General features: G+C 36.0%; 5 protein-coding genes and 1 non-coding gene across 13 annotated transcripts; 2 read left to right on the top strand and 4 right to left on the bottom strand.

The window, feature by feature from the left end:
- The first annotated feature begins 3,540 nt into the window (after positions 1 to 3,540).
- znf687b (zinc finger protein 687b) lies at positions 3,541 to 18,507 on the top strand. The gene is made up of 10 exons (XM_056479337.1): positions 3,541 to 3,607; positions 5,358 to 7,654; positions 7,738 to 8,039; positions 8,391 to 8,575; positions 8,731 to 8,907; positions 8,996 to 9,158; positions 10,704 to 11,042; positions 15,134 to 15,246; positions 16,299 to 16,401; positions 16,840 to 18,507. The coding sequence occupies exons 2-10, from the start codon at positions 5,383 to 5,385 to the stop codon at positions 17,416 to 17,418; spliced, it is 4,233 nt and encodes a 1,410-aa protein (XP_056335312.1). The 5' UTR covers positions 3,541 to 3,607; positions 5,358 to 5,382; the 3' UTR covers positions 17,419 to 18,507.
- Positions 10,488 to 10,626, top strand: LOC130247328 (small nucleolar RNA SNORA13). Its single transcript, XR_008839536.1, has one exon. It is a non-coding gene; the product is annotated as a small nucleolar RNA SNORA13 (small nucleolar RNA).
- Positions 18,508 to 21,981: 3,474 nt separating the features above from the next.
- aqp10b (aquaporin 10b) lies at positions 21,982 to 29,952 on the bottom strand. Its single transcript, XM_056479709.1, has 6 exons — positions 29,697 to 29,952; positions 27,302 to 27,428; positions 27,008 to 27,145; positions 25,992 to 26,110; positions 24,972 to 25,189; positions 21,982 to 22,318 (listed from the first exon to the last, which is right to left on the bottom strand). The coding sequence occupies exons 1-6, from the start codon at positions 29,784 to 29,786 to the stop codon at positions 22,096 to 22,098; spliced, it is 915 nt and encodes a 304-aa protein (XP_056335684.1). The 5' UTR covers positions 29,787 to 29,952; the 3' UTR covers positions 21,982 to 22,095.
- Positions 29,953 to 33,913: 3,961 nt separating this feature from the next.
- On the bottom strand, positions 33,914 to 42,098 carry hax1 (HCLS1 associated protein X-1). 2 transcript variants are annotated; one of them, XM_056479808.1, is made up of 7 exons: positions 41,927 to 42,098; positions 40,444 to 40,667; positions 37,747 to 37,925; positions 37,605 to 37,668; positions 35,130 to 35,254; positions 34,898 to 35,021; positions 33,914 to 34,274 (listed from the first exon to the last, which is right to left on the bottom strand). In XM_056479808.1, exons 1-7 carry the CDS (start codon positions 41,995 to 41,997, stop codon positions 34,210 to 34,212), a joined length of 852 nt encoding a protein of 283 aa, XP_056335783.1. In that variant the 5' UTR covers positions 41,998 to 42,098; the 3' UTR covers positions 33,914 to 34,209. The 2 variants fall into 2 exon arrangements, with proteins under 2 accessions (XP_056335783.1, XP_056335782.1); XM_056479807.1 differs by having other exon boundaries at positions 40,444 to 40,685; positions 41,927 to 42,096.
- Positions 42,099 to 44,897: 2,799 nt separating this feature from the next.
- Positions 44,898 to 88,754, bottom strand: ubap2l (ubiquitin associated protein 2-like). 7 transcript variants are annotated; one of them, XM_056480459.1, is made up of 30 exons: positions 88,721 to 88,754; positions 86,829 to 86,966; positions 84,351 to 84,428; positions 83,804 to 83,914; positions 83,246 to 83,417; positions 78,864 to 78,959; positions 78,748 to 78,796; positions 75,966 to 76,010; positions 75,518 to 75,624; positions 72,891 to 72,950; positions 72,748 to 72,800; positions 72,554 to 72,639; positions 71,570 to 71,747; positions 70,949 to 71,150; positions 70,173 to 70,495; positions 67,024 to 67,202; positions 63,579 to 63,699; positions 63,459 to 63,498; positions 62,965 to 63,157; positions 62,798 to 62,864; positions 60,452 to 60,767; positions 57,795 to 57,883; positions 57,620 to 57,673; positions 57,442 to 57,523; positions 57,097 to 57,317; positions 55,590 to 55,695; positions 51,817 to 51,972; positions 49,131 to 49,198; positions 48,846 to 49,040; positions 44,898 to 46,545 (listed from the first exon to the last, which is right to left on the bottom strand). In XM_056480459.1, exons 2-30 carry the CDS (start codon positions 86,922 to 86,924, stop codon positions 46,450 to 46,452), a joined length of 3,639 nt encoding a protein of 1,212 aa, XP_056336434.1. In that variant the 5' UTR covers positions 86,925 to 86,966; positions 88,721 to 88,754; the 3' UTR covers positions 44,898 to 46,449. The 7 variants fall into 7 exon arrangements, with proteins under 7 accessions (XP_056336434.1, XP_056336433.1, XP_056336435.1 ...); XM_056480458.1 differs by lacking the exon at positions 88,721 to 88,754 and adding an exon at positions 88,540 to 88,702; XM_056480460.1 differs by lacking the exon at positions 88,721 to 88,754 and adding an exon at positions 88,540 to 88,702 and having other exon boundaries at positions 78,748 to 78,793.
- Positions 88,755 to 93,862: 5,108 nt separating this feature from the next.
- tuft1b (tuftelin 1b) lies at positions 93,863 to 130,894 on the bottom strand. Its single transcript, XM_056479268.1, has 10 exons — positions 130,804 to 130,894; positions 115,751 to 115,818; positions 113,896 to 114,015; positions 113,756 to 113,818; positions 109,949 to 110,014; positions 104,880 to 105,049; positions 101,647 to 101,752; positions 99,524 to 99,607; positions 99,358 to 99,437; positions 93,863 to 98,622 (listed from the first exon to the last, which is right to left on the bottom strand). Exons 3-10 carry the CDS (start codon positions 113,920 to 113,922, stop codon positions 98,574 to 98,576), a joined length of 645 nt encoding a protein of 214 aa, XP_056335243.1. The 5' UTR covers positions 113,923 to 114,015; positions 115,751 to 115,818; positions 130,804 to 130,894; the 3' UTR covers positions 93,863 to 98,573.
- Positions 130,895 to 144,179: the final 13,285 nt, after the last annotated feature.

Here is a 144,179-nt window from a genome sequence, read left to right as displayed (position 1 = left end):
GAAATTTGGGTCATCAAAGTTAGGTGCATAAACATTAACTAACAGAACAGGATTCTGATATAGTGAGCCTACTATAATCAAAAATCGACCATTGCTATCAGCTATTACTTTAGTTAAAGAAAACTGTACTCTTTTGTGAAATAACACTGCCACACCTCTGGATCTAGAGTTGAAATTTGAGTGAAAGAACTCACCCACCCATGAGCATCTCATTTTAATGTGATCTACATTTCTCAAATGGGTTTCCTGCAAAAAAAACAATATCACTATTAAGAAATTTTAGGTGGGAAAAAACCTTAGATCTCTTGACCGGATTGCAGATACCCTTAACGTTCCAGCTTAGAAACCTAACTGAAGAACCCCTGGAATTCCCTCCATCAATCACCGACCCCGCCATCTATCATAGTGTTTAAGCATATCAGACAGTAAGGAAATACATTTGCAAACCTCCAAGTGTAACATTTTATTTGAATAAATATATTTGTTTAATAAATCTGTTTTGCTCAAATTTACCAAACTATATGACCTATTTTCAATGAGAAATGGATAAAAATATTCATTTTTAAAATGGTGTGTACTCATTATGCTGAGCACTATATATATATATATATATATATATATATATATATATATATATATATATATATATATATATATATATATATATATATATATATATATATATATATATATATATACACTAAGCATATTTAGAAAAAAACATTAGTATATTATTAGCATTATTACATTTGCTTTATTCACTAACAGTATTGTAAAGTATAACTCTCCAGGAAGCCATGCATGGACTCTTGATGATTTTTCCCTTTCTTTACTTTCTATCGGTTGTAGAGAATAGTATAAGATTATACTATTCAGGGGCGTAGCAACCAGGGGTACAGGGGGGATACGTCCCCCGCACTTTTAGAGACTGACCATTTAGAAACAGGTGATTAAGAATGTAAACCTTTGGATTTCATACAGCTGTCCCCCCCACATTTAAAATGTCCACTACACCCCTGATACTATTATAATTTATTTGATTTCAAGTAAGCACAAAGGTTATTGTGCCTGTGTGCGTGTATGCGTGTGTGCACGCGCGTGTGCGTGTATGCGTGTGTGCACGCGCGCGTGTGTGTGTGTGTGTGTGTGTGTGTGTGTGTGTGTGTGTGTGTGTGTGTGTGTGTGTGTGTGTGTGTGTGTGTGTGTGTGTGTGTGTGTGTGTGTGTGTGTGCGTGCGTGTGTGCGTGCGTGCGTGCGTGCGTGCGTGCGTGCGTGCGTGCGTGTGTGAAGAGAGGATTACAAATTGCTGGACTCAGTAAGAAAGCCTCTAAACAAATAGCCAAATACTGCTGTGTGTCTGCAACAATAGGCAGTGTGCATGTTTGGAAAAGACGATGACATCTCAATCCTTAATTTGCAGATATTCTTTATGTATTTATTTATTTACTTCTTTGTGTAGAGCTGATTTAAGTGTTTTAACCCTTTAACTGCCTGCTCTACCAAATGGTTGACCATATTTTGACTGTTTCAAATAATGACTGTTAAAGTCATTTAAAGAATGACTGTTTTAAATAATAGTTTACACTATACACAGCATTGTAGATTTACAAAAAAATCAAACAAATATAATCCTGTTGCACTACTACACTTGATTGAGAAAACGTGTTAAATGAGAATCTGTATTTTATGGCATATTTCAAAAAATAAATATGATTTTGTATTCACAAATGTTTATTTTTAAATTTTCTTAAAGATTAATTATTCTTACACTTCATATTTTCAAATTTTTTCATAGTATATGTATTAATTCCAGTACTTTTATCATAAACTGACATATCAACCATTTGGTAGAGGCTGATAATTTAAAAAGTATGGGATGTGTTGAAAAAAATGCATTGAGTCTGTTAATTAGCGACATTAGGAGTTAAGAAATGATTTTTTTCTTGGTGTGGTAGTGAAAGGGTTGATATTGTCATGTAAAAAAATATTCAGTGATTTTATTTATTTGCACATCACTTGTACTGTGAAACATAATGAGTTCTTTGTGATTATTTGGATTCTGTGTTGCTTTAATTAATATTAGCAATTCCAAATAAAATAATCAAGTGTGTGTGTGTGGGTGTGTGTGGGTGTGTGTGTGTGTGTGTGTGTGTGTGTGTGTGTGTGTGTGTGTGTGTGTGTGTGTGTGTGTGTGTGTGCTAAATTGTCTGCAGTGTATGTGTCTGAATGAGAGTGTATGGATGTTTCCCAATACTGGGTTGCAGCTGTAAGGGCATACGCTGCGTAAAACATATGCTGAATAAGTTGGTGGTTTATTCCGCTGTGGCGACCCCTGATGAATGAAGAGACTAAGCCCCTTGATGAATGAATGAAAGAACATGAAATAAGGGTAAGACGTTTAAGAATCAATTACAGTATATAAACTAAAGTCATTACAAAATGAGATAGTTCTGTTTGCAAACTTATTTTCAGATAATGAAATTGTATTTAAATAATGACTAATAACTTGCAAAAAAAAACTGGAAAATATGGTTAGGTATTAGTAGATTTGCATTAGTGGATATGGAATAAAAGAAAATAAATTAAATGTATAACAAAACAAGCATTTCTATTAGTAGATACAGATTCATAATAATAAAAAATAATATCTTTAAACGTAACAGAAACATCTCGTTGTATATTAGCATTAATAAATGAGCCAATATGTTTCCAAAATTGTTTGTGTGTGTGTGAAGCGTATAAAGCGTCAGGATCGGAGGGAACTGTCCGGTGTAGGTCCTTCAGGTGATCTCTAGATGGCGGTAAAACCTAATAAATAAATTAGGTGAGATCACTATAGCATTATTGTGCTGTTTCTTATAAAATTATTCGAATTACTGATGCTTTGGATATTTCCACATGTTTCATTACACTTAATCCTCGGATGCGTCTCGACATTTCATTATAATCCTGGTCTCTTTATATTTACATTTTTATTTTATTTTTATTTCCTTGTCAGACATAAAGGAACTGACTAGATACGGTATTAAAGCAATGTTCTGCATCCGTTCATGTATTTTGTCTATCTGTGCAGAGTACATGTAATGTCCAAAATGACCTTATATGTCTTGAAATGCCAGAATATATTGTGGATAACGCCACGTTTCAGCATTTTGGAAGCATAAATGAAAATAAACCTTTTATATCAGATTATAGGCTATAATTCTGTACCCTAACGTATATTTATAGTATATGTAAATAAATAAAGATAAATCCTCTGCGCTTTATGGTGTGCAGAAATATCCGCAATCCTTATAATCAAGGCCTAAACCAAATCAACCAAAAGACAAGTGAAATACGAGATCCTGGAAGGACATAAATATACAACAACCACACATCCATAGAATCGAATTACAATGTGAATGTTTTTCTTTGAGATTAAAACTGTAGCTGACATATCAACGGTGCTTTATATGCAAACTTAAGCGCATAACCAAAAAGTATAACGAAAAACATTTTTATATCTATTTTTAATAACTTTATCTTCCAAGACCTGGCCGTAGTCGATCGATGACGGGAAGTAGGCGCTTCATCTGGAGCGAGGATAGTCGGGAATCTCAAAAAGCAGGTAAACAAAATAACTGCCTGTGCATGAAAAAACAAAATCCGAAAAATACACACACCTTCATTAAAATGCATGATCATAAAGGCACAACGTGGCATCAGTGTGAGGTCATTTATAAGCAGGTAAACGTTGCCGTGCACATGCAGTGGCCTGCGCTTAAATGACCCTCGCGACGGGGCAGCACAGACCCCGCCGTCATAACAGAACAAACCCAAAAATACACCCCATATTTCTGTTTATCAGCCCACTAGAGCTTTGTTTATCAGTCAGTCAGCATACAAACCTAATGTAAGGGACAAAATGTGACGGAAACGCATTATTCGTACGACAGCGATTCAATGCTGTCCCCATTTGTAGTTAGCCAGGTCAGCCGCAGGTTTTAGCCGTTCTTTATTTATCAAAACGTTATATATAATGAATTGTATATACTTATAGCGTGTTCTCGATAGGAACTAACCCCTTTTTCTTTATTTATTGCTCAATTATATTCTCGTACTGTTTTTATTTCATCTAACGTTAAAGGGGCTTGTTTGGATTCTGTTGTTGATATAGCTGCTGTAGCGTGCTAAACAGCCTCTGTTAACACACATGTACATGATATATTTTGTATAGTACATCATAATATCTTCTTGTAAATGTTTAAAATGATTCATTTTATATTGCATATGTCAATATGTGTTCCAGTTCAGCCACCAAATTCTAGGTTGCCACAGGGGCATTACGCGGCTGTTAGCCAAAGCTAACAAAAGCCGATCGGTGTCATTTGCTGTGGCACGATTTATTTAACTTAAACGTTATATGTTTAAATGAAAATGTATACATGCATGTTTGTTGTGGAATTAAAAAGAGCTTTTAGTAAAATGGCAGGATACATGAGGCTATCACCATTCTCAGTTTATCCTCATAGGTACCTCAGCACGAAGCAGTCTCTGTTAAGGTTTAGAAAAGGAAGAGTTTGTAATAAATTGATTTAGTGAGCTGTGTTTGTGAGAGAAAACAATAATATGTACCAAAATCACCTTATTTAGACTTGCTATGAGGTATTTATTTAAAACCACAACACAAGGATCACATTAAATCACACCAGAGTTAACATTAAAGAATATGAGCTATTAATAAATACAATGAGCTATTCTCTTTTTTTTAAATGGAAAGTAATGTCAGCAAAGGTGAAGTGATGGTTCAACCAGATGTTGTTTACATAATCATTATTTAGTCATTTTGTCAAATCGTGACATTCATGCAATAAGATACTATGAAAAATGTTAGTAAAATGTTTTGTTGAACATGATGTCTATAATATTGTCAATAAAACATACATTTTGTAAACTATGCGCTTGTTATGTGTGACGTCACGTAAAGCGGCTTTATCAAACTGTATAGGGAGACTCATAAAATGATAATATTAAACATTTACAAAGTGCTGTAATACTTTCGAAAATCGCGATCACAATGTGTATATAAATATCCATGCCTAATATCTGATGGCCAGAAAGGGATTATTTTTTATAAATTGTTAAAATTTTGGTATTTTTGTGATGCAGTTCAGAGACTGTTGTGTACATCATGATTTTATGTAAAATTCTCTTTAATGTGTGATATGACTAAAAAGACTGTAAATGAATGTTTTCTCAATTCAAATGAGCAGCGGCTTGGACCCGGAAACAGTATTCCATACGTTACAACTTAACAAGCGCATAATTGAAATTGGCATTACATGGGTTTTTTTATATTTCATTTGTTTATATTTTAGGATTGAGTGAGTCCACTGACCCGGCATGGGGGACATGAAAACCCCCGATTTCGATGACCTGTTGGCAGCATTTGACATTCCTGATATTGATGCCAAAGAAGCTATCCAATCAGCCCCGGATGAGGTAGAGGGGCATCAAGGAGCAGGTGGAACATCGCTTATAAAATCTGGTGATGCTTCAGTCGGTGAAAGTCCAGCCTTACGGTCACCCAGCCCATCCACGGATTCCCAGAGCGACCCATCTATTGTCAGTGTGATTGTGAAGAACCGCGTTCGTCCTGAGCCATTTGATGGTGGCGAGAATTCAGTACCAGACCCACTTAACCATAATGGATTTGTGTCATCTGGTGGGTCAGTACATATGTCTCAGTCTCGAGGCCAGCCTAATGGTGAACAGTGGCCTGTATGTAGCTCCAAGGCAATTCCAGAGACTGCAGGACAGCATGGATCTTCTGGCAGTTCCAAACAGGGGAGCAACATCTTCAATAAGCTGAAGCCTTTGATGGCACAAGGTGCTGGAGACTCTGTTGGGAGGGCACGGAAAATGCAGCTTCTGCAACAGCAGCATATGCAGCAGGAGATGAACCTTGAAGGTGCGGACAAGGCAAAAACTCCTGCAAATCCAAGTGGGGCAAGCGGAGCAGCATCTCCTTTCTTTCCTCCACCTAAGCCACTTCTTTCTACACCCTCCACAGCCTCATCTTCCTCGCCATCATCATCATCTCCCTCAGTTGGCTCCAGAGTGTCTGGCGCCGTGGCCTCATCTCCGCTTGCCACTTCTTTAACAGAGCCCTTTAACGGATCACCACGTCTTAGTTCGTCTGCATTCAGACGTGCAGATTCAGAAGAGGAGGACTCAGATCCTGATTCTGGAGGGTCCTTAGTCATTCATGAGAGTCCGGACTCCCCTACCCCTCCAAAACTTTCACGCCGACTTCGATCACCCCCTGAAAATTTACAGTCTCCTTCTATTCCCCCTTCAACATCTATATCACCCAGTGCTTACCCCAAACCAGGTGACGTCCCCTTAGCATCACCTGCGTCTCCTCGAGCGCAACAGAATTGGCTGTCAACACCAGCCCAAACAGGAAATGGAAAAAGTTTACCTCAAGAAGAGAGAAACCCAGAACATGTGATTGAAGAACGAGATTCTCCTGAAAGCCCAGAGCCTGAAATGCCCAAGTCCTCCATGCCAACATCTGCAGTTACTAAAAGATCCTGTAGCCCAGCGGCTGCCTCATCCCCATCTGCAGCCCTTTGTGATCCCAAGGAAGAAGATGAGGAGATGGAAGTAGACAAAGCATCAGCAGAGAATGGACAAGATGCAGAGAACACAGATGGTGGTAAAGGGGATACAGATAAAATAGAGGTAGATCCTGCGCAATCCCTTGAAGCAGAGACTGGCTCGTCAACAAACAGTGATGGAAAAGCTGCAACTGGTGGCAAAGCTCCTTCTAGACCTCTTAAAGTCCGCATCAAGACCATTAAGACGTCTACAGGGGGCATCACCCGCACTGTTACTCGAGTAGCAGGTAAGGGAGGTGCTGCTGCCAATGCAGGAAAAGATGCAAATAAAACTCAAACAGGAGGTCGAGCTGGTCCTGTGAAAGGTGGCAAAAAAAATGACACCACTGCTGGTCAAGGGGTAAAATGTTCAACCATACCAGTATCCACTTTAGAAGCCAGTAGTGCCATGCTTGCTGCAGCCAGCAAGGTTCAAAACAAAATGACCATGCAGTCAGATAAAACTAGAGTCTCTGCCACAGCAGTGAGCATAACAAAAGCCACCACTTTGCCTGTCGCACCAGCTGTCGGCGGGATAAGCGTGCGTCCTGCAGTTAGTAAAACCACCAATGGAGGTACTATGCCATGTAAACCAGCATCTATCGTCAACAGCACTGGTGCTGTTATTTCTCGAAGCCAGTCCAGCTTAGTCGAGGCCTTTAACAAGATCTTAAATAGCAAGAACTTGCTTCCTAGTTACCGTCCAGATCTCTCAACCCTTCCACCGCCTGAATGGGGTCTTCCTATGCCTGCTGCTGGCTACCGCTGCTTGGAGTGTGGAGATTCTTTCGCTCTGGAGCGCAGCCTGGCAAGACACTACGACCGGCGCTCTTTGAGAATAGAGGTGACGTGCAATCACTGCGCAAAGCGGCTAGCTTTCTTCAACAAGTGCAGTCTGCTGCTACATGCTCGCGAACACAAGGAACGAGGCCTGGTCATGCAGTGCTCCCATTTGGTTATGAGACCAGTTACAGTGGAGCAGATGATTGGCCAGCAGGACACTACTCCCATTGGTAACTTGTGCAAAATTCTGCAGTTTTCTGTGAATGCTTAATGTTATATACTTGATATTGAATGTCAAATGTTCTGTTTGTAGGTATGCTTTCTCCGTCACTTTCCTCTCCACCTATGACATCCTCCACTACCCCTTCAGGGACAATCCCTGCACCGTCCACTTCCAGTCCACTTAAAGATTCCCCCTCTCCAGGCACGGCTTCAATCCAGCCCAGTCCTGCCCGTCGTGGACCCCAGAGTCCTCAGGCATTAATGCCGCTACCCTGCAAGAAAGGCGAGGCTCTGCAATACCACAACTTCAAGTGTCCAGAATGTCAAGCCCAGTTTTCAAGCAAGGCTGAATTAGTGACCCATTTCCAGCAAATCAGAGCTACTCCTAACTCGGTAAGTTCTGATACTATAAACATACTAGAATTGTCTAGAACATCTTTTCTATATCTGGTGACCTGGTCGGACAAGCAGATCTGATTTTGTTTTCTGCTGATGTTTTACTGATCTTGAATCTTTTTTGTTTAAATAGTAATTTTCAGCATCATGATTATATGTGTGTGTTTGTAGGCATGCCATGAGATTATAACTATAAAATGACTGGATGATGGAACAGAACAAAGTTAATGCTATTGTCTGTCAATTTACACATTTACTCGACTCATGATTTTTAAACACACCCAAAAATGCATGTATGAACTAGGAGACTACTATTAACAAATTTTCTACACTCCCTCTCTTTTTCAGACTTGTACACTTTGTTCTCCTCCCATGATGCTGCCTAACTGGTGCAGTGTGTCGGCTCATCAGCGGATCCATAAACACCGCGCTCCCCACGTGTGCCCAGAGTGTGGTGGCACTGCCCGCCAGGCCACATTTCAGACGCATCTGGAAGAGTCCTGCCTGCATTTTGCTAGGCGCATCGGCTACAGGTTTCTGGTCTAATAATATTTAGTGAAATCGCAAAGCTTTTACTTATCTTGTAGCTTGTTTTTAGGAGGTATTTGCAAGATTTCCTGCAAGGAAACAAAAGAAAGTGTTACAGGTAATTGTTACAGGTGATCTCCTATCAAATCTTTTCCTCCAGGTGCTCCAGTTGTCAGGTTGTGTTCGGAGGTTTGAACTCTATCAAGTCCCACATTCAGACAGCTCACTGTGAGGTGTTTCATAAGTGCCCCAATTGCCCGATGGCCTTCAAATCTGCCCAAAGCGCCCAAGGGCACATCACTTCCCAGCATCCCGCACTCACAGCTGCACAGGCCAAGTAGGTTGATCACCATTACACACAGCTTAATACAAATTTCTTTTTTAATAAATTATTTGAGGCTATGAACTTTGTACTGTTTTTACAGAATGATCTACAAGTGTGTCATGTGCGATACAGTTTTTACCCAGAAACCTTTGCTGTACATGCATTTTGACACTCACTTGGCCAAACAGAAGGTGCATGTGTTCAAATGTCCAGATTGCACTAAACTTTATGCCCAGAAAGGCTCCATGATGGAACACATAAAGGTAGATATTTTTTATTATTATTACTAAGTATATTTTTTATTCTATAATACAATACAATAAATAAGCAACATATTATTATATTAATATTATTGCATGATTTATAATGTATTAATAACCATGTATTGATATTAATATAGTAATATATTACTAGTACCTATCATATTGTATTATGAAATAAAAATATGCTATAATAAATTGCAATATACAAACTACACTGAATGGCCACTTTATTAGGTACACCTGTCCAACTGCTCATTAAGGCAAAATTTTAATCAGCCAATCACATGGCAGCAACTCAATGCATTTAGGCATGTAGACATGGTCAAGACGATCTGCTGCAGTTCCGAGCATCAGAATGGGGAAGAAAGGGGATTTAGGTGACTTTGATCGTGGCATGGTTGTTGATACCAAAAGGGCTGGTCTGAGTATTTCAGAAACTGCTGATCTACTGGAATTTTCACACACAACCATCTCTAGTGTTTACAGAAAATGGTCAGAAAAAGAGAAAATATCCAGTGAGTGGCAGTTCTGTGGGCGCAAATGCCTTGTTGAGGCCAGAGGTCAAAGGAGAATGGCCAGACTGGTTCCAGCTGATAGAAAGGCTACAGTAAGACATTTAACCACACATTACAAGTGAGGTATGCAAACGAGCATCTCTGAACGCACAACACATTGAACCTCAAGGTGGATGGGCCATAGCAGCAGAAGACGACACCGGGTGCCAGTCCTGTCAGCTAAGAACAGGAAACTGAGGCTACAATTCACACAGGCTCATCAAAATTGGACAATAGTCTCTATCAGTATTGTTAAGGCCATGTCCATCCCTTTATGATCTTCTGATGGCTACTTCCAACAGGATAACACGCCATGTCATAAAGCGTGAATCATCTCAGACTGGTTTCTTGAACATGACAATGAGTTCACTGTACTCAAATGGCCTCCACAGTCACCAGTTTCAATCCAATAGAGCACCTTTGGGATGTGGTGGAACAGGTGATTCGCATTATGGATGTGCAGCTGACAAATCTGCAGCAACTGCGTGATGCTATCATGTCAATATGGACCAAAATCTCTAAGGAATATTTCCAGTACCTTGTTGAATCTAAGCCACGAAGGATTAATGCAGTTCTGAAGGCAAAAGTGGGTCCAACCCGGTACTAGTAAGGTGTACCTAATAAAGTGGCCGCCGAGTGTACATTGTGTTCATTTTATAATGCATTATAAAATAGTAGTTATTATTGTTATCTAATTAATACTGTTTTTAATCATTATTTTATTATGATACAATGCATTTAAGGATTATTTAACTGAAAGAATAAATTGTCATTTTGCCTTTTGTGTTACCCATTCTTTTCATATTCCCTGAAGAATGTGGTGTCAAAAAAGGCATACAGTAAAACTCTTGGTTTGGCCTTTACAAAGTGATTTCCCTATATCACACTATCTAAAGCTCAAACCAAGTACAACAGCCGCCTCAGTGCAAATTGTCATGTTATCCATTCCGTATGGCTTTAACCAAAGCGGTCTTTCAATATTTCCCATTAGACCGCTCACAGAGGCCTGTCTGTCAAAGCTGAGACTCCGCCCACCACCTCTTCTCCTGTCTCCGCCCCTGCCGGTAACTCCACCTCTAAACCCAAACCAGCAGAAAACAATTCAGATGAGCTGAGCCAGGGGCCAGGAGAGGAGGAAGAGGAAGGGGAAGACGAGGAGGGAGAGCAGGAAGAAGAAGAGAGAGAGGATGAAGAAGAGGAGGAGAATGAGGAGGAGGAGCAGGTGAGCTCGCCAGAGAGCGGGAATATGGAGTGGAGGTGCAAGGAGTGCAAGAAGCGTTTTCCAGAGAGAGAGGATTACATCGACCACATGAAGAATGAACACGGCACGGTTGGTACTCTTTAAAAAAATAACAGAGTAAGCACAAGTAAACACACTGAAAAAAGTGTTGCATGCAAAACTGTTGCAAACAATTTATTTGTGTTGAATTTAAAAAAACAAATTAAATTGAGCAATATTCAACTTAATTTGTTTGTTTAAATTCAACACAAATAAATTGTTTACAACCACTCAACGTAAAAAAATAAATAAGTAAATCCAAGGAATCATCTTTGAATAATTTTTTTCAGTGCAGGTAAATTGAGCTTCTTTGCTTGCAATTTCTTGTGAGTTCTGTGAGAGATATAAATAATATATTTAGTTTCATATATTTGGAGATCTGCTTTGGAAAACAAATGGTTTTTAATCTGTTAAAAAAAAAAAAAAGCGTATTAAAATTATTTAACATTTAGCACTTATTTTTAGAGAATATGCGTGGTGGTTTTGTTATTTCTTAAATTTCCATTACACACAGTGTTTCCCACACATAGACTTTACTTGGTCAGGCTGACCAGTTATATTAATGGCTGCCCAAGTATATTTAGTGACATGTTTTTTTTTACTGTTATTATCATCTTTTTACACCATTTTGTGTTCGCCTAATATAACCAAACATCCATGATCATTTAAGTAGTGGAAAATCCTCTCTTGTTTGCCCGTTTCGTTCTGTGCGTGCGTGAACTCCCAACACTCCCACAGACGGTCTCACATGCCCTGAAGACCCACAGACCCATGCATCTTTTTGGTCCTTAAAAAATTAGTCCGGGTGGGTTTCTAAATTTATAACAATAATAAAATAATGTATTATTAAAATAATTTAATAAAAAATGCCTGGGATTTGGCTTTTGCTTTCTAAAGCTGCCGTTTGTTAATCGTATGTCTTTTTACCTTTCCTTTACCGTCGTATTACCTTTTTACTCAAGCCTACTTTAGCTTGGCTCTGACAGCGCACACACAGTCGCGAGAGCAAAAATTCAATAATTCATTTTTGAATCTAAACAACTCTTTATTGAATTCTCTTTTTGAATTCTAAACAAACTTTACTATAATACCCGGAGAGGATGAAACGACTGGTCTAAAGTGGCTACAAAATATATGTAAACCATTAGTAACGGTTAATTAATGCATTTGCCTTATTTAAATAATCTACACGTTTAAGTCCTGTAATTATGATCCTTTATTATTTTTAATATTATTGTCTGTTTTTATTCCTTTTCTGTCATTTATTTTTCATTTGATGAATATTTTTGTTAATTTGATGATGTCAGTTGGCTATATTACATAGGCTATTTTATATACATATCTAAAATGCTTAGGAGCAAATCCAGCGTTATGGATGTGACATTTGCAGTAAAATCTCACAACATAAATTAACAGAGAAAGTATATGCTAACATTATATTGAAACATCTGTTTATATTTTCAAAAACAACTAACCATAGAGTTGAGGAATCAGAAAAATATAAATCTGTAAATATTTTTTAGATTTTAAATGAGGAAATAAACATGCGTTATGGAGTTTGCAGTGTGCAACCTACTTTGTAGAAATTCTGTGAATTAAACTGCACAACCCAAAAAGAAAATAACGCATAAGAGTTGGCTCACTGTAGAACAAAAATGATTTGATTTTATTTGACATGTTTTGCATTTATGAGGAAACAGCTCTGTTATGGATGTTACAGATGTGAAATTGGCACTTGTGTTATTTTGGTAAATCAAATATAATAGTTTGAAAATATTAACAGAGAAATGTTTGAGTATTTTTAAAGCACTGTGAAATACTTGCTTACACAAAAAACGCAAAAATGGGTTCGATATTTTGGCGAAAGCTTTATTTTTCTCATAGCAAGGTTGACATTTGCATGGAATTGCTCTTTGGCATTCAAGTTTGCTTTGAACTTGAAAGAGAGAGAGAAGCAGATTTGACAGAGGGTGCACATGGCTCCTGAATAGCATAAAAGTATGTTTTTAACTCTCTTTTTTTAAACTTTAACCTATTGAAAAGGAACAGTGTGATAATAAAATTATTATAGAAAATTTAATTATGTTTTGTGAATAATTCTATTATTGGGATTGGGCCATAGTTAAGTATTTATGTGATGTGGGTAAATTGTGTTTATTTCAAACCTGTGGGAAGCACTAACTTTTTTTGACTGAACGTAAATAGAGAGAGAGCAATTACATATTCATAAAATCCAACTCTACCAAAAAAAATCACATGCAAAATATGTTTTGCAAATAAAAAAACGATGTGTGTCAAGCAATGCCAATGAAACTTGGTATTGGAAATGGTCAATGTGACAAACCTTTATTTCCAGTGTGATATATGTATTCAAATATTTAACTTTTTTGGTCTATGCACCACAGATGGATGATTATTTTGAAGGCACGTCTGGCTGTTTTTCATAAAAACTTCCAACGTACTATGTATTAGATGTTTTTTTCAGTTTATTAACAAATATCAGAATTCTTCAAATCAGGGTATCCGCGGGGTCTTAAAAGTCTTAAATTAGATTTTAGAGCTTAAAATTTTTTTTTAATTTACTGAAATATTGTGTTGTAGGTCTTAAATCTACTGAAATAGTGTGTTGTAGGTCTAAAATCTAGTGAAATATTGTGTTCTATGTCTTAAAGCTTCTGAAATATTGTGTTGTAGGTCTTAAATCTACTCAAAAATTGTGTTGTCGGTCTTAAATCTACTGAAATATTGTGTTGTAGGTCTTAAATCTACTGAAATAGTGTGTTGTAGGTCTTAAATCTACTGAAATAGTGTGTTGTAGGTCTTAAATCTACTGAAATATTGTGTTGTCGGTCTTAAATCTACTGAAATATTGTGTCAGTCTTAAATCTACTGAAATATTGTGTTGTAGGTCTGAAATCTACTGAAATATTGTGTTGTAGGTCTTAAATCTACTGAAATATTGTGTTGTCGGTCTAAAATCTACTGAAATATTGTGTTGTCGGTCTAAAATCTACTGAAATATTGTGTTGTAGGTCTAAAATCTACTGAAATATTGTGTTGTAGGTCTAAAATCTACTGAAATATTGTGTTGTAGGTCTAAAATCTACTGAAATATTGTGTTGTCGGTCTAAAATCTACTGAAATATTGTGTTGTAGGTCTAAAATCTACTGAAATATTGTGTTGTAGGTCTAAAATCTACTAAAATATTGTGTTGTCGGTCTTAAATCTACTGAAATATTGTGTTGTCGGTCTTAAATCTACTGAAATATTGTGTTTTAGGTCTAAAATCTACTGAAATATTGTGTTGTAGGTCTGAAATCTACTGAAATATTGTGTTGTAGGTCTAAAATCTACTGAAATATTGTGTTGTAGGTCTAAAATCTACTGAAATATTGTGTTGTCGGTCTAAAATCTACTGAAATATTGTGTTGTAGGTCTAAAATCTACTGAAATATTGTGTTGTAGGTCTAAAATCTACTAAAATATTGTGTTGTCGGTCTTAAATCTACTGAAATATTGTGTTGTCGGTCTTAAATCTACTGAAATATTGTGTTTTAGGTCTAAAATCTACTGAAATATTGTGTTGTAGGTCTGAAATCTACTGAAATATTGTGTTGTCGGTCTTAAATCTACTGAAATATTGTGTTGTAGGTCTGAAATCTACTGAAATATTGTGTTGTAGGTCCTAAATCTTTTTTTAACAGGTCTTAATTTTCCTTTGTTTATGTTCAGCTACCCAATCTGGCCATTAACACTCACACAATCACCAACTATCCCAATCTCAATAACTTTTTATTTAAAAAGAGCTTTTTTAACTTTATTTACCATAAAGTTTTAATTACTTTCCCTACAGTAACATTTGCTTAAAAGTTCTCCATTTATTTACTGCTGTGGATCCTGACCTGACCTATATTTTGTATTATTAAATTATTAATATTATTGTATTATTGCATTTATTAAATTATAATAGTTTTTCGATAGGGGAAGTGAAAAAACATTTCCAACTGGGATACAAAAAAAATCCTTAGCATTTAGCCGTGAAGAAATCAAACATTTCCTTCATAATGGTCTTAAAAAGGCTTAAATTTAACTTGGTGAAACCTGCAGAACCCCTGTCAAATGTGCTTTTTTCTTCTTTTAGGTAATGAAGAAATTTCCCTGCAGATTGTGTGAACGTTCATTCAGTTCAGCCAACAGTCTTCGACGACATGTCCGAATAATACATGAGGGCGTCAAGAGAGTCTTCCACTGCCCGTGAGTCAAACATTACTTTGCTGCAAATATGGGTTGAAAATTAACAGGGACTCGTGGTAAAAATCTCCCACAGGTTTAAGTTAAGAGGGGAAAAACATAAAAATATTAATAATCTACACTAATATTACAACTGTAAATGTAGTTTATATTCAAGTGAAATTAAGGAAAATGTATTTCTGCACGCTTATTAATTCCCATTATGAAAAAAGGTGCAGATATGAAGAAATTAATTTAGCAGCTTCAGTGATTATTGCGATTAGTTTTTGTAAAAAGTGTTTAACCCATGCTAAACTAATGACAGCGACTGGAAGGTTTTGTGTGTGTACCTGGAATATGCCACGCTCAAACACAAAAGTGTTAATATTCAATTCAATTCACCTTTATTTGTATAGCGCTTATACAATGTAGATTGTGTCAAAGCAGCTTCACATAAAAGGTCACAGTAAATAGGAACAGTGTAGTTCAATTTGTAGTGTTTAAGTTCAGTTCAGTTGAGCTCAGTTCAGTGTGGTTTAATAATCACTACTGAGAGTCCAAACACTGAAGAGCAAATCCAACGATGCGCAGCTCTACAGATCCCGAAACATGCAAGCCAGTGGCGACAGCGGAGAGGGAAAAAAAACTTCACTAAAGGTGGAAGTGAAGAAAAAAAAAAACCTTGAGAGAAACCAGGCTCAGTTGGGCACGACCATTTTAATTTCTCCGCTGGCCAAACGTCTTGTGCAGAGCTGTAGTCTCAGTGGCGGAGGCTGGAAGCTGGCCTCAGCGAAGACTCGTCTGTTTAATATGTAGGCTACAGATTGATGGATTAGAACATTGATGTTGATTTAAGTAATTGATTTCATTGAACTTTTAGGCATAAAAGTATACACAAACACAATTATGTTATAAAAAATCTCACTGGAAATCAATAGCATCGGGCAATTATTTCCTATAAAAGGAAAATGCTGTTCTCATGCTGTTACAAATTCACTTAGACCTTTCTATTTCATTCTAAAATGGTTCTAGTTCTATGATTATATTAATCTTCTAAATCTGTCTGTCTTCCTCAGGCACTGCTCAGAAGGCAAGCGAACATTCAGTAGTCGTCTGATTTTGGAGAAGCACATTCGGGTCAGGCACGGCATCAGATCGCGACAAACAACAGACAGAACGGTCAGTTTAACCACTCTGCTTCTGTTGTATGTTTCTATGGACGCAACACTATTTCAACTGCTGAAAATGATCGAATGAAAAACATTTTTGTTTTTTTGGATGGAAATTAAAAATGGGTGTAAATAGGAGCTGAAAAAAAGGCTATGCTGAGCTGCGCTGCTTTCACTCTCCCTCCAGCCGTAGTCACTGTGTGATGTGAAGCAGCTTTCACACCGGGCATAGAAAGCACTGCGCTATGAAACCCATTCATTTCAATGGCTTGTGCTGAACAAAATTGGTTAGTTGCTGCAACGTCAAAGTGCAAGAGCAGCAGAGCAAACTATTGACTATTTCATGCACTGCAGTCAAGGCTCAATTTAGCTCAATATTCCACTTTGTACTGTGGGAGAAATAACTAAACATAACTGTCCACATATTAATTTGAATCTCCTCTCACAGAATGCTCCAAACACCAGAAAGCGCTCTCTTCCAGCTGACGGAGCCGGCAGTTCATCAGAGCTCGACAACGAGGGCGGAGCTGCACCAGCAGGGGGCGGCACCGACACCGATGACGTCCCTGGAGAGGACACCTCGGGTCCAGCTAAGAGAATGCGAGCATCTGAAAACCGTCCGGTGGAGCAGGAGGAAGAGGACGGCACGTTCCGCTGCACACCCTGCGGCTTCACCACACAGGACTGGGAAGAGTTTCAGCGGCACATTCCCGTCCACTGTGACGCAGAGAACGCGCCCCAGCAGTGCCTGCAGTGCGGAGCCTGTTTCGCATCAGCCGGGTCCCTCAGCCGACATAAATTCATCACGCACCGCTTACGCCAAGGCCAGCATGACAGAAACGCATCGCCCGGTGCATCACCGCAGTACGGATCCCCATCCTCACCGAAAGCGGGTGAGGATGGGGACGGAGGGGTCAGCTGTAGGGTGTGTGGACGACGCTTCGATAAAGCCTCGGACCTTAACACACACTTCCGCACGCACGGCATGGCCTTCATCACAGCACACAGGACCGATAAGCCCTTGTAGAACGAGAGGAAGATATAAAATAGGAAAAGCCATTGAAAAATGGGACACAAGCTATGGAATATCCTATTAGATTATTGCATTTAATCTGGAAAACGTAACGTTGTTATGATCGTAAGGTGACCTGTCTTCCGAAAAAACAAAGATATTAAAAGATATTTGCTCTCTCTTTGTAATATCCCAAACTTTTTCATTTTCCCAAGGTCAAGTTGTATCTAAGATTCGTTTGTCTTGCTTGAAAACTACTAAAGCAGTTTGGCGTCTGCCAGGCTTTTTGCGTTCATCCACAAACATTAAAGCAAAAAGGTGCTAGTGAAGGGTTTGTTTTTTTTACAAATAAAGGAAAACACTGACTTTTAAATGTAACTATTGTACAGACATTGTAGTACTGATATTTATTTATATTGAAGCATTCATCAGTCTTTTGATAATCACTGAGAACTTAAATAAGAAGTGAATGGAACGTTTGTTGTGTCTGTGAGGAGATGTACAGCAGAGGTCAAATATGGATTGTAAAGTTTAAAGTCATGAAAGGTCAATATAATTAAACATGAATTCATTTCAGTCACAGATATACACTCGAGCACATTTTATATGTGTATAAATGCAGTACATCACTTTGATATGGTTGTTGCATTGGAAATGTGAATACGTTGAGTCTTTGTAATTTTTTTATTATTATTATTAGCTAAAAGTGGATATTAAAATACTGCTAGTGAAAGTTTGCGTTCGGAGCCTGATGTAATTTTTATGACTTCATCTGAATCCAAAATCGACACTGAGTTTGAAGGACTGCTTGTATGTTTTATGACAAATTGTGTACAAATATGAATGTCGTTTGTGTATTTTTTTTTTCTTTGATAAGAGTCTTTTCTATCAGGATGTTCTGTGCTTGTTGAAAACCACATTTCTTAAAATATTATTGTGATCGTGTGAATTATGTGTGAGTGTGACTTTCTATACCTTCAGTAATATATGTATATGTCCCATACATAGACAGTCTATAGACAGCCATCTTATTCTGTGATGACCTGCCTGTTTCACTGCCGTACATCTGTGTCAGTTCTCTTTCTAAATAAAATGGTAAAATGGTACGGTAAAGATTTTTGTGTCCTTAATGATTCTTGTATAATAATAAGTCCTTACATTTATATAGTGCTTTTCTGGACACTCAAAGCGCTTTACACAATTTTTGGGGGGAATCTCCTCATCCACCACCAGATGTGTCACTTGTATTGTTTGAATGGGGAAAAATGTAACGGTCAATATGGAAAATAAAGCCCGCCTTCTAGTACAGGAGCCAATCATCCATGAACATATTATGAATAAAGCCCGCCTTTTAGTACAGGAGCCAATCATCCATGAACATATGAATAAAGCCCGCCTTCTAGTACAAGAGCCAATCATCCATCACTATATTACGAATAAAGCCCGCCTTCTAGTACAGGAGCCAATCATCCATCACTATATTACGAATAAAGCCCGCCTTCTAGTACAGGAGCCAATCATCCATGAACATATTATGAATAAAGCCCACCTTCTAGTACAAGAGCCAATCATCCATCACTATATTATGAATAAAGCCCGCCTTCTAGTACAGGAGCCAATCATCCATGAACATATTATGAATAAAGCCCACCTTCTAGTACAAGAGCCAATCATCCATCACTATATTATGAATAAAGCCCGCCTTCTAGTACAGGAGCCAATTATCCATGAACATATTATGAATAAAGCCCACCTTCTAGTGCAGGAGCCAATCATCCATCACTATATTACAAATTAAGCCAGCCTTCTAGTACAGGAGACAATCATCGATTTCTATAGACTGACGATACTATGGGGCAAGGGCTCGGACCAGATGTAAGCTTCTGCAGATTTTGTGTGATTCGAACTTTTAGAAATGACACTAAAGAGACAGCTGTTGTTTAATTTTATTGATCATTTCTAATATGAAATTCAATCATGAGCTTGGCCAACAGTTTTGGAGAATTTGAATGCCCAAACATACTGCCCAAGATGGCCAACAAGTGAAATGTCTTTGGCAGCATCCACCTGGATGACACGACAGCAGCCATATTGCGCCAGACTGCACACCAGCTGATTGGTGTAGAGGAGACAGCGATGAAGCCAATTATGATATGAGGGTGGTTAGAAGGCCATTTGGCCCCTGTTAAACCCCTACTCTTTTTAAAAGGACATCCTGGGATTTTTAACAACCACAAAGAGGACCTCAGTTTAACGTCTCATCCGAAAGACAGTGCACACTGGGCAGTATAGAGTCCCCATCAATATACAGGGGCATTAGAATTCACACAGACTGCTGGATTAGCACCCCCTGCCGGCCTCACTAAAACCACTTCTGGCAGCAACCTAGCTTTCCCATGTGGTCTCCCATCCAGGTACTCTAGGTGCAGCCTTGTTTAGATTCATTGGGCAACCATGTGAGAGTTGCAGAGAGCTAGCTGCATATGGGGAATTCTACATTGGTGAAAGCTGCTGTCCCACTTTCAAAATATACATTTTAAACAGTATTTAAAGCTTAGATATTTACTAAGATCCTTTTTCTACTATCTATTAAAATATAAAAATATTAGTGGTTTAATACGCAGAAAATAATAATATACTGGTTTCTTTCAGTTTGGAACTTGTGAAAATTATATTTAATTATTTTTCTACTGTTCTTAAATATCTTTCGGATTTTTTTCGGAGATTTTCTTGTTTTCATGCAATTACTGAAACTGTATTTCTAAGTCTGTTTGTTGCGACTGTTTTTAACTATGCCCCTACAATTCTGATCAGGCATTAATCTTGTGTCCTTTCTCATAGCCGCATGGTAAGTAGATTCTCCAGTCATTTTGAGATAAATTGGTTTAGAAATTCAGAAAATCTAACTTTAAGGAACATCACTACCGAATTTTTTTTCCTGCAGTTTTTCTTGTGTGTGTGTGTGTGTGTGTGTGTGTGTGTGTGTGTGTGTGTGTGTGTGTGTGTGTGTGTGTGTGTGTGTGTGTGTGTGTGTGTGTGTGTGTGTGTGTGTGTGTGTGTGTGTGTGTGTGTGTGTGTGTTTAAAAAAAAAAGCTCAAAACTGTGCATGCTAACCATGTGCTGATTAGCATTTTTGAGCTATATGCTCAGAAGTAGGGCTGGGCGATTGGGCCTGAAATCAAAATCTTGATTAATTGAACATTTTAACTCGATTACGATTAATAAATGATTACTTTATTTATTTTTTGCCCTTATAGTTCACTGACAAGTTATGACCAGTAAAATGCTCACTTAATACAAGTGAGAGATTTCTGAATGAAGAGTGAACATCAACGCTTAACAACTGAAATTAAAACGCACATATCCTAAAACACTTTAAAAAGTGAAAATAAATAACAACGTGTAGTTATTTTTTTGAAAGGTGCGCAGGTTTGCAACCGTAAGAAGCCTGCGCTCGGCACAGAAGTAGTATGGTACGGTACAATACGGGTCAGTACGCTTTTATGCCCATTTCCACTGATACCAAAAAGTGAACCATACCGTACCACTTGTATGTGTTCTTATCAGATATTTACTGTCAGATATGTGTCTGGCTAATGTACTTGCTGCATTTGAACAGCACAGAAATTCGTATTAGCACAAAATGTTAACAATCTGAATGAATATGTTGTGGTCACTACCGAAACTTTACCAAAACAGTCACAACCAAAATATTGGACAATATGTTAGAAATAAAATATACTGAATTATATATTTTGATAGTGTTTAGTTTAATTTAATTTTAAAATAATGAATCCTTATCTTTGAAATCAGCATCATCATCTTTATGCTTTTTACAAAAATGGATTTAATACACAATAAATCTCATAAATTACCATTTAAATATTGTTAAACATGTAATTGTTACTAAAAATAGCACAAATATATTCATAAGGTAGATGAAACAAAATCTTAATAGATCAATAGATCTCTTTTTAAATTATAAAATGTTGTGGTAGTGACAATTTTGGGGTGAGGACAAATAATACAAAACTTTTTGAAAATACAATATGAGAATAAACTGCACAATTACCAGAAATGTGTACATTGGATAATATGCAACTTGCATAGATACAAGTATCTTTCATAAAATTTTTTATCAGAAATTATCAAGATGTTAACAACTGTGAATATGAACCAATTCTGTAGACTGGCCATTATATATAAATAGTAGGAAACCTTTTTAAAGATCTATTTAAAAGAAACAATGAGCTCACCCGGTGGCTCAGTGGTTAGAACTGTCGCCTCACCGCAAGAAGTTTGCTGGTTCGAGTCCCGTCTGGGCCAGTTGGCATTTTTGTGTGGAGTTTGCATGTTCTCCCTGTGTTGGCATAGGTTTCCTCCGGGTGAATTAAATTGAATAAACTAAATTGGCTGTAGTGTATGAGAGTGCATGGGTTTTCTATTACTGGGTGTGGCTGAAAGGGCATCGGCTGTGTAAAACGTATGCTGGAATAGTTGGCGGTTCATTCCGCTGTGGCGACCCCTGGATAAATAAGGAACCTGGCTGAAGGATAATGAATGAATGAGCTCACCAAGTTAATATAATAGATTATTTCTGAAGCATCATTATTATCACAATAATCTGTAAATACACTTAATGTAAACAGTAACACTTAAGGTGCAAACCACGTTTAACATTCTCTTTTCACTTTACCCTACATCTGTTGAGGTTATAGAAAAGATCACGTTCTTTTCCTTTTCTTTAATGGTGTCAAAACTCTGCGCGCCCTCCATCTCCATTGTTGGGTCTTCATGATCCACTGCCTCTGAGTCAGGATGATGAACTCCAATCAGCAGCTCATACAGTAAAGATCCCAGAAGAGCCCCGACACACGTTATGATTATAGGCACCCACCACCATCCATGTCCAGCCCTGACACAAAAAACAATCACAGAATTAAATCACCTTTTTATATCAAAACTACATTTTTTATGTCAAAACTTAATGCTCTGACCAGACCTTCACTTAAAGGGGACCTATTATGCAAGAATCACTGGGCTTTAACACTGTTGTGTGGTAACAGTGTGTGAATATAATCAGCATCTAATGGTAAAACATGAATCAATTCAACATTTCATAATCACACTTGATAAAACAGTCTGCAGGAACACTTTGATTGACATTCTCCCTTTGTATTGTCATCAGAGGGGGAAAAGTTCTGCCCATTAGTAATGATCTCTTCCTCATTAGCATAGACAGCCCTGAGTGAGAAGCAGCCGTCTGCAGCGTTTTTGCAACACAACGCCGAAAATAATGTCAGTGACTAAAGGTCCGAAATTTTCACATGCGTTTTGTTCATATTCATATTCAAAAAAATCGTCACTTAAACAAACATTGCACACTGAATCAGATGCGTATTAACTAATCAATTACGAAAAAAGCAAAACATTTCATATTCAATTCAAGCAGTGACACTCCTCTCTTCTCTAAAGCAGAAAAAGAAAGAGGAATAGGCTGCATAGTGTTCATTCAATTCTACAGAGACGAAGAAGAGTTCTCATTATTAAAGAGCTGCGCTGGATTATCCCCAAATGCAAAGTTTCAGGAAATCAGCAGAATTTTGATACATTGCTTGTGATACTTTACATATTCGCGTATTTTAACAAATTCTGAACAGAGAATGGCAGTATCTATAGACGTTTTAATAGAGTTCTCCTATTTTTCTGGTGTTTTTACCAAAAAGTTTCAAACTGTTCATGCCAACCATGTGCTGATTAGCATCTCTAAGCTATTGACGAATTATCAGTTTGTAAACGTTCAGGATGCGCGCACAGCGAGATTGCAGAAAAAAAACGGGAGAGCTAGCATTTACAGCTACAGGGAATGACATCTAATGCGGAGTTTGTAGTTGTCTTAGAAATAAGTTATATTGATTACATATTATAAATATTATTTACATAATGCTTTCAGTGTATTATAACAGCTTGTTACCCAGTGATAAGCACAGTTATTCGGCAAAATTAACGTTAAAGTGAGCGGCGTTCGTCAAAGACAAGAAAAGAAGACGAAACTGTACAAGGCCTGGGTAATCATCAAGCAAAACAACTGCATTCTGACAGAGAACTGCAGCTGTACGGCAAGATATATGAACTTACATGTTTATATTTCATTCTAAGCATTCAGTGTCCACAGTTAATAAACCACTGATGAGATCATTGCTGCAATCAAAAACGAGTCATGTGTATGATTCAGCATAGCGTGAACTTAGCTGATATGAAATGAGAATTGCAGGGTGAAGCATTTTTAATTAGGTCCTCACTCCATTCAGCTCCCTTTTAGCCAAAGACGTCTGTGGTTGGCAGTAAAAGCAGTGTGGTGTACGGTAAAAGTTTTCTATTTTTGGACATTTGGCATCCTACCGCACAACACGACATGTTTGCTATTGCAACTTGTCTTTTTTGGCAACCAGGAACAAGTGTGACGTCATGTGTTACGTAGGTTGGTAATTCCTCTATAGGCTCAGAAGTATGTAAATTGTCACTACCGAAACTTGTGTGGAAGTAATTATTTCGGTAGTGTTCAGTTAATGCTTTATTTGGGGGTACTATGCAATACATATTGTGTGTAATATTATCAGAATTGTTGTTTAAATGATATGACAAATCAGTGTCACGTGTGAATATGTGAATCCAGTCACGGGTTCTCAACTGTCCACCACATTCTGTCTTTATTTTATGCACTGAGTTTGTCATAAGGTTATACGTGGCTCAAATGATGGCATTCTGTATTTAGCTTTTCGCTTGTACGGTGGCTCTGAACTGTCGAAACATCTCTCAAGGTGCTTTTTCGGATGCAAAAAGCGAGAAAAAAAAAAGATAAATAAAAAAAAATAAATAATAAAAATAAAATAAAATAAATAAATCGAACCCGGTTGGAATTTTTTATGACAAAAGAAAATTTCAAAGGCAGGGTCAATATGATTCACCCAACATGAGGTCAACTTTATTTTTTAACGTGTGAAAATTACAGACAAAAATTTCAGATTCAGTGTGCAATATTCTTAAGAGTCATTTTAATGTTGAGTTTTAGCATGTACAAATGAACAAAATAGCTTGCCTTCTGAGCCACATCTTATGACATTTTTAGTTTCTTACAGAGAACATTAGTCTAGTTTTGAATCTGCTACTATGCTGATGCATTGGCGTTTGTAGCTCCGCCCTTTTTTATAAAGAGCACAATCTCAATTGAATTTAAAAGGACAGTCACCAAAACGGCACAATTTGAATCAAAGCCTAAAAGGTGCAATTTCAAAGAGCTATGAAACATTATTTGTGGTGTATTTCGAGCTGAAACTTCACATACTCCCTCTAGAGACATCAGAGACGTATTTTACATATTGTAAAAAGGGGCATAATAGGGCCCCTTTATATCACCTTTCTCCATTTCTCATGTTCAGCTTGATCTTCAGCAGATGACTATACATACATGATTGAGTTGCTGTCACGTGACTGGCTGATTAGATATTTGCATTAATGAGCACTTGTCTACTTAATAAAGTAGCTTTTAAGTGAGAAGTCAGACTGACCTGAACACCTCGTCTCCCCAGCCTGCAATGTAGGAAAAGAGTCTTGGCCCGAAGTCTCTGGCTGGATTGATGGCATATCCGCTGTTAGATCCCATGGAGATCCCGATCACCAGCACAGCAGCTCCAACAAGCACAGGCTCCAGACCTGCAGGTGCTGGTGTGTTATGTGCATCTCCCAATGCAAGAACACACACCAGCAGAGCAGCCGTGCCAATGATCTGCAGGACACACTCTTGTTCATTTCAAGACTGAATACATAGCTGTTTCGCTCTTTTGGTCTTTAGGTATTTCTAATGTTGGGAAGATGTTTGGCTATAGTGGATTTCAAACCTTTGTGAGTTTTCTTTTTCTGTTGAACACAAAAAAAGATAGTTTGAAAAATGTTATAAACCTGTATCCATTAGGTTTGGAAACCAACAACTATGGAAGTCAATGGTTACAGGTTTCCAGCATTTTTCAAAATAACACAGTCCTTGTGTTCAGCTAAAAAAAGAAACACAAACAGGTTTGTGACAAGTGATGGTTGAGTAAATGAAGGAATATTCAGTTTTGGGTAAACTATCCCTTTAATTTATCTTTTTTGAAATTTTGTATTTGATCTATCCCTTTGTTAATTTATTCATCCTCTACTTCTTCCGAACCTGTTCGGTTTCGTTCTTCCGAACACAAAAGAAAGTATACTGAAGAATGTTGGGGAAATCAGCCATTGACTTACAATGGATGTCAATGGCTGCTTTTCCCCAACATTATTCAGAATATGTTGTTTGGTGTTTAACTGAAGCAAGAAATTCATGAACGTTTGGAATCACTTAAGTGTGAGTAAATGATGAGGACATTTTTAATTTTTGGTTAACTATCCCTTTAACTACTTAAAGATGCACTAAGCAATTTATATAATTTGGTCAATTTCACTTAGTACACGTTTAACCTTTAAATATTTTACAATTTCATTTTTTCATTTTCTTCTTTATCCTTAATTTTACAACTATTTTACAAACGCACGTTTAAATCATTACTGACCTGGTCTACTACTCCTCCCCACAGACTCAGATAATCTGCAGGATAAGTTGAAAAGATGCCCGCTGTAGCCGTGGCACCACTGACTGTCAGATGCCCTCCAGTGAAATCCATTATGGCGTCTGTCAACAAAAAACACATTTGGATGTAAATTGCATGTACTTGTATGTGTGTTCTTCTTACATACAGATAATAAATAAGATAAACAGGATCATAGGAGCCATGTAAATATTCATGTGTGATGTCATGTGAGTGTCACTGATTGCGAGTTAAAGGGTACCTATAACTCTCTGATGTCACTAGTGTGTCCATGAAGTTTCTGCTCAAAATACCCCACAAATAATTTTTAAAAACTTTTTGAAACTCCTCCTTTTAGGCATTGATCCAAATTGTGCAATTTTGGCGACTGTCGCTTTAAATACAAATGAGGTTATGCTTCCTGCCTCTTCACAAAATAAAATGGAGATAAAAATGCCTATATGTCAGCATAGCAGCAGATTCAAAACTCTGATGGCGGACGGCTGCTTCTCACTCAGGGCTGTTTATGCTAATGGGCGGGGGTTTCCCCCTCTGATGACAGTACAAAATGAGAATGCCATTCAAAGTGTTTCTGCATACTGTTTTTTATCAATTGTGATAATAAAAATAATAGTAGTTAATTAATAATAAAAATAATATTCGTTAATTAATTTTTACCATAAGAGGGTGTCTATATTCACACACTGTTGTTATACAGCTGTGTTTAAACCCCTTTTAAAAGTGATTTTTTTTGCATAATAGGTCACCTGTTGCGGGCAGGAAGGGGGTGAATGTGGAATTCACCTTTGTATGTTGACTGTACTATTCTACAAGGTTTTTGTTTCTGTCTTTGTCTTTCCGTGAACACTCGGTTGTAAAATGTGCGATGAAAAAAACAAACAACATTACGCACGTGCAAGATGATTGACGTGCCTTAATCCCCTCACTCAGCTCCTGCGGCTTTATTTCTTTATTTGCTTCAAGGATCAAGCTCCACTCACCATAATACTGAAGGGCAACCGTTGCTGCAGCCAGAAATGCACCGAAGAGCTGCGAACACACGTAGAAAGGAAGACGAGTCCACGAAAACCTGCCCAAAACACACAAACTGAGAGAAACCGCTGGATTCAGGTGAGCTCCTAAAACACAAGACAAATCTGTTCAGTTGTAAACAGTAAACCGTCGCGCATAAACTTGGAAAATTAACTGGTTACTCTACATTTCAGCTTGATTTCTGCATGATATGATTTGATTGGTGTCTTAATAATATGATATAGAACTCTATTAGTTCCTACCTGACACTCCTTTTGCAATGTAGATCCCAAATGTGGTTCCCAGTGCGAACCCCAGGTTGATTGACAGGTATTCTCCTTTAGTGTTTTGAGACGTGGTGACCTGAGCCACTGAACCACACCCGAACAGCTAATGTGGAAATATAAATTTTACATAAGATAAAAATATGAGAATTAATAATGTGTATCATTTTGAAGATACAGTGTCTATGGTGAAAAAGTTTATGGCGCTATGAGATGCTGTTAATTGTAGTTCCAGTGAAGCAGTGGAAAAGATTAAACAGTTCAAAGTCTTCAAACAGGCTTGAGCTACATAAACGAGCTCAATGATGTTATTTTATACATTCTTTTGAGTGCTTTAACATTTTTATTTGAAAATTAGACATCTTTAGTAGTTTTTGTACACTGTAAACAAAATTCTTGCTGCCTTAAATTTGTAGTTGAATCAAACTAACCTTGCTAGTCATCTCAACTCATCACCATCAATCAAACTGACTGAAAATATTTAGTTAAACTTAAAGTATAACTTACACATTAAGTTGAAAACTGGTTAACTTCTTGAAATTAGCAACATAAAAATATTGTCAGTCTTGCCCTTTAGTCATATTTGTTACAGTGTAGAGCAACTTTACATTTTATTTTTAGTCACATTAACTACTACTTACATCTGAAAATAAGTTCAATGCACTTATTGTGCTCATGTTGTATTGCAGAAGACTATTAAGCTGGAATACGGGTAGGGTTAGAGACAGGTTTGGTGTGTACTGTGTAGGTTTAAGAATTGGTTAAGGTGTAAAGGATGGGTCAACAGTGTAAATATAAATGTAATTACAAAAATTGATTACAGATGCAATTACATGCAAATAATTGTAAAATATAAGTACAATGTGTACATAAAAAGTGCATTGTGCCAAATTATTCATTTAAATGTACTAATTTAAATGTACATTTCTCCTTTAGAGATTAAGAGAAAAAAAAGGTGGTGGGTGGGGGGTGGGGGGTTGGGGTTGCATTATATTAAACAAATATTTAATACACTGTAAAAATGCTGGGTTCTACACTAATTCCTTAATGTTGTCCCAGTTTTATTGTTTTTACAAATTTAAGTGGATTGAACATAAAACTATTAAGTTGTTCCCAGAAATCAAAAAAAAATTGTTGTTTCAGCTCATTTTAAATAAGTGACTTGAAAAATCGGATAAAATGTTTTTTTGTGTGTGTGTATACACTGTACTTTAAATCAGTGGTTCCCAAAGTGGCGGTCGGGACCCCCTGGGGTGGGGGGGGGGGGTGTCGCATGACAATGACAAGGTTCGCTTGGTGATCTCCAAAAGTCAAATAAATTTTATTAAACTATTAGTATAACCATATAACCCACAGACACAAGCAAACGACATGCAAAATGAAAAGCTATCAGCCTTTAATTTTTGGTGTGTTTATGTTAGATTAACAACACAGCCATAGCGCCAGTTGCAGCAGATTGATTTTACAGCAGCAGGTTAAACTTTCTGACACCTTTATGGCAATCAAATACATTAAAATAAATACAGGCCACAACTGAATAGAGAACGTTCTTTGATTAGTATAGGCCTCTGCTGAAAACATTGTGTCCACCAGTGTCTTTAGCTGAGTTTAATAATAAATTAAACAAATTAATAAATGACTATAAAAATGATATGGTAGTTAGATTGTTGCACTTCTTTGTGTTGTCAATATGCTCGTGTTTATATAGTTCTATTGTTGTGTGCGCAACGTTTGAAAAGTTTGGGAACCCCTGCTTTAAATCGCAAAATGTACACTTGACATCACAGATTGTAGTATATTTTGTATATTGTCATTTTTGGAGATTACAATGTAAAATAAATTACAAATTTTAGTATTACTTTCTACATTAATCATGATTATTACAGAAAGATGTGCTATTAATTTGTAATTTATAATCCATTGACATTGTATGTCAATTGTGTATGTATACACACAGACTTCATTTGTTGCCATTTTTTAATCTTACTACCCAAGTCTATTAATTTTACGATTGACTAATTGACAGTAAAAACAATAAGATGAATAACAATTAGTTGTATTTTTACCCATCATTAACATTAACTAAGATTATTAAATATTGTACACTACAAAAAAATCCACACAATTCCCTCATGTTGTCGCAACACAAATCGATTAGGTTCACTTAACTGTTTTTACAAATTCAAGTTAACTGAACATAAAACAAGTTGATTCAGCTCATTTTAAATAACATTTTAAATAGTTAATTCGACATAATTCGAACAAAAGTTCCCGAAATAAAGAATACGAATCTCCAAACATTCATAAATATAAGTCTCAGTTTATGTGGCACTTTTTTATAATACAAACACAATTATAAAGATTTTTGACTTACTATCAAAACATAGACTCCGAAAAATTCCGCCAGACATTCCCTAGGCAAACGGCTCTTGATTCGGCATCTCCTCAGCAGACGGTCCATCATTGCACTTTCTTCTGTTTACAGTGAAGTAAATGCCAGATTCATTAGATTATAGAGAAGCTCTGTGAAGAAAACATGCTCATCCAGAAGAACTAATTATCACACCTCGCGAGTAAACTCAGAGTGTCTGTTGTGGTTAAAGTGTGTTTTATGTGTCTGTCGGGGGAAGGAAAGACCATTACATGTAGTACATTGCCCTTTTGTGTAATAAAACGATGAGCAGTTTATTGTTAACCTTTATCTGTGATGCACTGTTGGCATATACAGGACTATGAGCAGAAATATTTCACTCTTCGCTTTAAAACAAAAGTACGTTTGTTAGTTTTTTTTGACAAATTATACAGGAAAACACAGCTTAAAGGCACAGTTCACCCAAAAATGAAAATTCCCTTGTTTATTTACAATAAACTGGTTCTAATCTTTTATGAATTTATTTCTTCCATTGAAACAAGATAAAGAAGATATTCTGAGGAATGTTTGGAAAAAACAGCTATTGACATCCAGGGTGGGAATTATACATTGGCAATCGAGGGGGGGGGGTCGACTTTTTTGGTAAATTATCAAATTTATCTATTTATTTAAATGACATCAAATGTATTAAGACGTATTTAAGTTTTCAGTGTTTTGAGGGATATTTAATGCATTCAGGCATTCTTGCATTATATCAGCTTACTAGCTCAAACTATCCGTCTAATTTTACTTTAACGTTACTTTTAGGCTATATGTAAATACAAACACCTATTTTACAACAAAAGTGTCTCGTGACCACTTATGATATCCATCGCAGCTCTAGATCTGCTGGTTTAGATTGTTGAATGATTCTTGCAAAGACTGATTGGTGCGATTATGGATGAACCCCTATAATGTATATTTGTATTATATATTATTTTGTGAAGTTTATTTATAAACTAATTTCCTGAGGATCACTGATTGTTTGCAACCGCCTCCGCATGATTCAATTCATGATTCACCAATCAGACGATTCCTAAGCCACTATAAATACCCAAAGTTCCATATAACAGCCATCTTCGTTTTGAAGAATCCCCCCTTCCACCCCTACTCCTCCACCTTTCCTAGATGGGTGGCACGGTGGCCCAGTGGTTAGCACTGTTGCCTCACAGCAAGAACGTCACTGGTTTTAGTCCTTACTAAGCCAGCCGACGTTTCTGTGCGGAGTTTACACGTTCTCCCTGTGCTCACGTGGGTTTCCCCCGGGTTCCCCGGTTTCGTCCCACCATCCAAAAACATGCAACTTAAGTTAATTGACTAATCCAAATTGCCACCATAGACATGCACCTAGTAAGTAGTTATCGCTTAAGAGCAATCACTATCTGTTCATTAGCTACTACAGCAGAGGAGTTCTCGAGATCTACCTGAGCTCAAACTCCCCTCTCGCCTTGCAAACGGGAGGGAGCCCCGGGCTCGAGGAACTTATGAGCTCACGTCTCTCTCCGAGGACAACATGCCAAACAAGCTTTATAATCAATCATCAGCTAAGTGTGAACTCTTGAAAATTATTAATATTATTGATTAAGATGCAGATTAGGGAAAATTATTTCTCACTATTTAAAGGCTGCCCCGCCCATACATCTTGTTTTGACGTCCTTTAGGGGGGATCGTGCATTAAATAGGGGGGGGGGGGGGGGGGTCAATCACCCTTATACCCCCCTGTAATTCGCACCCTGTTGACATCCATAACATGCTATAAATGTCAATGGCTGTTTTTTCTCCAACATTCTTCAGCATATCTTCCTTTGGGAAACTTAAGCAAGTTTGAAACAATTGGAGGAATGAGAAAAAAAAACATAATTCTTATTTTTAGGTGAAATGTCCCTTTAAGTAAATCATGCAAAATACTTTAAAGAGTAATACATTTAGGTGTAATAATTAACTAATTTTAAGCAGTAACTGAATATAAAACATATACATGCTAAAAAGAAAACTATTGTATGATATTTTATACATTCTTAAAATGTTTTTTTTTTGACAAATTTGGGTGAGTTAGCAACAAATGTATTTAAAATCATTTTAAAAATGCACCCCAATGGTTAAGATTTGCCCATGTGAGTAAACTTTAAGCTGAATATAAAATATATACATGCTAAAAAGAAAACCATTCTTAATGTTTTGTATATTTTATACATATTATACACTCTAAAAAAGTTATTTTTAACAAATTTTGGTGAATTAGCTAGAAATTTATTTAAATAATTAAAAATAAAACTAATGGTTAGGTTTGCCCGTGTGAATCAGATGTAAGCTGAATCAACAAAAGAAAAATTTTACTTCACCCAAAAAAAGTAAATAATTCAACTTTATTTCGTTTATTTTGGCCCCATTATATTTCTTAATATAAGGCTACACTAATTTACATCGGACATGTTCCCTCAATGTCTGTGATTTCAATGATAGTGAGACTCAACAACGGTCTAAAATGTTGAGTATATCTTATATCTCTAGGGCTTGTGTCTTGGGTTCTATCTACTTAGGAGATAATAACTAGATAACTGAGAATAAAGTCAAACTCCATAAAGTTGACTTCACTCACTGATGTCTGATCTGATGTCACTAGATAAAGATCAAATTAGGTGCAATCACAAGCCAACAATACAAAAAAAAAATCATAGGTCTGATACAAACATAACCAAGCGTTTATAAACCCTGTTGCTTGTTAAAGTAACAGTTCACCCAAAATGGACAATTCTCTCATGTTTAGTTTTTTTTTTTTTAATTATGGAAACCGGTAACCATTGGCTTTCATGGTGTTTGGTTTTCCTACTATAGAAGTCAATGATTACCGGTTTCTAGCATTCTTTAAAATATCTCCTTTTGTGTTCATCAGCATAAATAGTACATTTTCATTTTTGTGTGAATTATCCCTTTGATTATTTAAATAAACCCAATAAAAATTGAGTAAACTATACAACTACTACAAACTCACCAGCCACTTAATTATGTACACCTTGCTAGTTAGCTCTTCCCTCTTGGAATTGCTCATTTTATTATTATTATCATGTTTTCAGATTCTTTTTCTTTCTAACTCAGAATTTTGATGGTCTAAACAAGCTCAAAAACTCACAAAACTTTGTACACACCAGGAGTAATGAAAATGTGCATTTGAAATGGGTTTCAAAAGTCAGTGTGGCAAAACGGATCAACAGCGCCACTTTTTTTACACTTAACATACACACAAAAAAAAAAAAAAAAAAAAAAAAAAAAAAAGAGAAATGTAGGTCCTATTTGCCAGGGATATGAGGATCCCAATATCATACTTCATTTCTAAACTGTTGAATTTAACACCTTTTTAAGGATTAAAAAGCAATTGTGGGATACACCAAAATAAATGCTTTGTTTTAAAAAAGAAGCTGAAAAATAAACAACAACAAAACTACAATTATATGTTTACCTCTCTCAAAACAATATCACAATATAATATTATGCCTTTTTGTGTGTGTGTGTGTGTGTGTGTGTGTGTGTGTGTGTGTGTGTGTGTGTGTGTGTGTGTGTGTGTGTGTGTGTGTGTGTGTGTGTGTGTGTGTGTGTATGTGTATCGGCCTGCAACATATTATTTTTGCAACAAGGACAAATCTTGTGCCCTTTTAGTTTAGTACACCAGTGTTAAAGGGATAATTTACCCAAAACTGTATTTTCCTACTATGGAAGTCAGTGGTTTCGGCTTTCTTCAAAATATCTTCTTTTGTGAAGAAACTTCTAAAGGTTTGGAACCACTTGAGAGTGAGTAAATAATGAGTAAATGTAAATTTTGGGGTGAACTATCCCTTTAAATGATCTTTCCTCCCCCATTTTTAAGTTGAACAGTATCTACTAAAGTAGTAAGTGAATGCGGATTTCAGACTGTAAGTTTACAAGAATACATGAGACACACATTACTTCTACAAAACTTTGTAGAGCAGCTCACACTGACTCGATCACAGAATACTATGTTCCTGATGAAACGAGCAACTCTCTTACATTCAGGATCACATAAAAATAATGTACTGCGTTTACTGTTCCCTTTTTTGCATCAGAACAAGCTGTTCTCTTAAATTAGTGCTCTTCAAATACAGAAAATATGCCATCTTTCACATTTAGATGTTCCTGAAATCAATTCATGAGAACGTAAGGCAGACTTCATTTTGTGTTTTTATTTACACCTATTGAACTAAAATCTTTAAATATATTATAGTGTCATTCCAGAACAAAGCCCAACTAACCCAAAGTTCAGTATGTCTATATTATTATTTGCATATCTTTAATGGAAATTACATTAAAAATAAAAAAGTAGGCAGAGTTCTGAGGGTCATTGTGTGATATTTGATAATTGTTGATATTGGATCTCCACAAATATACTTAAGAATGAAATATTGTGATCGTGGTGGGTTTGCGGGGAAAGAGATTGTCCTTCGGTATTGGTTCCAAAACTCCTTTAACTTCGAAAGCCTCTGAAGAACTTGGAAAACATCGAGAAATCATCCTGCATGTCAGAACCACCTGAAAGATGCAGAAAACACATTACTGAATGATTACACATTGATATTTGTCTAAGGTACTGTAAATGCAAAAGTCTTTTTCATGTGAATGTGAAGACTTTCTATTAACAATAAAACATGTTAATATTAATGCTAAGGGTGGATGATATGCAAAGATAACTTTTTAGTAAGCTCCTTGGTTTTGAAATCTTTTGAGAGTTTTGGAGTGGAGAAAACTAATCATAAAAGTGCTTGTTTTTTTTATTAAGTAGTAGTTTGCTTAAATTGTGTCTCTGTCTAAATAAACGTAATTATAATTATAATATTTTAAATACATAATACATAGGGATCTCTAATAACTTGATTGATATAATATTAAAAGTTACAATAAGACACAGTCTACACTATGCAATTCAATATACTTTTTTAATAATCCACCACATTCAAATAATAAAATGTATGCAAATATTGCACATCTAAATATAACATTTTTTGTTTCTACTACGTTTTTAGTTTTATAACTTTTTTGACAGATTGAATAAATACATTAAATATAAGAGTTAAAGTAAAATATAATAAATTTAATTTATAGGTTAATAATCTGTAATTTTTTACAGAAAAAAAAAAGATTACTAAACCACTAACCTGGCATTAAAGGACCAGACTGATCCAGGACTGGCCTATCTTCCCCACCTGAACCTCCTGAGATGGTCACTGTCGTCTCTTCATTACCTTCTCCATCTCTGACTGTTCGCCGTTCTTCTACAGTCTACACACACATTGTCAATTATTGAAGCATAAATGCAGGGCATATTTACATCTAATATTACAATATTTGTATTCAGAAATAGTTTTGAATACAAAATGATCCACTCACTCCATCCGGTCTGACCACCTTGGTCACGCTGACTGACTTAAAAAATGACCTTGTTTTTGGCTGTGAAGGTGCTGGATCTCTCAAGATCTGGTCCAGTCCACCTGAAGACACCTGTGAGTCCAGATCTGTGGTAAGAACAAGAAAACAAAAGATTTGTTAAAAGATCATCTGTAAGATTATAGATGCATTAAGTGCCTTTTATTAAGTAAACAACTTATAAAACAATACAAAAAAAATTAAGAATGTACTCTAAATTCCAAAACGTCTAAGAAAGGCTACATGTGTATACAAAGACTTATGTGTATTTGCTGGAAAAATGAAAATGATGTCATATTGTGTAAGTGTATTTATGTTTTGTTGTTGTGTGTGAGCCTATGTCTAAAAGACAATTTTAACCCCTGTGTGATAGACAATAACATTTATTGAACTGAATCCTATATATTTACAGACTCCTGAGAACTTATCCTCCATTCAATGACCTATGAACAAATCATAAATGCTATATTAAAAAAATATAAGTCTCAAATATACTTTATAAGAAAACTCTCATAATAATGAACTGCTGAAGTTATATACAATTATATACATATATACAGTTGAAGTCAGATTATTAACCCCCCTTTGAATTTTTTTTCTTTTTTAAATATTTCCCAAATGATGTTTAACAGAGCAAGGAAATTTTCACAGTATGTCTGATAATATTTTTTCTTCTGGGGAAAGTCTAATTTGTTTTATTTCAGACAGAATAAAAGCAGTTTTAAATTAAAAAAAACATTTTGAGGTCAATATTATTAGCCCCTTTAAGCTATTTTTTTCCGATAGTCTACAGAACAAACCATCGTTATACAATAACTTGCCTAATTACCCTAACCTGCCTAGTTAACCTAATTAACCTAGTTAAGCCTTTAAATGTCACTTCAAGCTGTATAAAAGTCTCTTGAAAAATATCTAGTAAAATATTATGTACTGCCATCATGGCAAAGATAAAATAAATCAGTTATTAGAGATGAGTTATTAAAACTATTATGTTTGGAAATGTGTTGACAAAAAAAAAATCTTCTCTCCGTTAAACAGAAATTGGGGGAAAAAAAAGGGGGGTGGCAATAATCCAAGGGGGGCTAATAATTCTGACTTCAACTGCATGTATGTATATGTATATGTATATGTGTATATATATATATATATATATATATATATATATATATATATATATATATATATATATATATATATATATATATATATATATATATATATATATATATATATATATATATATATAAATTATTCAAGTTATATCAGGCAAGAAATGAGAGAATCATAAGCCCTATAAGCACAATACTTGTTTTGATTGAGTAAATTCTACATATACAGAGCACAGTGATTTAATTCCATCAAAATCTAGAATTTGACATTTTTTGACCACCCACATATAAATTATTAGCCAAATTACCTGCTGTTTTTTTTTAAATGCCAAAGTTGTTAGGTAATAAAATTGGGATTTGAATTACTCTCTAAAAGTTCACATGAAGGGATCAATTTAAAAGTAATGGTGGTGTACATTTTTGTTGACTACTTCCCAAAACACTACTGTACACGTTATGTTAAACATGGACCGTACTGCAAGAAACTGTTTTAAGTAAGAGTAACTTTATAAAAAGAATAAAATTACGACTCTAGTACATCTTCACAAATATTAGTCAATTAATATTTCTTAACCAATTAGCTCACCAATTTTAATATAAAAAGTAAATTAGGTCTTATCTGAATAAGAAAATGACTAGATGAGAAATCGTCAGCTCAAATGTTTACCTTATGTAAATTAGACTGTTAGACTGTCAATTGATTTCTGTCGATTTACATACTTTCATCATTTTGAGATATTTTATTATTTATAATACGGAGTCCCATTCTTATTATCTTCATTAAAATAAACAAGTAAATTGGATGTTATATTTTTCGATTATTAAATTAAACATGCATTAATGCTTTATTCATTATATTAAGACTAGGTTGATTGTCACTAGCCAAGCTTTCATTCAATTTTTCTGTTGTTTTGTTATTGACAAAGTAAACGTTACTGATTTTTGCCATCTACAACATGTTTGCATCTAACAAGTCTTTTACTGATAAACTGGTATGCGGGATGACATCACGACCAACGAAAGGAAATTGTAGCAAAGATTTGGTGCATTGAAATTTAGTTTTTATTTGTTTTTAATATATTATTTTATTTGTTTTTAAGACAGATTTGTGAATTTTGCCATCCTAAGTAATCTACCATAGCATCTAAAGTATCTATAGAATTCGTGTGATAAAGTTAAACAGAAAAATGTTGGCAAAGTTAGCTTAATTTAAATCTATCAGCTTTACATGTAACATAAAATTTGACGAAAACCTACTGAATATTTTTGAGAACTATATCTGGTCTCAGACGTACATAATTGTTGTGAAAACCTGTACAAAATGCATTACCTCCATCCTCCTTTTTGTCTTCCCTCTTTGGTTTTAACAGGCCATCTTTCCAAATATCGTGAAACTGAAATGAAAGAAAGCCAATAAGATGAGAAGCTAGCATGGAGAGGTTGTAAATATTCACTGACAGACTTTGATTCACCTTTGAGAAAGGCCTCCTGTGAGGATGATCTGGTGGAGGATCTTCTCTGTGCTCTGGATTTTTAGGCGAGCGGTCAGGAGACTTCAACATGAAATCTCTGATGGGATTCTCACTTCCTGTCCCACTCCTGCCTTTCTCAACTCCTTCCTGTGGAGGTAGAGCTTCTATTGACGGAAAACCTGATGGGAAGGACAAGCAGAACAGATGGTGCTAGTAATGTATCATCACTTAAGGCAGTGCAATTCTGAACCACAATTAGTTAGAGAATGTACATACTGTTGAACTCAGTTGAACAGTTGAATTATTAGCCCCCCTATATATTTTTTCCCCAATGTCTGTTTAACTTAAAAGATTTTTTTTCCAACACATTTCTAAACAATAGTTTTAATAATTTATTTCTAATAATTGATTTCCTGATTTCTTTTATCTTTGCATTGATGACATGAAATTACATAAGTATTACATTACATAAGTATTACATAAGTACAAAATATTTGACTAGATATTTTTCAAGACATTAGTGTTCAGCTTAGAGACATTTAAAGGCTTAACTAGGTTAATTAGGCAGGTTAGGGTAATTAGGCAAGTCAGTGTATAATGATGGTTTGTTCTGTGGACTATCAAAAAAAAATCGATTACAGGTTCTAATAATATTTGACCTTAAAACGGTTTTTAAAAAATTAAAAACTGCTTTTATTCTAGCTGAAATAAAACAAGACTTTCTCCAGAAGAAAAAATATTATAGGAAACACTGTGAAAATTTCCTTCCTCTGTTAAACATCATTTGGGAAATATTTAAAAAGAAACATTTTAAAATAAAAAAAATAATTTTGACTTCAACTGTATAGAAGAATTACCAACCTACGTCACGCTTGACGTCACACGGTTGCAAAAAAAGACAATAGCAAACATGTCATGTTGTGCGGTAGGATGCCAAATTCGAAAATTCCCAAAAAGTCCAAAAACAGAAAACTTAACTTTTATCATACACCACACCGCAGACGTCTTTGTGCTAAAAGGGAGCTGAATGGAGTGAGGACCTGATTAAAAATGCTCGACTCTGGGTGACGAGTCGATCACTGGGTGACGAGCTGTAATAATATGCTGAAAGCATTATGTAAATAATATATATAATATGTAGGGCCAGACAGAATCTGTGGACGTTTTTGCTATTACTTCAGAGAATTTTGGTAAATTTCTGCGGATTTCTGCGGAATTATTTTGGGAGTATCATAACTACAACCTTAATATGTGAAATAAAAAAATATATCTTTTAAACTTTTATTTAATGTTTAAAATGCAAATCCAATTAGATCCACTTTATTTGGCAAACAAAGCAAGTCTCTTATATAATATCTCTACTAAAAGGCAGAAAACATTACTGTACAAAATACATTGTACATAAATCAGATGAACATTTTCATATTACTCAATAATATTACTGAAATTAATTTAAAAAGTGAATAAACATAGATTGACACACATTTACTCAAGTAAATAAACAGATTTAATGATAGGCTAAAATCTGCAGAATTCTGTGAAAATCTGCGGAATTCTGCGCGCGCAGATTCCGTGTGGGCCTATTACTTATCTCTAATACAACAGCAAACTCTCTATCGGATGTCATTCCCTCGCTGTGTCTAGCGCTCCCATTTTTTTTTTTTGCAACCTCGCTGCGCGCGCATACTAAATGTTTACAAACATGGTAATTCGTCTTTACGGATTCATTTAAGGTCACTTGTAAAGCTGCAGTCCACAAGGTTTGCTCTTTGTCGCCATCTCAGTTTGAAATATGCAATTGCAGTTATTTGCACTGGTGTGGATATTCAATTTTCAATTCACTTTTATTTGTATAGCGCTTTTACAATGTAGATAGTGTCAAAGCAGCTTCACATAAAAGAATACTGGCCATGACCCAATTAATAATTTTCACTGGAAAGCGAAATCTGAACAAGTAATAAACACATCTGCCACTTTTGTTTTGAACAACTCTGAGGGGAAAGTAATACAATAAATTGTGCAATGTGCCAATCTAACCATCATCAATTAGCTTATATCGTAGCAAATTATGCAAATTTTGCTTTGTTCGGAAATTGTTAGACAATTTGTAACATTATGACAAGCCTATCATTGTGTATTTGGCTAAGGTAAGGACATAGTTTAGAAATTTGTATTTTGGGGTATTTTTTTCAGTAATTTTGGGCAATTTAGAACCAAAAAAATAAGAAATTGTATACTTTGTAATGTCAACACTCATGTTGCTTTATCATAAGTAGTCTCTAATATTATAACATCTTTATTCATTCATTTTCTTTTCGCCTTAGTCCCTTTATTAGTCTGGGGTCACCACAGTGGAATGAACCGCCAACTTATCCAACATATGTTTTACGCAGCAGATGCCCTTCCAGCTGCAACCCATCACTAGAAAACATCCATACACACTCAATCACACACTACGGACAATTTAGCTAACCCAGTTCACCTATACCACATGTCTTTGGACTGTGGGGGAAACCCACGCGAACACTGGGAGAACATGCAAACTCCACACAGAAATGCCAACTGACCCAGCAGAGGCTTGAACCATGCTACTCACGGCACCATCGTGTCACCTCTTTATTTATTAATTAACTATAATTGGCCATGCAAAATGTTATATTGAAAAGTTATTCAAAGGGACAGAGCAAAGAGACACACCTCTCGGTCCAAATCCATGTCGCTCATCAAAGCGTCCCAGACCGGCAAACATCTCCTCCATGTCCCTGAAGATCTGCCCGAACATCTGAGGCTCTTCAAAGCGTGCCCCGCCTGGACCGAAACTGAAACCAAACCTGAAGGCATCATCAAACGGGTCCCGATGGGGTGTGTGAAAGTCATCGTCGTCTTCATCATCATCATCATCATCATCTTCATGAATCATCCTATCAAAGAAGGGGTCCCTGAATTAAAATATATATATATATATTATTCAAATTGTCAGAACACTCTAAACTGAACAACATCACTGTAGCGGATTAATCAGGAGCAATATAGATAAAATAAATATATATAAATGTCAACAGGGTCTACATTTAAAATAAAAATTAAACAAATTTATGTGTATTGCCATTAGACCCAAAGTGTTTTACAGTCATATGAGAAGTGCCATTTGATTTTTAATAACCATTTAAATAATATTTCATATCTTTACACTGTATATAGTTTTAAATATATATTTCATATAGGTTTGGTTGAAAAATAACAAATAAATAAAAATAAAAATGTACCATCAAGTGACAGAGAACACAAAATATTTTAATAGCTACAAAAATTGTTTATTTAAAAAATATAACATTTGATCATGTAACAGCCTGGTTTTAAGAAAAATATACTTGGTACAAAAATATCCTGCTTTTATTTTTGTTGGTCTGATTTTTTTAAGTTTATAAAGCTTCACATACATATTTGTACATTTACAATGAAATTTTCATCTTTTTTCCAGATTTCTTCCCTTCACATTAGAATATTCTGATGTCATCTGTTGCTGGATTTGCCATTATTACTAGCTAATCTTAAATGTAAAACGTGAAGTAATTTATGCTAATATTTATTTAAAATACTTATGAATAGGTGCGTTAGTCTCAAGGAGCAACACGATGTTTACTATTTCACATTTTAATATGTCAAAATAAAAAAAGATCCATAGGGCTTCACATATCTCTACGTCTCAGCTATATCTGTCACTTAATCAGAAATAAAACTGGCGCAAATAATCAGTGTACTTGAAAAGTTAATGTCTACCTAATATATATTTATACCTATAATGAAAAGAACGGGCTTTAATATCAATATATTAACGTCTTCTTATTTTATGTCACCTTAAGTTACGTCACTTTCGTTAAAACCAGTTGTTAAAAAAAACTCAAAAACAAAACGAAGCGTTGCTTATCATGAAACATTCCATAACTACAACACACAAGAATATACTTTAAACGATATAACCACTACCCGCTGGTATAATATACCACATAAAGGCTGCAACAAGTTACAGCCGGTAATATTTTCACAAATAAATATAAATTAAGGTCATAACGCACAAGATAACTAAAATACACGCGATTAATCAATATATTAAGGCAGTATTTGTGTGTCACAGCAGCAGCTGTCATTTTGACTTATTTTAACAGTTTGACAGACTCACCTGCGGCCATCACCACGATAATGACCTCCGGGAACCCCGAAAAACCCACGAAACAGATCAAAAACGCTCATTTATGGACGCAAAATCCTGTGTGCTTCACAAAATGCACCATAACAAACAGTTGCATCAGAGATCAGCACAGGAAGGACACCGAGGAAACCTACTAGAGCTTTCCACCTACTTCCGCAAAAGTTTCAAAATTAAAGCCTCACACGCAGTGTTGCCAGATGTAGCTTACTGTTTCCATCCCAAAAGCTGTCGAAAAACCGTGTCGAGAGGGAGATCATATACGCTTCTACACTGTTCTAAGCGTGTGTATCCGATTAACGGGGGCTATGGCATCTCTTTGGGAGATCAGAACAGGTTTATAAGGGCAGACCGGGGCTGGCGGGCACGCCGTCGCAAAACCGCTCAAATTCTCTCAACCCGCCTGTCATTTTTTACCCGCAAAAATAAATTCAAAACCGCTCAACATTGCCCACACGACTGACACGTTCCTTTTTGTCCAGCTTATATAATGACCTTTACAGTCTACGATGACAGCACAAACTAAAGGCGCTTGCGTTTAAACCGTCTATCATCTCTTTTTAACCTCTAAGAACTAAATGAATGCCTGTTTAACGGATTTTTTACCTTGATTACAAATCGATGCTGTAACAATAACCACATGAAATTTAAAATAGCCACATAAACCTTTTACTAGAAGTTAATCAATGGCTGAAAAACACTACCAGTGTATATACCCTATTTAGACATTAAAAGCATATGCTAAACTCTTCACAAATAACCAGGGGCCGTTTAGCGATTTGGGGGCCTAAAGCAATTCCTGCCATGGGGCCTGAAAGTTCTAAAATGCACCTTTTGTACTTTATTTTTAATTGATTTACTTTGCTGTTTTTATTCTTATATTACTCAATTTCCTTTTCTACATTTTGTCTTAATATAAAACACTAACATGTAAAGCATCTTGTAAAACTGTTTTCTTAAACTGGATTCACAACTAATATGAAAATAGTTTTTAAAACTAAATCTTGACCTATTGACTGCTCCATGATTGAGGCTTGGGAACACATCTGCGATGTAATAAACATTAAACTTATTTTTTTTGGACCCTCATCATACAAAATTGTTTTATTTATTATTTAAAGGTATAATTTGTACTTCTAGGTATTTATTTGGGGGCCCTCAGATTTCCTGGGGCCATAAGCAGCCACCTACCTTGATTATTTGTTAAATCCTCCCCTGCAAAAAACCAAACGCTACCAATATAATTTTATCATGATAATGTGCAGTAAAAAGAGTCTAAATCTGTCATTTCTAAAAACATTTTTAATGTATTTATATATAACCAGTGGTTCACAAAAAAAAAAAAAAAACTTAAATTCTGTCATTTACTCGACCTCCGTTTGTTTGACTAGTTTGAGTTTCTTTCTACTGTTGAGAACAAAATTTCAAGAATGCTGGAAACCGATAGGCTTTGACTTTAATAGTTGATTTTTCCCCACTACGGCGGAGAGTGGCTACACGTTTCTAACATACTTAAAAATATCTGTGTATGTTCAATAAAAAAAACAAAAGATGGTTTAGGTACTGAGTGGGAGAAATGACTTGTACTGTCAAAATGTGCCAGTTTAAACACTCATGAATAACTTGAATTGCTTAAAATGATTTGTTTTTTTTAGTTAATAGATCAGTCCTAGGGATTATTAAAATGTTATTTAATAATTAATTAAATGTTATTTTACTAGTTGTCTCTGAATTAATTGTATTTAAATTACTGCTCTATACAGAAAAGTATTACAAAGGCAAAACAACGTAATCTGTAATCAGTATTGGATAATATCACAGCGCTGTCTACCAAAATGAGCAGCGTAAACCAAATTATTTAATTTCTTCTTCCAGCAACTTCTACTGTGGTAAGAATTTGTATTCCAACCAACTAAAATTTCAATCATTTCTACAAAGAACCAATATGTGAAACCGCAAGACAACTGGGCATCTTGTATTAGATTTAAAGGGCACCTATTTTACCTTTTTTTCAGATTTTAATGAGTCTTGTGTCTCCAAAATGTGTCTGTAAAGTTTCAGCCCAAAACACCCATCAAATTATTTATTATACCTTTCTGGATATTGGAATTTTCTGCTCTGAACACTATGTAGCTGTCTTTGTGGCAAGTAATGTAGTGGCTTGTAATGCTAGTTCTCCCCGTTCCCACATGCCTGTCAGAGTGTGCCTTAATCTCCGCCTCGACTGTGTCAGATAAACAGCACAGTGACAGCCATGAAGCAGATCTCACGTAATGTTTGTGAGAAATACTATAGTAAGAACTTTCCCAATGATTATTTGATGTATTTGTTGTGGAGTTGCAAGAATGAGTCAAACACAATGCACGACAAATGTGAATGGATACACAATAATATCCACAAACTGGGATTGAAGCGTCTTTTACAATTGTACTGACCCGTGGCTGTAGTGACAAAAAAAATAAAAAATTCGCTGTAATCCTTACAAACATGCACGGTTTTAAAAACTTGTGAAATTCTTTCTTGATCATTGATGATCAGAGAAAGCTCAACAGATCTTTAATACCTGTTGCTTTGCGCATGTCCTGTCTTGTTGATATAATTATACGCATTACAACAGAGACGTGATAATATGCAGTTGTCAATCAATCAATCCAGTGGGCGGAGAAACCGCACTCCTACATCACGTTGCGGTGGGCCTCAAAATGGGAGGGATTTGGATACTATTTTAACGTCAGGGAAAAAATAAATAAATAAAAAGACTTAACGTCTTATAATCAGCCCAATATGACACACAGTTCTGTCCAAACAACTTACAAAATATCTTCTTTTTATCATAGGTGCCCTTTAAAAAAAATAAGATGTGAATGTAATGTCTGTAAAGCAACACTTGACGTGATCAACCTGAACAAAAGAAGCAGACTGCAGTTAAAGAGGCACACAAACATCAGTTTTCTTAAAAAAGACATTCACATCCAAAAAAATTGATGAAAATGTCTTTTTCTTGTTTATTTACTTAATATTTATATATATATTTTTTACAAAATAAAAAAACATTATGAAACAAAACCAAATGCTAACAAGTCTGTGTAAGGATTCGAGAGGGGAAGAAAAGAAGCCATCAAACAAACAGACTACAGTACTTGTGTTTTTATATATATATGTACAAGACAAGTTTATCCATTTAAATCTTTTTTAAAACGCACAGTACAAAAAGAAAGTCACTGACAAAGAAAAGAAAACAAAAAGAAAAAAAAAATACCCATAGTACAATTCTGTCCATCAGCACTTTCCTAATAATCAGATTACTAAAAGAATATATTTGGGGGGGGGGGACATACGGGAGGAGAAAGACTGCAGGTCAGACAGAAGGACAGATAAACACAGGGTGGCCCAAACAAAAACACACAGGGTGACCTCTTAATCCCAAAGCAAATGAGAGAAACGTCACGCTTATGGCAAAACAACGAGGTCAAAAGTCATGCCTGAACGCAATCCATTCTCCCTGCAACAGGAAGTGCGGTTAATAAATCAGTCTGCGGAAGGAAAATAATAATAACAATCTGAAGTATAAGGTGACCAGTGCACTTCTCACATCCAGAGAGTACAGTAAGGCTCCAATAAAGGATTTAAAATGACACATTGAAGCCTAGTCTAGAAGCACAACATTCATACACTGGCCACCCTGACGATGCAACCCATCCATTCGCTCGCGTCGAAAATAAACCCAAACGCACATGCACACACACGCAATACAGATCCGAAGCCTGTCAACTCACCTATACACTTTGTTTGTTTGTTTGTTTTTTGTTATCTCCATATAGCTATTTATATTTGGTAAAAAATAAACTTCACAACTGCAACTAGTCGATTTAGAGTGAGATCTTCCTTTTTGCCCAAAATAAAATTTGGTAAAATTGTATAGCATGGGAACAGAGGACTGCAGATGACGCAAAGAGAGAGAAAGAAGAAAAATCATGAACTCTGAGGGAAAACAAACTCAAATCCTGCCCTCTCTTCCTCAATCAAACCACTCTTTTTCATTTTATCTGTCAGCGAAAGGAAAAGGAGGAGGGAAGGAAAACAAAAACACCCAAACATCTGTCCTTTTAGAAAACTTCTATGTTACAGAATGAAAATTAAAGGAGAGGGGGGATTTAAGGGCTTTTTATGCACTTTGAACAATACAAACTTCGAATACTCAATACTCCCATCGTGAAGGCCTAAGTAACTATCCATATATTGGCGTTCAGATGTCTCCCCCTCGTCTCATCCTGGTGTGGCGGCGCTTACAGTGCTGCATCTCTCTCAGAACAGCACCGCCTGTGGACTGAGGCTGGAGCTGCAGGGTGACCGAGCAGACAGAGAGAGAGAGAGGAGAGGGACGCCGTAGAGGACTGAGGGAGGAAAAAAAATATAGGAGATCATCTGGGGGAGAAAAGAAAACTTCCATTGATCCAGCCTTTGGAACTGCAGACAGAGCCGAACGGGACGGGGTGTTAATTGCCTCCCCAGTTGTAGCTGTTGTATCCAGACTTGTTGATCTGGGACTTTTGTTGAATGGAGGCGTTCTGACTGCGCTGTCCAGAGCCACTCTGGAGGAGGAAATAATAGAAACTTTTAAAATCAAACATGACTACAAAATAGCTTTTTCTTAAAACTATAGTGAGGTCTGACTGGTGAAGAGAAGAAATTAATTCATAATAAAATAAATAAATATTTTTATATACACTTCAACTTTTAACAATATATAACTAGTACGCGCATATGTGTGTGTGTGTGTATATGAACTGTTACAAATTCTTACTTAAATACTTTCAAATTTACTATTCGAACTACTCAATCATGTTAGAAGCTTTGATTTGCAAGGGAGAAAAATACTAATAACAAGAGTATTAATATATTAATGAATAAAATTCTAAAACAACAAAACACTAAAACTCACTTAAAAATGTAAGCCATAACACTAGCCTTTGTTTTTTAGTGGGGAAATAAAACTGCTAATAATAGCACAAAAAAACAAAAAAAAACAATCCCAACAGCAACCACCACCATAATATTACCAACAACAATTATTATACTAATACCTAAATAAAAGTAATAATACAAAAAAAAAAAAAAACAAAAAAAAAAAAAGTGGTAATAACAGTAATAGTATTAATAATAATAATATTGGTATTATTATGATTGTGATGTTGTTGGTATTATTGGTACAACAACAGAATCAAAAACAACAATAATAATAATAATACCAAAATAATAGTAATAATTCCAAAATAATAGTAATAATAATAAATAAATAAATAATATTTTTATTATTGGTATTATGATTGTGTTTTTGGTATTATTATTATTGGTACAACAACAACAACAACAACAACAACAACAACAACAATATTACCAATAATAACAATAACACTAATAATAATAACAACAACAACAACAACAACAACAACAACAACAACCAATATTGAAAATAATACCAATATTAATAGTCAATAACAATAACCAATTTTACTACTACTACTAATAATAATACCAATATTATTAATAATGTCAATAACAAACAATAACAATAACCAATTTTACTACTAATACCAATATTATTAATAATGTCAATAACAAACAATAACAATAACCAATTTTACTACTACTACTACTAATAATAATAATAATAATACCAATATTATTAATAATGTCAATAACAAACAATAACCAATTTTACTACCAATACCAATATTATTAATAATGTCAATGACAAACAATAACAATAACCAATTTTACTACTAATACCAATATTATTAATAATGTCAATAACAAACAATAACCAATTTTACTACCAATACCAATATTATTAATAATGTCAATGACAAACAATAACAATAACCAATTTTACTACTAATACCAATATTATTAATAATGTCAATAACAAACAATAACAATAACCAATTTTACTACTAATACCAATATTATTAATAATGTCAATAACAAACAATAACAATAACCAATTTTACTACTACTACTACTACTAATAATAATAATACCAATATTATTAATAATGTCAATAACAAACAATAACCAATTTTACTACCAATACCAATATTATTAATAATGTCAATGACAAACAATAACAATAACCAATTTTACTACTAATACCAATATTATTAATAATGTCAATAACAACAACAACAATAACCAATTTTACTACTACTACTAATAATAATACCAATATTATTAATAATGTCAATAATAATAATAATAATAATAATAATAATAATAATAATGATGAAGAATACCAACAACAACAACAACAACAATATTTTGATTGTGTTGTTGGCATTATTATTATTGGTACCACAACGACAACCATAATAATACCAATAACACCACCAAATAAAATAAAAAAATAAAAAAACAACAACAACAACAACAACAACAACAACGGTACTATTATGATTGTGTTGTTGATGTTAACAATATTATTGGTACAACAATGACAACACAATTATAACACCAATACCAAAATAATAATAATAATAATAATAATAATAAAAACAACAACAACAACAATAACAACAACAACAACAACAACAACAACAACAACAACAACAATATTAATAACAACAATACCATTATTATTAATAATCTCAAATAGCTTTTTAAGAATGCTGGTACCTGGCACACACTTGACTTTGAAAGTGGATGGGTGCCAGCAACAAGCATTCATCAACATATTATGATCAACAGAACAAAGAAACTCAAATTTTTAAGTCCACATGAGGGAGAATCAAAAACTTTCAGGTGAACTGTCCCTTTAAACCAACTATTAATAAAAAAATGGTATTTAATAAAACGGTTTAATTAAACCATTTTTAGACAAATAAAGAAATCTGACCTGTCCGTCCTGCTGCAGATGGTGGTGGAGCATCTGTGAGTGTGGCTGCTGATGCGGCGTCAGGATGTGCATGTATGGAGCAGGAGCGTAACCTGCTGCAGCAGGTGGGTTGATGGGGCCTGCGCTGCCGAGAGCCGAGGGCAAACTGAAGGAAGCGCTGGGGGTTCCTGTGTGGAAACCCTGCTTCTCAAAAGACTGCGGAGGGAGGATCAACACTGGAGAATTAGCACAAATCTAACCTTTGGCTACAACTTAATAAAAGTTGCATTCGATAAGACTGCTCACCTGCGTCTTTGTGTAAACAGACCCTGAAATATCAGGGACTCCCGTGTTGCTCGATGTCACAGAGACTCCTGTGGTAAAGAAAAGCCAAAAACAGACAAAATGGTGATTGCTGAAACTAGCAAAACAATTTTTTTTAGAAAAACACAGATCCTGTAATGCTGGTATTGAGAAGTAAACTTGTAAGTGCTACATTATGAATTGACTGATGCATGTGAAAGCAGCACATTGTGTGTGGCAGCACAGCCTGCTTTTAAAGTGCTGAACAAACATGGTTCAAATCAAAAAAATAAATAACAGATTGACAAATCATACAGACAACACTTCTGCCATGCAATTTAAATGAGGCACTCCTTTTAAACCTACTTCTGTACCAACTAAGTTAAAGATTTTAAAAACTGAAATACAGAGGCAGATGAAATGGATTCCAAACCATTGGAAATGGGTTGCATTACTACACAGAAAAAAAAAAAAATTTACACAAACACCATTACACACTAACACTAAAAAAACCTTTAAACTGTATTAGTTTACTAAAGTTGCTTATTAATAGGCAATTAAAAACAAACACAAGCGCACATTTATTTATAAAATCAGACTGCCATCAAGTAAACCCAAATGAAGTCAAGAACATGTCTAGCTGTCTGTATTCTCATGAAACTATGATCAACAAATCCTAAAAACACCGCCAACACTCATTTCACAATAGATAGTTCTCCTTTGTTTTCACACTGCATTAATATCTGTGGTAGGATTCAGCTACTGTGTTCACACTAGGGATAACGCAATACTCTGTATAATATTGAACTGTTTGGAATGACCTCCATGGTTCAATACATAAAATTTTTAAATGAAACCAAAACCCCAATATTGTATTTTGCATTTCCCCCGTTCCTTTAAATCACTCTTTGATCGGACTCTGTGCATGTCCTGGTAATCCGGTAAATTGGTTAAATAATGATGTGATTTGAAACCGGTCAGGTCAACAAGTGATTGTAATTATGATTTGGTATAAAAGCAGCAAGAAAGGTCTAGTCCTTTAGGAGCAAAGATGGGCCGAGGACCACTAGTTTGCCAATAAATACATGAGAGAAACAATGTTCAAATAATTTAAAAATGTTCCTCAAAGAAAGACAGGAAGACGTTTGGATATTTCACCTTCAACAGTGCATAATATGATTAAAGGATTCAAGGAATCTGGAGGAATTTCAGTGCGTAAAGGACAAGGGCGCAAGACTAAGCTGAACTACAAAGATCTTTGATCCCTCTATAAGAAATATCACCACATGGGTTCAGGACTACTTTAGCAAACCTGTTAAGTACCATATTCCATAGTTATATCCACAAATGCCAGTTAAACTGTATTGTGCAAAAAACGAAGCCCTATGTTAACAGTGTCCAGAAGCGCTATTGACTTCTCTGGGCTCAGAGGCATCTGGGATGAACCATCACACAGTGGAAATGTGTACTGTAGTCAGATGAATCAGCATTTCAGGTATTTTCTGGGGTAGAAATGGACACTGTTTGCTCCAGACCAAAGAAGAAAAGGATCATCCAGACAGTTACCACCACCAAGTGCAAAAGCCAGGGTCTGTCATGAAATGGGGTTGTGTCAGTGCCCTTGGCAAAGGTAACTTGCACTTCTGTGATGGCACTATTAATGCTGAAAAGTACATAGAGATTTGGGAGCACCATATGCTGCTTTTTCCATTAATATTTCAACAAAACAATGCAAAACTACATTCTGCACACATTACAAGATTCTACTTGGTTGGAATTCTGCAGGAAAGTAGCTCTCCAGGAAGACAATCCTAGACAATCTTACAATTTTTTTTTTTTTTGCAGAAGATTTAAGAGCTGCAGTATTTTGTTTCTGAATCAAACTGTAATGGTGCTTTACCACAAGTAGTACAGTTTAGTATGGCCTACTTTTAGGGTTTTCCAACGGTGTACAGCATGTAGTACTTGTGAGCCGTACCGATACTAAAATGTGACGTATAAACATAGCAGACACTAATTGGCCAGCAGGAATCATCACTACCTGCATCACTCAATTTGACACCAAACCAGCTGGATTTAAATAAATAGCAAGTCACAGTAGCCAAGTGGTTCCAGTGAGACATGGATGGGTTAACCTGGAATGATGTCATGGCTGTGGAGTTTGTACAACTAGAACCAGAAGTCTAAAAATCACACCCACTTTAAAAGCAGCACTATGCAACATTCAAATACCAAACCAAGCAGAGGAAACACTGCTTTACCGAAACGACTCAAAGGATTTATTCATAAAGACCTCCATTTGTAAAAACTTGGATGACTGATTTAATCTAGACAGACTTGCTGGTGTCACATATCTGAGAAGCCTAAACCAGCAGAGATACCAGAAAGCCATACTGCAGTATTTTTTTTAAATATTGGGTTCAGCTCAGCAGTTTAAGACAATTGCGTTACTGATAAGGGTGACCATAGCAACAGCCCTGCTGATTTCCATCTCCCACACTTCAGAATTTTCTAGTGCAACAGTTTCCTGATTTCTGTAGATCTGACACCAAGTGTCATTTGACTGCCCTCGAACAGTAGTAAGTTAGGAGCAAATGAGGGGGGAGAAAGAGCTTAAAAGGGAGGAGGAAAGGGTAAATGGGATTTTTGTTGTTTTTTTTTTTTTTTTTTTGCGTGAGGCTGCACTCACCCACTCCGGGCCCGGTGACGGAGCTGGCGGGCTTGTTTTGCGCAGAAGCAGCAGCGGCGGCAGCGGCAGCAGCAGCGGCTGCAGCAACGGCGGTGCTGTAACCACCCTTACAGAAATCCCCACTCCCTGCCGAAGCCTGGCCCAAATCCTCATAGCCTGCAAACGGTCAGACACACACAGCCACAGCCCCACAGCATTAGACACACACCAGGCAGAGCAGAGGGGAGGAGGAGTGAAGGGGTGGGGCTCAGGGATAGAGGCGGGGATGCAGCAAGCTGGGAAAAGGGACTAACCGAAGAGACTACTAGTGATGTTAAAGAGGTTAGCTCAACCAAAAATAAAAATGTACTCAATGCACACTTTTCTCCTTCCAAACTAGTTATGCTAACAAACTGCCAGATTAATTGTTGCTATTGTAGTTGATAAAAAAAAGCCTCATATTTCACAAAGCCATGTCACAAGTCAGTTTTTGGGGAGGAAATGGTCTCATTTTACAAGTCACCTCGAGTTAAACAGTTGAGTTTTAACATCTTTGAATCCACAGATAAACACTTTCAGCTCAGCATAAATTAATTCATTGAATTAGACCATTAGCTTACTCTGTTTTTTTTTTTTTAAAGGCCGGATTACACAATGGATGCAGCAGGCACAATAACATTAGGCCAGGAAAAGTGACAACATGCATAATGTCACGGTGCCTGCTGCAGCAGAGAGTATAGTTCCTAGTCCTATAGGCCTGTTGGTCTTAATACACAAAAGTATTAAGATTAAAATACGAAAACAAGCAAAGTTCTTTTTGTGAGATGCTAATGGTCTAATACAATTCAAGGATACAGGCCTAGCGCTGTCACAAGGTAAAAAAAAAAAATTATAAATAAATTTATTAAAACCAACAACAACAATAATAACATTATTAATTTGCATCTACAGGGGAGTTGTAAGAGAAGCCTTTTTTTCCAAATAAGATTTTTTTTTTCCAAGAGCATGTTCCAAGATGAGTGCCAGCTCATGTGGAGCAGACAGGAAAACAGACAAAGTGTGCTAAGGTTAAATTTGGGATTGTTTTACTTTTAAATGAGTCTGCAGCATTCTGGGAGATCATAATATGTAAACTTATCTAGCACAGTCACACACCTGCTCTTTTGTGCTTTCCACAGAGACCTTCAGTCAGCTTTGCGTTGGATGAATCAAGTGTAGTGTAAACCGCATTCAAGAAAAACACACTTGTGTGTGGAATGTGAAAGGTGTATGTGTGATCATTGTTTAGATATTAAAAAAAAAGGGCAAATTTGTTCATTATATAAAACAGGGGTGCCCAAAATCGGTCCTAGAGTGCTAGTGTCCTGCAAAGTTTAGTTCCAACCCCAATCAGACTAACCTGGGCTAGCTAATCAGGATCTTACTAGGCTTTCTAGAAACATCCATCAGGTGTGTTGAGGCAAGTTGGAGCTAAAATCTGCAGGACACCGGCCCTCCAGGTCAGAGTTTGGACACTACTGATATAGAGAGAGACAGTATTGCTTCACAACACTGATTAAATCACTTAGGGATTTTTTTTTTTATTATTAAGTTAACTGGACTTTCAATAATCTCTTAAAGAGCCCCATTATGGTTTTTGAAAATGACCTTCCATGCAGTGTGTAACAGAGCTCTAAGTAAATGAAAACATCCAGCTAAGGTTTAAATCTAAATGTGCAGCATGTTTAAAACTATTGATTCTTTAGCGAAATAGTTGACTCTGAGTCAAATAAACAAATAGAGTTTGGTTCGGATCTTTAGTTTTAACGCATCAATGTCAATACGGTACATCACCAAATATGTACTTCCAGTTCTGGTAAAATGTGCACGCGCTTTCCCCTTCACACACTAGTGGAGGCGCAGGGGATCACGGGACTGATCATGACGCGAAGTTGACAACCACTGATAGATGGAGATTTGGCTGCGGGGAATAAAGGGTTAAAGTTCATCTTCACAACAATACCACAGTATAGCCGCATCTGCAATGCGGAATTCGTCAGTCGTTTGCTACTGAAGGAGCAGCAGAGACTATAGAACTTGGTCAGTAACTTTTACAGTTCTAATGGACCAGTTTCTTCCTCCAGATCACAACATGTGAGAGTCATTAAAATTGTTGATTCGTTGTGTGTAGTTTGCAAAATATGTGTTTAACTGTGTGTTTTAAGTTGTAATCACCCTGCGCCACTTGTAACCACATATCAATCACAGATCAGAGCTTGTGCTGTATCTCTCAGGTAAAATCTGTATGGGGCTGTTCACACATCGTGTCCAAAACCAAGTTAAAAAAACATGAAACGTGCTTCTTCCTTTATCGATCTAAATGAGTTTCTGAACTGGCGATCCTCTGCTGTTTGTCTTTGCTATGGCCACCATCAGTTGTTCCTGCACACACACGCGCGGGCAATTTTCAAATGAGTTCAACTTTTGCCACTGTGTGGATTAATACTGAATGCGTGTCATTGTTATTACTTGGGGTTAGGGTTAAGAGTAATATGCCGGTGTTTAACTGCATTACTGCATTGGGCTCTGACATACTTTGTGCAACTTCATACTGTAGTCGGGGTGGGCATTTCTCTCTGTTAGCTCCGCGTCAAGGAGGGGTTTGGGAACAAACTAATCGCTGAACGATTCATATGGGAGTCGCTGAGATAATTAGGTAAAAATAAATGCATATTATAAGACAATGAAAGTGTTTTGACCTTGCACGCATATCCGCATGTTGTCGGAGACCCCTAAAACCAAAATATGACCTTATTTAATGCAAAATAGGGACTCTAATTTGTTTTGAAGATTGACCAAAATCACTTACTGCGAGTGAAAGGGAGTAATATTAAATTACATTATTTAAACGGTACTAAGAATATAAAAAAATGCATTAAAAGGTTAATTTACAAACAAATTACAATGTAAGTGGGAAAAGTATAAATGAAAAAAAAAAAAAAATCAGGAATTATGAAGATGAAGCTTGAAGATTAAAACAAAAAAGGAAAAACAATATGTAAAACTAATAAGAAGATGAAATACAAGACAACTAAGTGTAAAATACTTTAAGATTGATAGTGTGAATTGGAGAAAGAGCACAAGAGCAAAGGAATGGGATGGTCCAACACAAACAGTGCTCAAAAGAGGTGGATGGTCAAAAGCAAGCAGCGTGTGAAAAGCATGTGTGAACCCACCACCCTCAACCAAAGCGACCTCCCTCCCACCTCATTCTCCAAACATTACTGGTTGCACAGAAACCCACCCACTGGAGACACTCTGAAGTCCTCGCCTAACACTAATCATGCACAATCTGTGGACGGTTTCAAATGTCACTGTTGCGATTCACTGTAGAAACCTTTTCATTATTTGATCTTAAATGGTTCAAAGTCTGCTAGCTTGTTCCTTGTCCTTGACTGAAATCACCCCGCAGCTTCAAGAAGCACAACCTTAACAGTTCACTTGTAACAGATCTTAGCTGCTACCCAAGTTAGAGCAACATGTAAAAACAAACCAAACCTCCATGCACTACAGTTGTGAATGTGAAGGTAAACTGCTTAATCGATCATCTTCCATGGGTTGCACCTTTGTGATAAGAGTTCTCATGCTTCAACTTCACAGACAAGTTACGAATAAAAAACACTGACCTAGTTTAGGTGAACATGATTTAAACTGAGCCATGAGGAACAAGATGGATCTACTAATTTTAACGAAATCTAAATGAGCATTATACACGGTTTATATGCTGCATGAAGACAAATGTAAGAATGTATTACCAGTGCTATATCCGTGTGATCCATAACCACTAGCTTGCTGGAAGGCCGTAGCTGACGCATTGACACCAACATTCACACCGTGCTGTTTGGAGGAGGTAGGAGCCACCTAGAAAGAGACAGTAAAAAAGTCCTTTAAACTCATAAAAAAATTAATAAATACACATACGTTAACATACATAGTTTGTGAAATCCAGCATTTATATAGACCATTTCAATGTGGTCATGTCATTGGCCCATTAACATTTCCTTCTTGTGAGCAAACTATTTCACTATTTCAACTCATAACTTGATGTAAAAACAGCTTTCATAACATTATCACATTATTGAACTTTGCAACGCAGCGAACTTTCAGCTAAGAACAGGAAACTGGGGCTAGAATTTTTCACAGGTTCACCAAATTGGACAATAGATGATTGGAAAAAACGTTGCCTGGTCTGAAGAGTCTATTTCTGCCACAACATTTGGATGGTAGGGTCTGAATTTGGCATCAACAACATGAAAGCATGGATCCATCCTGCCTTGTAATCAAGGTTTAGGCTGGTAGTGGTGGTGTAATGTGTGGGGGATATTTTTTTGGAACACTTTGGGTCCATTAGTACCAATTGAGCATCGTGTCAATCCCACAGCCTACCTGAGTATTATTGCGGACCATGTCCATCTTTTTAGGACCACAGTGTACCCATCTTCTGATGGCTACTTCCAGCAGGATAACGTGCCATGTCAAAGCACAAATCATCTCACACTGTTTTTATGAACATGACAATAAGTTCACTGTACTCAAATGGCCTCCACAGTCACCAGAGCTCAATCCAATAGAGCACTTTTGGGATGTGGTGAAACTGGAGATTCACATCATGGATGTGCAGCCAACAAATCTGCAGCAACTGTGTTATGCTATTATGTCAATATGGAGCAAAATCTCTTGAGGAATATTTCCAGTACCCTGTTGAATCTATGCTATGAAGGATTAAGGTAGTTCAGCAGGCAAAAGGGGGTTCAACCCAGTACTAGTTAGGTGTACCTAATAAAGTGGCCAGTGAGTCTATATTGCATGTTTATCTTGAGTATGTATTAAGTGAAATTAACTACCGTCTTCGTACACAACACAGCATTTTTAGTTATTTTCATACCGTTTAAAAATAGTTCACACAAAACTGAAAATTCTGTCATTCACATCATTAATTTGCTTTTGTCTGTTGAACACAAAATAAGTCATTTTGAAAAAATGGAAACATGTAACCATTGACTTCCATAGTATTTGTTTTTCTTGCTAGTTACAGATTTCTGACATTAATCAAAACATCTTGACTTCAAGCAGAAAAAGCAAACTCAAAGTAAATTATTTTTTGGGTGAACTATCCCTTTAATGTTTCCTAGATGTGGCATGAAAACATTTACACTGCAATTAGAACCACAGACATTGATACGAAGACCTGAGGCAGATCAAAGCAGGCATAATTCATTCACTATTGATTTTAATCAATCCCAGAGCAGCTTTAGTTCCTACCGGAAACATGGCAGGGCCATACTGGAAGGTGTTGGGCAGACCGGGCACACCAGTGTAATAGGGCAGGCTGGTGTAACTGTATCCAGGCGGAAGGGCTGGGTTGAGGAAGGGCTGCTGGGTGGTGTGGTGCGTTTGTGTCTGGGTTTGCTGAGGCTGGGCCAGTGTTGTGGCAGGGGCAGGAGACGATGCATCACCACGTCCAAACTTCGACAGGTCCCCAGCTAAAACGATAGAACATTTTAGATAAAAGCATTTAGTATTGATGTTTTGGATTTGGGGAAAAAAAAGAAAGAAAGAAAGAAAGAAAAAAAAAAAAAAAAAAAAAAAAAAAAAAAGACACCTTACCAGAATAAGGGTTACTTGTCAAACCGCCTTCCCTGCCAGTCAGTGCTGTGGTTGGAGTGGCAAACGGGATGCTGTAATAGTCCTGCAGGAGAAAGAAATGACATTAACTACTTTTATTTATATTTTTGTGCATATAAAGTTAGTCAATTTCGCTAATAAAAAAAGAAAAATCCCTCACCAGTGGTATTCTGGTCTGCAGCATCTGTAAATCATCGTAGCCATAAACTTGCGGCTGGAGGACACAGAGGTTGGTGAGCCAAAACATGACATAGAAATAAACCATACTTGCATAATCAGGAAGTGCAGGATTGAAAGCAGCAAAAAAACAACAACATGCATCCCTAAACACTCACTGGGTATGGGTGAAGCAGGCCAGGAGCCATAATGTAAGGGTTGGGCAGCAGTGGCGGCACTCCAGGTGGCAGGTTTGGAGGTGCTTTCCCTGTTTAAATTAAGCAGCATTCCATCAATTGGCGCAGAAATGGTGTAAATTATATTTAAAAATAAAACCTTTTAAAACATCTATTAAGATGGAAAAAAAAAAAAAAAAAAAAAGTGTTTGAACATGTCAAATTTACAGGAAATAATGTGCATATTTTATTTATTATTTTAAAAGTTTTGCTAGCTAAATAAAAATGTTCAATAAAATAATTTAAGGATAGTTCACACAAAATATGTAATTCTGTAGCCATATGCTTTCCCTCCACTTGTTCCAAAGCGGTTTATTTTTCTTTCCTCTGTTGAACACAAAAGAAGATATTTGGAAGAGAGCTAGAAACTTGTAAGCAGGGCTTGACATGAACTTTTTTGATTACCAGCCACTGTGGCTAGTAGTTTTCCAACATTACTAGCCATTTGCCATTTTCACTAGCCACAATTATTTGTTGGGAAAATGTTTTATATGCATAAATTTGACATTGGCATGCTAAAATTACCTGATTTAAATTTTGTTATGTCCACATGCCTCCTCCATTTAACTTTGCGTGTTGTGCATGACCTTGCTCAATGAGCATGGATGAGCAAATAGGTTGTGGGTTCATAGTGTCACTTTGCAAATATTTTATTTTATTTATTTATTTTTTTAGACCCTATTTTTCTCTGGCCAAACCAAACTAACTTTTTCCTTGCCACAAACTTTTTATATATTTTAAATAATGTGTAAAAACAATCTAAATATAGCTGTATACATACACTTTTTATTCAACAAAAATTCTTAAAAAAAAAGTTTGACATTCAAAAAAATTCATATTGTCATGCATCTAAAACTATACACAGTAATCTGTCCTGGCTAAAGGTCCCAGATCACCAGTTAAGCTTGCTTTAACAGGAGATTATTTTTCCAGTTATGTAATGTTATTGTAAAGCATGATAATTAAATTATTAACAAATATATCTATAGGCAAAAGAAAGCAGGTGAAAAACATTCCATGTGCGACAATGAAAGGATGATCGCGCGCACAAGTTAACATTAGGTCCATGTTCAAAAAATGGTTAAAGTGAAAGCGGAAACCACTGAAACTTACAAAACAAATCTCGAGCTCTTGAACGCAGCAGGACTATGGGTGCACGAGCATTGTTTTATTTCCAGTCTATTTCAAAGTGAAATGGCACCAGTTGCGTTTCCAGGCACAAGGAAATGTGCACGCTTTTTAAAACAATTGCGTGCATCACATTAGCTGTGCAAATCCCTCATCAGTGAGTGAGGATTGCCTGGGTCTCTCCATGCGCCTGATCATCCTCTCATTACGTATTCACCTGCTTTCTTTTGCTCGTGTGAAGTTATTTTTGTCAGTCGTGCTGCTTCTTGATTCTAAGATCACATTTGCACGGGTATACGGTATATGCCGAGCTAGTGTGTTTCTCATACTGATAAACTTCCGGTGACCTGTTATTGTGAGTTTTTTTTCCATTTTATACGATTCCTTTTACAGCATCGCTGTTGTAATGTAATTCAAATAGTTGAGTTAAATAGTCAGTTAAACAGACTTTGGCATTCATTTAGTTGCTCAAGCGTAAAACGAGACAAAGCGGTTTGCTTGCACGCGCCTGTCAGAATCGGCAGGCTAGTGCAGAAGCTCCATCGAATATACAGGGGTAAAATAAATGTTCATATTATAAAGACATGGCGGTGAAAAATGTTAATGCAGTGCTTCTTGTACAATCCGAGACCCACTTTACATCGGTCATCACTTAGCAAGTGGAGATTGCTGATTTTTAAAGAAAACAGTCCTTTAATGCGCTGATTTTGCATTGGCATACAATCCACCGGAAACGATTAACCCAGGTTACTGGCAAATTAAAAAAGTCCTATTAGCATGCTTCGGCATATACCCCATTGACAAATGATCAAACTAAAATTCACATTTTTAGTGATGAGACCGCACCGGCCATTTGGAAATTATTTTCAACCTGCCCAAGTGGCTGTCTAACCCGTCACCGCTGAAATCTACCCACATTTGGTGGGTGTTAATGTCAAGCCCTGCTTGTAACATTGACTTAAATAAGACTATGAATGCAAGTGGTCACAGGTTTTCAGCTTTCTTCAAAATATCTTCTTTTGTGTTCAACAGAAGAAACTGAAAGGTTTATAACCACTTAAGTGCGATTCAATTGTGTGTTAAGTGTACTCTCAGAAGTGTAATTCCAAGCATTTATGAAGTAATCTTACTTAAATTTACTCTATTTGCTTAATATTTCCAAACCTTTGAGTTTCTTTACTCTGTTGAACACTTAAGCTTTTGAATATAGCTAAAAGCCTGTAACTTCCATAGCAGGAAAAACAAATACAATGCAAGTCAATGGTTACAGGTTTCCAGCTTTCTTCAAAATATTTTCTCTTTGAGTTTAAAAAAAAAAAAAAAAAAAAAAAAGGTTTGAAACATGTAAAAGGTGAGTAAATGATGAAAGAATTGTTTTAGGTGAATATCCTTTTAACTACCACTCTCACTGAAAATCATTCTTCATAACGATACACCAGATCTCATATTTTCCTGATCCTGTAAATGGTTACCTGAGGCAGCCGTGCTGCGAGACAACGAGGCAGATGAAGGTGCCGCAGAGGCAGCAGAGGATGATGAAGATGCAGCAGCTGAAGGAGGTACCATTGAAACCACACCCGCAGCATTGTTCAACCCCATGGTCAAACCGACTGGCCCCATGGATGACTGTGTGGAGACCAAACTGACAGATGAAGAGGGTACAACTGGGCCACTGTGAGAAACGGGGGCCACTGAAGTAATTGACGATGGAGGAGGAACTGAAGATGGAGCCACGGCAGAGACAGAGAAGGATGAGGAGTGCAAGCTGGAATCACTGTCCGCTGGGTGCTGGAATGTGGAAGAGAGAAATCAGAGTGATAAGAGTTGAGTTAGCAAACAAGAGATAAAACAGAGAATTCAAGTCCACATGAACCGGCAGCTGCAGCCACTTTTTTTTCTGTATTGTGACACAGTTCCTAGAGAAACAATATTATGAGAAAACAGTGGGCGTGGCTTGTTTTTTCTACTCCTTTCTACTACCTTTTCTATGATGACTGAATGTAGTTAAGTAGGCATTTCATTCAGAAAGATCAGGAAAAGGGTGTGGGGAGAGCTATTACAGCCTAACAGACTCATCCTCCTCACCATTTCTGTTTGTTATCAAAACTGACAGTTGCAGGGGCGTGGTTATGTATGTTAGCCACGCCCAATAACTCAGACAGACGTAATCTGAGAATTTAACTGAAAACAAACAGGAAGTGCATTTTCAGATTTTAATCTTTTAATCAGATTTTAGATTACAAGGGCAAGCTATTTTTCACCACAAAACTAAAAATGCAAGCTAACAAAATCAATAGGGTTAGTTTTGATTTCATGTAGACTTAGACTTGACTGAGTTATTAGAAAATTATACACACTTGGGAAAGTGATTAAATTGGTTATTCCACACACAGCTGAAAATGGATCAGACTTTTATTTATTTATTTATTTTTAAATAAAACAAAGCACAGGTGTGTTGAATGAGGAAGAGTTAATCATTCTATTGGATGTCAACCAATTTGTAACGTAAAACATTGCCATTGACAATGGCATCGTAGGCGGCGGTGAATTAATTATTTATGACTAATTAATTACTTCGTAACTGATTAATTATTTGTAACCTACCCACATGGTTTTACCCATAACCAAATCATAAATAAAGATAAGTTACACACAAATTACCACCTGTCAAATCACTTTTTCCGCAGGACTCTGGCATGAACAGGCAGAGTGATCTGCGTCGTTATAATGGCGTCGACAAACTTGGTTATTATAAAAGATGCAATCAACAGGAACAAAATCAAAAGTATCTGAGGTTTTCAATTAAAATGACCAAGTACAAGCGTGAAAGCAAAAGATTGAGGCAGTGTACTATTATAGTACACTAGATCTATTATACATCGGCGATGGCATGGTCTATTGACCCAATCTTATCAAGAACTATAAAAATGATTTAAAAGTACACAACAGTTTACTGTTGCTAAAATTAAAGGTATACTACAGTTTTTGTTAGTTTATCAATTCAAAGTTAATACTACAGAATGCTGTTTGGCATTCATTAACAATTGTAAATGCCATATCCATACTACATGTCATGGTTTAAAAACATTGCATTTACTATAAAATTATTCTAGTATTTTGTGAGTAGTTTGTCCTCCAGACATTTTTCAACACACAAAAAAAGCCTTGGTTATCGATTTTTCTATAAAAGATTGTATACACACACACACACATGTATGCAAGCACATTTTTGAGTGTTCATTTCAAGCCATGTCTTCCTGCATTTGAGAATCAGTTTCTTGAACTTCTCTCCTTTATAAACAACAAAGTTTGGAACTCAAAGCGAGAAATCATGAAGAGCTTCTCTAGTTTTGTGCAACCATGAACAAAACAAACGTTTAAAAAATAATATTAATAACCGAGTTCCATGCTGCAAAACTGACAAAATGTAAATCAAATTCCTGTTTTTTTTTTGGACAGTGTTAGTTAGTTTTGGTTCTTCTGCTGTTAGTGTGCATCAAACTTTGAAATAACTGAAATAATTTGCAAAGGGATATGAAATAATGCAGCAGAGTCTATTTTTAACCATTTCCTGAAAAATCAGCACATATGTCAGAATGTTCGTCAAACCACCATAATCAACTTTTAATATCTATATAAACAAACAAACAGACAGTGCCAGCAGCCGTTTGCTTGACTGAATTTTGAACTACTAACGTGAAAGTTAGTGATTTCATGAGAAGTAAACAAACAAGGACCAAGATTTTGTTTGATTTCTGAATTCATGCTGACTTTGTTCTTTACTTTTAACAACAAAAGGTGTTTTACAGTAAACTCACCAGCAGACTCGTGTTTGAAGTGCGAACTGAAGAAGGTGCCAAACTGTTTTGCTGTGTAGAAAGGGAGCTGATGTGGGGGGGGGAGGAGACAGACAGAATTATTAGCATATCTCTTATCTAGATGATACTAAACTTATCAATGCAGGTAATGCAGTAGGACATCATACTTATTGTGCTGAGAGGCCAATGAGCTGGGTGAGACGTCTTCGTGGCCAAGAGCACTGAGAGGAGTCTGATTGGACGTAGTCAACAAGGAAGGAGGGCCTGATGAGGGATCGGCCAATGACACCATGTTGGAAACTGATGGCGGGACGACTGATTCAGACACTGGTTTCACGGGCACTGCAGAGCCTGCTGCAGCTAAGAGGAAGAGAACATCTGTTATTAATGTGTTAAAGGTCCCATGAAATTGAAATATGACTTTTAGATGTTAGTAGCAGTATTGTTAGTGTTTAAGATATTGATAAGCTAGTATGCTCCAAAACTGACAAAATGACGATATAAAAGAGGTAGCGATCCAAAAATTCATTGGATATCAAGTCATGTGTGCACCTTTGAGGGATAAGCTTTGATTGGATGTCAAGGTTTTTTTTAATGTTCACCAGCTTAAAAAAAAGGCTCTGAAAAAAAACTTCTGAAATCATTCAAAAGGTAGTCATACCTTCCAGAGATTGTGACGTCTGTATCGAGCTGAACCCATTCTGTTGACAGAGGAAAAAAAGTGGATGAAGCATTTCTCAAAAGGACTCATCATAGTACAACATTAGGCTGATCGTTTCACCTTTGTCTGCATGTCTTTCTGTGGGGAGGACGACACAGAGGGGGGGTACCGCCGTGTCTGATTGGCTCTTGACTCGTATAGCTCCATCTGACTGGGGTTAGACAGGGCTGTTGCTTGCTCACTGTGGATAAAACAGAAACTATCAGCAAACAGTCTATGAGGTTTAGGTCTTTTTTGCAATTGGCAATTTTAACATTGGCCGTGTTGATGATTATTTAAATAAGCATTTGAAAACTGGTGCCCACTACTGTTGATGCGCAGGATACTGGATTTTTGGTACCAATTAGGCATGGGCCGGTATAAGATTCTGACGGTATGATAACCTTGGATAAAAATATCAAGGTTTAATGGTATTGCGATCACTGCTCTAAACTATATTATTTTTAAATGTCTGGTTATAAAAAAAAAAAAAAAACTTTGTTCCCCTTTGAAAATAATATATTTATTTTTTGAAAAATGTATAATATTTTGGAGCAGTTAACAAATCAGGCTAAATAATAAAAAAATTAATCACTGACTTCTGCGGTCATCATTTGTTTCAAAACACAGATTTCTTTACTATTTAAAACAGCATCTTTGGATATTTTTTCTGCCGGAGACACTGTCCTACAAAAAAAGTAGATAAAAAAAATATTACAGATAACTTAGGAACAGCATTACAGAACATTTTGGCGGTTTTAAAACCTTGACTTTTCCAAACCTTAAAAACGGTTATCGTCCCAAGCCTAGTACCAATCTGTCATTTCTGTCGAGCACGTGAAGTGAATACAATAGCCAATCAGCAGGGTTTAAGTAGGCACTCAAATGTTAGCAGGAAATTGACGTTTTTAAAATTTCAGTATCTAAAAGTACAAAACTAGATACTTTTGACAACAAAAACAGACTGAAACCTCAGTAGCAGAAAAACCTCCAAGCAACCTCTGGTGCAGTTTGGTTGAAATATGAAAGCCAAACTCAATAAAAGTATCTAAACCAGGGGTGTCAAACTCCTGGAGGGCCACAGCCCTACAGTTTATTTTCAACCCTGCTTCAACACACTTACCTGTAGGGTTCAAACAAGCCTGAAGGACTCAGTTTGATCAGGAGTGTTTAATTAGGGTTGAAACTAAACTGTGCAGAGCTGCGGCCCTCCAGGAGTGACACCTGTAATCTAGAAAGAAGCTCAGAATATACAGGGGTAAAATAAATGCTCATTTTATAAAGACATGGCGGGGGAAAAATGTAATTTAATGCAGTGCTTCTTGTTCAATCCGAGACCCACTTTATATCGGTTATCACTCAGCCAGTGGAGATTGCGGATTTTTAAAGAAAACGCGCCTATTTTGCATTGGCATACAATTCACCGGAAACGATTAACCCAGGTTCCTGGCAAATTAAAAGTCCTATTAGCATATTTCAGCATATACCCTATAAATAATAAATCAAGATTTAAAGATCAAAATATTTTTAACAGCAATTCATTTAGACATAAACACTAACACCTAACATCAAGTACACAAACAAAAAAAAATCTGTGGAAAAACAAAATTGAATAATAATAATAATAATAATAATAATAATCCATCAATTAACTACATTACGCAACCCAACTTGCTTCAGGCACAGAAGTAAAATTAACGATTTGTGGAACATATTATTGTCCTTAAATGTCACCCAAACAGCATCTACTCACAATATTTGTTTAAGGGGTGCATGCTATCTTCTAGTATCCTATGTTATCCTCAAGACCTGCTGTTCGAAATTGGAAGACTTTGCAGGGGAACTCACAGAATTAAGCACAAATTAACAATGCTTTGAAGACGATGCTTGTTTTTTTTTTATAGTCTGAGGAAAACCAGCAAATAAAGGAAAATGACAAAATAAAAAGGTCTTAAGAATAACTTTCTCTACACTAAAAAAGGTTGAGTTTCCACAATAAAAAAGTCTTTGATGAGCCTTATTAATAATTGCATGTGTGTTTTGATAAAAATTTAAACCAGTTGTCAATAATTGTTCTTAGGTACCTATATTCCTCCACAACCTCGACCTGTGTGTCATTTATGACCACCCTTTGGAGGGCAGGTGTTTTTTTTGCCAAAGTTAATGAGCATTTCTTTGGTTTGACACATTCAGGTCTAGTTTCATTGTATTGCACCATGAGATAAAATCATGCAGAACTAGACCATATTCCTGGCCTGATAACTAATTTCCTACAATATATGTTTTGTATTATATCAATAATAATAATAATAATAATTATTATTATTATTATTATTATTATTATTATTTTTTTATTTTTTTATTTTAGTGAAACAGTAGTAATGTCCTATTCCGTTTTAGGTTCTGTATAATATTATATTAAAGCCTGTGTTTTCCCCTACCATTATATTAGAGGGTGCGCCCCGCCCTCCCAACGGCTGTACCCACCCCTCAAGAAGTGACGTTAATTGTATTATCTATATAGCGCCAGATCACAACTTTAATAAACAAGCTAAAATCATGGCAACAAGAGTAAATGAGCAAGAGAACAGATCACGAGGCACAGTGATGGTCTAAGCATTACATTTGTTAGGTTAAATGAATAAAGCAGTCAAGATATCGCGAGTGCAAATCCCCCTCTCTCCCTCTCATTGAGAGAACTGCAGTCAATAGTTGGAGATGAGCAAAATATTTGAATGATCTCACATGCCTTTTTCCATATAACAACTGAAAGTTCTGTTTTGACAATATTGCAAGTACACTAAAAGCTGGCTGGAACTATTAAATAACTTTTTTAACATGAATATTTAATAATATAACTTCTTGTAATACACTCATTGGTATAAAAAGCAGTTTATGGGCCCATTTACTTTTAGTAAACAATTATTAGATTTATAGATGTGCATTTTAACTAAATTTTCATCCATCATTTGCATTGTTTGTAATTTTTCTGTGGTGGTTCATTCTGCTTTGGCGACCCCTGATAAAAAAAGGCACTAAGCTGAAGTAAAATTAATGGATGAATAATTTTCTGTAAAGCTGCTTCTGGCCATAACATGTTCACATCTAAATTTTTATAAGAGACATGTTTAATAAGTGTCTCAATAAATGGGCCAGACATTTCTGACTTTCCACACCAAGAGGCTCAGGAAATGTTCTTCCAGAAGCCCATAAAGATACAATGCAGTGACAAAAGCTGCACAGTTTGTGAATAAAACGAGGTATAAAATAAATGTTTAATTATAATTTATAAACGGTTGTAGAGTTCCTATAGTTGTTCAGTCATTTACTGGTCATTAAAAAGACCAGTACCCCCCCCCCCCACACTAAAAACTGTAAACCTAGGGGAAACACTGAAAGCAATATTGATATAAAAGGATTAGAACAGTTTAATCTTGGTAAAAAATGAATTAATCATACATATTACTCATCACGAGGGATGAATCAACATGAACACTCTCAGCCTTCAGGTATCAAAGAAACTCACTTGCTAGCACTTGTGTATAGGCTGTTCTGGCCTTGGTTGCCTGGTGTTGTCGTGGCAACAGCTGCAGAGGCATCATACTCAGGAAGCACCGGTTCAGAGCCAAACTGTAATGCTCCAAACTGCAGGTTGAGTCCGGATATATCCGCTGAACCCGGCATCTCCACTGCCAGAGCTGGGATCTGCAAAACCACAATGAAAGTAAGCATCAGTGGTATCCACCTTAATCCCACGCCCCATGTTACTTTATTTAAAATTCATAGGAATTTACACTCGTAATTCATGCAATCAATGAAATTATTTAATGAAAAATTAAAATGTGTCATTCTACTCCGTATATCCATTGAATATTGAGTAGCCAACTTATTAGAAGAATCCAATTAAATTCAGAGGACATGAATACTCCACAGAAATATTACTAAGTGCTAAACATCACTACTATAGTGAACACAGAGGACATCTAGAAGGATCTAAATGGTGGGTGGGAGTTTGACCACAGATATGCTTGTAATACAATATGTTAAAACCCCAAACATAGGATTTTCATGATAGACCAAAAATATAGAAATCCTAATATACCTCTCACTAGGGCTGGGCGATATTGCAAAAAAAACTCATGATATCATGTTTCATATAATTCGGTATCGATAATTGTTGAATATTTCTAAACAATACATTTAGGAATATTAGGATTTTTTATTTAAACATTTTATTGTAATTTACCAACATTACTAAAACAAATAGTTTTATTGGTCAAAATCTAAATTAAATAAAATATCTGATTTCTTTATAATAAAATGAACATAAGCATTAAAGAGTCTTAAACCTGATAAAATGCTACAAAGTGTGTTCAAAAAAGGCAGATCAACATCTATAAGGTGTCAATAATAATGATACAGTAAACCTCAAACTCTGTAAACACAAATTATGATAATCAAATCTGAGTTTTCAAGTAAAGGAACTAGACATAATTATTCAAATGCATCCTGCAAAATTATTAATTGTTAAGTTGAATGACTTTACTATCCCTATGCAAAAATCTCTTTCAGATGGGGTGCTAGTTGCTGGGATGCACAAGAAACCAAAAAGCCACTCTGGCGACATTCTTACATCCTTTTTTAATTACAATCTCCTCACTGTTGCTATACAGCACTCATTTTCACATGAGTTGTTATTCTGACCTGAAGCGACAAGCACGAGCATGCGGTTTCCTTCACTGTTTTCTATGCGATTTGCACTCCCGCTGCTCTGGCGTTTCTCGTAACTACCATTGAGAAGCGTTTTCTCAAAGGATGACAAACAGACAAACCATTGCTGCAGCTCTGATGCAAGTTTATGGAGAAAAGTAAAAAGCACTGCAGTGTTTGTCTGAGGTAATTAGTCTGCCGTTACTAAAATCTGTATATTGCATACAAAGTGTGAAGCAGATTGGTTGGTTCCACTTGTATGAATTGTGATGTGCACTTGTGGCATCCTGAAAAGTTCAGGGGTCTCATGTACAAAGACTTGCGTTGAATTCATACTAAAACTTTGCATACGGACAAAGCTGTAAATGTGCGCAAGCAGTAAAAAAAATTAAAAATCAGATGTACGAAGAGAATTTGCGTGGGATCCCGCGGACGCAGGGTTTTGTACATCTGATTTTTTTTTTACTGCTTGTGCGCATTTACAGCTTTGTCCGTATGCAATGTTTTTGTATAAATTAACGTAAACTAGGCGCACATGCAAGAGCACAAAACCCCTCCCTGCCTCCTCCCCCTAATAAATATAGTAATGACTCTACTTTGGCAAAACCAAACGAAAAAGCAAAATGGCAAAAGCAAGCAAGAGAAACTTCACAGAATTTGAATTGGAGAAACTCCTATTGGAGGTAGACCGGACTGTTATTTGCAAGTTTGCCGTTCGGAATTAATAACAAAAGAAAAAAAAAATAGGAGTGGGAGAGTTTAGCTGAAACGGTTAACGCAGTGGAGTCTTAACATCGCACTGTGAGTGAATTAAAAAATAAATGGTCTTATGTAAAGGTGCATGTTAAGAGGAGAACAGCGGCGCACCTTCAAAGTGTGTTCTGAACAGGCGGGAGAACAGGGGATGCTGAACTAACACCCTTTGAGGAAAGAGTTCCTTCAATTGTGGGCGACACAAAATAGTCAAATCAGTTCTAAAATTGCATCTCAAATGGTGTCAGAGTTTAACTGACTTACAATTTTTACATTAAAAGACATTTTTAAAAATCATTATAAAATAAATAAAGTGCCAATTCTAAAATGTCTTGTGCATTGTACTGGTTTTATTGTATAATTTCATATAGTTGAATTGTTTAATTTATTCGTATGGTTAATTTTTTATTTATTTATTTTTTAAATCGAGAAATTAAGCCTTGTGCAACATAAATGGCATATATTTATGCATATCTGACCTATTTTTGGCTCAAACTATAACAGGAGCAAAGAATTTAATTGGTTTGCAATCGAATGTCTAATAAATGTCAAACTTCAAACTAACTTTAACACGGTTCAACAGCATGGTATGGAAACTTTATATACCTGCTAGACATGCAGATGATCCCGCCCTATACAGCTGGCATTGCACAGCTCAAAGATACTTTGTAGTGTGCAATTTAACACAATTGCCTCTATGAGGTGGCGTGAAGTTGGCGTGGACAAACGCACACGTTAATTTCATCGTTAGCAAATCAAAGCGAGAGCGTGAAATCTGGCGTACGCAGTGTTAATACATGAGACCTCAGATGTTTTTCAACTTGGTGTATCAGGAAAATGCACTCATCACGTGTGCGCTGCTTGCACACCATGTGCGCGTCGTGCTAATCGGCATTGCTTCCAAGGCGTGCACTCAGCAGCCACATTTTAATAAAACTAGAGTGCTTCATAACGAAACCACATTCCGAACTATTTTTAACAATGGTGTTCGGTCAATAAATAACGCCCTACCTCTCACTCAGTTTTAACATGTATGATTATTTGTAGCACAACTTTATCATTTGAAGTAATTTTTTTTTACTGCAAGTTGCCCAAGCCATAATTTGAAATGCAGTAGTCACATCAAGAAAAAAGGTGAATCCAGTATAATTGATTAATCCCATTAAACTCCACAACACATCCAAGAACCCTAATAACTATTACAATGGTGACCTTGGTTGTGATGGAAGCCCTCTTCTTCTGCTGTTTGAGTTTGTGCTGCTGCAGGGGGAGTGGGCTGGATGCCTGCAGGTCAGCGGGGCTGGAAGAGTTCTGCTGGCCTGGAGCAGGTCCTGGGGGTTTGGAGACCGGGGTGATGATGGCCTGGGCAAGTGAAGATACCTGGGTGGACTGAGAGGGTAGAGCCGAGGTGCTAGAAGGGGCTGTGGTTTTGTCCTGCAAGAAGGCATCCATCATGGAGGAGGAAGTGGAGGCTGGCTGATAGGGCTGCCGTTTGGTGAAGGGACTGTGCACAGGCTCTGTTTGAGGTTTCATATCTGCAGAAATGAAATTTACACTTACTCATTTAACACCTCAAAATCATCAGAGAACAGCAGTAAATAATAATTCCTATGACTAAGGAGAGAGTGTGTACGACAGGTGGTTTGACAAGCCCACTCACCAGTGTGAAGCACACTAATGGCACAATGCTTTCAAAAACAAGTGTCTGGTGCACATAGACAGGTGAGAGTATGACCTACAGGTGGTTTTTATCTAATGATATTTTCAGACATTCGACCACAAATAGGCGACAGTAAAAGTGTAGTAACAGTGTAAAATGGCCACTTCCAACAGTAGCCGAAGACAGTAGATTGGTTTGCTTTTGTTGTGTAAACGCTCATGTGTTTAAATTGCCACACAAAAAAAAAACACCTACTGGAAGACTAATAACCTAACAAGAGCATTATGAGAGATGTTAAGAGAAATTGCAGCAAAAGGATGGCTCTTACCATATTGCCCCAGTGTAGATGGGCTGGTATCCCAGGTAGAAGGACCAGCGTTGGGTGGTCCACTTTGTGAGTGCTGGGCCGCCAGCTGGGCCAAAGCCTGGGCTGTCTTAAACTGCTCCAGGAATTGAGAACCAGTCGTCGAACCTCCAGTGGTTGTTTTTGGATCCCCAACATCTCCAAAACCCTTACCGAGCATGCTTACCTGAGGAAAAACGGAGAATGAAAATATAAAAAAAAAAAAATTCATAATTTTTCAAATTATGCGGCAACTGTGTAATATTAGTGTAGGATACCATTTATTATAAAAAGTAATAAAAAATTAAATGTATAGGAGAAAAAAAGCAGTATATCTTAAACCACTTTTAAGTTAAATCTGAAGCCCAAAAGACCCAATCAAATGTACACTTAAAATGATAAAAATCTTGACTAACTCTATTGTCGACCTCATTAACTATAATATATATTAATTAAATAACACCAAAGAGCTTTTGAAAAGGCAACAAAATATGATATATTTAGATCTAAAAATAAAAATGCAAAATACTGACCATTTAAACTTTGAATTACGAACAAAATAAAAAGCACACACACACAGACAGAGACACACACATGCTCTCTCACCATGTTGTGCTGGCTGTAAGGAGCACTGGAGGAGGACTGGGACAGTGATGATGTCTGCTTTGAGTTGCTGAACACCAGAGACTGAGACAGAGATGGTGGCTGTGGGCCTTCAAGTGAAGCAGGCTCTGCTTCAGAGGAAGAGGGAGGCGTTTTCCCCAGCAACACAGCCAGATCAATCCTGGAAGCCAAACATGCTTATGTAAGAAAGGTGAGTGATTATGATATTAAAAGTATAAAATTAGGAAGGCGTATATAGGGATGCAATGATTATAGATTTTGCTCGTATGATTATAGTCGGAGGAAAAATCAGTTTCGCAGTGACCATGATGATTATGTATTCATTAATTTAAAAAAACTACTAGTTTAGAAAAATCACATGAAAATTCCTTATGTTTTGAAGTGTTAATTATTGCTGCTTTGTAACCAATTAATACAGCACTAAATAAAAAATAGCCAATTTCTCTTTTTTGACTTAAATGACAATTAAACAATAAATAAATAGTATTTGTCTAACGTAAATCTAAGCTATATCTTAGCATGGTATTTCTTTTATAAAGAGAATAAATGTAGCCAAAGGCTGCTTAACCGGTCTTAAAAGTCACTGTTGATCCACTATTACAAAATTGTTTGGTATTTTTGTTTAGTATTTTTTTTTTTCACTCTGGAGAGGAAATGTGTACATTCCATACAAAATATGAAGCTGATCGGTCAGTTCTTGTCACGTGACTTGTAGTGCGCTTATGCCATTCTTTTTTGTAACACTTGCGCACATGTCCTTGCCAGTATCCACGTGCCTCTATTGAAAATAAACTTGTGCGCTCAAGACAGGATATGTGAACGGCCCTTACTTAGCCTGAGCCATAGAAGGTCTTTGTAACCATTAACCAATTTTTCATTGGTAGTGTAGATGGATGAATATTAAATCAAAGTGATTTTATAGTTAAAAGAACCAACAATATTCCCCTTAAAAAGTCATTGGCATACCTCTGTCCAGCAGTAATGGTGACATTCTCCTGTGGAATGGGCATGGATGCCACACTGGAGGCAGTGAATATCTTGGTCTCTGACAACTAGAAAGTAGAATAAAAAAATAAATAAATATTAATAAAAACCACCACATTTGATATCCTTGTTCTTAAAAAGGAAAGCAGGTTTTTGGTCTCGGTTCAAATACTCACATCCTCATTCCAGTCCTCCGTGCCCCACTCTTCCGTGGCAGTTCTCCAAGCACCTGTTACACAGACAGCCAGCTCACTTACAATGACAACAGGTGAACAACAGCTTGGCTCTGATTATTTAATGCAGAAGATTTAAGACTGACCAGGGGCGGAGTCAAACTTCAGAGGATAGTTTGTTCCCTCTCCACCTGTAAACTCAAGCCCTGTGGAAACGAATGAGTGTCAGAAGAGCAGCGTTTACATATTTTAATCAGACTGTACATTTCATTCTGAAAACATGGCAGATGGGGTGCAGTTCTTCACTCGTGTATTCATGCAGGCTATGTACCAAAGTACTAAGCCACAGTACTTCATTTGAATTTTCCCTCTTATTAATGCTATTTGGACCTGGTGCAAGTACTTATTCTAAAAGAGCTTTTTATTTGAGTGAAGCTTAAAAAAAAAAAAAAAAAAAAGGTCTCAAAACAGCTTGGTTTATTTACATTAAATCAAGCTATGAGATCACGAGTTGATTGTGTATTAATCAATATACAGTGCATTCATTCCAAAATCAGCAATACATCTCAGTCTGAAATTAATACAAATACATTTTACTCACTTAAAATAACAAAAATCTCTTGGATTTTTAATGATCACAATAAAAACCCAATGTGAACGTGGCCTATGAACAAACTCTTACGGAAAGTTCACACCACATGACTTTCAAAGATGAAATTGTGAAAGGTCTGGATATTCAGCGTGTTATATTTCAGAGGCCTCAATGATTCTTTTTTAGATTGCATCTGATCATTCAACACTGTGTGACTCATTCACATAAATGAGCACTGATTTCAGGCAATTGTGGCAACTGTTGGCGAGTGAATTTATCCTAAAATTGTGCATGTGCAACTAGGTATTAGAGATTATGGTTTGAGTTTGCTTTTGAAAATGACAAACCCAAAGTACAAACACCCACATTTTAAAAGTTTTCCCTGAAGTATTATTCTGCCAAAAAATGTACCAAAATAAGATAGAAATAAATAAATATAACGAATAAAAGGGTTAGTTGAACCAAAAATGAAACCCGTTATTGATTACTCCATTTCAAATCCCTGAAATATTTATCTTCAGATTACACAAGATATTTTAGGTGAAATCTGAGCTCTCTCAGGGTGGGAGGGAAAGTGTCCTGCATAGTTTAGCTCCAACTTCCTTCAACACACCTACCTGGAAGTTTCTAGTATACCTAGAAAGAGCTTGATTAGCTGGTTCAGGTGCGTTTAATTTGGGTTGGAACTAAAATATGCAAGACACTTTCCGTCCAGGACCGAGTTTGGACACCCCTGCACTAGGCTATTGAAACTGTTCCCAGGCACGTTTGAACCTTATTCCCCAGTTCATGCTCTGAATCGGGCCCAGGCATGCCTGAGTGCAAAACTGAAGACGTGAAGTCACTTTTAAGGGACCGTTTCATATGGATTTATTAATTATTCTTACTTTTCAACGAATGTGAACTGTCGTAGTTTATTAAAGATGCAAAACTCCTTGCTGCACGTGAGCTGCACCTTTAGCAACCTCCTATTACTTGCAGCACGAGGACTTTCATGAACATTTGAGCGTCAAAAGTGATGGATTTGTTCAGCAAAAGATTTGACTGTCACTGTATATCAATCCACTTCAAATAATACAAAACAACAGTACTAAAGCAATCTCTATAGTACAAAGTGAGCGCGCTTCTCTTTTGTTAATCGGAACAGTCGAATCGATGATGCAAGCGTGCTCTGGCTCAAAAGGCAAAAAATGTGAGTGCAGGCCGAGGGGACGATCGCACCTGGGCATGGTTTAAGACTACCATGCCAAGTGTTAGTACACCCTCATCCTCCATAGGCAGCAAGATCCTGAACTCAAAAACACCAAATGCCTTCAGTGGTTCAATCAGATAAACTCACACCAAAGAAATTGTTGAATTAAGTCCTTTATTTTGTGTGGTAACAAAACTATTCTTTTAGCTTGATAATATTCCAATTAACCCACAGAAGGCATATAGGCCCAATCCCAATTCTATTTTTGTACCCCTACCCCTTGGCCCTTAAAACGGAGCGTGAAGCGGAAGGGCTTCAAAATTTACCCCTAAGAAATGGGACACCACTACAGCACCTGCACACGTCATCACGATCTCTTGCTTCATATGAGATCAGACGATCACGAATGCTGTATAAACATATGCTTGTTTGTTGTAAATTCATAATAATGAAAAATATATATAATAATAAAATACTAATTTGTGGATCTCCTTACTTCTAGGTGCAGCTATACTGCCATTGTGGCTGGTGTATTCTAAGAAAATTCTTACCCCTTGGTTTCGAGTGTGGTCCTGAAAAAAAAATAAATCTACCCCTTCCCCTGAGCCCTACGCCTTCAAGCTAAAGAGAATTAGGACACCCCTACCCCTTCAAGTGAACGCACAAAACGAAGGGTAGGTGTAAGGGAAAGGGCTAACGGGTAGAATTGTGATTGGGCCATAGTCTGTTTTGAGGATATTTTGGGTAACTTTCTGGACTTGGGAACATTGGTGTCTATGGTGGATGAGGGAGCTCTCAGATTTCACCTAAAATACCTTCAATTGTCCTCCTAAACACACAAGGGTCTAATGGGTTTGGAATGAGGAAATCAATAACAATTTTTCTTTTTGGGTGAACTAAACCTTTAACCAAACAGACCAGTTCAAGTTCTATTTTTTGGCAAAACACCACAATGTTATTTCTTTTAACATCATAAAGGCACTACTCACGGTTTCCATCCTCAGGTTCCAGATTGCCTGTGTTACTCCAAGTGCTGCCGCTTGTGTAGCTCTCCTCTGTTTGGGCTGGCTCAGTGTAGTCCGCTGGGTTGAATGTACTAAAAACACATACAAAAAAAATGGTTTTTTGGAGGGAACACAGAGTGAACGATGGAAGCCAGGAATAACATCAGCGACCATCAGTAACAGTGCAACAAACATCACTTCAACAGTTCCACTACAACCTAAAAAAACAAAAAAACTAATGACGTAATGTGCAAACTGCAATTACACCAAAAGACGCAAATATGCTTTCCAGTCAATCTCAAACCCAGAAGCCAAACTGGAAGAAACTAAACACAAATTCGAAAGCTTTCTTCAAAAATCACTGACTAAATCGCTATTAAACCCTTTAAAATCCAACACACAAAACCAACACGCTCATAAGAGTTTAACTCACCTCTCATCTCCTGAAAAATCATATCTGGGGCCCTTATCAATCTGGCTTTAGGGAGAAACAACAGGGAGAATTACAAGCAGCTCAACATAGACAGAAAGATGGGAGTGTATGGTGTGAACAGTGTGTATCCGAGTGCGAGACAGAGCAACTGTCATGCTCATGTCCATCATTACTGGTCAAACCACCACACCTGCTCTTGCAGGTGGAACGGAGCAAGACAAAAGATTTTCCGATGAAACAATAGGTGGTGGAATGGTGGTGTAACTTGCCAACTCAAACCAGGCTAGACTTGTACTCTGAGGTCAAGAACTGAAAAGAAAACATGCAGAGAGCAAATGCACACTTCAAACCAAACAAGCGTAAGGTGCCAGTTAAATAAGCCTGATGACAACAGTCAGAGTAAAGGGACCAGAGACAGCCTCAACAGAATCAGAAAGACCAATCAGGGACGGGGCAGGGCAGAGATGAGAGATCAGCACTTCTAGACTACGGAATATTGGAATCTACACTGTCAAAGATAAGCTAGCAAAAAACAGTGAAACTCCTGGTAAAATATCTAGTTAATACACATTAAACATTAACACTCACAGCACCACTTCATAAAGGTATTAAGACATTTTGTAGAGATGCACCGATTGACCAGAATAAGTCCTTTTTTCCTCAGCCGGTCAGCGGTGTGTTTCCCAACAACGACATGACTCACGGCTGAACTATCATAGTATGATGCACTGTTTGGGAAAAGAACATTGCAGTAATGAGTGTTACCCAAAACTAATTACTTTGTCGCAGATTCGTCGTTTGAACCATGTTAGTTATAACGTAAAAACGCCCAACATGACGCTCTACACGAGGTGGAGTAACAACTTCTTTATAGAAAAAACCCATAATTGGAGCAAATTATAGTTTTACACGCACTTAAAAAAATTTCAGTTTTGGCAAAAACATGCACCCGTCTTCCTTATTAAAAATACATGTAAAAAAAATATAGGCCCTATATGTGCCGTTTACAAATATTTTTGAGAATATTCAATATCTCAGACTAAAACCACTTAGCCAATAATTATTCTAATCTAATGAATAAATCATAAATACTTAATGGTTGTAATTTACAGTTGGCTACTTATTTAGAAAGGAAGAAAAGTCCTACTTGATTATAAAAAAAAATAATAATTCTTATTATTAAAGAGGGATCGTTTATTTTTTTTATTGTAAGTCTACTTTTACAATTTGACGCATTCAAACCACTACAGAAATGTTCTAACCAACAGGCCCATGTCATATACAACAGCAATAAATACATAAGATAATAATAATAATAATAATAATAATAATAATAATAATAATAATAATAATTAAATTAACAGTTTAAAAAAAAAGTTTACTTTTGATAAAAATCATACAATTCAAGAAGGAGTCGCAATTAAAATAAAATTCTCTCCAGATTAAAAAAAAATAAATAAACATTGTCTGGTAACATTAAAAATTGGGCATTCAACAGTGAAAAACAAGTCGACTTACTGGATCATCGGCACAAATCATTTCCTTAAGCTCATGTCAATGCGACAGGTTAGGGATGCTCATTTTGACTGGTTAACCAACAGCAAAAATGACAGAATGAATGTCATCAGTTAAATAGGTTTAATGTGTGATATTAGCCAACATTCAATAGAAAAAAAAATACCAAGCTATTTTCAAAATTTTGCTGAATGAGTTGAACAAAACAATACCATTTAAGCTGTAAGCAAGTGTTTTACTGGAAGAGGATAAAAATTATCAGAAAATAAGCATCTATGAGTTAAGTACAAAGCTATACAAATTTTGCTTTTATATCTTTTGGCTTTTGTGAATTTTTAAATAAGAAATGGTTATTTTATTTATGAACAGTAGAAAATACAGTGTTGTAGTTTGGAGAAAACTAATGTTTTTTCAATTTCTTGGCAGGTCACAAATATTAGGAATTGGCCAATTAGAAATTCACAATCGGTGCATCTCTACCATTTTGATTGCTATTAGGGGTGGCTGACACATGGGGAAATAAAAACTATATATCTTTGTTTTTGTTGTGAAAAATCATTATATTGCTCAGCAACTAGATGTTTTTGTGGTCCATACCAAATGAATTTTACACTGGATGCAACGGTGTACTTTAATGCTTCGGATTCTTTTTGCACAAATAAATGGATTTAAAGTTGCAGGTATGAAATTGTGAGGGCTTGGCAAAGCTTCACCTCTAAATGGTGCATATTTAACAAGCGTGTTGACTTTCTATACCAAGCAGCAACTACAGACTTTCCCTTTATTCCTGAGGTGCTATTTTACATAACGGTGATTCAACTGATACTCAAATATCTAGAGGTTGACCTTCATACCAGTATATCTAAATCGCCCACCCACAGTTGCCATCCAACAATTAAATAAACTCTATAAAAATCCAGCACCCAGCCTAAAAGCACAAAAATTCACAAACAAATCCTGTATCTTACTTACCTGTTTACATTTGTGCATTCAAAATATGTTAAATACCTTCTTACAAGTCTTACAAATGCACAAAATTTCAAGTTAAACAGACCAACAGGCCTAAATGCCGACAGGTTTGACTCCACAGAATAGCACAAAACCTTGCACCATACCTTCAGCCATTTTTGTAAAAAAAAAAAAAACAAGATGATGAATTTAACAAGCAAGCTAAAGACCAGCATTTCCCAGAATCTACCATTCTGGCGGCTCTCTGCAAAAAACATGCAAAAAGGGCAAGAACCTGAGTGGAGTCACACAAACTTACCCCATGCCCTGAGCTGAAAACCTCCCTCCTCGTCTTCCAGCTCCACCTGCTGCACAGGAAGACAGTCAGACCAGAAACCACCAAACTCTTTATCTAGATGAGTATGCAGAACTCACCTCTTCCTCTGCCTCTTCCCCGACGGCCTCGCTCAGTTCCTCTGCCCGCGACTCCACCTGCCTTGGCCCCATCCAAACCATTCTCCTGCCCACGGACTGAAGACAGGGAACAAAGAATAGAAAGAGTTGAAGTGAAATACACAAAAAGGGAACATACGGGTGAACACTGGGCCTTTAAGACATTGGTTTTACTATTAAAACAGATCCTAACAATGAAAAGTGGTTCAGTTTGAGTGCCAAAAATGCCTAAGCACACATCAAGCCACTCTGCTTTGAATTTATCTGTGAACTCTTTATTGCACTAAAGTATTCCATTAAGTGGCATGCCAGCCTATCTTTGGTGAAGGTTAAAAGCAGCCTCCACAGTAAAAGCTTTTAAAGATTGCTGATGCCAATAGCAACAAAATAGTTTGCAAAGTCACATTTTATGAGTTCTGTTATTTAGGAACAGCATTTATTTGACTTCATATATTTGCCTGGTTGACATGTACAGGTTAGTGCATTTTGCATTAAACCCAGTTTTAGCAACAGCTCAAAACCAAATCAACCCACAAGAGTCAATGGAGTGTCTGAGCCTTATGTTGCTCTCTACCTCAGACGGAGGCTGAGAGAGAGTATCCGGTAGCAGCTCAAGCTTTACTGTGGCACACACAGTCCCTTCAGCACTATAAAGGAGCAGTGATGGTTTTGTGGTGTGCTGTTGTTTATCATTACAGGCAAAGGCAACGCTGACTGCAGGCTGGGGTTGGACGATTATGATTTTGCAATTAAGCTGAGCTCTATCGTCATCAGGGGTGGAAAGAGTACTGAAAAATTATACGCAAGTAAAAATACCATTACTTGCCTAAAAATGTAGTGCAAGTAGCGTAAAAGTACCTGTTGTAAATATTACTCAAAGTATGAGTAAGTAGCCCTATCAAAAGTACTCAAGAGTAGTGAGCATTACGCTGTAAAAAGCTGATGCATTTACATGTATTAGTGAATGTGTGCAAGAGTAACTTTCTGTACTGCCCTAATTATTGCCCAACAGACACACAACATCATAAGACGTTAATATTAGGTTCAATTTAGTTCCAAGTCAGGTGACCAAAATTTAATGTCTAGCCAGCGTTTAAAGACCATATTATTTTGATGTCCAATAATGACGTCAAATGACGTTGATTTTAGGTTGTGTTGGAAAGTGACCAAAATCCAATGTTGAGCCAACATCTTAAACCTAATGACGACAAATACTGACATTTATTCGTCAGGTATGGCAACCAAAACCCAACGTCTGATAGACGTCATATTGGTAACGTCCACACAATGTCATTAGATGTTGATATTTGGTTGATTTTTGGTTTGCTGTTGGACATTGACGCCAGCCTGACATCAACACGATTTTAATTTCCAAACAATGCAATGTCCCCATGACGTTGAGGTGCATCTTCAATCAGACATTATTTTGAGGTCTTGTGCCTTCTGGGTGTTTAAGGCCATTTTGGTCATCATGCAGTAAACATCCATCCTCTTCTCATCAGTGACGTGCATCTAAACATTGGGTCTCAGGGTCAATGTGTGTAAAGATTTTGGATATCTTCTTGAACACTTTTAATGCTTCCAAACAGTTTGCTGCAATTACAAAGCGCACATGTCTTGAGGTTGTTTATTATGATGCGATATACCGCTTCTGTGTGATTTGATTGGACAAGAATCACAGGACTGATTTTTCTAATCATCATAGACACGAAAAAAAGTAGTGACTGCAGATTGAAGGAAAGTAGAAGTAAAAGTACAGATACTGCACTAAAAATGTACTTAAGGGAGAGTAGAAGTACATTTTTTAAAACTACTTAGTAAATTACAATTCCTGAGAAAAACTTTTGAGTATTTATAATTTGAGTATTTGTAATTAGTTACTTTACACCACTGATCGTCATGCACATCTTGTCAGGAAAGCATAGCTCTGTGATCAAAAGTAAAATCAACCCAAAGGCCAGAGGGCGCTCTCACACACAAAAACTCCAGATACGCCACAAAGGAAATCCCTATAGCGGTTGCTGAATAAACAGAAGATTTACCTGCTTTTATGGATTTAACATACACATCATTTTACAACAATGCTTGACTGAAGTTATTAAGTGACTATTAAAATGTCACTTTCATATATAGTAGCTAGGGATGCTCTGATCAGGATTTTTGCAGCCGATACAGAGTAACAATTCCTAGTCATGGTGATCAGTCGATGCAGAGTACCAATTCTGATGCTTCAAGCTTTAAAAATGCATAAAGCACATTTTCCCTCCAAGTATGATGCGTAAGTGATAGTTTAAGTGATGATAAATTAACGATGCTGCATATAACCCCTAAACACATCTCTTATAACGGTTTAGTGTAGACGGGTCATGGTCAAAAGCAGCTTTACAGATAATAACAGATAAAACAGCTAAAAAAGGTATGAAAAATGACTAAGATGGCAATTTAAACTTCAAATATGCAGTCAATTTTTTTTCATTGAGACATTTTGATGGATAAGTTAAAATGCACACTTCTTTACTAAAAGGAAATGTGCCTATAAACCACTGTTTATTGCAAAAAGTATGTTACAAGTAATATTAAGTAAAAAAAAATAAAATAAAAATTTCAATTTTTTTCTATTTCCAGCCAGGTTAATAGACTTGCAACACTGTCAAAAACACAGAACTTTCAGTTGTTATATGTTATAAAAAAATTTAAATAAGAAAATAAGTACATTCAATTCAATTCACGATTATTTGTATAGCGCTTTTACAATGTAGATTGTGTCAAAGCAGCTTAACACAGAAGTTCTAGTAAATTGAAACTGTTTCAGTCCAGTTTTCAGAGTTGAAGTTCAGTTCAAATTAGTACATGCAAGGCCATTTAATTGTAATCTGCTTGCAAACTCTTACAAACACTTGCGATCGGTTCATGAGATTGGCAAGATAAGCGAGTACCAATTGAGTCATAAAATTTAATTATCAGCAGGTACTGATCGATCCGAGCATCCCTAGTAGCAGAAGTTAATCCCAATTAACGGAGAAGCTACACAAAACAGAGGTCAAATCACAGAATGATTAACAAATTAAACAGTCTTCGATTTTGAACATGATATTGTGAACAGGCTAGGGTTCTCACGACACTTGAATTTGGTATTGAAACTTTGAAAACGACAACTTCCAGCTAACATTTGAGCGCGTTCTTAAAACTGTGCTCAAAACTGTTCTCAAAAATATGCCAGTGTTCACGTGCTCGACAAACAATTGTTATTGGCTGTGAAGACCGTTGGTTCACTGAACTCGCCGATGTTTACCGAGTGCAAACACAGATACAGGGACACTCAAGCATTTCAGTCTTGTTGATCAGCTGGTATGTCTATAAGCTGACATATAATTGATTCAATTAAATTTTTCAATTCACCTTTATTTGTTTAGTGCTTTTACAATGTAGATTGTGTCAAAGCAGCTTTACATAGAAGATCATAGTAAATTGAAACAGTGTCAGTTCAGTTTGTGTTTAAGTTCACTTCAGTGTGGTTAATAATCACAAAGTCCAAACACTGAAGAGCAAATCCATCGATGTGCAGCTCAGCAGATCCCAAACCATGGAAGCCAGTGGCGACAGCAGCGAGAGAAAAAAAAAAAAAACTTCACCAATTGGCGAAAGTGAAGAATTAAAAAAAAAAAAAACCTCAAGAGAAACCAGGCTCAGTTGGGCATGACCATTTCTCCTAAGACCAAACGTCTTGTGCAGAGCTGCAGTCTAGGCGCTGGAAAAGCTGGACGTCAGCGAGACTTGTCTGTCTCATGCTCATTCACTTACGAATCGCGGCTTTAAAATGCTCCAGTGTCTGTATCTGTGGTTACACTGTGGAAATACTTTAGGGGCTAGAATGGCTGTTTTTATTGAACTAGCAGCTGGCCTGACAGCAGTCAAAAACTGCTTTTTTTTTTTTTTTTACTTCATTCGTTTCACCTTTGCAGTACTTGTTTCACACATACTAAATGAATCAACTATTAAATGTTTTACGGTGGACCACTGTGCTTCCCTATAGTCATTAAGCACACCGGCTGAAAATTTAATACCTACAGCCACTTTACGGTAAATTTAAGACCTTAATATCCCGGACTTTAATACAAGACATTTTAAGACTTTGAGGACCCGTGGGAACCCTGTAACAGGAAAATAACTATTTTAAAATTTCAATATCGATTGGTACCGAATTCCAGTATGGTGACAAACCTAGAACAGGCTTCACTAACAAAAAAAAAAATTCATAGACATACTGCAGGCCCATAGTGAATGTTGCATATTTTGAATAAAATGCCCAGTTAGAAGGGAAAACAATGGCATGATGTTTTCACAGTAAAATAAAGAGCACTCACACTCGCGTCCGCGGCTGGCTCCACGGCCCCTCCGTGGGGCCCCTCCTCTGCGACGTGCCACATCTCTTTCTCCTCCTCTCTCTCGGTTCTCCTTTCCTTCATCTCCTCCATCTGTCTGTGCGCTTTCCTTCTGACCTGAAACTTTCTTCTTTCCAACCATCTCCCATGAGTCCTGCAAAAAAATGAACATTGAGCATTTAACAGACAGACAATTTGAAACTTCGCCTAACTAATGGAAATAATCTTAAGTAGCAAAATATTGAAAAGCTAATTTTAAAATACACCTTAGCAAAAAGCTGAAAAAGTGTAAATTAAAAAAAAAAAAATGCTAATGGTTCAACACATTAACATATATATACCAAAACACTGGTTTAAAAGCATTCAAGGAATTGTACCTTCAACACCTTTTATTTTCTATTATGAACAAGCCTTTCCACATCTAAACTCCAGCCTGAATCAATATAACAAACTCTACATGTTGTCTTAATTACTTAGACGAAGCATATAAAATGATTAAAGTTAGAAATCACTAAAACACAGGCTCAAGCCTGAACTCACAGTGTCAGGGCTGCCCTCTAACAGGACATTGATGGCTCTGTTGACGTCTCCATTGCAGTCATGAAGCGCTATCATGGACTCATCCTGATCCTTTCCTGTGATGTCAACCAGCTGGAAATCAGATGAAAAGAAACAAGCAGCATGTAAACGCCATGTGGGTTTATGAATGTATTTTTTAAAGGCAATAAGAAAAACGGAAGTGACTAAGGAGGCTGATGGAAACCCTGTCTGAGCCTTATGTTGCTCTCCAACTCAGAGTGAGACTGAGAGAGAGCATCCGGTAGCAGCTCAAGCTTTACTCTAGCACAGATGGTCCCCATCAGCGCTACACAGAGAGCACTGAGAGAATTTCTGTGTGCATCGAGTTTAAGTGAGCTAGAATGAAACTGCAGGTAACAGACGCAAAAAAAAAAAAAAAAAAACTTAAGATACTTAAAATAGTTGAATCATTTTCCAAATAAGGACTTTTTTTTTACTGAAGGGAGCACTTTAATCTTGAGTAGAATAAAGTACATCTTGCTAGTGCTTTGAACCAATTGCTACTCACCTGTTTGACCTTCTCCTCAAAGTCTGCATCATTATGGTCCGAGATCATCTGCGCGAGTCGGATCTGCTCAGCGGTGGCCTGAATAAAAAAAACAGAGAGAGAGAGAGAAAAATAATCAAGGCTGTTGAAAGGCTTATGCTTCCCTCACATAAGTATTGCAATTATGGTAAATAGAAAGTCAGAAAATGGACATGAATTACCTCAGAAGTCATTTTTACTATGCGGAAACTATTTTGATATGAGTTTGAGCCAAAAACTTAAAAATGGACGAGGAAGAGGAAAATGATCTCCATAACAACTGCTATACATTAATAGATATATGACTTCATTTCTGTGTTAAAGTAGTTCATATTTATTCGAAGAATGGGGCTGGGCAATTAATTCGCAAATGCTATTGAGCAAAGCTTTATTTGTCATGCACATCTTGTCAGGGAAGCACAGTGTGATCTGAAATAAACCTACTCCAAAAGTACAAAACCTACTCCATTACCCACAAAAAAAACCCTAGGAATTCCTGATAGCGAATCCACAATTTTGTATTAAATACACAATGTTGCTGAATACACAATTTAGCCGCTTTCATTGATTCAGCGTGACTAATAAACACAGTTACTGGACTCTCTCACAGGAGGAGAACACTTGACTGAAGTTATTAAGTGAGTTGAGTAAAACCATGTTAATTATGTGGTAATTTCACATGCAACATGTACCACAGAGCTGTGGTTCACGGAGAAGCTGCGCAAACACAGCTGTCGTTATCAAAGAATAATCATCTCAATGACATTATCAACCGATTAGATAGAATTTGATTTGTGCGCCTTATCAAACTATGGCTCTGTGTAATAGATGCTGCTCAATCTGACTGCACATTCTGGAGATATCCTAGAAGTGGCAAAATGTGGAAGAGGGGAGAGAAAAAAGCCTTTATTAATCTTACAGCCCTACTGAACAATCATTTAAAAGCGTTTTATAATATGAACAAAGTCATGTGCATTAGACCCAAAACTCTAAAATCATTAGCAGCTTACCCCATTTAGAGCATCTGACTATCACAGTGAATGTTTATATGGTCAGAAACAAACCATTATTTTGAACAATACAGAACTTCAATGCAACAAGCTCATAAATTACAACTTGTTAATGGTGTAACAATTCTTTTAGCATGCAATGTCAGCATCAATTACCACAGTGATGTCGAATTCATTTGACTAGGACTTCAACACCCCTGAATGTCTTTAAACTCATAAAGTGGCTTCTTAATTTTACCTTCACTCTATGATGTATCTATCTACTTAGCCCATGTATGTTAGTTACAGGTTACTTCTTTCAAATCTGATTTTTTTTTAACAATCCTTTTGTGTCAAAGACAAGTTTGAGTAAGCACCATATCCGCATTAACGGCTATTGCATGGCAAAAACTGTTGAAATTTACAAATAACATTTCTTGAATGCATAGTTTAACTGTTTTGAGTGATTAAATTGGATTATATTTATTGCTGTTTGTCATTTTATTGTTAAATAATTTATTTTGATAAAAAAAATATTTAAATAATTCCTTTAAGTCAGCAAAAAAATTGCTGTCTCTTAAAATAAAAAGTAAAAAATTCAAAACCATGTAACAAAATAAAACTGGTTGTTTTGTGATAGCCCTATTAAAGTACTTTCAAAGTGTTTTTAGCGGGCACATTTATCCTGTCTAGATGCTGGTTTGACAATCTTTTACCTTAAAAAAAAAAGTCTAAATAAATAATCAGAATATAGCAGAGGCAAAATAGGTCAGACTTCGCACTTGCTTGGACATAGATTTTGATTTATTCCTGGAGCCCTTAATTTAATTCAGTAGAACATACAGAGTGACTGAGTCGAGGCAAAACCTTCAGTCTGATGGGTGCCATAGATAACCACCTTTTTTTTCTTTTTTTTACAAAAAAATAAATAGCGCTGTTATCATGACACAGCTTGGAATGTCATATAAAAACCACCCATAAAACGGTGCCACAGTTATATTCTTAATTCAAAAAGCATATATTAAAAAGACACCCAATTCAGAATTTTAAGACTTATCGTTTCTACAACGTTACAAGTTTAAAACAATCTTATTAATATTAAATTACTTCACTCATTAAGAGCTTTAAGTGTCAAGATCAGGAAAACAATTATTGTAATTACTAAAAGTGAAAATGAGAGAAAGTATTCAAGATGATAAGTTTGACATGTTAACCAGTTAAGGCTGAAGGGTTACTTTTCTGTGCCTTTGCATCAGAAAGGAATAGAAGGGAATGATATCAAAGGCCGACCGATTAGATAATACAATATGCATTGACATATGCTCGATTCATTATTTTTGCTTATGCATAAACTAACAAAAAAAAATGATTATCATAGTTATCATCACTTGTGTAAACTGCCTTTAGTGGACCATGACTTAGATGAACACTATTATTTAAAAATACTATAAGTGTGTGTGTGTGTACTGACCTGGGGCCTCTGCTTGTGCTGTGACTGGCTCTGTGTCTGACCCTGCGTCTGCTCCCAGTTGCCCCGGGTCCGGCTTCCGCCCACTGAAGTCATCATTTACAGTATATACAAATAACAGTATTTACAAAGGAATATCACCTTGAAGAGAGAGAAGGGAAGACATTAAAACTGTTAATGAAACGAACAGTTGATGTTAATGAAAGCGCTCTAAAATTAAAACAACAGTCTTAAAGCATCGCGTGTTCCATGTACACCATATTAACATTACACTTGCATGCATGCAAACACGCTACACCTTGTGTAGCCATTTTGATGAGCCAAAACTGGAAGTAAACAGCGTCACATGCCATGGCGCTTAGCCCATTAACAGACGACCCAACTTTCCAAGAACACCGACAGAAAATAAATTCCGCGAATTTCGCAACTTTGCGCAAACACGGATCGTGAAAAACAAGACTTAAAACTCGCTGTTGACAAGTCAAGCCGCAACAGGTCAGCTACATTATGCGCACGCTTCCGGGGCACATCCTCATCATCGATTTTTGAAGAAACATTTTAAAACACTGCACAGCGCCCCGTATTTTCATAAACGACACCAAAAGCAATCCACCTGACGCAAGTTGTGAAATGCTGCATATGTGGTTATACCACACAGTCCACCGTAGCAGCTCTGCGCATGAGGAAATGCAGGGCATGCGGTGGCCGAAAGCAACTGCGCACTTTAGCAGGCGCACAGAATCAGAAACACGCGGGACCCGCCGCGGGAAAACAGACGGACGACGGGTTTTAACGGACAAGATTAATAAAAACAAGCTCAGCGGCCTTTGAACTGGGTGAGGATGCATGTCAGTTTGTTAGAGACGTGAATACAGCCTCACACCTTATTGGTGAAAGTGTAGGCACGACATGTCAACATCAAAGATCTGAACGATAACATTTTTTTTCTTGTCCACTATTACACTAGTTCATAAATTAAATAAAACATCAGATACGTTATTATAGTATATAGAAACACAGGCACTTCATGATCATTCCATACAGCGGAATAAAAAAAAACATCGCCCTCTGCCTTAAAAAGTATCCAATCAAGCTGTAAAATATGCATCCAACAGGTAACCTACATTTCCGCTAGTGCTTTACAGTAGATCAACATTATAATAATCCCAGAATGACCTTCCGACAACGGAATAAGCAAAACAGTGAGCTATTATAAACGAGTTAATAATATAAATCATCAGAGATGATGGACTGATTGTCAAGTCTAGGCGATGGGCCTTGGAAAAGCAACTCGTATAAACTCAACCATGCAGAACTAATGATCCGATATGAAAACATACATCATTACATAAGTCTTAGTCTATGTAAAGTGAATTAAAAAGACAAGCTATGGATGATGAGCGGCTTCCGCTCTGGCCGCTTCTCATAACCTCATGGCCGGTTCTCGTGCATCGTGATGCTGCTACCTAAAAATCAAACTTTCCCGGAGACTACTTAACTATATAGTCTCTCATCTAAAGTAAAATATTTGACTTAGTACCATCTAAATACATCAATCGACAAGATAGTTTGTTGCGTTTGCTTTAACTGGGATGCACACGCCCCCCCGGAGTGAGGCGCACTCACGTCGGTTCATTTGCACGCTCGACACCGAGGCTTAGCGGAGGCCTACAGGCCCCAACTGATAAAAATGAACAACAGACGAAGTACTGACCAAAGACCCGGCTGGTTGTTAGAATGTGGAGATAACGCCGACCAAAGGAGGCTTTAATACCGACCTCCTAATCAGACGGAAACAAAACACGAACTCTTTCGCGTCTTAAATCGATTCCCCAAAGCCGACAACAAGGCCGAACCGACTCGCGCAGACAATAAGCGAGAGACTCAAAATTTACCTGTTTCTCTTCCACACTGACACCCGGATCACCGCGTCACGTGGTTTATCACAGCCACTGCGGCTGCACGCGCACAGCCCGACCACGTGACGAGAGCGTACGCATGTATATATAACAACTTAAACACAGTTATGTAATAACATTATTTACCCCCTAGCTGTAGTTGACTATCGTAATGATATTGTACTGAAGTAATGATTTATTTACTCATGTTTACATTTCATTTGTACCATAAAAACTCGTGTATTTTGTATTTTACTTTTAATTGCACCAATTAAAAAAAAAAAGTAACATCTGTTCTATCTTTTTATTTAAAAATACATGTTGTCCCCTAACACACTTCACTCTCAGAAATAAAGGTACGAGAGCTGTCACTGGGGTGGTACCTTTTCAAAAGCTACACATTTGTACCTAAAGGGTTCATATTAAAACCTCAAAGGTACATATATTAGTACCTAAAAAGTACAAAAGTGTACCTCTTAAAATTCTGAGGTACAAATATCAATCCTTTGAGTACAAATGTACCACCCCTGTGACAGCTCGCGTACCTTTATTTCGGGGAGTGTTTAAAATCAGTGGTGTAGTCCTAAAAAAAAGGTGGTGTACTATTACCCACCCAATCCAAATTTTAAAAGTATAGGAAAAGAAACATTGACATTCATCGTTACTTTGCCTATACTTTTAAAATTTGGATTGGGTGGGTAATAGTACACCACCTTTATATATATATATATATATATATATATATATATATATATATATATATATATATACACTAAAGATCAGTTACCTGTAACTCTTGACTTTCAAAAAAGTCAATGGTTACAGGTTTCCAGCTTTCTTCGAAATTTCTTCTTTTGTGTTCAACAGAATAAAAAAAGACAAACCAGTTTGGAACAAGTAAAGACTGAGTAAATGATGACAATTTAATTTTTTTTTGGGTGAACTATTCATTTAAAAAGGACAAATATTTAAACAAATTTATTCATTTTAATCCCAATTCAATGATTTATGCTTAGGTAATAGTGAGCCCAGCAGATCTGGAGATTGTATTTAAATGTAAATGAGCCTCTATATATATATATATATATATATATATATATATATATATATATATATATATATATCAGTCATTCAGCTGATTTGTTGTGATCTTCGAAAAACTCACGAATTGTTCTCACAGTTACTGCAGTCGTCAGGGGGTGAGGAATGGAGCAAGTTAAACAAAAATGCACCAACTGCAACAAATTAAGATGCGAGTTAAAAACCATTTGGTATACCGTTAAAGGAGATGCGAATACACATAAATTAGGGACGTTTAATCACCGAAACAAGTGAGTATACCGAGGGTATGATCCTCAGAAGTCGTAATACTCAAACAGCTCGTGGAAAAAAGTAGGCATACTGAGTATACGTGAGTATAGCAAGGACTACACCACTGTTTAAAATGTATTTTCTAGTATACCAGTTTTATTAGAAAATCCCTTTCTAATCTATTTTCAATTCTTTTTTATTTATTAAAAAGTGCACCAGTCCACATCATGTTGTAATCCATTTAATATTCTGCTTTTGTTGTTGTTAAAAAGGTTTTAATTTCTATCACTTTCTGATCTCCATTCAATTTTTATTAATAAAATTACACCAACTCTTTTTGATCTATATTCAGTTTTATTATATTAAAATGATTTTCAATTATAACATTTAAAATCACTTCAATTTCTATTTTGTTTTTCCTTAAAAACTTAATCTTACCGTCTATGAAATCTCTCACTCACACACACCTCACCCTTTATTTCTCTCTCAGATTAAACTAACAAGAATCATATTATTTACATATTCATTTGTTATTTGCTGCATTGATCTGTTCTCATTTGTAAGTCGCTTTAAATAAAAAAATCGCCAAATGTTTCAATCTAAATGTAAAGTAAATACAGACACATTTCAGATAAATGCCTAAATCAGCCTAAATGCCATTAAAAAATGGCTGTTCAATATGAATAAACATGAATTAATCAAATTTCACATTTCTTATTAGGGCTGCATGATATTGGAGAAATCTAGCATTGTGATATTTTATTAGTTTGCAATATACAGTTAAGGTCAGAATTATTAGCCCCCCCTTAGAATTTTTTATTTTCTATTTTAAATATTTTCCAAATTATGTTTAACAGAGCAAGGAAATTTTTACAGTATGTCTGATAATGTTTTTTCTTCTGGAGAAAGTCTTATTTGTTTTATTTTAGCTAGAATAAAAGCAGTTTTAATTTTTTAAAAGCCATTTTAAAGTCAAAATTATTAGCCCCTTTAAGCTAATTTTTTTCGATAGTCTACAGAACAAACCATCATTATACAATAACTTGCCTAATTACTTTAACCTGCCTAGTTAACCTAATTAACCTAGTTAAGCCTTTAAATGTTACTTTAAGCTGAAAAGATTTAAGATTTCTGTGTTGTATTTTCATGCAAGTGTTTGGTCAGATATTGATGAATTAATGTTTACTATCTGCATCTCCATAAAGTCTAAAAAACAATCTATAAACATTTTGGGGTCCCCAAACACGTTTTTCGTTGTGGTCTGTGCTATTTGCAGTGCATTTCTGTATTTGCAAGTGTTGTGAGAATATTTCATGCAGAACTATCTAAAAATACAATCAAGAACAAGATACAATTGAAATAAAGTGTTTTATCATTTCCTGCGTCTAACAACATTCAAGTACACTAACTGAATGGTGAAAATAAACATAATTTAATAAAGTTAAACATAGTTAGGATCAAAAATGGTACAATGTCTTATACCTGAATGCTTTTAAAATCATTACACAATCACAGGCATCAAAAGCACATGAAAATGATAAATTGTGATACAAACTCAACATTGCATACCCTGCGATGTGACTACTGTGAATGATCACATTGCGATATCAATGCTGAAACGATATATTGTGCAGCACTATTTCTTATGTAAGACAGTATCATTTGTTTTAGTGCAGCCAATACCTGAAATGATCACTGTTTGACAGTGAACACAGCTTTGAGACTATTAAAGTATATTGCATTATATCATATTACATTACATTATATAAATGTCTAATCTGATCAAATGTGTTTCAGAGTGAAGGTGTAATATTTTGTTTTTATTAAAATATATATAAACAATAGATGACCGTCTAATGATATTAAAGTACTTAATTATTTGTTTTGTTTTATTTTAATGTTTGCCTAAAATTAAAGTAAAATACAAAAAACATTTGTTTCACTAGTCAATTTTAAGTATGGTAAAACCCTATAATGTAATTCACAGACACGCCACTAGATGTCGCAAGAAGCCTGCACTAAAGTTTTTCCCAGCTCAGGTCAAACAGCCACATTTTCCTACACCACATGGGCGAAAGTACGAGAACAAGCTACCAGTTTTAATAAATAGTGAAGTATTTCAGAAGTCAGTGATTACAAGTTTCCAGCTTTCTTCAAAATATTTTCATTTGTGTTCAGCAAAAAGAGGCAAGTCAAACCGTTTTGTGAAAGTAGAGAGTGAGTGAATAATGACAGAATTTTACATTTTGGGTGAACTATGCATTTAACTATTCATTAAGAACACACACTCACCGGCCTCTATTAGATACACCTGTCCAACTGCCGCTTAACGCAAATTTCTAATCAGCCAATCACATGGCAGCAACTCAATTAGGCATGTAGACATGGTCAAGATGATCTGCTGCAGTTCAAACTGAGCCTCAGAATGGGGAAGAAAGTTGATTTAAGTGACTTCGAACATGGCATGGTTGTTGGTGCCAGACCGGCTGGTCTGAGTGTTTCAGAAACTGCTGATCTACTGGGATTTTCACGCACAACCATCTCTAGGGTTTACAGAGAATGGTCTGAAAAAGAGAAAATATCCAGGGAGCGGCAGTACTAGGGGCACAAATACCTTGTTGATGCCAGAGGTCAGAGGAGAATGGCCAGACTGGACCGAGCTGATAGAAAGGCAACAGTATCTCAAATAACCACTCGTTACAACCGAGGTCTGCAGGAGAGCATCTCTGAAGGCACAACATGTCAAACCTTGAGGTGGATGGGCTACAGCAGCAGAAGACCACACCCGGTGCCACTCCAGTCAGTTAAGAACAGGAAACTGAGGCTACAATTCACACAGGTTCACCAAAATTGAACAATAGAAGATTGGAAAAACATTGCCTGATCTGATGAGTCTCGATTTCTGCTGCAGCATTCGGATGGTAGAGTCAGAATTTGGCATCAACAACATGAAAGCATGCATCCATTCTGCCTTGTATCAATGGTTCAGGCTGGTGGTGGTGGTGTAATGGTGTGGGGGATATTTTCTTGGCACACTTTGGGCCCATTAGTACTAATTGAGCATCGTGTCAACACCACAGCTTACCTTTGTATTGTTGCTGACTCATCCTTTATGGCTACTTCATCTTCTGATGGCTACTTCCAGTAGAATAACATGCCAAGTCATAAAGCGCGAATCATCCCAGACTGGTTTCTTGAACATGACAATGAGTTCACTGTACACAAATGGCCTCCACAGTCACCAGAACTCAATCCAATAGAGCACCCTTGGGATGTGGTAAAACAGCAGATTTGCATTTTGGATGTGCAGCCGACAAATCTGCAGCAACTGTGTGATGCTATCATGTCAATATGGACCAAAATCTCTGAGGAATATTTCCAGTACCCTGTTGAATCTATGCCATGAAGGATTAATGCAGTTCTAAAGGCAAAAAGGGTCCAACCCGATACTAGTACGGTGTACCTAATGGCCCGTAAGCGTACATGTGCAGTTTAGATATCCAGTATCCAGCAGTTTAGATATAGCAGTAAAATACTCTAAATGTCTTCATTTACTACACTAGATGAGGGATTACTGAGCGTTTATTTAATGAGTGATTTATTTAGCAATCATTTGAGTTTTATGCAAGTAAAAGTAAGATTAACCATTAATCATTTTAAAAAAAATGATTGCAAATGTAGTTGCACTGTAGCATTTAATGAATACATTTAGTAGTTTACATGACAAAGCAGAATATTTGCCGAATCTTATTTAAAAAGAGACATCAAGTTAACTGTATATATAGTGTGACAAATTATTTCCCCATAAAAATAGAAATAACATCACTGTGAGCAATCTTAAATACTTTTTATTCATTAGCCCTTAAGATAAATACATACACCAGGTAAAATACAATACCAGAGAAATGTGCGTAGTACAATCATTCCATCTGCAGTTACAGCATTGTTCACATTTAGTAAAAGATGGATGGAGTGCTAGCACTGAATACAGTAACAGACCAAATACAAAAACACCTTCCAAAGGGAACTATAGGGAGTACATTATGAACACAAGTATGCATGTATGTTGATTTATTTGAGATTTCGGCATGATCAAATTGTGATTGGCTGTGAGTCTGTCTGTCAATATTCATACGACAGCTGCATCATCAGATTGTGTACAAGCAGACTTATCATATCTACTGCTACAATGAAGATTCCTAAAGGGGCAGTTCACCCTAAAATGAAAAACCTATCATCATTTACTCATCCTCCATTTGTTTCAAACCTGCTGGAGTTTCATTCTTTTGGTGAACAGGAAGGAAGATGTTTGGGAAAAACAGCCATTGTCTTCCTTTAGGTTCTGGTAATGATCGTTTTCCCCCCAACATTCTTCAGAATATCTTATTTTGTGTTCAACAGAAGAAACAGATTCCAAGTTTAGAACTACTTGAGTGTGAGTAAATTGTTTTTGGGTGAACTGTCCCTTTAAGGTGAGACACTGCAAGAAATAAACATGTCAGTTTTGAGAAGGCCATTTTCACTCCTGCAACCGACTAGAAATATGTACTTCAGCTGCATTTACATGCACCTCATTTCACAGTTTTTGTGTGTGTATATGCATATATCTGTACTGGGGAAAAATATACAGGGGGGCTAATAATTCAGGAGGGATAAAAACTCTGACTTCACCTGTATACAACCATTTTAATAGTCAAATCTTTGTTTCTGGCTGTAAGTACTTTCTAAAACATGGAGTGATAAAAGAGATTCCCAAAATCCCCTCTGTAGACACATTTACACACTCTTGTAACTGAAAAGTATGGAAAGTAAACACATTACAAATGACGTCAATAGGCTAGAAATGTATGCAAATGAGTGCATAATTAATTAAAATTGAATATTTAGATTTAGTTTACAAAACTTGTACACAAAAGGTTTGCAATTCTTAATGTAATCAATCAACTGAAGAGGTATGGCAAGTTTTAGTACATTTTTACCCTTTTCGCCTGCTGTGTCTTTCCTTAAAGGGACAGTTCTCCCAAAAATAATAGACAATGACTTCATCATTTACTCTCCCTCATGTGGTTTTAAACCTTCATGACTTTCTTTCCTCTGCTAAACACAAAAGACGATATTTAAAAGAATGCTGGTTACTTAAGGCACAAAATTACTATGGAAGGCAACAGCATTTTTCAAAATATCTTCTTTTGTGTTTAACAGAAAATGAAAGTCAAATACACTGTGAATACACACTTCATTCATGTTGTCCCAACACAAATAAATCAAGAAAACAAAACAAATTGAACATAAAATATTTAAGTTTCCCCAAACTAAATCTTAAAGAGCCCATATTATACATGAAATAGGGTCATATTTAGGTTGTAAGGGTCTCCAACAACAGTCTAATATGCATGCAAGGTCATAAAACACTTTGATGGTCTTATAACCTGCATTTATTTTTACCTAATTATCCCAACGACTCCCATATGAATCGTTCAGCGATTCATTTGTTCCCAACCCCCTCCTCAGCGCGAAGCTAATCTGCGCTGATTGGACCGATGACAGCCTGCTGCGATTGGTCGACAGTGACAGGCGTTAGCACGAGACAGAGTGAAATGCCCAGCTGGTAATCAACTATATAAAAGTAGTCACAGTGCACACGCGCTTCATAGTGTAAGGCTTTTTTCACACACACACAACCCTCCTCAGAAGAACTGGGGAGATCGACGCGAGTCTCTCTCTCTCTCTCTCCCTCTCCCTCTCTCTCTCTCACACACACACACAACGCTCCTCAGAAGAACTAGGGAAAGCGACGCGAGTCTCTCTCTCTCTCACACACACACACAACGCTCCTCAGAAGAACTAGGGAAAGCGACGCGAGTCTCTCTCTCTCTCTCTCTCTCTCTCTCTCTCTCTCTCTCACACACACACAACGCTCCTCAGAAAAACTAGGGAAAGCGACGCGAGTCTCTCTCTCTCACACACACACACACACACACAACGCTCCTCAGAAGAACTAGGGAAAGCGACGCGAGTCTCTCTCTCTCTCTCTCTCTCTCTCTCTCTCTCTCTCTCTCTCTCTCTCACACACACACACACACACAACGCTCCTCAGAAGAACTAGGGAAAGTGACACAAGTCTCCTAGCTTACGATCGATCGCCATAGCAACGACAAACGGCAGTGGAACGCGAGCTCACAAAAGCCTTTAACGTTAAATCCGTAAACAAAGCGGCACGCGTCGCGTTTTTAACGTGGCTTACATGTGATAAGAGAATATAAAGAGTAACCGCGTGTACTGTACCAGGTTAACAACTCATCTTTGGGTAGAGACTGTCAATATTATCCATCTGAGCACAGCGTGACTTCATTGGACCGGCGGCGTCTGTGTGTGTGTGTCTAGTGTTTTTTCTGTGTTAGTGGGCGGGGCCGCAGGTTTCAAATCTCCCTGGTTTGCGCGCGTAACTACTGGCGAGGCTTGTGTTTCGTGGCTGCGTCATCGCGAAACACCTAATGACTCGTTATCAAGGCGACTCGTTTGAAGCACTATGAGTCGACTCTTTTATAGATGAATCAATAGTTTTAAACACTGTACACTTACAGATTTAAGCCTTAGCTGGATATTTCACTTCACTTAGAGCTGTGTTACACACTACATGGAAGGGCATTTTCAAAAACCCATAATATGGGCTCTTTAAAGGGCACCTATCATAAAAATCATCTTTTGGAAGCTGTTTGGACAGAACCGTATATATATATAGCATGTCCACAGGCATATTGGAGTGATTAAAACCCAACAAGTCTCTTTTTTTACTTTCCTGACATTAAAATAGGACCCAAATCCCAGTGAATCTGAGGGCCACCGCAACATGACGTAGGAGTGTGGTTTTCCCCGCCCACCGAAGTGATTGACAGGCGCCATGTTTCTATAATAACATGTACACGTGTACACAGAACATTTTTTTTGCAAATAAACTGGGATTAAAATATTTGTTACAACTCTTTGTGATTTTAGTTTTATAAATTTAAAATGTTTTTAAAACAGAGCATGTTTGTAATAAAGACAGTAAAATCATTATGATATTCTTAACCGCTATAATCACCACCATAGATATATACAATATATAAATATTTATGTAATCACCATGGCCGCATAGTGTCAGTAAATACTAATATGTGTGTGTGTACTAGAGGTCTGTGTGGGACTGAAACTTTAGTCCCGCTACCGCCCGCTCCTGCCAGGTTTTATTCCGTACTTGACCGCTCCCGCTGTATATTCAGCCTTTGTTCACCCGCTGCCCGACCCGCCCGTTCCCGCTAAATTTACATCTGGTTTCCAAAATCTCACGTTAAAATTGGGTGCTACCAAAAGAGAGAGATAACAGATAAAACTGCAGGTTGTGCAAAGATTGTACGCTAAATGTCAGTTTTGTGACATTTGTGACATGAGTGCCGCCTTAAACAGTGACCTGCAGTGAGGTTTGTGGCTGGTGAGGCACTGACTCTTTCAAAGTCAGATTTACAAACATATCCACTCAATATATGTGCTAACTACCGATTGTATTGCATATATCATATCAGCATTATTTCTATACACACAGCAGGTATATACTGGGATGCGCTCTTTCTCATTCACTAACACACACACACAGCACAATGGCGGATGCGCGCTCTCACACTCTCTCTCTCTCTCTCTCCATCTATCTTTCGGGAGCGCCATATAGTTAGGCTGCCCGCTCCCGTTTAAATTAGACCAGAGTTACCGACCACTACCACGTTTTATTTGGAAATTTATTCCCACGCTGCAAGAAATCTGGTTGGGTCCTGGTCGGGAATGCAGACCTCTAGTTCGTACTGCAAACGGCATTTGTGTGAGACTCATCATTTCAGAAAGGCTTAAATAAACTCTTTCACAAATACATAAAAAACTTCCTTGGTATTTTTGAGCTGTATTTCAGCTTCATCCGAGTCTGTCACTGACTGCTGTTTATCTGACGAAAAGCATAAGAACCAGACAAGCATGTGGAAACGGTGGGCGGGGAGAAGCAGCTCATTTACATTTAAAGCCACAGGCTACAGAACACAGCTACAATGTATTCAGACTCCAAAATGGGCAGATTCTGGAGGCTATAATAAATAATCTGATGGGTATTTTAAGTTGAACTTAAACACATTGTGGAGACATCAAAGGCTAATCTTACATCTTGTAAAAGGGGTAAAATAGGTGACCTTTAAGAATTGTGTTGCTCATTTTAAATAAATAGTTTGAACAAGCAGCAAAAATCATTTTTTGAATGTAGTAAAGGACAACTAAATAATGACAGAATTTTCATTTCTGGGTGAACTGTCCCTTTAAGAAAAAAAAAGATTTGTGACAGATCAATGAAGAGAGAAAGAAAAGTGCTTTATACAGAGAATGATATTTCTTATATACATAATAAACCTGATGTGCTACTCATGTGCTGAACTGAAGGATGAGGAGAGAAGCTTTTTATTTCTCCTGCAGTGTCTCTTACTCAGTCTCTCTCTCTCTTCCTCCAGAAATCTTCATCTGTTATTCATTTCTTGATCCTGGCCAGCATGAATGGCAGAGGCTTTTTTCCTGGGCTTGATGTAATACGAGAGAAGAAAAAGTTTTAATTTGGGTAAGAGTAAACTACTTCTAAAATGTGTTGCTTTACTTCTATTGCAACTATTGTAGTACTACTGGAAATGTTATATTTGCATTTTCTTTTATTGCTCATGCTTTGCATAATAAAAAAAAAATAAAATAAAATAAATATATAAATAAAAAATAAAATAAAATAAAATCCCAGAACTGGGTTGCAGTTGGAAGGGCATCCGCTGCATAAAACATGTGCTGGATAAGTTGGCGGTTCATTCCGCTGTGGCGACCCTGGATTAATAAAGGGGCTAAGCTGAAAAGAAAATGAATGAATGAATAATATAATATAATATAATACATTCATTTTCTCGGCTTAGTCCCTTTATTTATCAGGGGTTGCCACAGCGGAATGAACCACCAACTATTCTAGCATATGTTTTATGCAGCGGATGCCCCTCCAGCTGCAATCCAGTACTGGGAAACATCCATACACACTCATTTACACACACTACGGCCAATTTAGCTCATTCAATTCACCTATACCGCATGTCTTTGGACTGTGGGGGAAACCGGAGCAACCGGAAAAAACCCATGTCAACACAGGGAGAACTTGCAAACTCCAATCTAATCTAATCTAATCTAATCTAATATAATATAATATAATATAATATTAAATGGGTAAAATCCGAGATGTCAACTTCAACTGTACATTTACGAATACAAGAGTGAAGTTATACCTCAAAGACCCCTTGTCTGGGTTGTTTGTTTGTTGTTCTCGTTTGTTTTGGAAGCCGAGGCGGTCGTACAGCTCGTTTCTCTGTAGAACACATTTGATATGTTTGGTCAGACAGTGAAAGGCAGCGTTAAAGAAGCAGATATTTAGTGGGGAATGCAGACTCTGACCTCAGCCTCCAGGAAAGCCACTTTCTCTTCCAGATCGTTGACCTGAGTGTTTTTTTTGTCAATTACAGTTCGTGCATTTTGTACCTGTTAACACACACGGACATATAAACGAATAAATGCAAGCACTCAGCATGCTCAGACTGATTTTACACATCATGTGTGTAACGTGAGATCTAAAGTGCTCGGATGCCGATCTGCTGGGAAAGGATGACATCTTTTATTTATGACTGAGCTTGAGTTTCACTTCTCAAAGCACGCTTCACAATACATAACTTGATTGTATTCCAGAATCAGCTAAAGGATCCTTTTGATCCTATACTTACATTTTATTCAAATAAAAATGATTATAGTTGAACATTCTTGTAGATATTTTTCCAAATTTTTTCAAACAAAGTGCTGTTTAATTGATATTTAGCAAAGCAGGGATTTTTTTTCCACAGTATTATATTAATTCTTTTTGTTTGATTTGGAATAAAAAATATACTCTTAACTATTTTTTAATTACTTTTAGGACCTTAAGTTTTTATATTTTTTTTGGCCTAAGGGACGACGCGGTGTTGCAGTAGGTAGTGCTGTTGCCTCACAGCAAGAAGCTCTGCTTGGTCAGTTAGCATTTCTGTGTGGAGTTTGCATGTTCTCCTCGCGTTCGTGTGGGTTTCCTCCGGGTGCTCCGGTCAGGTGAATTGGGTAGGCTAAATTGTCCGTTGTGTATGTGTGTGAATGAGTGTGTATGGATGTTTCCCAGAGATGGGTTGCAGCTGGAAGGGCATCCGCTACGTAAAACATGTGCATAAGTTGGTGGTTCATTCCGCTGTGGCGACGCCAGATTAATAAATGGACTAAGCCGAAAAGAAAATGAATGAATTAATTAATTTTTAGCCTAATTTGCTTGGTTACGCCTTTAATTGTCAGTTTAAGCATAATACTAGAATCTTAACTAGTAAAGTATAAGTACTGTCATCATAGCAAAGATAAAATAATATAACAATTTAAATTAGTTTTTAAATTGAATTAAAAAGTTTCCCCATTAAACAGCACTAGTGAAATATTTGAAAAATAATTTAAATTAAATATTTTTAAATAATAAGAATTATATTATTATTAATAATTATATTATTATAAGATTTTAATATTAAATATTAACTACGAAATTACAATGTATTATTCCATGGTCTATTGAAATTCTAGATTCTGAATGGCTAGAAGCTGTGCAAAGAAATTCTTCATAAAATAGCACTGGTAGTTCAAGCAAAGAGCATAGAATCACCAAGAGGTGACACTCTGTTGCTATTTTCACAGCTGAAGTCAGAATTATTAGCCCCCCTGAATTATTAGCCCACTCTGTTTATTTTTTCCCCAGTTTCTGTTTAACGGAGTTTAAATCCATTTCTAAACATAATAGTTTTAATAACTCATTCCTAATAACTGATTTATTTTATCTTTGCCATGATGACAGTAAATAATATTTGACTGGATATTTTTCAAGATATTAGTATACAACTTAAAGTGACATTTTTAAGGCTTAACTAGGATAATTAGGGCTGCATGGTGGCGCAATGGGTAGCACGATCACCTTACAGCAAGAAGGTGGAACTGTGAATCTGCGTCTCATTTCGGAGTCTGCTACTGTCCACCAGAGGTTGCATTTCGGTCACGGATACATGCTTTGAGAGCAATTCTGAATTAAATAATTATTTAAATACGCAGTTTTCCATCAAGGTAACCCAGGGTGCTGAAATATAATTGGCTAAACTAGCATTGGGCCAGTTAAATGAACCAAAACAAAGACAGACGTTCTGCCATGGAAGGCCCATTTTCAAAGCAGAATATTTGACTTCAGCATTGTTCTTCAGATAAACAAGAATGTTCACCTAGCATGTTTCTTAATCTGCAAACATATTATGGTATTTTAATGTTTTAGCAGAGTCAAAAACTTACACACAGCACCTTTAAATTAATGAAAATGAAAAGAGTCTACTCCAACATCCTGTTTTACTTTACAATTTATCACATTACACAAATAAAATGCACAAATAAACATGTAAATAAAATGTTAATGTCCCTTAATGATCTGTCTCTTTCTGTGGGTGTTTCCCAGAATATCCCGTTTTAGGTATTATTACCTGTTCGATCATGTTTCTGAGTTTCCTTTGTTGACTTTTGAGCATGTCATCTAAGGAACTGTTTTTATGTATCTGATTTACCAACTGCTTTTTCAGCTCTTCATATCTGCAGAGAACAAAACATGGATGCTTCAAGGACCTGCACACTTTCAGTAATGCAGACATTTAAGGCAAGACACTGCAGGCGAAGACTATTTATTGATGCTTCCCCAGTTGATTGAATATATTTCCGAATTTACTAAAATGTTTAAATATGAAATGTTTCATAAAAATTCACTCTTGCTCGCACATTTCTAGTACAAAAAGACAAAACAAAATTTGATAAAAGTGTGACAACAGTAACACTTAAAGGCACAGTAAGTAACTTTTTCCTCTAGAGGGCGCGTATTCACAACAAACAAAGGCATATTTTGATGACACTGAATCATGGGAGTTGTGGTCTTAATTACATCCCATGGGACTTCTGCAGAAATCATGTTCATAGATAAGCTAAAGTATTCATCTCTTATTATCATGGTAGTATAAAGAAGAGTAAGGCTAAAATCGGTTGAAGCTAAACGACAGCGCTGAGAAAATCACTGATGAGAGACGAGCGTGACACAGTCCACTACTTCCAGATGTTTTGCCCGTGATCACAGGGAGACAAAGCAGCATTGTTTTTTCATACTAAATACATTTTAGGGTTTAGTTACATTGCTGCTCTGTGCAATCTAATAAAGCCCAAATTAAAGCGTCTTTCCTGTTTTCTTTAAAATCAAATCGAAAATAGAGAGTGTGTGACGTCATTTGTATGGTGACACAGGACACGCTCTGTGTCACTAGTTAAAAATGCTTATTTCTCTGAATTTGAACATTCTTCTAAACATTTGACTAAAAAGTAAATTTTCTTATGGATATTTTAAAGAAAAAAAAACATACTGTGCCTTTAAAAGATTGCTCCACTTGTTTTTGGTGGGAGCACTTTTAGCTTACTTTAGCATAGATCATTGAATCAGATTAGACCATTAGCATCTCACTCAAAATTGACTAAAGAGTTCATTTTCTTATGGATATATTAAAGAAATAAAATCTTACATACTGTGCCTTTAAAGGTTTGCTTCACCTTTTTTGGTGGAAGCACTTTTAGCTTAGTATAGCTTAGCTTAGCATAGATCATTCAATTGGATTAAACCATTAGTATCTCACTCAAAATCTACTAAAGAGTAAAATTTCCTATGGATATTTTAAAGAAAGAAATTCTTACATACTATGCCTTCAAAAGATTGCTCCACTCATTTTTGGGGGGAGCACTTTTAGCTTAGCTTAGCACAGATCATTGAACCAGATTAGACCATTAGCATCTCGCTCAAAATTGACTAAAGAATTAATTTTCTTATAGATATTTTAAAGAAAAAAAGATCATACATACTGTGCCTTTAAAGTATTGCTTGACTTTTTTGGTGGGAGCACTTTTAGCTTAGCTTAGCATAGATCATTAAATTGGATTAGACTATTATCATCTTGCTCAAAATTGGCTAAAGAGTTCATTTTCTTATGGATATTTTAAAGAAAAAAAATCTTACATACTGTGCCCTTTAAGGATTGCTCGAATTTTTTGGTGGGTGCACTTTATGCTTAGCTTAGCTTAGCATAGAATATTGAATCAGATTATAACATCTTGCTCACAATTGACTAAAGAGTTAATTTTCTTATAGATATATTAAAGAAAAAAAATCTTACATACTGTGCCTTTAAATGTTTGCGTCACCTTTTTTGGTGGAAGCACTTTTAGCTTAGTATAGCTTAGCTTAGCATAGATCATTCAATCAGATTAGACCATTAGCATCTCACTCAAAATCTACTAAAGAGTAAATTTTCCTATGGATATATTAAAGAAAAAAAATCTTACATACTGTGCCTTTAAAGGTTTGCTTCACCTTTTGTGGTGGAAGGACTTTTAGCTTAGTATAGCTTAGCTTAACATAGATCATTAAATCGGATTAGACCATTAGCATCTTACTCAAAATCTACTAAAGAGTAAATTTTCCTAAGGATATTTTAAAGAAAGATATTCTTACATACTGTGCCTTCAAAAGATTGCTCCACTTGTTTTTAGTGGGAGCACTTTTAGCTTAGCTTAGCATAGATCATTGAATCAGATTAGACCATTAGCATCTCACTCAAAATTGACTAAAGAGTTAACTTTTCTATGCATGTTTTAAAGAAAAAGATTCTTACATACTGTGCCATTAATGAATTGCTTCACTGTTTTTGGTGGGAGCACTTTTAGCTTAGCTTAACATAGATCATTGAATCGGATTAGACCATTAGAATCTTGCTCAAAATTCATAAAAGTTAATTTTCCTGTGGATATTTTAAAGAAAAAAAAAAGATTCTTACATACTGTGCCTTTAATGAATTGATTCACTTTTTTTTGGTGGAAGCACTTTTAGCTTAGCTTAGCATTGATCATTGAATCGGATTAGACCATTAGCATCTCGCTCAAAATTGACTAAAGAGTTAATTTTCCTATTTAAATCTTGACTCTTCTGTGGTTACATTATGTACTAAGTGTAGGAACTGCTTAATATTATTGTGCCAGCTGCAGCCCTGGTACAGCTGCAAATAGTATAATTTCTAGCCATATCAGCCTAAAAAATAGTAACCATTCATTTTCATCTTAGTCCACAATGTGACTACAGAAGCGTGAAGATTTAAATAGGAAAATTATCGAAGCTCTTTGGTAATCTTTGAGCAAGATGTTAATGTATAATCTGATTCAATGATTTATGCTAAGCTAAGCTAAAAGTGCTCCTGCCAGACTCAGATATCGGCTGACTGAATTAAAAAATGGTTCAACTCTAGGGTAGTTGCTTAATTTTGGATGTTTTCTTTCCATTGGACTGAAAAAAAAATCTATAAATGTCCAAGCGCATGAAAAAACTGTTCTTGCATGTAGCACCTTGCCTTAATTCAAAGAAACATGCACTCTTCATCGCTGTATGGGTAAGTCCACTATTAGCATTTAAGTATGAATCAAGTCATATTCCGTGTGAGAGGCGTGACATTGAAGAATGAGTTTGTATGGCAGCACAAAGCAACTAATAGAGGTTTAACTGAGCCAACTTATTACTTACTAAATTGCAGGTGGAAAATATTTCCTGTAACTAAGGAAACAGCTATTTTAGAACAAAACAATGCAAACAATGGGAAACAGTAGCCATTTGGGTCAGCAAAGAAAAAAAAAGGCTCACAAGTCAATCTTGTTTTGCTGCTTCTCAAGTTCAGCCTCATTTGCTGACAATTTTTCTTTTAATGTGGCATTTTCCAGCTTCAGGCTGTCCATGTGCATCTGCATCTCTGTCATCTTCTTCTCCCTTTCCATCACCTTGGCTCCTGGTATCCGCCTGCAAGAGTGCTGCGTCTGCAAAAACAGAAGCTGAAATTTACGCTTTTCTGCCTCATAAGGTGCACAAAATTGGACACTGTAGACTAAAACACTGATTTTTTCAGGCCCTTGTCAATTTTAGTTTTCATCAAGCATAAATTCAAAAACATATACTTTTGTTTCATTTATTACACTTTATGAATCCCTATATACACCTTTGTTAATAGGGAGTTATTATGCCTCTTTTTACAAGATGTAAGAAGTGTGTACATGAAGTTTCCAACTCAGTCTCATTTTAAAAGCATACCTCATTTGCACCAAATATGCCCCAGGACGTACGTTTTTTTGCAGTTTATGTTTTTTGCGAATCCACCAGGGGCCAATGTGTACGTTTTTGAGATCTCAAATTTCTCTCGCAAGTGCCATTGCCGACTGTTGTTCTCGCATAAATTCATTAGAGGCCGCTGTCGACTGACTGTTTGATGAACTGAATGACTGACTGACTGATCGACTGACCCACCCTACTCCTTCCCTAAACCCAACCAATAGTATTTTCAAAAGCATCGATTGACCCGCCCATCCACTTCCCTAAACCCAAATGGACAATTTTAAAAAGCAATCCAAAAAAAGGAAAAGCCCTCGCCTGATTTTTACCACGTTTTCAGATTTAACCACATTCTCACCCTGTTATTTACTTGTTTAGTTTATTTTTTGGATTCTGTTTTTGTCTTACCCGCTTTCTGGAACCGTTCTTCACCGGACTCAAACCCCTTCATAGTGGTCAACTCCTCTCTGCGTCTCAAGTCCACAGACGTACATAGCGAGCCACTGGACAAACTGGTAACATTGGGAAAGCTGTCCATAGCGAGGTGAGCGGTCAGCTGGTAAGCGCGAAAAGTAACGGCATCATACCGCCCCCGTATCGTTCATTTTAAAAATGAAATGCAGCCATACGTACTTCTGGCTACATAATTCGCAATCTCCAGAAATGTATATAGGGTTACTTTCCAGAATGAGCCTATGGAAGTTTCAGCTCAAAATACCAAACAAATAAGGTTTTATAACTATTTGAAGCTGCCCCTTTCAGGCTTTGATCCTAATTTTGGCATTTTGGTGTCTGTCGTTTTAATTCAAACGAGATTGTGCTCTTTTCACAAGAGGGCGGAGCTACAATTGCCTATGTGTCAGCATAGTGGCAGATTCAAAAACAAGACTAATGTCCTATGCTAATAAGGGAGAGATCGTCACTAATGACACAAAGGGAGAATATCAATCAAAGTGTTTCTGCAGGCTGTTTTTATGAAGTGTGATTATAAAAAAATGTAATGAATGAATTTTTACTATTAGAGGCTGATTATATTTAAAAACTGTTACCAAGCAGCGCATTTAAACCTCATAATAAAAGTGAGTTTGCATAAAATGTCCCCTTTAAGGTTTTTTTTAAAAATGAATGAGTGTTCATCCATAATTTGTCTGACTATATTTAACATTTAATTCCACAAAAAAAGCTGCTAGCAGTGTTTTATGAATTATGGACTGATAAAAAGAGATTAACCCCCGCTGGTTCGAGCCTCAGCTGGGTCAGTTGGCATTTCTGTGTGAAGCTTGCATGTTCTCCCTGCGTTCGCGTGGGTTTCCTCCGGGTGCTCCGGTTTCCCCCACAGTCAAAAAAACATGTGGTACAGGTGAATTGGGTAGGCTCAATTGTCCGTAGTGTATGAGTGTGAGTGGGTGTGTATGGATGTTTCCCAGAGATGGGTTGCGGCTGGAAGGGCATCTGCTGCGTAAAACATGTGCTGGATAAGTTGGCGGTTCATTCCACTCTGGCGACCCCGGTTTAATAAAGGGACTAAGCCGAAAAGAAAATGAATGAATGATTATTATCATTATTATTATATTTTAAGCCTGTAGTTACACATACTACAAGTATATTCTTACTGTGGACAATAACAATAATAATAATACTGTTAACATAGTAATAGTAATAACAGTAATAAGTATATAAAGTAATGTTGCTGTTGTTTGTGTTATTTTTATTATCATTATTGTTTTATTATTATTATTACTATTATTATAAACTAAGTACAAAATCTATTTTTTTTATATTTTTTATTATGGTTATGTATTATTATTATTATATTTTCAAGTCTGTAGTTAGACATACTAATTATATTCCAATTGTAGACAATAATAATAATAATAATACAATTTGTACTATTATTATTATTATCATAAAATGAGGAAAGTTATCAAATAATTAAAAAAAAGTATGCATTGATCAAATTAATTGTAAAAATAAAAGCTTGTAAAAACCCCACACTATGTATTCTTTTAATGCACCTATCTATGACCATTTTACTTTACCTATCTTCTTGTGTTACTTAAAAATTAATGCAAGTGTGAACGGGAGGCGCTGTAGGTGTGTAATTGAAGGCAAAATGACAGGTTGTTTACTGGAGAACCACAAGTTTGGCAATTGCTTCTCCCAGAGGCATCATGTCATGGGTGTGACTTTCCACAGGCAGAAGCGAAAGGTTAGTGTTTGTACGCTCCCAAATCTCAGCTTCTCACCACAGAACCACAAAAACAAGAACAAACTAAACTACGCTGATGTTCTTTGGACTAATTATTTATCTACGAACGTCACTACATCCTAATTAAAAGGGTTGATCTCTATCTGTTACTTTGTGTCTCTGTGTCCATTAAAATTACTAACCGAGACTTGCTGCAAGACTCTCATTTTCTAGCCAAACAGAGCCTTTATTCATTTTAGTTTGAAAGGTGTACTTGAGATGGAAGGATAAATGCCTTAATGGAGGAAAGGAGCGGTTTTTATTCTCAATGCACCATTGAATTCGCCTCAAAACAGCAGAAATGTGATCCTGTGAGTGAACTGCATGTGTTATCCATCTTTCTGTGGGAGTCTCTCGGTTTGTTTGCATTCATGAGTAGCCCAAGTAGCCTTTGCATTCTTGATATCTACACTGGCGATCAAAATTAAATTTATAAATAATTGAACAATTCTGAAATAACGTCATCTTCAGTGCTCAACGGTTGAAGGAGTTTTTGTCCCGTCTATACCATGCTACCAAAACACCTTTTTTCACAAAATAACTAAGGCATTTCAACAAAAACCATTATTTTGCAGAAAACACACTGGTCAAAATTAGAGAACAACAATGACTGTAGCATGGTAAAAGATTACAACAACATTTTCTGAAGGTTACAACAGTCAGCAATTAGTAGGAAGTGTGCAGGCCTCTGCTCTGAATGACTTCAGCACATCTGCGGCCACAGGACAGCAATAGTCTCTCCCACTGCTCTGGTGTGATTCTGGTTCACTCTTCTTCCAGTCTCCTCCACAGTTCAGTGACTCTAGTGGGTTTCTTGGCCATAACTTTGTCGCCAAAGATTTTCCAGAGGTTCTCTATTGGGTTGAGCTTGGGACTCTGGGCAGGCCATATCATTATTTCAATGTTTTCAGTTTCAAGGAACTTCTTTACCCGTTTTGCTGTGTGACATGGAGCGTTGTCCTGCATGAACACTGCTGGCTGATTGGGTGATGAACGTAGGGAAGGAACCATATGTTGTTGAAGAAGGTTCTGATAAACATTTGCATTCACCCTGCTATGTAGCTGTACAAGAGGCCCAACTCCTGCTGCAGAAAACATGCCCCAAACCATGACACTTCCTCCTCCACTATTCACTGAATTCTTTACACACTTTGGGTTCAGTCTTTCTCCAGTTTGTCACCAAACATAATGTTTCCCATTGGACCCAAATAAATTAAACTTGCTTTCATCACTGAAGTGAACTTTGGACCAGTTCTCCTCTGTCCACACAACATGCTCCTCAGCAAAGCTTAGTCTAGCCCTTTGATTCTTTCCGCTAATGAGTTTAGTCACTGCAGAGTGGGCTTTCAGTCCAAATGCTCTTAAACGTAGAGACACTGTATGACGAGACAGATCTTTACCCTGTTCAGCCCTGAACTGGTGAGCAATTCCAGCTGCAGTGTGGAAACAATTGCCCATTGAGATCCTCCACAGTATTCGGTCCTCTCTTGTATTTGTCTTCCGTGGACGACCAGCCTTCTTGGGGGACTTGAATGAGTTTGTGATGTTGTAAAGATTCAACATTCTTGAACTCACAGATTTGGAATGACCAACTTGTCTTGCTATGGTAGGGTCATCCCTTTGGCCTTCATTCGGACAACCTGCTGCCGGAGGTTTTTAGTCAATTTAGAACAGCCCACCATCTTGCAGAGTCAGTGAAACTGGAAGTTAGGCTGCCAGTTAAATAGGGGTTGACATAATCAAGGAAATTAGCACTAGGTGCCAGATTAACACCAATAACTGGGAGGTATCTGAAAGTGTTCTCTAATTTTGATCAGTGTGTTTTCTGCAAAATAATCTTTTTTTTTTAAAAATGTTATTTTGGGGAAAAGGTGTTGCATGGTATAGACGGGACAAAAACTCCAACTGTTGAGCAGTGAAGATGACATTATTTCAGAACTGTTCAATTATTTAGAAATTGTTCTCTAATTTTAATCTTTTGAATTTAGATTTTGAGTATATATATATATATGTGTGTGTGTGTGTGTGTGTGTGTGTGTGTGATATATAAGGACACAAATTTGTATAATGACATAGGTATGACACGGGTATTACAAAAAGGAGGTGAAATATGAGGACATTGGTGACGTTCTCATTTCTCAAAACTATTATAAATGAGGATGAGTTTAATCAGAGAGTAAAGCTGCACACAGTCTCCTGTGATGGTTGGGTTTAGGGGTAGGATGGGGTGAGAGCAATACAATATATGGTTTGGACAGTATAAAATGAATGGAAACCTATGTAATGTACCCACTTTTCACAAAAACAAACATGTACGTGTGTGTGTGTAACAGTGCAAATGAATGTATGACAAACACTTTACCTGGGTTATGTAGTAAAGATCATGCCCAGGGACATCCGCCTGAACTCCTGAGGCATTTATTGAAATCTAGAGCGCAAAATGAGATGGTTTGGATGAAGTCATTTGAAAAGCATTTTAAAGCTGATGTAAGATAAAACATGAGCAATGCTCGCTGTAGCAGTTGAGTATCTACTACTTAAAATATCTAATGTTGTGTACAGTTACAGTGCTCAGCATAAATAAGTACCCTCACTTTTAATTTGAACAATGTACACTGCTGGATTTGTACAAAATCATTATAATATACACTACAATGTTATATTAACGTTATGCATTACAATAAGAGTGTGGTCACTAAGCATCTTTAGGATAAAACTGGACATGCATAGTGCGAATTTTGCTGCCATACAAGCTTTTACAAAATGATGCACCAAATTTCTGGCAATAGAATGGGTAACGCCACGGATACTACGTCCATATCTTTTACAGTCTATGATACTGATTAATCGAATGTAAAGCCAACAAACGAGTTGTGCACAATTACCTCATTGTATAGAATCCTATTTTAAAAAAGTATAAATTTTAAAGTGAGATTAATGTTTTCTGAGAAATCTGTCAGGCTGTACACATTCATGCATAGCGCTGTGTATTGCATTTATATTAACTATATATATATATATATATATATATATATATATATATATATATATATATATATATATATATATATATATATATATATATATATATTATATTATATTATATTATATTATATTAACCACTTGGCACACACATTTATCCAAAGTGACATATAAAAAAAGATACAGTTAGGTCCATAAATATTTGAATATCGACAAAATTCTAACATTTTTATCTATATACACCAACACAATCAATTTGAAATTAAATGAACTGTCAGCTGTCAGACTGTCAGCTTTAATTTGAGGGTATTTATATCCAAATCAGGTAAACGCTGTAGGAATTACAGCAGTTTGCATATGTGCCTCCCACTTGTTAAGGGTCCAAAAGTAATTGGACAGAATAACAATCATACATCAAACTTGCACTTTTTAATACTTGTTTGCAAATCCTTTGCAGTCAATTACAGCCTGAAGTCTGGAATGAACAGACGTCACCAGACACAGGGTTTCATTCCTGGTGGTGCTCTGCCAGGCCTGTACTGCAACTGTCTTCAGTACCTGCTTGTTCTTGGGGCATTTTCCGTTCAGTTTTGTCTACAGCAAGTGAAATGCAAGCTCAATCGGATTCAGGTCAGGTGATTGACTTGGCCATTGCATAACATTCCACTTCTTTCCCTTCAAAAACTCTGGTTGCTTTTGCAGTATGCTTTGGGTCATTCTCCATCTGCACTGTGAAGCGCCGTCCAATGAGTTCTGAAGCATTTGGCTTCATATGAGCACAAAATATTTCCTGAAACACTTCAGAATTAATCATTCTGCTTTTGTCAGCAGCCACATCATCAATAAATACAAGAGAACCAGTTCCATTGACAGCCACACATGCCCACGCCATGTCACCACTACCACCATGCTTCACTGCTTAGGATCATGACCAGTTCCTTTCCTTCTCCATACTCTTCTCTTCCCATTACTCTGGTACAAGTCGATTTTGGTCTCATCTGTCCATAGGATTTTGTTGCAGCACTGTGAAGGTTTTTTTAGAACTCTAATCTGGCCTTCCTGTCTTTAAGGATCACCAATGGTTTACATCTTGTGGTGAACCCTCTGTATTCACTCTGGTGTAGTGTTGTCTTGACTGTTGACTCTGACACACATACACCTACCTCCCGGAGAATGTTCTTGATCTGGGCAAATGTTGTGAAGGCTGTTTTCTTCACCAGAGAAATAATTCTTTGGTCGTTCACCACAGTTGTTTTCTGTGGCCTCCAGGGTCTTTTGGTGTTGCTGAGCTCACTGGTGCGTTCTTTCCTTTTAAGGATGTTTCAAACAGTTGTTTTGGCCATGCCTGATGTTTTTGCTATTTCTCTGATGGGTTTGTTTTGTTTTTTCAGCCTAATGATGGCTTGCTGGAGATCTTGAGAATGGACAGTAACAGATTCTAAATGCAAATAGCACACTTGAAATGAACTCTGGACCATTTATCTGCTCACTGTAATTTGGATAATGAGGTGAATAACACACACCTGGCCATGGGACAGCTTAGAAGCCAATTGTCCAATTACTTTTGTACCCTTAAAGGGCCATGAAACCCCCTGTCTCAACAGGGTGTTTTCACACCTCTAGTTTGGAAAAAGTCAGGAAAGTGGGTGTGTCTAGCTCTGTTTAGGTGGGAGTGTTGGGGGAGGGAAAGAGGGAGGGATTTTGGATAAAAAGGGGAGTTTACATTTGGGCACGCGCTGATATTGGCAAAACAAACACACAGACACAGGGGAGACAGTGACTGTGAAATGTTTGATACCAAACATCGTATAAGAGAAAAAAAAACTCCGCATTTCTCTGTAACTTAGATGCACTAACGTCAGGTAGCATCAGAAAGCCGTGTGTACAGACTGTCACAAAATGCGGCGAAAATTCAACACGACGGTAATAGTTTGATTGCGCTGTTTACATGTTTACATTCAGAGAGCAGCATTTACAGTGGATCTTTCAGTCCATAATATTGTAGTGATATTAACATACTGTAAACTTAGTAACTAAATCGTTTTGACTAAGGTCTGTCTTTAAACATTGAAAGAGTACTGCTGATGATACGAACTAAATTTGCCATCTGAATGAACAAACAAAGGGCACTGATCACACACACTTACCAAATCTGTAGAGACAGGACAATCAACACCAACTGGAGCCACGTCTTTATTAAAAGGAGACGAGCGGCAAATCAGGATGTCACCATTTCCAGATGAGAAAAGCTCTCGGGTAAAAAATGTTCCTTAGACACGTATTTGTGTCACGCGCACTGTAATTCACACGTGAGTCCAGCTGCGCTCTCATAGCGGGAAAATGAAAACAAAGCCTTTGTTGCAGCACATTAATAAACACAACACTGATGACTAGTGTCTCCAAACTGTTCTTGTTTTTTTTCCACTTGTTTTGGCAACACAACATGGCGTCTCTCTGCCGTCTGAACACTATATCAGGTAAAAACAGTCTTCGCAGCTATCATGCATAATAATGAAGTTGCACCGCATACACAATAGAGCGCGCTGATTGGTTTGAACCAAGTCTTTCTCATGAATGAATGCAGCACACTCAGAGACGTCACAAAGTACTCCCAGGTACAGACTGCCAGTTTCCACGCTGCAATACATGCTAAGATTTCATGGCCGTGACGCAGCTTTAAAAAATTCGTGTCAAAACGGAAGAACGAATTTGCTCGAAATAACGCAAAAACAACCAATTTTCACTTTTTTGTGAGCTATATATATATATATATATATATATATATATATATATATATATATATATGTGTGTGTGTGTCCTAATAGTGTTTTTAGCAGCGTGGGACACATACATGACTGTCAACAGCTCAAAAAATGTGTTCTGTGTTTTGTGACCCTTTAACAAGTGGGAGGCACATATGCAAACAGTTGTAATTCCTACAGCGTTCACCTGATTTGGATGTAAATACCCTCAAATTAAATTGGACAGTCTGCAGTTAAAGCACATTTTGTTCATTTCAAACATGTTAGAATTGTGTCTATGTCCAAATATCTATGGACCCAACTTTATATAAAAATGATCAAATCAACAATACACCAAAAAATATGTAAATAATAAGCAGATTTTTATCCAATTCATCAGAGCAATGTTGTTAATTTCAGTGAATGTAAAAATGCCAGTGCTGTACCATGTTATTGTTGTTTTGTCTTTCTGCCATTTGCTCTCTGAGAGTCCTCAGACAGTATCTCACCTGAAGACAAACACACACAAGTTATAACTTACTTACCTATAATTCATGGTTAGCGAGTGTGTAGTAAAAGTACTGACCTCCTGCACCGCAATCTTATCAGTCATTATGTTGACACGTTTCTGTTTCCTGTCTTTACAATAGCTGATCCTCTGCTCTCAATTGAGTCTGACTCAACTTTTATACTTCGCCTACAATAGCTGAAACAATAAATAAAGATATCAACATATTAGTTTTGAACCTGACATGTTGTGCGGAGACCTGGTGGTGTATAGATGAATTGTTATTTTTGCAACAAATATCATTTTAGACCACATATCAGGTTATGCAGTATGTATAATGCCATGTTGAAATGGCAATAGAAATATCTGGAATAAAACGGCTGAAGCATTTGTCTTTTTGAAGCTTATATAATATATTTAATATATACTACAGTTAAACTATTACAGTACATTATTATATTTTATAGTCATATATTTATTTAATATTTTTAGATTTAAAATTATATTTATTTTTAATTATTAAATAAGTAATTTACACAAAATTCTTTAATTTTTTTCTTTATAGCTTGTCGGAAAAAAATACAATACATTTTCTATTTTAATTTTAAATGATTTTAAATCTAGCTTTTACTAAAAAAGAAACAAAATAATACCAATAAGATTTTTCCAATTTCCATTTAATTATTTAAATAGTTATTTCATGAATAAATAAATAAATAAATAAATAAATAAATAAATAAATACTACCACCACCACCAGACAACTGAACTGTAGTGGAGAGAATTAATTAAAATGAATAAAAACAAACTTAATTAATTTTCAATATATTATTGTACATTCAATATATGATTGTTATGGTTTATGACTTCTTCAACTTAGGGGCTCTATTTTAACGATCTAGGCGCAAAGTCTAAAGCGCATGGCGCAAAGGGCGTGTCTAAATCCACTTTGCTATTTTAAGGACGGAAAAATATGTTTTGTGCCACGACTCATGGTCTAACAGGGTTGTGCTTATTCTCTCAATGAATTATGGGTGTGTTTTGAACATAACGTGCATTAAACCAATCAGAGTCTCATCTCCCATTCCCTTTAAGAGTCAGTTACGTAGCACCATGGCACATTTGCTATTTACATGGCAGACTTTGCAAGTGGAAAAACTGCAAATCAAATTTCAAATGCAAAAAAATTTCACTATCGAGAAAACGGTAAAACAGACCATCTGCAGTGAGGATAAATATTGAGCCTCCTCCATTTGGCCTCTTTACTTTCTCTTTACTTTTACTCTTTACTTTACTCCTTTAATTTCGTGGATAAGGATACAATGTTGTACACACTCCATTGAAGACATCCATTAGCCAACATATTTAATTTAGTTTGTTAAGTGCAAAGATTTGTTTCAAAACTATTTCTAAATTTAGTTCTAATTTCAGCAAACAAATAAATGACGTGAATAAAGAAGTGTTATATCCAAACACACGTCCTGTTCCAATGCCCCATATGGTGATGTATATGTCTCAAAAACCCAACAGGTGGACGAATCTAAACTTGTTTTTATTATAACAAATATAAACATGCATATAATAAATAATACTGCTAATAATAATAACATTATACAAGTGCAAGTTGTCATGAATAAACTGAAAAAAGCCCTATGATTTTATATAAAATTCACTTTAAAGTGTGATACAGCTAAAAAGTGGCATTAAACGAACATTTTCTCACTTCAAATGAGTAAATTCAAATGATTAAATAGTATTCCATATGCAGTATTCCAAACAGTATTCCAAACAGTATTCCAGTATTCCAAAAACAGAATTCCATATGTCATGACTTAACAAGCGAATAACAAACAGAAAAAAGGACTTGAATAGGGACACACCGAGCTCTTAAATAACTGCATATCTATAGATTTTTAAATGTAGAAATTGTGTACCTATAACAAGGTCGCAATGATCAAATCCTGGATGTAGTTGTGGAGTTCCAACGATGTCTGAAATCTTTCTAAATGAAAACAAAGAAAAAAGGAGAGAGTGAGAGAAACATAAGGTGTGAAGTAAAGATAATTACAGAAAATGAGACTGAGTTTCCAAAAGACACCAGAACAAACCGGCAATTAGACTAAATAAAAGCTAATATATAATTATGTAATCTCCATAGCAAACAGCCCCACATAATGACCATAATGACAACATATGTATATCTTTATTTCCATGACAGATTGAAATCCTTCTTTAAGGCTCTGAGACACTTAGCGAATAGAGGATTAAGTAAAGGCTCAAAAAAAAAGAATGGGCAAAAACTTATTATGTTACGTAATTCAGTTGCTAATCCTGTGATATAAAGGTGATGTAATGTTTTCAGTGATAAATTACTTTCTTATATCCTACATAAATGCGTATAGACATGCATAAGTATGTTATTACAAGGTGGACTGCCATGCTATCAAAACGCTCAAACCCTGACTGATTGAAAACGGTCATTATTTCTGCTGTTCTCAATAGAAATCTTTTTGTTTCGCTTTCAAAATGACAAAAAAATTTACTGCAAATACATTAAAGTGGCAAATATATTTTGCTTCAAATGTTTCCCTCAACAGGCTCCATCCCAGTTCAGAAAGACTTTAATTTTCATGTAATAAATATTGCAGGATCAGCTCTATTTCACAAATGCCTAAAATGGTTGGTTCAAGGGTCGGCTCTGTCTAAGCCCCGCCTTTCCAACACAATCTCACGGCAATTCGTAACTTTTTGATTTAGCGGCTAATTCATACGAATTCGTACGATCTAATTCGTACAATTTAGTACGATTTGCTCATCCGCCAATGACGGTTGGGTTTAGGGGTGGGGTTAGTTGCCACGCCTCCTTTTTAAAATCGTACAATTTCGTACGACTGAACTTGTACGAATTAGCCACTGAACTGTCAAAACGTAAAATACTTACGTTTTCTCGTGAGATCAGGCTGCAGAGTACTCTTCTCTAATTGGTTAGATGGCCTATTAAGTAGTTCATAGTCCATCATTTTTAGTGCATGTTGGTCTACTAGTAGCCATGTTTCCATCCAAAGAAGCGAATAAAATTTATGCACAAAACTGGATTATCACATAAAACATTTGAAAATCAAGCACCATTTCCATCCAACGAGTCTAACAAAAAAAAATAAAAAAATGAAGTTGCTGAGTTAGAAGAAGGCTCTTTTTCGTATATAATAACTTACTTGCGTCTTAGTACACGTAGATGAAATGCAATGTTACGCAGTCATGTCATCTTGCTTTTGGAGGCAGGAGACTGCTCTTTTGGAAGCAAAATAGTCCACGGCTTGTCATAGCCTTTAAGAATCATCTCCGCTTGCACTTCTTAGAAGATTTGTGCGTTCTATTAATGTTTTCCATCAAGGATGGATGGATACTCATTCTCGTATTTAATATTTAAGGCAACATTTACTTTAACTCAACAAATATATGTTAGGTGAAATTTTTTTTTATGAACATACAAACAAAAATGTATATTTTATGTTGTAATATTTTTGAACACCTAATTTGAGTTCATTATGCATAATTTATCTTAAGGCGGGCGTACATGCAAATTCTGATGGTTGGAAGATTCATTCGAATGCAGTGATATACAATGCCATATTATGACCTGCTAAACAATCGCATTGAATTCTGTTCCAAAAACATAAGCTGTGGATGTCTGTTACAAATACAGATTCATGTTCATATATGGGAAACCAGGATGCCTAGTCAGCCAATGTGTGAAGCCTAGTCCACTGTAAACTATCATCTCTGACAGCCCTGTTGTGCATGACGCATCATACTGTTGATCACAGAGTTTATCTTCCTTATTGGTCAACTTAGATTACCTTAGACAGATCAACTGATCAGCTCATACAACTTCTCTCGTCTCACGAATTCAAGCCGATAGTTTTAAAATGATTCCGCATGAATTCTTCTCCTCCTTCAAATTTTTTTATGCAAGTAGGGATGCTTTGTATTTGTAATTCTGGGCCAAAACCTACATTTTTTGGTGGGTTTTTTAAGCGGATTTTCAGATGAGTATATGTGGTTTATGCATTAATAAGTATTCATGTTCTGCAGCACATCCACAAGCTAGACAACTGTACACTTCGTTGCTCTTGCAACAACAATCCACATAAGCCATTGAAATGAATGTTTTTTTTTTTAATAGCGCATCACTTTCCGCATCCAGTGTAAAAGCCGCTTCACACTGTGCAGTGAATATCGTGGTAGGGAGAGAGCTAAACGCTTACATTTTCGGCTGTTTTTCTGTTTGTCATCATTTTCTCTTTCGTCATTTTCATCAAAACATCATATTTAGAGAATCATGTTCTATTGCCAGAATTTTGGTGGATCATTTTGTACAAGCTTGTATGGCAGCAAAAGTCGCACTATGTATGTCCAGTTTTATCCTAAAGATGCTAAGTGACCACACTCTTATTGTAATGTATAATATTAATATAACATTGTAGTGTATATTGTACCGATTTTGTACAAATCCATCATTTATTTTCAGGTACTCATTTTAATTTTTGTTGCCTCAAAACAGCGTTTTTGTGTTGATGGAAGGTAAAAATGGAGAGAAATTCTGTGTTTTTAAGGTATCAAAAAGGAGAACATCTAACACTAATGCTGTACAATGTTGTCCACAATGCTGTAAACCGAGGTCCTGACTCTCTGTGGTCATTAAAAATACCATGGCACTTCTCGTAAAGAGTAGGGGTGTAACCTCGGCATCCTGGCCAAAGTCCCTCTATCGACCCTTACGATAATGGCCACCTAATTATCCCCATCCACCAAATTGGCTCTATCACTGTCTCTCTACTCCACCAATAGCTGGTGTGTGGTGAGCACTGGCGCCGTTGTCCTGTGGCTGCCATCGCATCATCCAAGTGAATGCTGCACACTGGTGGTGGTGTGGAGAGAGAGCCCTCATGATTGTGAAGCGCTTTGGGTGTATGGCCATACACAATAAATCCGCTATATAAGTACACATTACATTACATTACACCATTTTAGCTCAATTGGTCAAATGACTAATAAAAGCTTCCTTGTTTCCAGAAACGGAAAGTAAATTATACGTTTTTAAACTATACATTTTTGTTGCCTAAAAACAGCGTTTCAATGTGGAAGGATGGTAAAAAGAGACGGAAATTCAGCGATTTTAAATGTATTAAAATTGGAGAGAATCCAAAACCACTGCTGTACATTGTTATCCACCATTTTAGCTGAATTAGTCAAATAACAAACAAAAGCTTCATCGTTTTTGCAACCAGAAATAAAATAATGCTTTTTTAAACTATTTATTTTGATTGCCTAAAAATCACATTTCGGTGTTGATGGAAGGTAAAAATGGACAGAAATTCTGCATTTTTAAACGCATCAAAATGGAGAGCAACCAAAACTACTGCTGTACAATGTTGTACACCATTTTAGCTGAATTGGTCAAATAACTATAAACAGCTTCATCATTTTCAAAGGAAAGTAAAATATGCATTTTAAGCAATACACTTTCGCTGTCTAAAAAAATAGAGAGCATTCAATACTACTGCTGTACAACCTTGTCCACCATTTTAGCTGAATTGGTCAAATGACTAAAAAAAGTTTGATCGTTTTTGGAAATGAAAATAAAATTATGCTTTTTAAACTATTTATTTTTATTGCCTAAAAAGAGCGTTTCGGTGTGGATGAATGCGTTTTTAAACATTACATTTTTGTTGCTTAAAAACTGCGTTTCGGTGTGAATGGATGGTAAAAATGGAGGGAAGTTCAGCATTTTTAAACATATCAAAATGGCAAGCATCCAAAACTACTGCTGTACAATGTTGTCCAACAATTTAGCTGAATTAGTCAAATGACAAAAAAAGTGGCATCATTTTTGGAGATGAAAAGTAAATTATGAAATTTTTACAGTTTTACAATTGATACATGTTTGATGCCCAAAAAAACCCTTTTGGTGTGGATGGTAAAAATGGAGGGAAATTCTGTGTTTTTAAATGTAAAAAATAGAGAGCATCCAAAACCACTGCTATATAATGTTGTCCACTTGTTGACTAAAAAAAGCGTCATTATTTTCGGAAGCGGAAAAAAATTAATTTTTAAACAATACCTTTTTGTTGTTTAAAAACGCTGTTTCGGTGTGGATGACAGGTTAAAATGCAAAGAAATTCTGTGTTTTTAAAAGTAATCATCTCAAAATTGGAGCACTCAAAACCACTGCTGTACAATATTGTCCATCTTTTAGCTGAATTGGTCAAATGTACAGAAAGAAAATGATGCTTTTTTAAACATTACACTTTTGTTGCTTAAAAACTGCGTTTCGGTGTGGATGGATGGTAAAAATGGAGGGAAATTCAGCATTTTTAAACATATCTAAATGGCAAGCATCCAAAACTACTGCTGTACAATGCTGTCCACCAATTTAGCTGAATTGGTCAAATGACTAAAAAAGTGGCATCATTTTTGGAGATAAAAAGTAAATTATAATTTTTTTTCATTTTTATAATTGATACATGTTTGTTGCCCAAAAACACCCTTTTGGTGTGGATGGTAAAAATGGAGGGAAATTCAGCATTTTTAAACATCAAAATGGCAAGCATCCAAAACTACTGCTGTACATTGTTGTCCACCATTTTAGCTGAATTGGTCAAATTGACAAAAAGCGGCTTCGTTTTCGAAAGCCTCCATTTTCACAGAACATCCTGCAACTTGAAATTTAACCTTATAAACTTTCCTGAGAGTGCATTTTTGTTGCCTAAAAACTTTGTTTCAGTGTGGACGGAAGGCCAAAACTGTGTGTTTTTAAATAAAAACTGTTACTGTGGACCCAGCCTAAAACGTCTGTCAGACCTCTTTTATTTTCACAAACTGCTAAATTAGACACATTAAAGATAATATCCAAAGTAGCATAATAGGGGCTTTATCAGTCTGTGGTTTACTACATATACACCTTGCTCCTGCAGACAGCCAAGCATTATCGTTTCTGTGCAGCTGAGAGGAAGTGATTACATCTAACCGAGTCATCGACTTGTTTGTGCAGGAGGAGAAAGCGGAGAAGGGACGATCCACTGGGATGTGAGCACAGACAGCAGAAGGAGATACTGAATAATAGTGAGGTCATTTGCTCAGACTGCTGATTCACTCATCTGCCAACTACAGCAGATGCCAGAGAAGGGTGGAGGCCTGCTGGAAAGCGTTGGTGTAAAAACATGGCAAAGCCTTGAATGGAAGTCAATTATGGGAGCAGGTGTTGCTGGCTTTATCAGGTTAGAATCAGTGTGTTTTATAGTACAAGTGCCAGACATGTTAATAACACACTGCAAGCAAGGTAAATTATCTGCTGAGCAGGATTAAGAAGAGTTTGACACATTACAACAGAGTGGACATGTTCAGTTTGAACATTCACATTTAGAAAAGGATATAATATAATATAATATAATATAATATAATATAATATAAAAATATGTATACTATTAGGTAAAATACGATTACTTTGGTTTATTTCACAAGACTGCATTAAATTGATCCAAAAATCACAGGAAAGACATGTTACAAAATCTATTTCAAATAACCGTTCGCTTAAACATCACATACATGACATAATGCTGGAAAAGTACAGTTTTTACAAAAAAATACTATATTTAATATTAAATTATTATTAAATTACATTTATTGTCTGCGCCAATAGCCTAGTGGTTAGTGTGTCGACACATAGCACAAAGGTGCTCACGGTGACCCAAGTTCGATTCCCGGCTCAAGGTCCTTTGCTGACCCTTTCCCTATCTCTGCTCCACACACTTTAATGTCTGTAAAATCTCCACTATCCTATCCACATAAAGGTGAAAATCCCTAAGAAATAATTATAAAAAATATACCCTAAGAAATAATTATAAAATATATATATATTTATTATTATTGAGCAGCATATTATGATGATTTCTGAGCGGAGCTGACTTGAGTAATGATGCTGAAAATTCATGCTGGAATGAATTCAGTAATATTACCATTTTGCTGCATTTTTAAGCAAATAAAAGCAATAATAAGATAAGAATTATAATATAAGATAATAAGAAGTATCCGAGTACTGGGCTGCTACTGGATGGGCATCTGCTGCGTAAAACATATGCCAGAATAGTTTGACCCCTGACAAATAAGGGACTAAGCCGACGGAAAATGAATCAATGAATGAAGAGAATTCATTTGAGCTTATGAACATGTTTACAGACAGGAAAAAAGCTTGACATTGTAAACATATAAATGACATTTAATTTGTTTTTGCTACTATATAAAAAAATTAATAAATTAGTTACTAAACTTAATAAAGTTGAAGTCAGAATTATTAGCCCTCCTTAGATTTTTATTTTATTATTTTCATATTTCCCAAATGCTGTTTAACAGAGAAAGGAAATTTTCACAGTATGTCTGATGATATTTTTTCTTCTAGAGAAAGTCTTATTTGTTTTATTTCGGCTAGAATAAAAGCCGTTTTTAATTTTTTTCAACTCATTTTAAGATAAATATTATTAGCCCCTTTGAGCTATATTTTTCTATAGTCTACAGAACAAACCATCGTTATACAATAACTTGCCTAATTACCCTAACCTGTCTAGTTAACCTAATTAACCTATTTAAGCCTTTAAATGTCACTATAAGCTGTATAGAAGTGTCTTGAAAAATATCTAGTAAAATATTATTTACTGTCATCATGGCAAAGATAAAATAAATCAGTTATTAGAAATTAGTTATTAAAACTATTATGTTTAGAAATGTTTTGGTAAAATCTTCTCTCCATTAAACAAATTGGGGAAAAAAATTAACAGGGGGGCTAATAATTCAGGGGGGCTGATAATTCTGACTTCAACCGTAAATGTGACAAGTTACCTCCAACATTTATCGCATATAAATGCATTAAATTGCACAAAATGATATCCAAAAATACTTAAGCGATTAGCTGCTGTTATAGGAAAATATTTATGCTGATTAAAAACAATTTTCATTTATTTTGATAACTACTACAATCAATTACTAAAATGAAGCATGCAATTTAAAATTGCGTTAATCTGACGTCATGACCACTGATCTCTTTTGAAGTTTTGTAGTGTGCAGTTCTTTCCTTTCATCATGAATCACAACTCCTGCACCTGCCTTGATTTTCTCTGGCATTCATCATCCTTTATTCATTCATCATCGCTTTTCTTTGGTATTTCCGTGTTTACTCGTATGAAAAGCATCGAGTGCGCGTGTGCATACAAAAGAAGTTTAGAAGTTCCGCTTAAAAATAATCAACCCTGTGATGGTTTATCCTCTCAGGCAGAGCTGAGAGAACATGCGGAACATCAGAGAAAGAACAACAGCCGCAGGGAGAATCTGCAAACTGACACGCAGTAATTTAGATAGAGAACACTCAAACTCTTGACAGAAAAGCACGCAAGCTGACAAATCAACAGAAAAGGTGCATTCTGGGGGGGACCAGAGCTGGTTTTAAAGTAGCTCTGCCACTCCCCAACTAACAAGACTTAATGTTCTGTTTCAGAGCTCAGCTCACACACGCCCTCTCATTAATAACCTCATCCATCAAACAACACTTCACACTGGCCTTCATCGCTGATTCTGAATCTGCTTAATAGTTTGTGCAGCCTAATGGTTTATGGTGCCATTAGATCGCAGTTTCCCTCAAGGCAATTCTTCAGCCCAAACGCAAACATTCAAATCAAATGCCTTAAACAAAATCCTTTTCTGAAGAAAAAAGCAGTGTGTGTCACATACCAGGCTCTCATTTGCATAAAAATGCAGTTTCAGGTGTTTGAGCAGTAATCTATGCAATGCCAAATTGACCTGTCAATCAACTTTCACAGGCAACTATAGGGTGTGAACATACGCTGGGAGTAGGACTGAATAATATATCGTTTCACCATCAATATTGCAATTTGAGCGTTTAATACTCAAACCGCAGGTTCTGCAAAATCAAACCGGAATTGTAATTAACCAGAAGCCACATTTGAAAACGCTCCTGATTTATCATTGCAACGTTTTAACCATAAAGTTACCAAAACATTATTGTTTATGTGTGTTTTTAGGGCCGGTGAGTGTGTGAGCAGTTTTAAAAGTCAGTTTAAGTATTCAGGCAGAGGAAACTACATTTCTGGCTTTAAGAAATATTAATTGTATTTATGTATACACAGTTGAAGTCAAAATCCTGTAATTATTTTCCTTTTTGTAATTATTTCCTTTTCCTGTAATTATTTTTATTTTCCCACTCATTGATTTGTGTCATCTGTAGTGGACATTGCGTTTTCATGAATTTTATTTGAATTTTTTGAGCTACTCTATCAAGTCCTGTTGTACTAATCAGAGGACATCCTGGGCTTCCTAGTGATCTGTTCATTTGATTGGCTGGCATGCTAGGAACCACTTGTTAAGCTGCGTTCACACTGGGCTTTTCCTCCCATAGACTTCCATTCATACGCACGCGGATGCGTCAGACCGGAAATGCAAGGTCATGCGTCAAGCATGTCGCTGCGGTACAAAGTTCAAGCATGGTGAACGCTGACCTGCGAAATCTTGCCACTTGACTGCGTGAGACCAATCGAGGATCAAAACAGGACCTCTCTGGACAGAAATTTAAAACATGGAGCAATCGCTCGCTTTTTAAAATATCTAATCATCATGTTTAATCCCGCCCCTTTTCGCAGCGCCGCACGACAGAATTTCGCACACACAAAGCCCAATGTGGCAGCTTTACACTGCATCCAAAATGGCCGACAAACAAAAAAGCTAATTTTTTGGGAAGGAGAGAGGTATGTAAAATTTAGCTTTTTAAAAGTTTTTTTTACTATTATTATAACATATATTTGTTTATTAAAGTGTCGGGAACAATACATTTAGCTTTTAAACCTGTTAACTTGTTTGTGTTTCAAAATATCCTTTTTAAATGTCCACTATAGTGGGCACCAGGACCACCTTAATATAATTAATGACTGCATGTTGGATTCTTTATAAAATAGTTGAGGGTAACTCTGATTCTGAGTCTGACAATCAGACAAATAGAGAATTAGAGAGTTTTAAATTGCTTTCATGTTAAATTTGTTTTGGATTAACATCACTTCTTTTTTTTTTTTTTTTAGAGAGTTCGGCTCTCTTTCAGACTATTTTCAGGAATTTCAATACAAAAGGAAAAAATGGCTTTTGTTTTGTTTTTATTACATTAATATTGGATTAATATCGCTTTACAGCCATATCCTGTACAGTTTTTGTCTGAGTGGCGGTCGTTTCGAACTAAAATGGTCCTGTGGTCCACTACAGTGGACATGCTGTAAAATTAAAAATAAAAACAAAATGTAAAAACTCTAAATTGTAGATTTTTTTAACCCAAAGGATGTAAGAAATCACAGTAAAAAAAAAAAGAAAAACATTTTCTTCGGGTCTCATGGGGATATTTCACAAATTATGTTTAAAAGAGGCAGTACGGTGGCGCAGTGGGTAGCACAATCGTCCTCCGGTTTCCCCCGCAATTCCAAAAACATGTGTTATAGGTTAATTGGGTAAGCTAAATTGTCAGAAGAAAATCTGATAAACCAAAAAAAAAAAAAACTGGCAGTATGACAAATCAAGCTTGTTTTTACTGTATGCACAAGAACTATAAACAACTCATATGAACACAAGTTTGAACATGCATTAAAAGATATTGAACTGAGAATGTAATGCATGCCTGTTTAAATTTGCTATGGTCACAGCAAAGAACTCTGTGATGGGACTTTTTGTTTTGCTCTTTGCATGTCTTATGTGTTGTATCAGGCTCTGATCCTGAGGAATTTGCTAGAAGCGCACTGTACTTGCTGTTCATTTTTGTACAAGCATGTCTGTGTGCGAGAGTTAACAGGTAATAGACCAGAAACAGATGGATGGCACTAAAAACAGAGGCTTCCAGTAGGTCTGAAAGCATTCAGCAAATCAGGAAAAATAAACTAGGAATTTAAACCTGTGAACATTTTTTTTAGTATTTCAATGTTAAAACCTTAACCCATTTTTTAATTCCCTTAAATTCAATATAAGCATATGAAATATAATCTGTCAAAGTAGGTTCTTATCCTACAATGTAATAAATGCTGAGCTCCACACAAATCATTCATATTGTCCCAACACAAATCCATTAATGCAACTAAATTAGATTGAACATTAAATTATTAGGTTTCCCTAAAAAACCTCCAGAATTGTGTTGTTTCAGCTCATTTTAAATAAGTAGTTTGAACAAGCAGTGAAAATCTTTTTTGAGTGTACCAATGTTTTATTAATATCTTTACATTTAGTAATTTAGCAGACGCTTTTGTCCAAAGAAACTTACAACTGAGGAGGCATTCAGCGATTCAAGAGGCAATACACACAAGAAGTGATATTTATACAAAGGAACTGTTAGTGCTCAGAGAATTAAGTGCTAGAGGGTTTTTTAGAGGGAGAAGAGTGTTTCTATGGGTGGTTTGTCAAGCCCACTCACCCATGTGAACCTCACTTCATAAATGCCCATTGTTTTTTTGTTTTTTTAGAGATTAGGCAGGGTATACCATAGTTTGGAAAAGTCAAGGTTTTAAATTCGTCAAAATTTTCTGCTATACCGCTTCTAAGGTATTCTATTCTAATCATTTAACTGGACATGTTTACTGTTCCAGAATATTAAAAATGTTTCTCAAAATAAAATATATTGTGTACAAAGGAGGAAAATGTTTTGTTTTTTAACCAGACATTTAAAAAGAATATACTTTAGTACAGTAATCACACTACTGCAAAACCGTGATCCTTTTTTCCAAGGTTATCATACCGCCAGAATCTTATGTCTCATTTCTCACTGAATCTAATGTCTCATTTCCTTACTATTTATAAGCCATTTTAATTGTCAAACTAATCTATAGGAGTACTGTGAAATTACTCCATTTAAGTTGAAGTAATGAGGCATTTAATTAACTCATTACCTTCAACACTGAGTTCAAGACTCTTTTCAAATGAGTAGAATTAACTTTCAGTCAATTTTGAGCTAACTACCTTCAACTAATTTTGAGTTGACTGTTGGGTATTACAGTGTATATAAGGTCAAATTAAATAAAGCTATAAAATTTAAACCGGATTTCATTTGTCAAACACTAACAGTACAAACACACAGTACACCCTTCAGGTGCAAAACTGAAATTTACAGAAGGTGCTTGGTTAAAAAAAACACAGAAAATGATCTCTGGTTTATAAAGCCTTCTGTAATAATATGAAAATATAACGAGCCCATTAACATTTATACCGTATCATCTGCTTTCTGCTTGCATGCAATGTTAAGCTGTTTTATGCAAATCGTGTTCCATCTTTGTTCAGTCAGAATGCGGACGTATTAATGTGTGCTCTTCAAAGTCACGTTGCACAACTTTATTACTTGTAATGAAAAACTTGTTTGACTGACACTGATCCAAAAACAACAAAGCAATCAATTAAATGAAAATGAAAATAAATGTTCTTGCAGGTTTCTGTCAGTGCATGCAATGCCGCTGACAAGCGTGACCTAAAGTTTTGTGTTGCAAATTCCGTTTTATGATTTACATATTTCCAAAGAATCAAATATTGAACATGCCTGTATGGAGAAATCATCCATTATCTAGGCTATGCTGCATTTATATAGTCAGTAAATGACAGCATGAGGGTGAGCAAATGATAGGGTTTTTCTGAGCATTCTGAAACATTCTGTGAAATACCACAATCTGCAGTTCACTTGCAAGCAAAAAATGATTCATTCACTGTAAGACTAGCTGAAAAAATTCTGGACTTCTGCCCTAGACATAAACCTGCAAAACTTTCACATATGTGATAGATTAAAGTAGAGAGACAGATTCTCCATGCGTGTTAACTTATGTTGACACGACTGAAAGATTTCACACATGCATTCCTCATTATGAAAGGCTACCTGGTGTCCAAATCCACACAACAACCTCATATCTTCTTCACATCAGTAAAAACAGTCTAATCTTGCCTAATGGGCACTGTTCATGCCAAGACAGGAGCTAACAAATCTCAGCGAGTCAGCAAACACGTGAACTTAAATAATACTCATCAGAAAGAGTCAAATTTTAAGCCATCTTATTCTTTTCTTTCAGTGTTCTTAATTTACTTGATATTTACTTGATATAAATGCTGATATGGAGCCTGTGAAATTTGCTAGAAGCAAAACTGCTATTTAAATGTTGATTGTTTGAATATAGGCTACATATTTGCAGTGATAACATTTTGTGCAAACATTAAGATAATTTCATAAATCAGAAACTTAGAAGTATACTCTGGAGTGAGCAACAGCACGATCAAGGTCAGCTGATGTTCATAAATACAAATTAAACTAATGTGGGAGCATGATCATTTCACACACTGAGAAAACAATTGAAAGTACATGATATCATGTCATATACAGTCCTGTGCAAAAGCCTTAGGCCACTAGTATTTTCAACAACAACAAAAAAGTTTAAAAGTTGGTTATTTCTATATTTTTCTGTAGCATGTCAGTATGAAAAGCTTTAAAGATGCTTCGAAAAATCTACCTGCAACCTACCTTGATTTAGTTAATACAAGTTAATTGATAAATAAAATGTATTTATGTAACTTACAATTGAGGAGGCATTCAGCGAGTCAACAAGAGGGGATAATTATACTCTTGTGCTCAGAGAATTAAGTGCAAGAGTGTTTCTACGGGTGATCTGTCAAGCCCACTCACCCGTGCTAAGCACACTTTATAAATGCATAACTTTTTTTTTAGAGATATGGAGTAATTGTAAGAAAAGTCTTATTTCTTTATTGATTATAAGTCATTTTAATTGTAAAATTACAACTAAATATTCATGTATTTATGAAATATGTGATAACTAAAATGATGTTATTAGTTGTTTATCTTCATCAAAAGTAACAAACTTTACATTTTTGCAATAAAAAAAAATCTAATTTGAATTTTAACTTTTTATTTGATAAAATCCTTCAAAATATATACTTCAAAAGACACTTTAAGCATCACAACATTTTTTATAATGAGGAAACATACGCATATTTCTGAAGAATCGCATGACACTGTAGACTGGAGACTAAAATTCTTTTCTTATTTCTGTTTTTAAGTGTATTTTGGTCAAATAAATGTAGATTGGTGAGCAAAAGAGATCTCTAAAAAACAATAAATAAATCTATCTAGGTCCAAACTTTTCAATGATACTGTAGGGCACGTATACGTTATCAAGTACAAAATGAAGTAAAATATTTAAGATGTTTTAAAAGTCTAAATATAAAAACAAATGAGTGACATCAGGGATAAACAAGCCATTTTGAAACTCAGGATGGTTTCCCATTTAAATTTTTATAATACTCAAATTAATTTATCACTAAAGTCTAATTTTTGAAAGCATCGACATTTTACAGCATTTGGTCAAACTTTATTTTGACGATCTGTTTGTTGAATTTAAGTTTCATTGCACATGCCAACTAATTCTTGTTAGATTATAAGTAGACTGTTAGGTTGGGGTTAGTGTAAATTGACAATGACATGCACTTGCAAAGTATCTTATACTTAAAAGTCTGTTGAAGGAGCAGTATCAGCAAATATTAAACAGACAGTCTACTAATACTCAAATGGACCATCGAAATAAAGTGTTACCCAGCATTTTTACACAAGTACCTAAAACTTTCAACAGTAGTGTAGCTTTGCAGGTAGGTTTTTTTGAAGCATCTACGAGATGTTTCCAAATGGATTGTCTTCTGAATTGAGTTTGTCTCTGTTCTATTTCTTCATGTCATTCCAGACAGAGTGGATGATGATCAGATCAGATCTCTGTGTGGAGCACTGACTAGGCATGGGCCAGTATAAGATTCTGATGGTATGATAACCTTGGATAAAAATATCACATTTTCACGGTATTGTGCTCACTGCTCTAAAATATATTCTTTTTAAATGTTTGGGTCAAAAACAAAAACCCTTTGAAAACAATATATTTAATTTTTTGAAAAATGTATGATATTTTGGAGCAGTAAACACGTCAGGCTATAAAATTCAAATGACTCATTGGCTTCTGCTGTCTTCATTAGTTTCAACAACACTGATTTCTTTACAATTTAAAATTGCACCTTTGGATATTTTTTCTGCTGGAGATACTGTTTTAAAAAACTTAAAAAGAAATGTAAATAAAAAATCTTACACATACCTTTAGAACGGTATTACAGAACATTTTGGCGGTTTTAAAACCTTGACTTTTCCAAACCGTGGTATACCTTGAAAACGGTTATCATCCCATGCCTAGCACTGACTGTTGAAAGACTCACAATTAATGATAACAATAATCTCACAATTAATGATAAAAATAATGTTTGGAAATGTAAATTGATATTTCAAACTGGCATACTACAGAAAAATATAGAAATAACCAACTTTAAACCTTATTAAAATAATTAAAGAACTAGTTAATATACCCAAGACTTTTGCACAGTATTGTATATAAGTTACTGTATATATAACAACTATTATCACATTCACACCACATAAAGTTAGTAGTAGGTCCACTGTCTTAAAATCACAGGCAAATAACAAATATAGCCTTATATATAGACCAAACTCAAAGGTAAACACGTGCTATTATGAACATAATTACATTGGAACTGTATGATTTTGCCCTCTAACTAACAGACAGCACTTATTGGTTAGACAGTAACGCGAAGAATCTACAAACGGTTCAGTGTTAAATTTAAACATTCAAGAACTTTTTTCCCAGAACAAATATGATACAAATAACACTACTAAGTTTAAGATATGACCAAATACATATTTACAACCGCGTTTACTGTACTCTGGAAAGAAACATATCGGAATTTCCCTGTTAAATGACAAAGTAATGCGCATAGCCTAATGTAATACAACTCTCCGGTTTACCATAACTACTGTTGAACATTATCTACTCAGTAATATGAAGAAAAGCCTTACCTTGCTGAGGACACATGCAGGCGGTTTGCTCTGCTCTGTCTGGATGTGCTGTCCCGTTCTGTTGACTCATCTAATGAGCAGAGGAAGGCTGTTTTACATGTTTTGAGTCTCGTCTCCACCAGGGTCCAGCCCTGATCCTCATATAGCAGACTCTCTGCAGCAGCGCCCCCTACCGCCCGCACTAACCTTAACCGTGGGTTTAAAAGCGCGGCAACAGTGTTGGCTCCTTTTGGCACGTTGCTAACTATTTGCGTGACCAGTTTTACTATAAACATCACCACGGTTAAACTATAGTTAGTGCATCAGAACCAAGATTTAACTGTAATAAACATACCTGAAAAGAATAAAACGTTTATACACACTATATTCATTATCAAAACTTTTCATCTTTAATTAATTTTAAAAAAGGCCTATTTAACTTTTAACTACACCCATCCTGGAAGTCATGATACATGAAGCTTACATGACGTGCTTCTTGTGTTTTGTCCAAGTGGGTGTGAATACCACGAATGTGCTTGAATTTAAAGTATAGTTTTACTGCTTTATTAGGATATTTTGTAAATGTAATAATCTGCACATTAAAATTTTAATTTATTAGTCTTTAATGGTAATTTATTTGTGGTGTTTCTAAATGCATTGTAAAATGCAGTTGAAAACATGGGCGAAGCAGTGGCGCAGTGGGTTGTGCTGTCGCCTCACAGCAAGAATGAATGAGTTGAAAACCTTTTACAGACTCCACTTACTCATCTCAGTAATAATAAAATTTGATATACATTACATGATAGGAAAATTCTATGTGACATAAGGAGTCGGGTGAAAATGGAGGTGATTGCCCAAACGCAGTTTACTAATAGCTTTAGCTGCCTTTACACTGCACATGACAAATTACAGACCGGAAGTCATTCAGTTCTAATGGAGAGTATAGTCCGCGAGCTGCTTGGCATTCCGATCATCTCCATATGTGGAAAATTCAGATCCGATTTGAACTCCTGCAACTAGACCATATGCGACTGGCAGACCGGATTTGATATATTCCAGTGTTGTTCAGGCAGGTCCGTGTGCGCGAGATGAGAAATGGTAGTTTTTTGGTTATTTTTTTGAATCAGAAAAAAGTCTATATTAAAAAAAACATTTCTATTCATGAATGAGGAATAAAAATATTATTTTTTTTAATGTTGCTTCCACATTCCCTCCAAAATATTTCTATTTCCAATCTATGAGTTTCTATTATTCATTCATTCAATCATGGTGAGCACACAGAGAACAGAGGTTCTTGTTTTTGTTTTTGTTATTTCGGACACTGCAAGAACAGCTTCTCTCTCATGGTTCGCGACAAAACTGAAAATTCTGTGCGACAGCCACAAGGGGGCGTATTGCAGATTAACAGTATTGCAAATGTCATGTGCAGTGGAAAGGCAGCTTTAGTCAGGCAGGCAATGGTCAAACAGGAGCAAACAGATACATGAGGGTAATCCAAAATCGTAGTCATGGTCACAGGCGAAAGATCAGTGCAGTAGACAAACAGCATAAACGATAATAAAACGGATAAAAAACCACAGAAGAACAAGGCAAGGAAAACTCGTAGAAATATTACAAGAAAAAAAGACTCAGCAATGTGTGTGTTTGAAAGGTGAATATATAATCCAGATAATCAGTCCATGATGAGTTACCAGCTTTGTGTGGGTGTGTATAATCGGGGTGATCCAGAACTTGTGTGTGTGTGTGTGTGTAAGTGTGTGTGTGTGTGAGGTGCCTGATGGGAATTGTAGTTCATATAGTGGCAGAATTCTAGTCATAATGGGTGATAATGCATGTTTTCCAGCGATCTGCAAAGCCTAGATCGCTGGTGATCGTTTTTGGCGATTTCATTCATCATCCTTCCTCTTCTTCTTAGTGACAAGCAGTCTAAACAGTCCAACACTTCCAAATGGTTTGCTGCATTTATAAAGTGCCCATGTCTTGATTTGAATTCTGATTGAATTGTTTAGTATGACGCAATTTACTTTCTATGTGCAATTTGACTAAACAGGAATCACAGGGTTGATTTTTCTACTGAGCCAGTCTCAATGGACTAGAAAAAATAAATAAGTGGCTGCTAGTTGAAGGAAAATAGTGGAGTAGAAGTACCGATACCGCACTAAAAATCTACTCAAGGGAAAGTAAAACCACACATTTTTAAAACTATTTAGTGATTTACAATTCCTGAGAAAAACTACTCAATTACAGTAGTTTGAGTATTTGTAATTTGATACTTTACACCTCTGATGGGATCTAATTAATTAATTAAATTGCACTTAACACGCAAAACAAGCCTTTCACATGGCAACACAATCTAGAGACCATCTATATTCATTTGTTTAATAGTTTGTTAATAGATTGCATTGAATGGATTCAAAATAAGATGTGTTGGAAAACTGTAACTATTGACATCCATAGCAGGAAAAACAAATACTGAAGTCAGTGGTGGTTTCTAACATTTTTCAAAATATCTTCTTCATATGTGTTCAACAGAAAAACAGAATTAATAAAGGTGAGGAACCAGGAAAGAGGAAGAGGAAATTTTCTTTTTTGGGAGAACTTTCTTAAATAGGTTGCACATTCATGAAATACTTGTAATTGTTATGCAAAATATGTTTTTATCCATCATTGGGCTGAGCAGTGACGTTTTGAGGGCTTTGAAACAGTCTTTTTGGTTCAATTAATTCATTTAATTTCAGTTTCAATAATTCAGAATTTTTGCAAAAAAAAAAGTTTAATTTCTCCCATCATGCCCAATTTTGATTATACGTTATGAGTAGATGTTAACAGTCTTAAGCAATGAAAGGTACAATTTAAAATGCATTTTAAAAGTTTTTTAGCATTATTTCAAACAGAAACTGAAATCTTGCAAAAATAATCAGTAAAATATTGTCAATGTAGTGTATTTTAACATAAACGGATGGCAAAAAACTTAAAATTCTGTATAGCGGAGACAAAATGTTACTATCCTGACTTCTGCATAAACACATCTAGAGCAAGCATGAAGTATTAAGTGTTGTTGACTCTTGTAGAGTGTGTGTGGGATTACTTTAACATGAACTGACTCTTTGCATGAAGCGTCTCTTGATGTTTTCTTGTTCAAGCAGGGCAGAAACGCAACTTTCATAGATCTTGTGTCTTTCTTTTTAATTGGCATTTGTGCAAACTGCTAACACAGCAGCACAACAATCAAAGGCTTTCACGGCTTCATCCTAAAATCATTCACGGCAGAAGATTTTCACGCAGCACTGATTTTAAAAGAAGAGAGTGAGTTACATAAGAGCCATGAGCTGAGTGAAGAGTCTTTATCTTTAGACAGCAAATATAAACAAACATTGTTATGAGTGAACGAGTGAGAGAGAAAGAGTTCTGCTCTATATACAAATCCTGTGTGGATTTCTGCTGAATTGGTAGATTTAAAAAAGAAAAATCCTTTCAGAACAAGATTTTAAATTATGTGTTTGTTAAAAATCACATGGAATTACAAAAGGAGGGCAAACTCAAACATAAAATAATTCAGCAGATTATTGATTTTTGTTTTATTAAAATATTAACACCTAATTTTTAGCTGAAATTGTCGTCATTTTTTCAATTATTCCACACAGAGAGGTCTTATAAAGAAAAATAATCAGCATGTGCACATAAATAAACATTATTTTCAACATTATTAACTTTTATCACATTTTAAAAAAACTTTTACTTTTAATTTCAACATTTAATTCACTTTTAATGCAATCCCAATTAAAAACAGATAAAACTATAGCTTTTTGTAAACCTGTAGTCAAAAAAAGATTCTACTTAGTTAAAATGAACTGAAACAAAGCATTTCTTGAGATTTTTGGTTGTTCAATCCACTTAAATTTGTAAAAATAATTCAGTTTCAACTTAATCAATTTAGGTTGGGAAAACATGAAGGAATGTTGTGAAATCCTGAATTTTTTGCAGTGTGTATGAAAAAGATTCACATTTGCGGTGTCTTTTTTTGTTGAACATATGTTTATTTGAATATTTTGCATTAATATTTAATGTCTTAACATACTGGTTTAACTTAGAATTTTAGTTTGTGTAAACAACAAATCTAAAAAACTAAAACTATAGTAATATATTGTATAAATGCTTTGCATGTGGTTACTTAACATTTAAGTTTTGGTTCAGTTAATGCAGAGCATTAAAAATCTGACAAGTATTTTTTTATTTCTGACAAACAACAGAATGTCTTTCATGAGGTTTCTAGTGGCTGTCTTCTATCTAATGGATGAAATTACACAATAATCATAATTTACATATAGAGGCATCTTGTCTCAACAAGCTAAGAAAAATCAGTTTATACACTGTAAAAACTATCCATGCATTTGCAGTTTTCTGTATTTTATGATTCGTGTTCTTATTTTTCCCCATTTCTTTATGCGTTTGAATCGCATTATGGGACCTTAATCTTTCTTCTAACAACTTTTAGCTTTAAAGTGTTCAAAAAAGGGACTTTTATTAAGATTTTTAATAGTTTAAAGTGATATACTGTCTGAGTTGGTGTTGTATATTACAGTACAAAATCCTTGTAATAAACTGTCAGTATTTATTCATTCATTTTCCTGCGGCTTAGTCCTTTTATTCATCAGGGGTCGCCTGTGCATATATGTTTTACACAGCAGATGCCCTTGCAGCTGCAACCCAGTACTGGGAAACATCCATACCCACTCATTTACCCACTACAGCCAATTAAGCTTAACAATTGACCTACAGCACATGTCTTTGGACTGTGGAGGAAATCGGAGCACCTGGAGGAAACCCACACCAACAAGGAGAGAACATGCAAACTCCACATAGAAATGCCAACTGACCCAGCCACGGCTCGAACCAGCGACCTTCTTGCTGTGAGGCAAGTATATTTTCTGTTATTTTACAGACATGTTTCTCTATATGTAATTTCTTGTACATTATATTATTTCAAACTACTAAAATGTCCATAAAACTCACTTTGTTAAACTGTAGAGTTGAATTTTCATTATCAAAACAGACAAAGCAGAGATTAACCTCCCAAAATACAATTCACAATTGTAAATAAACAGAACAATCACAAAATACGAAAAATACGTTTTACAGTATACTTGTAATAAGAAATCAGTTTCTACTAAAGTGGGAGTGAATTAACCATTTCAATAGTTGAAATAGTTAAAAACGTTTGTTTTGCTATTGTTTAAATAATAATGACTAATACTTTTTTCATTCATTCATTCATTTTCTTTTCGGCTTAGTCCGCCAACTTATCCAGCACCTGTTTTACGCAGCGGATGCCCTTCCAGCAGCAACCCATCTCTCGGAAACAACACTCATACACTTTGGACAATTTAGCCTACCCAATTCACCTGTACTGCATGTCTTTGGACTGTGGGGGAAACCGGAGCACCCGGAGGAAACCCACGCGAACGCAGGGAGAACATGCAAACTCCACACAGAAACGCCAACTGACCCAGCCGAGGCTCGAACTAGCGACCTTCTTGCTGTGAGGCGACAGCACTACCTACTACGCCACCCTAATACTTTTTACATATAAAAAAACAAAGAGACAATATATTTTAGAAAATTCCAACATCTGAACATCTGAGTTTATTTCAGAATGTGTGGTTCTCAATATCTACCGATTTCTTCATCCAATCAGCAGTTAGCAGTTATGATTCATCACCATTACTAAAAGAGGAATTCAGGTCAATGACAAGGAATTCTGTTTACTTCATCAGGTTCTAAAACATTATTCTAAAACATTACAAGAACAAACCACGCACGTATAGTCGAGGACACCTCACCAGTTTAATTTAACTTTTTAAATGAAGCAATTTTCTTTTTAAGTACTATTAATAGAACTCCTATTAGGTATGTATTAGGTACTCTTATTAAAAGGAGTAAAGTATCTTATTTCAAAAAAGCCTTTAAAACTTGTAAGTCACATATTGTAGGCACTTCATTTGATTTGTTTATTTATTTTAGATGTTACATTATTCTGTTAGATTATGGGTTATAATTAAACAGTGAATTTTAAATTCTGTGGATAATGTAAAATATGGATTATACACTATAAAAGATTTTTATAAATGACAGTATTCAACTGTAATATTAACAGTATTTTACTGTAGGACAGTTATGCAGTATGTTACTGTATTTTAAAGTTGCATGGTGAAAATGACGGTATATATTACAGTAAAGATATACAGTACTGTAAAGAGCCAGATAAATGGCGCTGTAATTGTAAATACAGTATTTTTGCTGTAATCGATTTACAGTAAGTTACTGTAGTATTTAATATTAATATAGTAATAATATTTAACAGTGTAGTTACAGAAGGAATGTTTTTTAGTTTAGCTTTTCCTGAAAATGACCTGGACTAGTGGGAACTGAATTTTGAAGTGGGACTGAAAAAATGTTTTTGGGTCACACTTTATTTTGATGGTCCGTTTGTTGAAGTTAAGTTACGTTGCATTTACATGCCAACTAATTCTCATTAGATTATAAGTAGACTGTTTGGTTGGGGTTAGGGTTGAAGTTAGGGTTAGTGTAAGTTGACATACTTACTATAAGAAAGTTTCTTATAGTCAGTTAAATGTCTGTTGAAGGAGCAGTATCAACATGTATTAATCAGACAGTCTACTAATACTCAAATGGACCATCAAAATAGTGTTACCTGTTTTTGGTTCACTTAAATGTCTTTGGTCAATATTTCACTCAAACTGAAGTGGATTGAGGCCCATCTTTTTACTTTTCCAGCTTCAGATGGCACCGCTCACTTTATTTCATTTCCCTTCAGCTTAGTCCCTTATTTATCAGGGATCGCCACAGCAGAATGAACCGCCAATTATTCCAGCATATGTTTTAGCAGCGGCTGCCCTTCCAGCCGCAACTGGTACTGGGAAACACCCATACACTCTTGCATTCACACACATACTCATACACTATGGCCAATTTAGTAATCCAATTCACCTATATCGCATGTCTTTGGACTGTGGGGAAACCGGATAACCTGGAGGAAACCCACGTGAACACAGGGAAAACATGCAAACTTCACATAGAAATGCCAACCGGCCCAGTCAGAACTCAAACCAGTGACCTTCTTGCTGTGAGAGCTAACCACTGAGACCACCGTGGCACCATTCACACTTATTCAAATCAACCACACTATCAGAGAAAACAAACAGATCCAAACATGCCAATCAAACACATAACTTTAGTTCAGTAGTGTGTTTTCAGCTGTCTCTGGTATTTGTTGGGTATTGAAAGTGGCAGTGAAAGTGCGGGTTTGACCGGTTTAAAGTGATTAAAATAGAAAAATATCTATGGCACGTTCAAGCGAATCGCAAAAAAACTTATGAAAACAAGCTGTTCAAATGCAAATGTGTTTCTGAAGAAAATGAACCTCATGTGTTGGGAAGAAAGCAAATTAGCCAGAAAATATGAGTAATATGATTGGCTTTCAAAAGGGTAAGTGAATTTCAGAAGAATTACAAATGTGTTTTAAGTATGGTTACCCAGATCACTTTGATGATGTGCTTTGATATATTAGCTTCATTCATTTTCTTTTTGGCTTAGTACCTTAATTAATCTGGGGTCTCTACAGCTTAATGAACCGCCAACTAATCCAGCATATGTTTTATGCAGCGGATGCCCTTCCAGCGGCAACCCATTACTGGGAAACATCCAACTATGGACTATTTAGCCTACCCAATTCCACTATACCGCATGTCTTTTGGACTATGGGGGAAACCGGAGCACCCTGAGGAAACCCACGCGAACACGGCGAGAACATGCAAACTCCACACAGAAACGCCAACTGACCCAGCCGAGGCTCAAACCAGCGACCTTGTTGCTGTGAGGCGATCGTGCTACCCACTGCGCCACCATTAAGCCCCTAATATATTAACTTCCTTTATGTAAATTTTTAAATATATGTAAAAATGTAAAATTTTTACCATATTGATGCATGGTTTAATGCCTAGGGTAAACAAAATACTTCTATAAACATAGATGTACAGTGCTCAGCATACACTACGGACAATCTAGCTTACCCCAATTCACCTATAGTGCATGTCTTTGGACTGTGGGGGAAACCCACGCGAACACAGGGAGAACATGCAAACTCCACACAGAAACGCCAACTGACCCAGCCGAGGCTCGGACCAGCGAACTTCTTGCTGTGAGACGACAGCACTACCTACTGCGCCACTGTGTCGCCCTTCTCTTTTAAATTCGTATTTTTAATAGGAAGCTATACAATATTATATTTGTGCATATTCATTACATTAGTCAGTACTGAAGCCAAATATAGAGCTTATCTAATAAAATAACTTACGACAACGCTCCAAAAACTAGTACACTCAAATTTATATAGAAAAATATATAAAATATATTCTTTTTCTATAATATTTTATAGAAAAATATTAAATACAATTTTTAAAAAAAGATGAAAAATCAAGAGGCAAAAAACCTGAAAATTTTTGTTGAAATTTTGTAGGATGTTTTTTTTTTTTTTTTTTGCTTGAATTTAATTGTATTATCTTTCAATTTCTAAACATATTTGTTGACTATTTTATTTTAATAAATATATCTGTTTAATAAATCTGTTTTGTTTAAATGCACCAAAATACATTGCCTATATTCACCGAGAAATGCATTAAAGTATTGATTTTTAAAATGGGGTGTACTCATGCTGAGCACTGTATATTTATGTATACCTCATTATTATAAAACCAGCCTACAGTCAATTAAGTCAGAGCAGTCAACCTATTTACTATTTATATTTTTGTGTCAGAAGAAGCAGTTATGTTTATTAAATCTACAATATGCATTTTGATGTAATGCAAAAGTATTTTGCATCTCCAGTATAACCTTTTGTTATTTTTCAAAAACTTTAAAGAAAACAGTTTTGAATAATAACACAAATAATATCGAGTTGTCTCAAAAATAATATTTGTATGGGTATTCAGGGACATTTTGTACAAAGACTCCCATTATACCTGTTGATCACTGTTTCCACCCTGCTGAAAAATCCAGCTTAAACCAGCCTAGGCTGGTTGGCTGGTTTTAGCTGGTCGACCAGGCTGGTTTTAGAGGGGTTTTGGCCACTACCAGCCTGGTCTTAGCTGGTCAGGCTGGGAGACGACCAGCTAAAACCAGCTTGACCAGCCTAGTCAGGCTGGGTGCCCAGCCTAGACCAGCTATATCCAGCTTAAACCAGGCTGGTCAAGCTGGTTTTAGCTGGTCATTTTCCAGCCTGACTAGCTAAGACCAGGCTGGATATAGCTGGAAACCAGCCTGGAAATGGTCAAAATCCCTCTAAAACCAGGCTGGTCAACCAGCTAAACCCAGCCAACCAGCCTAGGCTGGTTTAAGCTGGATTTTTCAGCAGGGCACCTTCTGAATCATACATTTAGCTTTAATTATCATGGTTTTGTGTGTTTAGTGGGCCTAAGTTAAAGAATCATGAAACATTTTTCCTGTATTATTTGTTATTTGCAAAACATTTTGTCTTATAAAAGGCATGACAATCCGTAAACGACTGAAAGAAAAAGCATGTGACTTGCTCTAAGTGAGATCTGTAACAAGGGGAGTGACACAGACAACTAAAGTTTGGATCCACGTGCAGGTTTATTCCAAGTCAGGCAAGCAAAGGTCAACACAGTCCAGAATTGTAGTCAAATATATCAGGCGAGAAGTCAAAAGGCAGGCGGCAGACAGCACAATAAGATAAACTAGGCTAAAGTCAAAACACAGGAAAACTAGACTAAGAGAAACGCGTTGTAATGTCACTTTACAGAAAACAAGACTCGGCAATATGAATGAGTATGTGTGTTGCTTAAATGGTGTTTGTAATCAGTCCTGACGATCCTCAGGTGGTGCGAGTGTAATCAGTAGAGACTTGGAGCAGATGTGAGTATGTGTGTGGCATGACTGAATATGTAGTCCATTAATGGCGGAATTGTAGTCCACGTGTGTTTGTGTGTGAGATCCAGCGATCTGGGAGTTATGATCGCTGGTGATCGTGACAAGATCACTTCTGGAAGGCATTGAGCCATGTCATTTATTCTTTTATTAATTTGTGCACAAGTAGTAGGTTAATTAATTGTCAACTCTGCCACTGATATATTTTTCAGTGAAAATATAATGAAAATGCATAAAATTGTGTTTTCTGTGACATTTGTTTTGATATTAGCATCTTGAGCTAAAGCACATATAGTTGGAAATGCAAATTCTGTTATTGTCAATACTTGAAATTAAAATATTAAAAAATTTAAATGTTCTAACATGTTCTTAATGTTCTTAATAATGATTCAGTTTACTGTAATTACTACATTTGTTTTATATAATAACAGTTTAAGGACAATTAATGAAAAATGCTTGAAATGTACTCGCAATCCTGGATCAGATAGGCTACAGAAAATATGTAGCCTTTTGATTTGTCACACTTGGTATCTTTGTGTGGCTGCGCATTGCACGCTAATTTAGTTATTATTGTTGTTTTTGCAAATGTCTGTTACTAGATAAAATGACTTAATGACAATCATCGTTGATCCTGATGATTTTTTTATTTATTATTATTTTTTTAAATTGGAACGTTCAACAAGAATACAAAAACCTACAGAAAAGGTACAAATTCTATAACAACAAAAGTAGACAACAGAACAAAACAAAAAGAAACAAAAGATTATGCCAAGGGGAATATGAATTACAAAAATAACTTTAAATCTATCTTAAAGCAAGGTCACAGTGATGTTTACAAGGCCACGTACAATACATTCCTCTGGGTATTATAAAAAAGAGACAATACTGTAAGATTCACATAGTGTTCTTGATTTTAAAGCTTTAACATTGCTGGAGGTAAAGATTGTATTCAAATATGATTTAAAATCTTTACAAAAAATAAGAAAAAGGGGCTAGACAAAAATTAGCATTTGTGTATTAAAAATTTAGCTAGTAGAATAAACAGATTTATTAGAAAATATTTATCTTTAACTTTATCAACATGATAAAAACCAAATAAAACATCCTTGTATGACAAAGAAAATTTATCTAAAAGAGATACACATATAAATAAACTGAATTCTTTCCAAAAAATCTTAACATGGGCACATTCCCAAAAAAGATGATCGACAGATTCATCTATTATTCCACAAAAGGAACAAAGGGGATCCTTTTCAGGAAGCATTTTTTTTATATAAACATTCACTGGATAAACCTCTTTAACCTTATTTGTGATTAAAAATTTGTTGGGTAAAGACCACACTATCTTCCAAAGAATGTCGTGAAATAAATTATTCCAGTGAAATATGACATGAGGAACAGAGGTTATTTCATTCTGAAAAAGATGCCGAATCTTTCTATTTCTGAGAGAAGGGTTAACCGTGAAACAAATTTTTCCAATCACTGTTTCACAAGCATTAATTAATGAAGTAGGAGGGAGAACAGAATCAAGAGAGTTTTTTAAAAGGGTAATAGCTCCACTGGGAATTGCGTCCATGACTATGGCAAACTCTCGCGGGGTTATAGGAATACAGTATTTACTTAAGAACTCAAAATAAGAAAGTAAATGACCATTATTATTAAAAAGTTGAGAAACTAACTAGGCAAATATTGTTCCTAAACCAATTAGGAAAAAATATAGATGTATTTTTATGACAAATATCATGGTTATTCCAGATATAATACCTATGGGGACTGAAGTTGTGTTTATATATTAGATGCCATGCCAATAATACTTGCTTATGGAAATTGGATAATTTAATAGGAAGTTTAGAGATATTGTAATTACATACTAATAAAAAAAGGAGACCACCAACTTTGGAGAAAATATACTTGGGAATCGCATTCCTAAGGGAATCAGGATCATTCAAAAATTGCCTCAACCAATTTATCTTGAAAGTATTATTCATAGAAGAAAATCAAGAAAGTTTAGACCCCCATAATCATAACTGTTTATAATAACAGATTTTTTTTTTCATTTAGTGTCTTTTGTTTTTCTAAAGAAAGTCAAAAGGCATTCTATTAACCTCAGCACAGTTGATCCTGCTGATTCAGATACAGTATATAACTGAAATGACGTTCACCGATTGCTGCCAATGTTCTGTTTGCCAGAAGAGGGCAGCATAGTTCATCAAATAGATAAATGACAACAGATGAAAGCTCTTCTTTCTCTCCAATCTGCTCAATAATATTTTTCCATTATCTGTGATTAAGATAGGGCTTAATTTTGTAATTTATTTTGTATTATAACCATTGAACATATAGATATTACTATTGTTTTGGCGAATGTCTGTTTCTAGATCAAATGATGACAGTTATCGTTGATCCTGATGATTCAGATTTATAACTGATATCACGTTCACCGATTGCTGCCAATGTTCTGTTTGCCAGAAGAGGGCAGCATAGTTCATCATACAGACCAATTACAACAGAGGAAAGCCCTTCCTTTTCTCCAATCTGCTCATTATCTGTGATTAAGGTAGGGCTTAATTTTGTAATTTATTTTCTATCACAACCATTGAGCATAAAATAAAAAAGAATACAGGCCTCAAAATATAATTTCAAAGGTCAAAGACAGTTAAAAATGAGTAAACAAGCACTTTTTAACCAACAAAGTGAACTGAAGCAATATCTATCTAGGTGTTTTGTTTCCATTTTAGCCCATTTTGTAATATTATTTTGTTTGTATTTGTCTTTTTAAGCACAGGTTGGTTTTGTTTTATTTATTTATTTTTTCTTCATTTCCACGTTTCCAAAAAATGACCTGACAGGACCTGACAAGGACCTCATCTGTTTTGTGTTCTGTTGATTGTGATAACTGTATTTGACAGTCTCTCTGTTCATCTATTTTTCTGTTAGGCCTAAATGCATCTATGTTACAGCTGTTCATAAGCTCACAAATAATAATGAAAATGTGAACAGAATCAAATGTATTAATTTTTTTATCACGGATAATTATCAATTCAATTTCAGATAGACAAATAAAATAGATTATAATGTAATTTTTACAACCCTCTTCTGCAAATTGCAAAATAATTATCGAGACTATTCGTTAACAGTATAGATTAGGAGTACATGCTCAAAAATTGAAATTAAAAGTGTACCAAGGAACAAAACAAATACAAATAAAAACTCAATGTGATTTGTTTATATTTTTATTCTATTTTTTGTTTGTTTGTTTTTGCATTTTCCCCCACCAACTCAAATGTCATAACATCATGACAAATCAGTATAATAAAAGCAAAGTGTGCATATACACCACACAAATGTAGATCTATACAGACCTCATGTATTTTAAAAACAGTCAGGAAAAAGTGGGGACAAAAGTACCATTTTCATTAAAAAAATATTTTTTA

Source organism: Danio aesculapii, chromosome 19, assembly GCF_903798145.1.
Source record: "Danio aesculapii chromosome 19, fDanAes4.1, whole genome shotgun sequence".
In the NCBI taxonomy this organism is placed as follows: domain Eukaryota; kingdom Metazoa; phylum Chordata; class Actinopteri; order Cypriniformes; family Danionidae; genus Danio; species Danio aesculapii.
This window is presented reverse-complemented; position numbering and strand designations above follow the sequence as displayed.

What these genes read in the sequence shown, in the direction of transcription:
- ubap2l (XM_056480459.1), bottom strand. Translation starts at nt 86,924, where the DNA reads ATGATGACTTCAGTGGGCGGAAGCCGGACCCGGGGCAACTGGGAGCAG. An exon ending in CTATACACAAGTGCTAGCAA is followed by an intron (nt 63,700 to 67,023) that starts GTGAGTTTCTTT and finishes TTTTATCCACAG; the next exon opens with TGAGCAAGCAACAGCCCTGT. An exon ending in ATCACACGGATATAGCACTG is followed by an intron (nt 51,973 to 55,589) that starts GTAATACATTCT and finishes GACCGTTTGCAG; the next exon opens with GCTATGAGGATTTGGGCCAG.
- tuft1b (XM_056479268.1), bottom strand. Translation starts at nt 113,922, where the DNA reads ATGACTGATAAGATTGCGGTGCAGGAG. An exon ending in TCAGAAACATGATCGAACAG is followed by an intron (nt 99,608 to 101,646) that starts GTAATAATACCT and finishes GTGTGTTAACAG; the next exon opens with GTACAAAATGCACGAACTGT. An exon ending in CCAGACAAGGGGTCTTTGAG is followed by an intron (nt 98,623 to 99,357) that starts GTATAACTTCAC and finishes TATTACATCAAG; the next exon opens with CCCAGGAAAAAAGCCTCTGC.
- hax1 (XM_056479807.1), bottom strand. Translation starts at nt 41,997, where the DNA reads ATGAGCGTTTTTGATCTGTTTCGTGGGTTTTTCGGGGTTCCCGGAGGT. An exon ending in AGACAAAAAGGAGGATGGAG is followed by an intron (nt 35,255 to 37,604) that starts GTAATGCATTTT and finishes TTCTTACCACAG; the next exon opens with ATCTGGACTCACAGGTGTCT. An exon ending in GTCTGGTCCTTTAATGCCAG is followed by an intron (nt 34,275 to 34,897) that starts GTTAGTGGTTTA and finishes TGCATCTTTCAG; the next exon opens with GTGGTTCTGACATGCAGGAT.
- znf687b (XM_056479337.1), top strand. Translation starts at nt 5,383, where the DNA reads ATGGGGGACATGAAAACCCCCGATTTCGATGACCTGTTGGCAGCATTT. An exon ending in CTCACAGCTGCACAGGCCAA is followed by an intron (nt 8,908 to 8,995) that starts GTAGGTTGATCA and finishes CTGTTTTTACAG; the next exon opens with AATGATCTACAAGTGTGTCA. An exon ending in TGAAGAATGAACACGGCACG is followed by an intron (nt 11,043 to 15,133) that starts GTTGGTACTCTT and finishes TTCTTCTTTTAG; the next exon opens with GTAATGAAGAAATTTCCCTG.
- aqp10b (XM_056479709.1), bottom strand. Translation starts at nt 29,786, where the DNA reads ATGATGGACCGTCTGCTGAGGAGATGCCGAATCAAGAGCCGTTTGCCT. An exon ending in GGGGAGGAGTAGTAGACCAG is followed by an intron (nt 25,190 to 25,991) that starts GTCAGTAATGAT and finishes TGTGTCCTGCAG; the next exon opens with ATCATTGGCACGGCTGCTCT. An exon ending in TGGGGAGACGAGGTGTTCAG is followed by an intron (nt 22,319 to 24,971) that starts GTCAGTCTGACT and finishes TTTTTGTGTCAG; the next exon opens with GGCTGGACATGGATGGTGGT.